Source organism: Loxodonta africana, chromosome 18 (genome assembly GCF_030014295.1).
Source record: "Loxodonta africana isolate mLoxAfr1 chromosome 18, mLoxAfr1.hap2, whole genome shotgun sequence".
NCBI classification, from domain to species: domain Eukaryota; kingdom Metazoa; phylum Chordata; class Mammalia; order Proboscidea; family Elephantidae; genus Loxodonta; species Loxodonta africana.
In genome coordinates this window covers 77137193-77281371 of record NC_087359.1, presented here as the reverse complement: position 1 = coordinate 77281371, position 144179 = coordinate 77137193, and the positions used below count along the sequence as shown (strand labels likewise).

General features: G+C 44.4%; 1 protein-coding gene across 1 annotated transcript; it reads right to left on the bottom strand.

Annotated features, from left to right (window-relative positions):
* Positions 1 to 74763: 74763 nt before the first annotated feature.
* On the bottom strand, positions 74764 to 126797 carry LOC104847368 (leucine-rich repeat-containing protein 37A-like). The gene is made up of 13 exons (XM_064271801.1): positions 126732 to 126797; positions 113320 to 113391; positions 110070 to 110141; positions 109220 to 109300; positions 99003 to 99074; positions 98348 to 98422; positions 95451 to 95569; positions 86312 to 88074; positions 85687 to 85791; positions 77847 to 77896; positions 76139 to 76193; positions 75915 to 76057; positions 74764 to 75337 (listed from the first exon to the last, which is right to left on the bottom strand). Exons 4-13 carry the CDS (start codon positions 109237 to 109239, stop codon positions 75238 to 75240), a joined length of 2502 nt encoding a protein of 833 aa, XP_064127871.1. The 5' UTR covers positions 109240 to 109300; positions 110070 to 110141; positions 113320 to 113391; positions 126732 to 126797; the 3' UTR covers positions 74764 to 75237.
* Between the last annotated feature and the right edge of the window lie 17382 nt (positions 126798 to 144179).

The window sequence follows — 144179 nt, the reverse complement described above, 5'->3', positions numbered from 1 at the left end:
CTCCAGAGCCCCCTGAGAAAGTCCAACCTCCTTCAGCCCAGCAGGAGGCTCCTGCTTCACCTCAAGAACCCCCAGCAAATGTACAACCATCTTCAGTTCAGCAGGAGGTCCCAGCTGCACCTTCTGAACTACCTAAGGAGGTAGGGTCTTCTCCAGTCCAGAAGGAGCCCCCAGCTCTACCTCCAGAGCCTTTTGAGAACGTCCAACAATTTCCAGTCCAGCAAATGGCCTTTTTCCCACCTCCAGAACCCCCTAAAGAGGTTGAATCTTCTCCAAGCCAACAGGAAGCCCCAGCCTCACCTCCAGAGCCCCCTAAGGAAGTGGAGCCTCCTCCATCCCTGCAGGAGGTCCCACCTCAGGCCTTCTAAGGAGGCTGAACCTTGTCCAACTCAGCAGGAGCCCCCAGTTCATCCTCCAGAAACCCCTAAGGAGATAGAACCTTCTCCAGTCCAGCAGGGAGCTCCAGCACGGTCTTCAGAGCCTCCTAAGGTGGAGGCCTCTTCAACAACCCAACATGTGTCCCCAGCTCAACCTCTGGTGCCTCCTAAGGGGGTACAACTCAACTTCCTGTGCTTCATGAGGTGAAAGTTTCACCAAAAGGTCAATATCAAGTTGAGCATTTAAACTTACCCAAGATTACAGCTCAGCATTTGGACCTGGAGCTTACCATAACTCCAGAACATGCTACAGAGGTTGGACATTCTACAGCCCCACAGAAGACTACAGCTTCTCCTCCAAATTGTTCTGAGGTGGCCATTCCACATCCAGACCAGTTTCAGACTCAGCATCCAAATTTGACGGACAGTACAGTTCAACCTTTGGACCTGGAGCTTACCATAACACCAGGACCCACGACACAGGTTGAACATTCTACAGCCCTGCAGAAGACTACAGCTCCTTCTCCAAAGGGCCCTGTGGTGACACTTCTACATCCGGACCAGGTACAGGCTCAGAAGCCAAACCTGAGTGAAGTCACAGTTCAACCAGTGGACCTGGAAGTTACTAAAACTCCAAAACCCAATACGGAGATTGAACCTTCTCCAGTCAAACAGAAGACCCCAACTCAGCCCCCAGAGCCTCTTACGGAGGTTGTGGTTCAACCTGTAGTGAGTCATGAGGTGACAACTCCACCGTGAAGACAGGATCAAGCTCAGCATTCAAACTTGCCCAAAGTCACAGTTAAACCTGTAGACCTGGAGCTGACCATAACTCCAGTGCCCACTATGGAGGCTGAATATTCTACAGTCCTGCAGAAGACTACAACTTCTTCTCCAGAGCACCCCGAGGTGACATTACCACCTCCAGACCAGGTTCAGGCTCAGCATCCAAACCTGACTGATGTTACAGTTCAACCTTTGGACCTGGAACTTACCGTAACTCCTGAATTCACTTCAAAGATTGAACGTTCTACAGCCCTGCAGAAGACCACACCTCCTCCAAAGCAAATCACGGTTCAGCCTTTGAATTTGGAGCCTACTATAGCTCGAGAGGAAACCCTGGTGGCGTAGTAGTTAAGTGCTACGGCTGCTAACCAAAGGGTTGGCAGTTCAAATCCGCCAGGCGCTCCTTGGAAACTCTATGGGGCAGTTCTACTCTGTCCTATGGGGTCGCTATGAGTCGGAATCGACTCGATGGCACTGGGTTTGGTTTTCTGGGTATAGCTCCAGAACCCATTACAGAAGCCCGACATACTGCAGCCCTGCAGAAGACCAATATCCTCCAAAGCAAGTTACAGTTAAACCTTTGGATCTAGGGCTTACAGTTACTCAGCCACCAGGGTCATCTGGGGCAGTTATTTTCCCCCCAGCAACTCAGCAGTTATTGGTGCCTTCTGAAAATTACACCCCTGAAAGGGTTCAGAAAGCTCTAACTGAGCAACAGGAACAGAATGCCATCACACATCACCCCCTAGAAAGGACAGAAATGGCTCTAAATGAGCTACAGGAACAGAATGCTGTTATACGTTACACCTCAAAAAGGGCACCGATGCCTTTAACTTTGCAGTGGGAACAGAATGCCACCAACGGAACGAACATATGTGAGCTCTGTGTCTGCCAGGATGAAACGCTGTCCTGTACTGGCCTCCGCCCAGAGAAGAGGCTCCACAGAGTGCCTGTGCCAGAGCCCAACAAGTACAATGGCACCTTCACTGTCTTGTAAGAATTGCCTTTCCTCATTTGTCCTCTGCACTCTGCTTAACATGACAGCCTTTTCCTTGAGGTCTTCCAGCAGCTTCAAAGATGGCTCCTGTCCCAGAGGCCTCTGGGATTCGTAGCAGGACTTATTATGGGGTGTCGCGCCTGCACAGTCTCTCGCTCCCCGGGTTTGATACCCTGGCTGCGGCTTTAGCCCCTCACTGCCCCTGGTGGAAGGTCACACAGGGGTCACAGGTGGATGTTCTGGACATGTCCCTGGGGCTGCTTTTCTCCAGCTGCTTCTGAAAGACAACTTTAAAGTAGTTTGTGGGCTATTTCCTCATCACCTGCCCGATTGTTCTGGGGAATGGCTTTGTTTCTGTGCCCTGGCCCATTTCTTGTTACTTTGTTTGCAGATTTGGGGGTCCCTCTGTTCCCTGTCTTACTAAGTCCCTAGGTTCCATACCCAACCCCGTATTACCCCCCTAATAGTATAGCCTATCTCTCTTTTACTTACTTCTCCTCTAACCACACCAGTCTCTTTGCTATTCCTCAAACAGACACCTGATCTCAGGGCCTTTCTTCCCTGTCTTACTCCCCCCTGAGAGACTTCAAACCCATAAATCTTTATGGAAATGTGGATGGAGGTCTCTGCTTCTGTAACTTCTTCATGCTGGACTGGGGCATTGTTCCTGCCTAACCGAGGACAAGTCTCTTACTATCTGATTTAAGTTACTGTCGGAACCCCTTCTTGGTCTCTTTGCAATTGCTCAAACAGGTACCCTCCGATCTCAGGGCCTTTGCTCCCTGTCTTAAAAGTACAACCTTGAGTATATCCCACCTGAATTTAGAGAGCATCTCAAGAATAGATTTGACGCATTGAACAGTAAGAACAGACGACCAGATAAGTTGTGGGATGACATCAAGGGAATCATACATGAAGAAAGCAAAAAGGTCATTAAAAAAACAGAAAAGAAAAAAGAGACTTTCTACTTATGTAAAAACAGTACTGCTGGCTTTTCAAAACATTTCTATTATTCCCTTCCCCCCCAGAGGTGGGCAGAAGAGGCACTTTTAATCTTTTACAGACGAGGAAAAACAAGATTAGAGGTGTTAGTGATATACCTTGGTGCCCAGGTGTCCTGTTCCCAGTTCTGAGCTCTCCACAAGCCCATACTCCTCCTTTCCCATGATCTTCTAGTCCTCCTTTTACTCTCACTACCACCAAAAATACTTCTAATACTTGTGGAAAGGAAACACAACTGCACAATGGTGCATTTGACCTTCACGCAGTCAGAAGATTTGGGTGGTCCCTCAAGTAAAGCTGGAAATATTAGACAGGAAATAAAATGGAAGGAAAGTAGTCACCTGAGAAAAGTTGCTTTTTCTCTTTTAGCATGTAGGGCTTCACGTAACATTTATCCAGAAATTGCTTTTATCCCATCCACTTATTACACATTCCCGCTAGGCATGCAGCATGCCATGGCGCCCGGCTATCCTGACTGAACATTTTGATCAAAGTGTCAATAGAAGAATCCTGATCAAAAGGGGAAATATGCAGACCAGAATTCCAAATTCTAATGGATTCCAGACTTTCTGGAACCATTGAGGCTGGCTGAGCCCCTGAAACTATTGCCCCGAGATTATCTTTAAAGCTTAAACCAAAAAACACCCCTGAAATCTTCTCTAAACCAAACAATAGTTTAGCCTAACTGGTAAAGAATATCTGCCTTGAGCATGTGCTTTTTTAAGAACTATCTATATGGGATCAAACTCACAACAGCAACTTGGAAGATTAGATAGGAAATTTAGGAGGCAGTGTGTTTATGTTAGTAGGGGAGAAACAATTCAGAAAAGGAGGCTGAGAATGGTTGCACAAGTTGAAGAATGTAATCAGTGTCACTGATTTCCTCATGTAGAAATTGTTGAGTTGGTGCTTGTTCTGCTGTGTATACTAGCAACAACAACAACAAAAATAATTTTTTTTCAGAGTCTTAGCAGACCCAAGGGGAGAAAATTTTCTTTACCTACTATACCCCAGATCTCTGCCGGATTTCAAAAAAGAATCAGGTGGACATAGTGGGCACATTCTGTATAGAGCCATCTGTTATGGGGACTGGGATATATGGCAGGAGGGACCAAGGGAATCAGTTGGGCAGGTGGGTGGAGAAGGGCCTGTCCAGATGAGGAGCTATGAGCAGTGGGATCTGGAGGCTCAGCTTTAACACCTGTGCCCCTATTTTCCTCAGAGGTCTGTCTTTCAAAGTAGGCATCTGTGATGCCAACAAGAATGTGAACACACGGAAAAGGCAGAGAGAGGAAGCTTTGCCCACTCTCTCCGTATCTGAGGCAGGACAGTATGTGGCATATGAATATGAGAAATTACAGATGGACCTACCTGAGTGGGGGAATCTTTGTCTTCCAGCCTTGGGTTTATTAAGTCTGGACAATTGACCTTTGGGGACCAAAAGAATGTTCCTAAGTATAACCTGTTGCTGTTGAGTCAATACCGACTCGCAGTGACTATAGGACAGGGTGGAGCTGCCCCACCGGGTTTCCAAGGCTGTAAACCTTTACAGAAGCAGACTGCCACATCTTTCTGCCGTGGACGGGCTGGTAGGTTTGAACTGCCGACCTTTTGGTTAGCAGCTGAGTGCTTAACCACTGTGTCACCAGAGCTCCATAATGTAAATGTAGTTACTGTGTTTCACACTATGGAATGTCCTCAGTAGGTAGCCACTTATTCTAGAGAACCAGGGTGGACATAGTGGACAAATTCATAGTGGAACATTGTTGTTACTAGTCATAAACTTCAGTCTGGGTTTATTTTTCTCCTCTCTAAATGGCACTCAAATCTTTGTTGAATTCTAATTTCTTTGACTGGGATATATGGCTATGAATTGACAAAAAGCTGTCCGATCTGTCTTTCATTATCAATCATAGTCTTTCTCTTTTGGCAGGTGAAGAAGCATCTCTGGGGGCTGCAGAAGGAACGTTCATGAAGGCATTACAACCCTGGAAGAAGAACATTAGCACTGAGCTCACTATTGAGCCAGAAGAAGCATCCTCAGACAAAAGTGTTAATTTGTCAACTGTCCTGAATGAGCCTCTGGACTTTCATGATGAAAGGGATGTTATTAGTGCCCTAAATTACGTATTGCCTTATTTCTCAGAGGGAAATCTAGAAGACATACAATTGACATTACTACCAGTCATTAAACTGCTCTTCTCAAAGGTACAAGATAGAGAAAAGGCCCTGAGTGATTTGCAAAACAACACAGGGAATCCCCCTCTTAAGCCTGAAAACAATAATGCAACTTACAGAAGGAAATTAAGGAAACTCTATTTTCTGGGGAATTTGTTAGATGCAGAAATTCAAGAAAAAATTGATGAGGCTAAAAAGAAAGAAAAAACTGCCATGCTTATGTATCCCACCTTTTTAGGTGCCAAATCTTTTTAAAGAATTTGGAAACTGCTCAACCCCAGGAAAAACACCTGGCAAAGACCCAGAGAACGGGTGTCAGGAAAAGGCTACAAAGGGTGAACATGGTCCTCAAGAGGCCAAGGGGCATAAAGAAAAGGTACTTCAAAGAAATGGAAGATCCTAGCATTAGGAGGAAACAAGGAGCCAAACCATTTATGGAAAACACGCCCAAACCAAGAAGGCCCCTATGGGCACTCTCAAAGAAGGTGGACTGACTTCTCAAGGTGCGGAGGCAAAGGAAGTTAGGGGACGTCTCCTTCGACACAGAGCCTTTATCCATCAAGGAACATAAGGCAGCAGTCTCTTCTTTCCTGAAACAATACTCCATCCTTCTACCTCTCCTTCTTCAAAAGCCCCACCTGAGGTTGGAAACCAATCAAGAGACTTGACCTACACCATTTTTGTTTTAGAAGAGGCAAATGCTAGAGTTAAAAATACGGAGCCTTCTAAATCAGTACCACATTCCGGAAGAAATTACATCTATCATAAATCTCACTCTTGTGTGGTTCACAGAAGACCAAAGGCCAAAACGAGTTGAAGGTTTAGAAAGGTCCATAGACTGATGGTTAAAAATAGACCTCCTTCCTCTGCAGTGAGGAGCCTGATAAATTCCTCTCCACGAGAGGCTTTTTCATCTTCAGGAGAACTGAGTTCTCCAGAAAATCCTTTTCAAGAATTGTTTCTTTTTCCAGAGCCATCTGCAAAAACCACTACTGTACACAATGCTACTATACTAGATGAGACTACCCCTGAAATCACTGCCCAAAATCATCCTTCCACTGCAGATTCTGCTGTGACTGAAGAGAACTTAATGGCACCTGTTAAACAAACAAATGAAACACAACGGGAATACCACAACATGGGCCCGGACTTACCCTTCGAGCCAGATGGCTCCTCTCTCCCATTGCTCTCATCCCTGGGGGATCATTTCTCATGTAATCTGGACATTGCAACTGGACTGCTCAGAGCCCCAGGTATAACTGGCCTGTGCCAAGCTCATCTCCAGAACAGGCCTCCTAATGAAGCTTCTCAGTGAGCAGCAAGAATTTAAGGTGTCCAAGGCCGACTGGGATAAAGACCATGAAAACTGAGAATTATATCAATGACACCACAGAAGTCCAGAGACAGCAAAAAGAGCAAGAGTCAAGTAAGGTGAGGACAACTCCTGATACATGAGGCTCAGACTTTTCCATCAGAGTTCAGGACATGCCTTTAGAGTGCCGAAGCTCCTACTCCGTTTCTCATCTTGGCCAAGTAACTTTGGCCAAGAAAATCATCTCCCACTATTCCTAGTGTAGAGGAGAAGACTTAACACACAAATTGTACAAGAAGAGTGCCTAATAGTAAGATTATTAGATTTGGTATGTTCTTTATGACTGAACCTATAAGCTAGATTCACCTGGAGGAAGTGGGTTTTGAAACTGAAAGTTAGCTTTCATCCTTTTCATCTCTTTGTTCTATTTAAAAAAATTTTTTTTTCTTCCTATTTTGTAGCTCACAAAAGAAGTTCCAGGATATGGCTATAACCACAAACTCATCTTGGGAATATCTGTTACTGTGGTAGTAATGATTTTAATTTTCTGCCTCATCGAGGTAAAGGACAATAATTAATTCAAGTTTCCAGAATATATTTTGTATTTATACTAGATTCAAAAGCCAAAAACTGAAAACTAAAGCCACTTTCCCACCTACTACCACTTGATATTCCTCTTTAGTCACTAGGACTGGGCTGTGCTTGGTTCTTTTATTACAAAGTATATTCCAGAGATTTTTGAGAGGGACCCTACTCCCACGAGATCTTGGTGGAGTTGAAACCAAGATAGCAAGCTATTAGACTATTTTGAGAAGTTAAATTTAAGAAGGCATGGGTTGACATGATTGTAAAATTTCTTCAGCCCAAAACTGTGGCAGTATTTGATGTAGACACCAGTCACTTTCATTCTATCCCTGATTTCTTTCCCTGTTGGTTGAAATGATAAGAGAGAGAAAACGTCCACTCTTAGGAAATGATCAGTCGAACTGGGGAGACAGGACACAATAAAAAGATAAAAGTGTTACCTTTTTTCTCCAGCGAGTAAACAAAAAAAAAAAAACAAACTTGCCATTGAGTAGATTCCGAATTATAGAGACCATATAGGCACTGTCTAATGCAAGAGTTCCTGCAGTCCCTCTGCTCATCCATGCGGGAATCAGACATGTTAAGAGTGCAAAGAGGGGATACCTACCCCTATTTAAGTATTTTACTAAAAGCAAAGAAGAAGTCATTAATTCACATTTGTAAGGCAGTGAGAGCTAAACAATAGGTGAGTAAAAGAAATTCTGAGTGAGCAAGATTTGCTAATCAACCTTCATGACCGCAAATAAATGCTGGCAGCTCAGTATCTGAGATGAAGAATGATGCCAACCAAGGAGCCACAGCACAGATTCCCCCAGAAGAGCAACGCAATCGGGCAGTGGCCTCCTGGCATATTTTGCCGGTTAGGGTTCCAAGCAAAATGTACCTCATTTGGCCCATCAGTTTGCCAATGCTGGACAAGAGACACCTGTTCTCTTGGTACTGACCTGAACCAGTTACCTCTCAGTGTTCCTTACTGAGGATGAAAAACAAGCATTTGTCCCTGTGTGGTGACCTCTGTGAGCCAACAAATATTTACTGTGTTTAAAGCACAATTCTAAGTAATAATAATAGGAAGCAGCAGCAGCTCCCATTTACACTTGCTTACTTGGTGCCAAGCTCTGGGGTCAGCATTTTACAGCCTTATCTCATTTAGTCCAACTATCCCTGGAAGGATATTTTGTTATTCTAATATGACAGATAAAGAAACAGGGCTCAACGAGTGTAAGTAACCAGCCCAGGTGCCCTAGGCCACACATCCAAAATGGGCAAGTTAGGGTTTCAAGTGTCCATAGGAAAATACGATTTCTCAAAGTAAATTCTGCCAACCTCTATCCTAAACCTCACTGGGATGCTTATTTTAAAGGCTAATTCCTGGACACCTCCCCTCCAAACCTACATGCCTGCCCCACTTGACTCAATCTTCAGGACAGAGAGGCCCATTTTAGGAACCACTGAGCTATGACAAGGGCAGGGAGTTAGAGGAAGCAGAGGTTCTGTGGTTTTTTTTGGGCTGGAGGAGGCAGGGAGATGCCTGTGGGGAGGCAGGGCAGAGCAGTAGGAGGTGAGAGAACTGGTGTCTGGTTAAGTCTGTGATAATGGGAGGCACCAATGAGTGTTACCTTGGACTGGCAACATAGATAACCCCGGGCTATTGCTCACCTCCACGGAGATTAGGGCCCCCTAAAAAGCACCAGACTCAATGAGCTCTGGTTCCCATGGTCCTAGTGGGAGTGAGATGTTATTGTTGAGGCCTGGACCTGCTGGGAGTGACATGCAGTTTTTGAGCACCAGTGGAGCAGAGAGAAGCACACATTCAAGAAGAAAAAAGTCCTGAGGCCTGAAGCGGAAGTGGGAGGTGGTTCAGGTTGAGAGTCTATGTGTTAGAAGGTAGTTTGGTGTCATACTGTGGAGTGTCTTCACTTGCAGGGCTAAAGGAAATTAAGACTTAAACTATAATCCTTATGAAGGCTTCATGTGGATTAGGGCCATACCCCAAGGTTGGTGGAGCAATAAGATAGAAGGAGCCTGGGCTCCTGACAAGGTGGCCACTAAACTAGCCCTGACTTCATGTAAACAGATTGTTACATGAAAGACTGAGAAACTTCCCTCTTATTTAACCCACTGTTCTTTGGTTTTCTATTGCAGCACCTGACCCTATAGCTGAATAAAGGGGTAAGTATACCTATGAGTTAGCTATTGCCACAATACTGCTGTGTAATAAACCATTCTGAAACTTGGTGAGTTGACATAACAGTTCCCACAGATCTGCAGGTTGGCTGGGGCGCTGTGCTTTAACTCTGTGCTGGGTCACCTCTGCTTCTTACTCTAAGGCCGCAGATCAGCTGGGGTGGGTCTGTCCCATGTGTTTTCATTCTGGGGCCCAGGCTGAAGAGTCAGCAGCAACCCAGGAGAAGCTCTTCTCATGGAGAAGGCAAAAAAACCAAAACCAAACCCACTGCCATCGAGTCGATTCCGACTCACAGTGACCCTGCAGGACAGAGTAGAACCACCCCGTAGAGCTTCCAAGGAGCAACTGGCAGATTCAAACTCCCGACCTTTTGGTTAGCAGCCATAGCACTTAACCACTATGCCACAGAGAAGGCAGAGGCATAAAAAGGCAAGTAGAAAAGTGTATGGCCTCTTAAAGCTTAGACTTAGAACGGGCACACTTTCATTTCTACCCCATTGTATGAGTCAAAGCAAGTCACATGGTGTCATGGATTGAATTATGTCCTCCCAAAAATGTGTGCATCAACATGGTTAAGCCATGATTCCCACTTTTGTGTGGTTGTCCTCCATTTTGTGATTGTAATTTTATGTTAAGAGGATTAGGGTGGGATTGTAACACCAACTTTACTCAAGTCACCTCCCTAATCCAATGTAAAGGGAGTTTCCCTGGGGTGTGGCCTGTGCCACTTTTTATCTCTCAAGAGATAAAAGGAAAGGGAAGCAAGCAGAAAGTTGGGGACCTCATACCACCAAGAAAGCAGCACCCGGAGCAGAGTGCATCCTTGGACAAGGGGTCCCTGTGCCTGAGAAGCTCCTTGACCAGGGGAAGATTGAGGTCAAGGACCTTCTTCCAGAGCCAACAGAGAGAGAAAGCCTTCCCCTGGAGCCGATCTGAATTTGGACATGTAACCTACTAGACTCTGAGGAAATAAATTTCTCTTTGTTAAAGCGATCCATGTGTGGTATTTCTGTTATGGCAGCACTAGGTGACTAAGACACATGGCCAAGGCCAAAGCCAGGAAACAAGAAAGTACACTCTGTCACAAAGAGAAAAGAGTGTGTGGCTATAGGGAAGGGTGAAGAATCGGGGCCAATAATTCTACATACCCTAGTATGTGAACGAGCCCTGGTTTGGTGGTTACACCCCTTGGTTCCACTCTTCTAGGAGTTTTCTATAAATGGAACATAGTGACAGGTAATGCCCTTCAATGTAAGGACTTAACCACTGTTCTCTATTAGGTCAGGAACCCAGACAAGGCAAGAGTCAGATCTCCTTTATCTCTACAGCTCCCTCCTCCCTTCATCCCTAGTATAGGCCCTGACCTTAGTGATGAGTGAATATTAGGTCATTTGTCCATTTTCCTCATGTGATTCCTTACAAAATACAGACTGACCTCTTAAAGGTCAATAATTCTACATACCCTAGTATGTGAACAAGCTCTGGTTTGGTGGTTACACCCCTTGGTTCCACTCTTCTAGGAGTTTTCTCTTAAAGGTCAGTGCATACTCTATATTTTCCCCATAAGCTACAAAGGGAATGTGCCATTTGGGGCTGGAATCTGTACTCAAATCTGTCTGACTCTAAATCCTTTGCCTACTGCTTCCCACAGGAAACACCAGAAGAAAAGGTGTATACAGGGTTAAACACCAAAGCAGGTGATAAAAAATGAATTAAGTCCCCCCGAAATGTGTTGTATATCCTGACCTCTATGCCTGTGGTTATGATCCCATTTGGTTGTCTTTGTGATATTAAGGCAGGATTAGTGTAGGGTGTATCTTCAGTCAGCCTCTTTTGAGATATAAAAAGAGATTAAACAAACGAGCAGAAAGAGACACAGAGAGAGAGAGATGGGGTAAGGCAAATGCTAAGATACATGGAGATCTCCAAGGAACCAGGAAGCAGAAGCTGAAGAGACCAGGACCTTCCTCCAGAGCTGACACACAGAAAAAGCTTTCCCCTCCAGCCAGCGCTCTGAATTCGGACCTCTAGCCTCCTAAACTGTGAGAAAATAAATTTCTGTGACAGTCATCCACTCGTGGTACATGTTATAGCAGCGACAGATAACTAAAACAGAAGGTTAGTGAAGTTTATTTCTCTAGAGGCCATTTAAAGCTAGAAATACTTTTTATAACCTGAAATACTCTAAGAGGAAGGGTGTCTAAAGGCAAAAACTAGTCAGCGATCCACATGGATTTAAGGACAATTTAAGAACAGTGAGATTCACCATCAGAGCCTCCACTCTTCCTTAAAGTCCTCTGGCCCCTCTCAGAAGGGCAAAAGCCAAATTGGCTCCAGATGCTTGACCATTGCTGCCTGTTCCAGGAGACTTTTCACTTTGAAGGAGAGCTGAGAGAGCCATGATTAAGCCTAAGGAATGGCATAGTCACCACTGAATATCAGGCACAGGGGGCACGTGGGTCTAAAGTCTATTCTAGGGCAGTAATTCATGGGAAATCGTTTTCGCATCTCCCAAGACAGGCTGTTCAATGTCGAGCTGTCTCAGGCTAAGGCTGATCAAGGTGGAGGGGTGGGGAAAGTAGAGTTGGTGCGAGGTCTTTTTTGTTTTTGCTATCTGTGGAAGACTTTAGAGCTTATTACGAAAAGTCATGGCCCAGGGTTCTCCAGGCGGTTAATAAAGGGTTGCCTCAGTGGATTGCAAGAGAAGGATATTATGCAGCAGTTTCTTTGTGTTAATGAGGCAGACTGGAACAATCTCTCTCCGAGATACATAGGGGTTACTAAGTGAAGAAAAAGGATCCCGGGTATCCCAATGGTTAAGCACTCGGCTGCTAACCAAAGATTGGCAGCTCAAACCCACCAGCAGCTGCACAGGAGAAAGATGTGGCAGTCTGTTTCCACAAAGATCACAGCCTTGGGAACCCTATTGGGTAGCTCTACCCTGTCCTATAGCATTGCTAGGAGTCCGAGTCAACTCAACGGCACACAACAAGTGAACAAAGCAAGATATAGTGTGGTGTGTATAGTATGTGTGGTACAGTGAATTCCTTAATATGATCCTTCTAGCCATGCATGGTCTTGTGACTCCCACAATATGATTAGGTGGTACTATGCCAATAAGGTGCTTGTGGCCCACCAAGGGGATTGGACAGCCTGCTAATAATGCAAACATGGTGCATAGAAACCTCGGATGGGACTATACAAATGAGGTATATGGAACTCTTGTAGGAGATCGGTCACTTTTGCCATCCCACTAGGCTTAAAATGAGCCAATCCCAGTAGTGGGGGGCAGAGGGAACCTCACTAATACCAGGAAGAAGAGCCAAGAGTAGAGCATGTCCTTTAGGCCCAGGTTCCCTGCACTGAGAGCCTCCTAGACTCAGGACACAGACAGAACTGTAACGTCAGAGGTGTAAGATGGTGAGAAGTGGCATTAGCAAGCAAAGTGGAGAAATGGCAGCAGCAGAGCCAGGAGACTGGCACTAGACAGTGCAGTGGGCTTCCCAGCCCACCGAGCAAGGCAGCTACATTGGATGTGCTGACCCACAGAGGTAGAGAGCACAGTGCCTTTGGCAGGAAGCTTCCTCGCTAAGTAGGGTGCCTTGGGACACTTACTGGCAGAGCTTAAGAGCTTGTCCAAGCAGGGCAGAGGCCCGACTGAGGGGCAAAGGGTCTGAGAGCGGAGAGAGAAGCCTGCCTGCAGGCATGGCCGAGAAGCTGTCCTGACCAAAGACTGTATCTTGAGTGGTTTCTGATCCTGAATCGTAATCTGTTACTTCCCTAGTACATAGTTCTGTGCGGCCACCGCAATGAATTATTAAACCCAGTAAAGAACGCCGTGGGAGGGACAGCTGGTGTCAGAATTGGTAAAAGGGTTGGAGGATGGAGGTATGTTTGACCTCCACCTCACAGGAATCAGCCTTGGGCTCATGCTGATGGTGATTCTCTCTCCCCTCACAAAGTTAGACTAGGTCTAATGCCACCACGCCATTTTGATAGTATGCTACTAGGTGTTGTGTGGCATTTGTATAAAACTGTGGCTATTTAAATTTAAGTCAATACAAATAAAATTAAACAGCAGTTCCTAAGTCACACTAGTCACATTTCAAGTACTCACTAGCTATTTGTAGCTAATGGCTACCCAATGGGATAATGCACATAGAAACTATTTCCATCTTTACAGAAAGTTCTAGTGGAAAACACTGGTGTAGAATAACTCTGGGAGGACACACAGGAAACTGGTAACGGTGGTTGCCTTCAGGGAGGGAAACTGGAAGACTGCAGCACCATATGTCCTTTTGTACCTTTGGAATTGGATACCAGGTGTTTGTACTATGCGTTTAAAAACACATTTTAATAAACAAATTGGGACTTAGGAGTCCCCATTTAGGGTTACTGCATTCGGACATTCGTGACCAGGTTACTCTGCAATTTGTCTAAAACAAAACAAATTAGTAGACATTATGACTTCACATTATCACATCCTCAGTTCCCCTGGAATGCTCTGCCGTAGCAGTCAGTCTGCGTTCTCCCCAGAGCTCTCTCTCCCGGAGATCTGCCCTCCAGTGTGCTCTAGGTCCTGCCTAGACCTGTCACACAGCTGTCACCCCCAACTTCCTCTCACTGTTTCCTGGCTTGGGACCTTCATTTCCTGCCTGCCTTTTCTTCTTTCTTGATTTACCCTTCTTTTGGAGCACAAACTCAGCTAAGAATCCCTTTCTAATGTTTAAAAAACACAAAACTGTGGACCTCCTTATGATAGTAATTATACCATTAACCCAAAACCCAGTACCGTCGAGTCGATTTCGACTCATAGGGTAAAACCCATTAAATGAAATAATACATATACGTAAGAATTACACTTTTGATCTTTTTCAATGTCTCTTTCCACAGATGTAGTCTATTTAATTCCTGTGCTTTCTTTCCGGTGAGGTCCACATGTACAAGCACCACTTATATTTTTGATAAAAGTTATTTTGCAACGAAGAAGTCATTGGCCTTGTAAAATTCTATTATGTGATCTCCCGTATTGTTTCTATCACCAAGGCCATATTTTCCAAAATCCAACCCTTCTTCTTTGTTTCCTACTTTCCCATTCCAATCACTAGTAATTATCAATGCATCTTGATTGCATGTTTGATCAATTTCAGGCTGCAGAAGCTGCTAAAAGTCATCAATTTCCTCATTTTTGGCCTTAGTGGTTGGTACATAAATTTGAATCATAGTTGCATTAACTGGTCTTCCTTGTAGGTGTGGAAACCCTAGTGGCGTATTGGTTGAGTGCTGCGGCTGCTAACCAAAGGGTCAGCAGTTCGAATCCACCAGGTACTCCTTGGAAACTCTATGGGGCAGTTCTACTCTGTCCTACAGGGTCACTATGAGTCGGAATCGACTCAACGGCACTGGGCTTGGCTTGGGCCTGTAGGTGTATGGATATTATCCTATCACTGACAGTGTTGTGCTTCAGGATAGACCTTGAAATGTTTTTGACAATGAAAGTCATGCTATTCCTCTTTAATTTGTCCTTCCTAGCATAATAGACCATACGATTCTCTGATTCAAAACATCCAATACCAGTCCATTTCAGCTCACTAATGCCTAGGACTTTATGCATTCCATTTAATTTTTGACAACTTCCAATTTTCCTAGATTCATACTTCAGACATTCCACATTCTGATTATTGATGGATGTTTGCAGCTGTTTCTTCTCATTTTGAATCATGCCACATCAGCAAATGAAGGCCCTGAAAGCTTACTCCATCCTCATCATTAAGGTCAACTCCACTTTGAGGAGGCAGCTCTTCCCATGTCGCATTTTGAGGGCCTTCCAACCTGAGGGGCTCATCTTCCAGCGCTATATCAGACAATGTTCCTATGCTATTGATAAGGTTTTCACTGCTCAATTTTTTCAGAAGTAGACCGCCAGGTCCTTCTTCCTAGTCTGTCTCAGTCTGGAAGCTTCACTGAAACCTGTTCACCATGATGACCCTGATGGTATTTGAAATACTGGTAGCATAGCTCCCCATATCATAGCAACATGCAAGCAATGACTTTATGGCAAACTGACAGGTGCATTGCAAAGAAATGACAGAAAAGCTCAATATTATGGGTCAGAACAAAGCCAGGGGCTGACTGTGGAACAGAGCATCAATTGCTCATATGAAAGTCCAAGACGAAGCTGAAGAAAATCAGAGCAATTCCAAGGGAACCAAAATATGATCTTGGGTATATCCCACCTGAATGTGGAGACCATCTCAAGAACAGATTTGACGAATTGAACACAATGACCGAAGATCAGATGAGTCGTGGAATGACATCAAGAACATCATGCATAAAGAAAGCAAAAGGTCATTAAAAAGAAAAGATCTTGAGAGGCGGGGCCAAGATGGCGGACTAGGTAGACGCTACCCAGGATCCCTCTTGCAACAAAGACTCGGAAAAACAAGTGAATCAATCACATACATAACAATCTACGAACCCTGAACAACAAACACAGATTTAGAGACAGAAAACGAACAAATACGGGGAAGCAGCGACTGTTTTCGGAGCCTGGAGCCAGCGTCCCAGTCAGGTAACCTTGGCGCTGGGCATCTGGGCCCAGGGGAGCAGAACTCATAAATCTTGTGACGGTGCAAACAAGGGGCACAGCCCTACCCCCCTGAACTGATCCCGGGAGGGGGCCCAGCCGGTCTGCGCGGGAGGCATGGCGACGCAGCTGGTGGGAGAACTCCCTGGCAGGCAGTGACTGGTTTTGGAGCCGGGAATGCTGCGTCCCAGCCGGGGAACCCTGGCGCCGGGTATTTGACTGGGCGCTTTCACGGCGCAAGCACGGGGCGCAACCCTACTCCCCTGAACTAACGCTGGGAGGGGGCCCAGCCAGTCCACGGAGGCGGCGTGGCAACGCGGCTGGCGGGACGAGAAATCCCCAGGAGGCAGCGACTGATTTTGGAGCCGGGAGTAAAGCGTCCCAGCAGGGGAACCTTGACGCCAGGATTTGGACTGGCTGCGGAGGATCTGACCATGGCTTCAGCGGGCCAGACCCCTGGGGGCAATCTCCACACAGCCAACATACATAGGCGACACGCCTCGTGGGAATCTCAGATATAATAGTCATTCCAAGCAAGACAAGCAACTCTGGCTATATTCTGAGGTGCTACTCTCCTATCTCTCTGATCCCTCCCCCACCCTCCCCAGTCGGCTTCATTAACATTGGAATTTCCTGAGCCAGAGGGAGAACAGCTCCGGCTCCGCGGCGGCTTTGCTTCCCCCTCCCCCTCCCCTTTTTTTTTCTTTTGGTCCTTTCCTAACCCACTCTTCCGGCCTGAGAAAAGGAACCACAAAAAACCCAGGGACCAAAAATCCATCCCTAATTGGGCTAAAAACATAGCACCAGCTACAGCCAAGCATATATGATCCAAATCTCGGACTTCCATCCTTACAGTGAACAAGGTGGCAGTTATAATCCAAAGGCAGTTCTGATAGGGATCTGACTGCATTTTTTTTTTTAGCAGAATTTCTGGAAAAACAAGTTTCCCAGTGATGGCTCAGAGACAGCAGTCCATATCAAACCACATAAAGAAGCAGACCATGACAGCTTCTACAATCCCCTAAACAAAAGAATCAAAATCTTTCCCAAATGAAGATACAATCCTGGAATTATCAGATACAGAATATAAAAAACTAATTTACAGAATGCTTAAAGATATCACAAATGAAATTAAGATAAATGCAGAAAAAGCCAAGGAACACACTGATAAAACTGTTGAAGAACTCAAAAAGATTATTCAAGAACATAGTGGAAAAATTAATGAGTTGAAAGAATCCATAGAGAGACAGCATGTAGAAATCCAAAAGATTAACAATAAAATTACAGAATTAGACAACGCAATAGGAAGTCAGAGGAGCAGACTCAAGCAATTAGAATACAGACTGGGACATCTGGAGGACCAGGGAATTAACACCAACATAGCTGGAAAAAAAAAACAGATAAAAGAATTAAAAAAAATGAAGAAACCCTAAGAATCATGTGGGACTCTATCAAGAAGGGTAACTTGCGTGTGATTGGAGTCCCAGAACAGGGAGGGAGGACAGAAAACACAGAGAAAATAGCTGAAGATCTCCTGACAGAAAACTCCCCTGACATCATGAAAGACGAAAGGATATCTATCCAAGATGCTCATCGAACCCCATTTAAGATTGATCCAAAAAGAAAAACACCAAGACATATTATCATCAAACTTGCCAAAACCAAAGATAAAGAGAAAATTTTAAAAACAGCCAGGGAGAAAAGAAAGGTCACCTTCAAGGGAGAATTAATAACAATAAGTTCAGACTACTCAGCAGAAACCATGCAGGCAAGAAGGGAATGGGACGACATATACAGAGCACTGAAGGAGAAAAACTGCCAGCCAAGGATCATATATCCAGCAAAACTCTCTCTGAAATATGAACGTGAAATTAAGGTATTTATAGACAAACACAAGTTTAGAGAATTTGCAAAAACCAAACGAAAGCTACAAGAAATACTAAAGGATATTGTTTGGTCAGAAAACCAATAATATCAGATACCAGCACAACACGAGGTCACAAAACAGAACATCCTGGTATCAACTCAAATAGGGAAATCACAAAAACAAATTAAGATTAATTAAAAAAAAATGCTCATAACAGGGAATCACTGAAGTCAAAATGTAAAAGATCACAATAATTAAAAAGAGGGACTAAATACAGGTGGCAGAGAACTGCCATATGGAGAGTGATACAAGGCGATACAGAACATTACAAGTTAGGTTTTTACTTAGAAAAATAGGGGTAAATATTAAGGTAACCACAAAGAGGTATAACTACTCCGTAACTCAAGATAGAGCCAAGAAAAACGTAACAACTCAACAAACATAAAGTCAAACACTACGAAAATGAGGATCTCACAATTTACTAAGAAAAACGTCTCAGCACAAAAAAGTATGTGGAAAAATGAAATTGTCAACAACACACATAAAAAGGCATCAAAATGACAACACTAAACACTTATTTATCTATAATTACGCTGAATGTAAATGGACTAAATGCACCAGTAAAGAGACAGAGAGTCTCGGACTGGATAAAGAAACACGATCCATCTATATGCTGCCTACAAGAGACACACCTTAGACTTAGAGACACAAACAAACTAAAACTCAAAGGATGGAAAAAAACATATCAAGCAAACAATAAGCAAAAAAGAAGAGGAGTAGCAATATTAATTTCTGACAAAATAGACTTTAGACTTAAATCCACCACAAAGGATAAAGAAGGACACTACATAATGATAAAAGGGACAATTGATCAGGAAGACATAACCATATTAAATATTTATGCACCCAATGACAGGGCTGCAAGATACATAAATCAAATTTTAATAGAACTGAAAAGTGAGATAGACACCTCCACAATTATAGCAGGAGACTTCAACACACCACTTTCGGAGAAGGACAGGACATCCAGTAAGAAGCTCAATAGAGACACGGAAGACCTAATTACAACAATCAACCAACTTGACCTCATTGGCTTATACAGAACTCTCCACCCAACCGCTGCAAAGTATACTTTTTTTTCTAGCGCACATGGAACATTCTCTAGAATAGACCACATATTAGGTCATAAAACAAACCTTTGCAGAATCCAAAACATCAAAATATTACAAAGCATCTTCTCAGACCACAAGGCAATAAAACTAGAAATCAATAACAGAAAAACTAGGGAAAAGAAATCAAATACTTGGAAACTGAACAATACCCTCCTGAAAAAAGACTGGGTTATAGAAGACATTAAGGAGGGAATAAGGAAATTCATAGAATGCAACGAGAATGAAAATACTTCCTATCAAAACCTCTGGGACATAGCAAAAGCAGTGCTCAGAGGCCAATTTATATCGATAAATGCACACATACAAAAAGAAGAAAGAGCCAAAATCTGAGAACTGTCCCTACAACTTGAACAAATAGAAAGTGAGCAACAAAAGAATCCATCAGGCACCAGAAGAAAACAAATAATAAAAATTAGAGCTGAACTAAATGAATTAGAGAACAGAAAAACAATTGAAAGAATTAACAAAGCCAAAAGCTGGTTCTTTGAAATAATTAACAAAATTGATAAACCATTGGCTAGATTGACTAAAGAAATACAGGAAAGGAAACAAATAACCCGAATAAGAAATGAGAAGGGCCACATCACAACAGACCCAACTGAAATTAAAAGAATCGTATCAGATTATTACAAAAAATGATACTCTAACAAATTTGCAAACCTAGAAGAAATGGATGAATTCCTGGAAAAACACTACCTACCTAAACTAACACATTCAGAAGCAGAACAACTAAATAGACCCATAACAAAAAAAGAGATTGAAACGGTAATCAAAAAACTCCCAAAAACAAAACGCCCTGGCCATGACGGCTTCACTGCAGAGTTCTACCAAACATTCAGAGAAGAGTTAACACCACTACTACTAAAGGTATTTCAAAGCATAGAAAATGACGGAATACTACCCAACTCATTCTATGAAGCCACCGTCTCCCTGATACCAAAACCAGGTAAAGACAATACAAAAAAAGAAAATTACAGACCTATATCCCTCATGAACATAGATGCAAAAATCCTCAACAAAATTCTAGCCAATAGAATCCAACAATACATCAAAAAAAATAATTCACCCTGATCAAGTGGGATTTATACCAGGTATGCAAGGCTGGTTTAATATCAGAAAAACCATTAATGTAATCCACCACATAAATAAAACACAAAAACCACATGATCTTATCAATTGATGCAGAAAAGGCATTTGACAAAGTCCAACACCCATTTATGATAAAAACTCTCACCAAAATAGGAATTGAAGGAAAATTCCTCAACATAATAAAGGGCATCTATGCAAAGCCAACAGCCAACATCATTCTATATGGAGAGAACCTGAAAGCATTTCCCTTGAGAACGGGAACCAGACAAGGATGCCCTTTATCACTGCTCTTATTCAACATCGTGCTAGAAGTCCTAGCCAGGGCAATTAGGCTAGACAAAGAAATAAAGGGCACCCGGATTGGCAAGGAGGAAGTAAAATTATCTCTATTTGCAGATGACATGATCTTATACACAGAAAACCCTAAGGAATCCTCCAGAAAACTACTGAAACTAATAGAAGAGTTTGGCAGAGTCTCAGGTTATAAGATAAACATACAAAAATCACCTGGATTCCTCTACATCAACAAAAAGAACATCGAAGAGGAAATAACCAAATCAATACCATTCACAGTAGCCCCCAAGAAGATAAAATACTTAGGAATAAATCTTACCAAAGATGTAAAAAACCTATACAAAGAAAACTACAAAGCTCTACTACAAGAAATTCAAAAGGACCTACTTAAGTGGAAAAACATACCTTGCTCATGGATAGGAAGACTTAACATAGTAAAAATGTCTATTCTACCAAAAGCCATCTATACATACAATGCACTTCCGATCCAAATTCCAATGTCATTGTTTAAGGTGATAGAGAAACAAATCACCAACTTCATATGGAAGGGAAAGAAGCCTCGGATAAGCAAAGCATTACTGAAAAAGAAGAAGAAAGTGGGAGGCCTCACGCTACCTGATTTCAGAACCTATTATACAGCCACAGTAGTCAAAACAGCCTGGTGTTGGTACAACAACAGGCACATAGACCAGTGGAACAGAATTGAGAACCCAGATATATATCCAACCACATATAAGCACCTGATATTTGACAAAGGCCCAGTGTCAGTTAATTGGGGAAAAGATAGGCTTTTTAACAAATGGTGCTGACATAATTGGATATCCATTTGCAAAAGAATGAAACAGGACCCATACCTCACACCATGCACAAAAACTGACTCCAAGTGGATCAAAGACCTAAACATAAAGACTATAACGATAAAGATCATGGAAGAAAAAATAGGGACAACATTAGGAGCCCTAATACAAGGCATAAACAGAATGCAAAACATTACCAAAAATGACAAAAAGAAACCAGATAACTGGGAGCTCCTAAAAATCAAACACCTATGCTCATCTAAAGACTTCACCAAAAGAGTAAAAAGACCACCTACAGACTGGGAAAGAATTTTCAGCTATGACATCTCCGACCGGCGCCTGATCTCTAAAATCTACATGATTCTGTCAAAACTCAACCACAAAAAGACAAACAACCCAATCAAGAAGTGGGCAAAGGAAATGAACACACACTTCGCTAAAGAAGATATTCAGGCAGCTAACAGATACATGAGAAAATGCTCTCGATCATTAGCCATTAGAGAAATGCAAATTAAAACTACGAGGAGATTCCATCTCACTCCAACAAGGCTGGCATTAATCCAAAAAACACAAAACAATAAATGTTGGAGAGGCTGCGGAGAGATTGGAACTCTTATACACTGCTGGTGGGAATGTAAAATGGTACAACCACTTCGGAAATCTATCTGGCATTATCTTAAACAGTTAGAAATAGAACTACCATACAACCCAGAAATCCCACTCCTCGGAATATACCCTAGAGAAACAAGAGCCTTCACACCAACAGATATATGCACACCCATGTTTATTGCAGCTCTGTTTACAATAGCAAAAAGCTGGAAGCAACCAAGGTGTCCATCAACGGATGAATGGGTAAATAAATTGTGGTATATTCACACAATGGAATACTACGCATCAATAAAGAACAGTGACGAATCTGTGAAACATTTCATAACATGGAGGAACCTGGAAGGCATTATGCTGAGCGAAATCAGTCAGAGGCAAAAGGACAAATATTGTATAAGACCACTATTACAAGATCTTGAGAAATAGTATAAACTGAGAAGAACACATACTTTTGTGGTTACGAGGGGGGGAGGGAGGGAGCGAGGGAGAGGGTTTTTTACTGATTAATTAGTAGATAAGAACTGCTTTAGGTGAAGGGAAGGACAACACTCAATACATGGAAGGTCAGCCCAACTGGACTGGACCAAAAGCAAAGAAGTTTCTGGGATAAAATGAATGCTTCAAAGGTCAGCGGAGCAATGGCGGGGGTTTGGGAACCATGGTTTAAGGGGACTTCTAAGTCAATTGGCAAAATAATTCTGTTATGAAAACATTCTGCACCCCACTTTGAAATGTGGCGTCTGGGGTCTTAAATGCTAACAAGCGGACATCTAAGATGCATCAATTGGTCTCAACCCACCTGGAGCAAAGGAGAATGAAGAACACCAAGGTCACACGACAACTAAGAGCCCAAGAGACAGAAAGGGCCACATGAACCAGAGACCTACATTATCCTGAGACCAGAAGAACTAGTTGGGGCCCGGCCACAATCGATGACTGCCCTGACAGGGAGCACAATAGAGAACCCCTGAGGGAGCAGATCAGTGGGATGCAGACCCAAATTCTCATAAAAATACCATACTTAATGGTCTGACTGTGACTAGAGGAATCCTGGCGGGCATGGTCCCCAAACCTTCTGTTGGTACAGGACAGGAACCGTTCCTGAAGACAACTCATCAGACATGAAAGGGACGGGACAGTGAGTAGGAGAGAGATGCTGAAGAAGAGTGAGCTAATTATATCAGGTGGACACTTGAGACTGTGTTGGCATCTCCTGTCTGGAAGGGGGATGGGAGGATAGAGTTGGATGCTGGCAAAATTGTCACGAAAGGAGAGACTGGAAGTGCTGACTCATTAGGGGGAGAGCAAGTGGGAGTAAGGAGTAAGATGTATATAAACTTATATGTGACAGACTGACTTGATTTGTAAACGTTCACTTGAAGCTCAATAAAAGTTAATAAAAAAAAGAAAAGAAAAGATCTTCCATGTCTTTATTGAGCTTCTTTCTGAATGTCCTGTCCTTCACCGAAAGTGGTGTGTTGAAGTCTCCTACTATTATTGTGGAGCTGTCTATCTCATATTTCAATGCTGATAGAGTTTGTTTTATGTATCTTGCAGCCCAGTCACTGGGTGCATATTTAATATGGTTATATCTTCTTGGTGTATTGTCCCTTTAATCATTATATAGTGTCGTTCCTTATCCTTTCTGATGGATTTAACTTTAAAGTCTATTTTGTCAGAAATTGATATTGTCACTCCTGCTCTTTTTTGATTGTTGTTTGCTCGATATATTTTTTTCCACCCTTTGAGTTTGTTTGTGTCTCTAAGTCTAAGGTATGTCTCTTGTAGGCAGCATATAGACGGATCTTGTTTTTTAATCCATTCTGCCACTCTCTGTCTCTTTATTGGTGCATTTAGTCCATTTACATTCAGGGTAATTATGGATAGGTATGAATTTAGTGCGATCATTTTGATGTCTTTTTTTGTGTATTGTTGACAGTTTCTTTTTCCCACTTGATTTTATGTGCTGAGTAGATTTTCTTTATATATTGTCCTTTCCTCATATTTGTTGTTGTTGATTTTGTTTCTGCTGAGTCTGTATTTTTCCCTTGTATTTTATTTTGATGAGTAGGATAGTTTGTCTCCTTTGTGATTACCTTATTATTTACCCCTATTTTTCTAAATTTAAAACTAACTTTTATTTCTTTGTATCACCGTATCTTCCTCTCCATATGGAAGGTGTATGATTACATTTCTTAGTCCCTCTTTATTGTTTTAATGTTGTCTTCTTTTATATAATAACATCGCTGTTACCCTGTTTTGGGCTTTTTTTTTTTTATAATCTTGCTTTTTTTTTTTGGATTTCCCTGTATGGGTTGCCTTCTGATTGCTCTGCCCAGTGTTCTAGTCTTGGGTTGATATCTGATATTATTGGTTTTCTAACCAAAGAACTCCCCTAATATTTCTTGTAGCTTTGGTTTGATTTTTATGAATTCCCTCAACTTGTGTTTATCTGGAAATGTCTTAATTTCACCTTCATATTTAAGAGACAGTTTTGCTGGATATATGATTCTTGGCAGGCCATATTTTTCCTTCAATTTTTTAAACGCGTCATCCCATTGCCTTCTTGCCTGCATTGTTTCTGCCAAGTAGTCCGAGCTTATTCTTATTGGCTCTCCTTTGTAGGTGACTTTTCTTTTATCCCTCCCTGCTCTTATAATTCTCTCTTTATCTTTGGTTTCGGCAAGTTTGATTATAATATGTCTTGGTGACTCTCTTTTAACATCTACCTTATGTGGAGTTCGATGAGAATCTTGGATAGTTATCTTCTCATCTTTCACAATATCAGGGAAGTTTTCTGCCAACGAATCTTCAAGAATTTTCTCTGTATTTTCTGTTACTCCTCCCTGTTCTGGTAGTCCACTCACTCGTAGGTTATTTCTCTTGATAGAGTCCCACATGATTCTTAAGGTTTCTTCATTTTTTTTAATTCTTTTATCTGATTTTTCTTCAAATATATTAGTGCCAAGTGATTTATCTTCGAGTTCAGAAATTCTAGCTTCTACTTGTTCAATTTTGTTTCTCTGACTTCCTATTGAGTCATCTACTTCTGTAATTTTATTGTTAGTCTTCTGAATTTCTGATTGCTGTCTGTCTATGGATTTTTCCAGCTTATTAAACTTTTCATTATGTTCCTGAATAATCTTTCTAATTTCTTCAGTTGCTTTATCTGTGTGTTCCTTGGCTTGTTCTACATATTGCCTCATTTCCTTCCTGATGTCTTGAAGGGTTCTGTATATTAAACTTCTGTATTCTGCATCTGGTAATTCCAGGAATGCACTTTCATCTAGAAGATCCCTGGATTCTTTGTTTTCAGAGCCTGTTGAGGTGATCATGGTCTGTTTCTTTATGTGACTTGATATTGAATGTTGTCTCCGAGCCATCTACAAGTGATTGTATTAGTTTATGCTTGCTTACTATGTTGTAGCTGCTTGCTTTGTTTTGTTTTGATATACCCCTATGGGTTGCATGAGTGAGCTAGCTTGATTATTTTCACCTTTAGAGCTCTGGTGCCCTGTCCCCAGCTGGCTAGAGCTGTTATCAGGTTTATCAGCCTAGGAGTCCAGTCAGTTTTCTTGTATGAATTCAGCTCAGGTTTCCAGGTAGCTGAACATCAAGTGTGTGGTACAGGCTCTGTCCTACTGTCTTAGAGGGGCAGGGGTGATTGGCGTACATACCGTTATCTGACTACAGCAGGGGGTCATGCTCTGAACAAGGCAGGGGGCTGAGAACTGACTCCCTAGTGTTTCTGAGGAAAACACGTCTCTGTTCCATACAGCGTGCTGGTGCGTGGGTTCTGTAGAGGGACCATGGCCACCCAAGTTTTGGGTTGTAAGGACTGGGAGGTACCAGTTATCTTTGGACCCCTGTCGCGGGTGGCTTGGTGACCTGAGTGGAGCTACTAGTCCTTAGGTCCCTGATGGGGATAGGTGAGGACCTTGTTTAATAGGCAAAGCAACATCAAACGTCAAACACCTACCTCTTCACCGCACAGCTGAAATAGTTGCAGTTTGCCGACAAGGGCCTATTCTCCCGAGATAGGTCCACACAGGTCCATGCAGAAGGGAAAGGTGCTCAAGATCCATGGATGGTTTATGCCTGGACAGGAGCCACTTCTGTCCTGAGCTCCCCCAGTTAATGGAGCTAGCAAATTATCTTTTCCCCCCACTTGCAAATTTTTCCCTTCTCCAAGGCCGGGAAGTTGCCTTTAGGTGCTTACCAGGGTCTATCTCAGGCCCAGGGATTCTGCTGCTGAAGCCAGCTTGGGGGTGGGGGGGGGGGTGCACAGTAAAATATATGAAAGTATTTAGCTTTTGCCAAGAGCGCCATTCTCCTCAGGTTCTGGAGGTGTGAGTGGGCTGTGTGGCTGGCTGCTTCTCCCTGAGGAAACTGCTGCCGAATGCTAGTGCCAGTCCGCCGCCACCGCCGCCACTCCGGGAATGGTGCTTGAGGGCTCCCTGCAATTCAGGTCCGGCAACTCCTCTCCACTTCTGAATGGCCTCTTCCTCCCACTGCCCCTCAGTGTGTTGTCTAAGCTTGCCTTTGATGCTCAGGGCTCCTGGCTGGTCACAAATATACTCGTTTCACTTGTTTTTTGGGGTCTTTTTGTAAAGAGGCTCACCGGAAGCGTCTGTCTATTCCACCATCTTGGCTACACCTCCCCTGCACTGTTTTAAAGAAGCCCCAGCACACAGTATGGAGCAGAGCTGGGATTCAAACCCATGTAGCCCAGGGCCTGAAGCCCCTTGCTCAGCTACTGAACTATGCTGCTGGTTCAACTCGAAAGACCTGGGTGAGAATCCAGTTTCTACCAAGTTACTTAACCTCTCTTAGCCTATACAATGGGGATAATAACGGGTGGTTGAAAAGGAAAATAAGCCTCAATCACAGTGCCAACCTGGTAGATAGTAGTAGTTTCCATCTTCCATAAGTGTTTGTTCCCTTCCCTCCTCACCTCCTAGGTTAGGCTTGGAAGACTGATTTGCAGATTGAAAACAGAGGAACTATTAGAAAGGGTTATTTAGGGCAAAGGTTATTCCATGCTATTATGATTCAGATCTGTCAGTGGTGAGGGACAGTAATTCCTGAATCCCTCTGTGGAGTGACGCCCTAGGGCCAGCTTGGGGCTCAGGAATCTGTATTTTGAGCCTGTCCCCAGGGGATTCTGATGACTATGATTCTCTTACTTCCACTTTGAATAACTCTGTTGTTGTTAGTATCTATGGAGTCAGCTGCAACTCCTGGTGACTCTGGATACAACATAAAACGTTGCCCTGTCCTGTGCCGTCTTCCTGATAGTTGTCCTGTCTGAGTCCATTGCTCTGGCCACTGTGCAGTGCCTTCCAGGGTAGGGAGCTCATCTTCCAGCACTATATAGGACAACAACATCCTGTTGTGATCCATAAAACTTTCCATGGCTAAGTTTTGGAAGTAGATCACCAGGCCTTTCTTCCTACTGTCTTAGTCTGGCAGCTCCACTGAAAGCTGTCCACCATGGGTGATCCTGCAGACATTTAAATACCAGTGGAATAGCTTCCAGCATCATAGCTACCTGCAAGCCACCACAGTAAGACAAACTGACAGACCAGTGGTGGTGAGTAACTGTCCCTTCAGCTGCACTGCCCTTTTCCCTACTCACCTGGAAGGCTCAGTTCAAGTCAGCTACTCCAGGATACCATGTAGATTTCCCTCTCTGGTCAAACCATTATCATCGCTCATCACACTTCTTGCTGTTGGCTGTGGTGAAATTGTAGGGGAGAGGGAGAGACAGGAGGTGGTGACATTCTTCATTCCTCATTAAGATAGTCCCTAACTTCATAAGGTCCCTGACTTCACTGTTACATGTTAACAGGGACAGATAAGAGAAAAAATGGTATAAAACCCTAATAAAATGCCCAGACTATCGGGGCTCTCAGATTCTCTCTGTATCTGAGTAGCACGCTTGACACTCCCTAGTCAAGTGTACTTTTGTTACTAACCCTCTGTTAGCTAATAAACCTCTGCTTGCTTGACACTATTTCTCTCAGTGTTTGAATTCTTTCCTACACCGAAGACAAGAACCGAGGCAATTCTCCGGTAACAAAATCGCCCCCCATGTCACACTAATGTGAGTTTCTCCCCGCTGCCCCATCTGGAGTCTATTCGGTGGGCGCATGGTCCATTTATGCATTTTGTGTGTGTGTGTCTGTATGTGTGTAAATGTGCACAATAGTTGTGTATTTTTCCTCCTCCCACCCACAAGAATCCACTGCTTTATTCAGTGACCCAAAGGGGTATGTGGTCCCAAAAGAGGGTAGAGCAAGATGAGAATGGTACCATAAGGTAGCAGACTCTGCCGAGAGGCTGGGGAAACAAGATAGGAGACCAGCGATTCCTGAAAAAGGTAGACGAGAGTATTCCACGGGGTTCCTCACAGTCCTGCAGATCTGGGGTGCAGGACGGGAGTGGAATAATCAAGGACATTATGTGCTCGATTTGGGGTGAGATCAAAATCGTGCCAAGTCACCGATGCTCTCACAGGACCAATTATTGCCACAAACACTATCCGTTTGCCAACGTAACTGAATTTCACAAGTAAAACTTACTTTCCACCTTGCTTAAAATTAGTTTAACACCAAGGGAATCCTTTTTCTCTATGTCTCTACCTCTGATCTTGCTCAAACATCAACCACTAATTCTCTGGAATGCACTCAGACCGATCCAACCTAAAACAGAGGACTGGCGGTTCTCACTCCTGGAAAGAGAATTACTGAAGGGGCAGTTCGCTCCACACAGTCGGGGGCCAGACCCCCAACTAAGACAGGGAGCAAAGGCCCTAAGATCGGAGGGTGCCTGTTTGAGGAATTGCAAAGAGACTGGTGTGGTTAGAGGAGAAGCAAGTAAAAGAGAGATAGGCTATACTATCAGGGAGGTAATGGGGGTTGGGCATGGAACCTAGGGAATATTAAGACAGAGAACAGAGGGCCCCCTTAACTCCACAAACAAAATAACAAGAAATGGGCCAGGGTACAGAAACAAAACCATTCCCTAGAACAATGGGGCGGGATATGAGGAAATAGCCGCAAGCTTCTTTAAAGTTGTCCTTCAGAAGCAGCTGGAGAAAACCAGCCCTAGGGACCTGAGAAGAACATCCACCTGTGACTGCTGTGTGACCTCCCCCAGGGACAGTGAGGGGCTGCAGCAGGAGCTGGGAGGCTGTGTAAGCCTGACACCCCATAATAAGTCCTGCTAGGAATCCCAAAGGCCTCCAGGACAGGGACCATCTTGGAAAGCTGCTGCCCCTGCATCTTAGTTAACATATCCCCACCTATGTCTGTGAATAAACATGAAACTCCCCCTACCCCAAGAATTTTTAAAAACCCAGGTCCGTCTTGTTTTGTGAGATGGGGGGTGTGCGTTGCTTTAGGCCCTCCTCTTCTCCACCTGCAAGCCTCTTCAATAAAGCTTTGCTGGTGTGGAAAACTCTACACGTGCCTCACCTGCTCATTCTGTGCCTTACCTGCTCATTCTTGGCCAGTGAGAGGCAAAAACCTTATTCCGGTAACACAACTGCTGCGTTACAATGGAAACAGGGGCTGGGACTCCGACCTCAGAGGTGTCAGGGTCACTTTCCTTCCAGGAGAGTTTGAGGGAGCATAGGACACCAGAAAGGTCAGTGGAGCTCGCTCCCAACAACTGGGTTGCTCACCAGGCACCACTGAATGACCTTAGGACTTGCATGTAGAGGCATCCCCTCCCACCCCCCTTTTCCGGCTCTTATTCAGACTCTCAGGCCCCCATTTGTCCAAGACATTCCCGGCTAAGGCGGCCTGGGCACCGGGCACTGCCAACACTTGGCTGTGGTCACTACTTTTTGGTATTTTGTTCTGAGTCCATTTGAAAGAGAAATGTCACATTCTACGATGCAAAGGAAACAACTAACTCAATGGCTAGATGAGAACGAGCGGACCCTCGAGCTTTGTGTCCCGCTCCGAGGACCTCAGGGCGCTCCCGTGGCATCAGGTGTAGCCCTAACATGTATGTCCTCCTGCGAGCCTCCCGGGAAAGTCCCCACTTGGGCCCGCTCGGCAGGCCGGGCTGCGCTCGTGCCCTCCAGGACGCAACCGCAGGAGAAGTATCACTGGTACCATTTCACAGGCGGGCAGCCCGCGGCTGTGGGAGGCAAAGTGATGGCTCCAAGGTGACACAGGTGGTGCCGAGGCCCAGCGAGCTCAGCAGCCCCGAAGCCACGCTCTGCGCGGACCCTGTGGGAGGCAGGGGCCCGGCGCCAGCCCTCGGGTCCCCAACAGCCACGCTGGCCTTCTACTCGGCTGTTGCTAACTGTCAGCACGAGGGAGCGGCTGGCCCCGCCCCGCGCCCCTGCCGGGCTCCACGATTGGCTCTGCGTGCCGGAGGCGGGGCCGGGGCACCGAGCCAACGTGACGGCGTCAGTCCTCGCCGGAGCCGCTTCCTGTTGCCAGTGGTCGGGAGGCCGCAGCTTCCGGTTGGAGGCCGTGAGCGACCCTTCCGCTTAGAGGCTGAGGGGCCGCAGCCGCTGTGAGTGACCCCCGCCCCGCCCCGCTCCCTTTGGGGGTCAGGGGTCAGGGGGCGAGGAGGGCAGCTTAGGGGCGGCGGGGCGGAGACGGGAGCGGAGAAGGGCGTCCCGCCCCCTCCGTGATCCCAAACGCTGGCTGTTCTGAGACTGTCTGACTTCAGAGCCTCCTACCTTCCCAGCCCGCGCCCGGCGCCCCGCGCCCCACCCGGCTCCCTGTGCGCCCCACTCCGACCCCAGCCTCCGCCTGCTCTGCCACTGCAGCGCCGCCCCTCCATCTTCTCCCAGCCGTGGTCTGACCCCAGCTCTTCCCCCGACCCCTCACCATCTGCCTTGCAGGAATGCAGCCTCACCCGGGCCCCATTCTAGCGCAGTGCCGACCGCAGTCTCAGCCGCATTGCTCTGCCTCCCTGTAGCACATCTCCTCCTGAGCCCTGAAGCCCTCTGGCCGTCCTCATTCACTAGGCAAACCTCCCCCAGCTCACTGTTCGGATTCTCCCTCTTTTGTGTCCAACTTTCTTATCCCAGTCTCTCACACACCCCTGCTCCGCTCCCTGAGGTCTGCTTTCATTGACGACCCACCACCAATGTAGGCGCCCTCTTGAGCTCACCCCTTTCTTCTGGATTACTCCAATCAATCATAGTCATTTTCCGGGTTTTATATGTATCTTGTTGTCCTCACAGACTTGGTCTCTAACTCCTTAGTTCACCACACACTTCTCCACTTGACAACTCCAGTCATTTTTCCGCCTCCTACCATCCTGGGGGAAACCCTGGTGCCATAGTGGTTAAGGGCTACAGCTGCTAACCAAAGAAAGGGTCAGCAGTTCGAATTCGCCAGGCACTCCTTGGAAACTCTGTGGGGCAGTTCTACCCTGTCGTATAGGGTCACTATGAGTTGGAATCCCCTGTACGGCACTGGGTTTGGTTGGTTTTTGGTTACCATCCTGGGGCCACTCCATTCACTAATTCTTTGCCGAACTGCCCTCAACTCTCACTGCCCCAATTCCTGCTAACCCTCATCCAGTCTTCTCAATAACCAAGCCTCTGTGTGCTTTCACCTCTGCTGTCCCCACCCCCGTACTTCATGCCCATTCTTCTCTGGACCCGGCCCCCATTCAGCTGCATCGCCTGCCAACCTCAGCAGCTGCCCCTTGGCAGCTGAATCTAGGTGTTTGCTTAGAGCCAGGCAATTATAGACTGAACAGCTGGAATGGGTGTGTGCAGGGCCTCAGGTGGTAGACCTCTCTGGAGTCCACGTTTTCCCCAGTGCCTAATCCCCTGTACCTCTTCCCAGGGACATTGTTTCTAGCATTCATATGAAATTACTGATGCTGACTGCTGGAGTAGTAGGCATCATCCAAATACTTGGAAGGTGAGGGACAGTTACTCATCCAGCTCATTAGGCCTGGGGCAACAGAAGCCATCACTTCCTTTCGGCTGGTATTCTGGCCTTGAGAACCTCGGAGTGTCACTGAGTGAGGTTGGCCATAGTCACAGAACCCGGTGTTTCTACCTCCCAGGGCTGGTCGTAAGTCAGTCCCAACAGTGAACACAGGGGACATGATAGGTACCAGGGGCAATGTTGCATGTTGTAAAGAGTATAAATGAGTGGGTCCAGGGGAGGCTGAGCCAGCCGGGCTCCTTGTGTGGTCAGTGGAGATTGGTTTAGGTGTGAACATGCCGCTGCTTCTGGTCTGTCCAAGTTGCTGTGGTGGGGCTGGGCCAGCCAGCAGCCCCCTCAGGCTCAGGCTCCCCCAACCACCCTGGGGGAGGAAGCCAGCTGCCCGAGGTATTGCTCATCCTTGGTGGAGCTGGCCAGGACCTGGGATCTGGCCCCCTATTGCTCTGCAAATGGGGCCTGACCCACCTCTTGCGTAAGCGACACTTGAGGGTTTCAACAACAGAAAAGAGAAAATCATTGTTTTTTAATTATACTTAAGGTGAAGGTTTACAGAACAAACCAGCTTCTCATTAAACAATTAGTATACATATTGTTTTGTGACATTGGTCACCAACCCCACGACATGTCAACACTCTCCCCCTCTCAACCCTGGGTTCCCTATTACTAGCTTTCATGTCCTCTCCTGCTTTCTAGTCCTTGCCCCTGGGCTGGTGTGCCTTTTTAGTGGCATTTCGTTTTATGGGCCTGTCTAATCTTTGGGTAAAGGATGAACTTCAGGAGTGACTTCATTGCTGAGGTAAAACAGCGTCTGGGGGCCATACTCTCGGGACTTCTCCAGTCTCTGTCAGGTCAGTAGTTCTGGTCTTTCTTTGCGAGTTAAAATTTCGTACTATATCTTCTCCAGCTCTATTGTGATCTTTGTCAGAGCAGTCAGCTGTGGTAGCCGGTCACCATCTAGTCGTGCTAGATTCATTCTGGTGGAGGCTGTGGTAGTTGTGGTCCATTTAGTCATTTGGACTAATCTTTCCCTTGTGTCTTTGGTTTTCTTCATTCTGCCTTCCTCCAGACGGGATAAGACCAGTGGAATATCTTAGATGGCCTGTTTACAAGCTTTTAAGACCCCAGACGCTACTCACCAAAGTGGAATGTAGAACTTTATAAACTATGTTCTGCCAGTTGAGCTAGATGTGTCCGGAGACCATGGTCCCCACAGCCCTCAGCCCAATAATTGCATCCCTCAGGACATTTGGATGTGTCTATGGAGCTTCCGTGACCTTGCCTTGGACAAGTTGTGCTGGCTTCTCCAGTATTGTGTACTGTCTTACCCTTCACCAAAGTTACCACTTATCCATTGTCTGTTTAGTGTTTTTCCATCCCAACTCCACCCCTCATAACCATCAAAGTTTGTTTTTTGTGTGTGTGTAAACCTTTTCATGAGTTTTTATCAAAGTGGTCTCATGCAGTATTTGCCCTTTTGTGATTGACTTATTTTACTCAGCATAATGCCCTCCAGATTGATCTATGTTGTGAGATGCTTCGTGGATTCATCATTGTTCTTTACCGTCTTGTAATACTCCACTGAGTGTATGTACCACAGTTTGTTGGTACATCCGTTCAGCTGTTGATGGGCATCTAGGTTGTTTCCATGTTATTGCTATTGTGAACAATACTGCAGCGAACATGGGTATGCATATGTCTATTCATGTGGGGCTCTTATTACTCTAGGATATATTCCTAGGAGTGGGACTGCTGGATCATATGGTACTTCTATTTCTAGTTTACTGAGGAAGCACCGTATCGTTTTCCAAAAGGTTGTATTATTTTTGCATTCCCACCAGTGGTGCATAAGAGTTCCAATCTCCCCGCAGCCTCTCCAACATTTGTTATTTTCTGGTTTTTTTTTTTTTTTTTTGATTCGTGCCAGCAGCACCAGAGTGAGATGGCATCTCATTATGGTTTTGATTTGTATTTCTTTAATGGCTAGTGATCGAGAGCATTCCCTCATGTGTCTGTTAGCCACTTAAATGTCTTTTTTGGTGAAGTGTCTGTTCATTTCCTTTGCCTATTTTTTAATTGGATTATTTGTCTTTTTGTTGTAGAGGTGTTGGATTTTCCTGTAGATTTTAGAGATTAGACCTTTGTTGGATTTGTCATAGCCAAATTCTTTTTCCCAGTCTGTAGGTTCTCTTTTTACTCCTTTGACGAAGTCTTTTGATGAGCGTGTTTAATTTTTAGAAGATCCCAGTTATCTAGCTTATCTTCTGGAGTTTGTGTAATATTAGTTATGGATTGTATCTTCTTAATACCATGTATTAGGGCCTCTAGTGTTGATCCTATTTTTTCTTCTCTAATCTTTATGGTGTTTTGTTTTATATTTAGTTCTTTGATCCATTTGGAATTAGTTTTTGAGTATGGTGTGAGGCATGGGTTCTGTTTCATTTTTTTGCAGATGGACATCCGGTTTTGCCAGTACCACTTGTTAAAAACACCGTCTTTTCCCCATTTGATGGACTTTGGGCCCTTGTCAAAGATCAGGTGACCATATGTGGATGGATTTACATCTGGGTTCTCAATTCTGTTCCATCGGTCAATGTATCTGTTGTTGTACCAGTACCAGGCTGTTCTGACTACCGTAGCTGTGCAGTAGGTTCTGAGGTCAGATAGTGCCAGTCCTCCTACTTTATTCTTCTTCAGTAGTGCTTTACTTATCTGGAGCCTCTTCCCTTTCCATGTAAAATTAATGATTAGTTTAAGAGAAAAAACTTTTCCATTAAAAAGGAGATTTCACTGTGTACTGACTTCAACTATCAACTATTTGTGCACATTTGCTTAGATACCATTTATATTGAGCACCTGGTATATATCAAGCCCTGTGCTAAGCATTTTACACACCTTCCTAATCTCCATGAGAGGAGTCTGATACCCTCCCAGGTATGCCCAGCTGGCTAGAGGCAAAACTGAGATTAGAAGCCTTGTTGGCCCTGTTTAGACGTGTCCCAGTACTGCTGAAGCCAGACCCTCATAGCTCAAAGGAAACGCAGAAGTATAGCAGACATGTCCTCCCGTTTTGAAGCCATTTCAGTTATAATTTTCAGTGCTGAGCTGCAGTCACAGGCGTGGGGCAGGAGTCGGGGCAGCTGCAGGGCTCTGAATAAATTCTAAGCCCCAGCGTCCTGGTCCCAAGGAGCACTTCCTGCTGCAGCATCCTCCTTGTACCCTCATCTTTATATCTAAATCAGCCTGTCATTCTCTGCCCCCCCCCCAAAAAAAACCCATGAACACTGGCACTCTGCCAGTTTTTGGTGTAAAGAGCCCTCGCTGCCCATTCCTTGGGGCAGATCGACATGTGGCACACAGGGCTCTTCACCTCCTGAGGTCCGAGCCCTCTGACTTTTTTCCTTGTTTCCTTCCATAGAATTCACTCTCTGGTTTTTATTTTTGTACTGAAAAGGCCCTTCAGTTGCAGTTTGAGTAAGATTCATTGACCTCTGGCTGCCTGCTGGGGACTCTGGCTGGGAAAGGGAGTGACTTGGGAGCTTGCTTATCTGGCCCTCATCTTCCCCTGCAGGTGTCTGTGATTCTCTGTGGGAGCTGCTGCACAAGTGGAAATGCTGTCAGTGGTGGGGAATGGACTGGACCCCCGGGCTGCCATCCCGGTAGGCGAGCCAGGGAGGGTCAGGGTGGGAAAGGAGAGACTGTATTTCATCAGCTTTTCTTACTTTCAAATGAACGGGCAGTATCCAGAATGAGGCCTCGGGTTGAGAAAAGTTATAGCAGAAGCAGGGTCTGAGGAGATCCCACCCTTTCTCAATCATCTTATTGGTGATAAAATGGGAGTTTACAAAGAATGGATTTAAGATAGGTTGCCTGTGTGGCTGCGTATATATTTGCCAATAGGCAAAGAGTCCCATCCCCTGGAGTATTTCTCTAAAGGCCTGTGTTACGTTTGGCACTGCCAAGGTCGTCAAGAAGAAGCTGGTGGGATCAGTGAAGGTGTTGCAGAAACAGTACGTGTCCTCAGACACAGTGTCACCAGTGAAGACAGAGATGCCAATAGCTTGTGCAGTGCCCTGGAGGCCGTGTTTCTCCATGGCCTGCACGCTGAGCACATCTGAGCAGAGACTGGAGGAAAGAGGAAGAAAAGTGCCCACCAGAAGGCTCTGGGTCAGCCTGTCTTCTGGCCCCTCCTGCACGCTATTACCCACAAGTGAGCTCAGCCTAGAGAGGCTTTGCTTTGGGGAGGAGTTTCTGAGTGTGGGACACATGGCTCTTCCTCTTCAGCTGTGAGGAAAACTTACAGTGCCTCTCTGTGTTCTAGTGTAGAGATAGTGAATGGAGACCATTGAAGGGTTTCTCCTTAGACCAAGCATCCCAGCCACTGTGCCATTAGGTTTTGAACCCCCCAGCCCTCAAAGGATGATCTGGGGCTCCTTTGCAGCCCAGGGCTGTCCTCCTGTAGCCAGAACAATGTCTTCTGTTTACTTGAGGGTGTCACACAAACATTATGCATGTTTGTCACAATCTGAAAACTTAGAGAAACGTTGCATTAGACGAGGGTTGGCAGGCTAAGGCACATACGTCAAATCTGGTCCACCACCTATTTTTGTAAAAAAGTTTTACTGGAACACAGCCACACCCATTCCTATACATACTGTCTATGATTGTTTTTCCCCGACCGTGGCAGTGTTGAGTAGTTCAACAGAGGCTGTATGGCCCACAAACCCTAAAATATTTACCATCTGGCCCTTTATAAAAAAGGTTTGCGAGAGTCGGGGCCAAGATGGCTGACTAGGTAGATGCTACCTCGGATCCCTCTTCCAACAAAGACTCGGAAAAACAAGTGAATCGATCACATACATGACAATCTACGAACCCTGAACAACAAACACAGATTTAAAGAGTTGACCTGAGTGACAGAGACGGAGAACAAACAACTACAGGGAAGCAGCGACTGTTTTCAGAGCCTGGAGCCAGCATCCCAGTCAGGTAACCTTGGCGCCGGGCTTAGGACTGGGCGCAGGGGAGCTGAACACGACATCTGTGACGGTGCAAACATGGGGCGCAGCCCTAGCCTCCTGAACTGACCCCGGGAGGGGGCCCAGCTGGTCCGCGCAGGTGGCATCGCCACGCGACTGGTGGGAGGAGAAGTCCCCGGGAGGCAGTGACTGGTTTTGGAGCCGGGAGTGTAAGGTCCCAGCCGGGGAACCTTGGCGCTGGGCTTTGGACTGGGCACAGGGGAGCTGAATGCGGCATCCAGTCACGGCACAAACACGGGGCGCAGCTCTACTCCCCAGAACTAACCCCGGGAGGGGGCCCAGCCGGTTTATAGGGTGGTGCGGCGACGCGGCTGGCGGGAGGAGAAGTCCCCGGGAGGCAGTGACTGATTTTGGAGCCGGGAGTGCAGCGTCCCAGCAGGGGAACCTTGACGCTGGGCTTCGGACTGGCAGCGGAGGATCTGACCATGGCTTCAGCGGGCCAGACCCTCGGGGACAATCTCCACACAGTCAGCACACATAGGCGACACGCCCCTCGGGAATCTCAGATAAAATAGTCATCCCAAGCAAGATAAGCAACTTTGGCTATATTCCAGGGTGCTACTCTCTGCTGTTTTTCTGAACCCTCCCCTCCGCTTCCCAGGTGGCTTCATTAACATTGCAATTTCCTGAGCCAGAGGGAGAACAGCTCTGGCTCCGTGGCTTTGCTTTTCCCTTTTTTCCTAATCCATTCTTCCGGCCTGAGAGAAGCAACCACAAAAAACCCAGGGACCAAAAATCCTTCCCTAATTGGACTATAAACACAGAGCCAGCTCCAGCCAAGCATATATGATCCAAATCTCGGGCTGTCATCCTTGCAGGGAACAAGGTGGCTGTTATAATGCAAAGGCAGTTCTGATAGGGATCTGACTGCATTTTTTTTTTAGCTGATTTACTGGAAAAACAAGTTTCCCAGGTGTGATATCTCTGCTTATTCAACACAGCCCTAATTGACCCACAACAGGGAACTGAGAGCTGAAGCTCCCCCCAGACCACCTAGTCTCTTGCCTTAGGGGTCTAAGGAGGGTGACACCTACCACTCAGTAGAGGTACTCGCATTGGGGGCCTAAGGTACAGCTACAGAGACCTCCCACCAAGGTGCTATAGGAATAGAGACACATCTACCTCACTGACACTTGGGGGAAGCCTGTCAGCATCCTGCCCCCCTCTGGAGTGTGAACCTCAGCTGCTAATAGAATCTGGTGCACACAACTATCACCACTACTTCTCGAGGTGTTAGGGTGCAGCACACACTTGACCCAAAATTCAGATTCTACTCAAGAATAGTGAATAGACTCAGGCATATATATCTGGCAATAGCCCAAATCAGCTGGTAATAGGTCATAAGTAAGTCAAGGGCTACAACAAACAAGACAGCACAATCTAGTAGCCCATCCACGTATATTGAAGAAAAACAAAACAATATAAGACTCAGTGAGCAAATATAGAAGAAATCACTACTATATCTTAGTGATGGCTCGGAGACAGCAGTCGATATAAAACCACATAAAGAAGCAGACCATGATAGCTTCTACAACCCCCCGAACAAAAGAATCAAAATCTTTCCCAAATGAAGATACAATCCTGGAATTATCAGATACAGAATATAAAAAACTAATTTACAGAATGCTTCAAGACATCAGGGATGACCTCAGAAATGAAATAAGGCAAACTGCAGAAAAAGCCAAGGAACACACTGATGAAACAGTTGAAGAACTCAAAAAGATTATTCAAGAACATAGTGGAAAAATTAATAAGTTGCAAGAATCCATAGAGAGACAGCATGCAGAAATCCAAAAGATTAACAATAAAATTACAGAATTAGACAACACAATAGGAAGTCAGAGGAGCAGACTCGAGCAATTAGAATGCAGACAGGGAAATCTGGAGGACCAGGGAATTAACACCAACATAGCTGGAAAAAAATCAGATAAAAGAATTAAAAAAAAAATGAAGAAACCCTAAGAATCATGTGGGACTCTATCAAGAAGGATAACTTGTGTGTGATTGGAGTCCCAGAACAGGGAGGGAGGACAGAAAACACAGAATAGTTGAAGATCTGCTGACAGAAAACTTCCCTGACATCATGAAAGACAAAAGGATATCTATCCAAGATGCTCATCGAACCCCATTTAAGATTGATCCAAAAAGAAAAACACCAAGACATATTATCATCAAACTTGCCAAAACCAAAGATAAAGAGAAAATTTTAAAAGCAGCCAGGGAGAAAAGAAAGGTCTCCTCCAAGGGAAAATCAATAAGAATAAGTTCAGACTACTCAGCAGAAACCATGCAGGCAAGAAGGCAATGGGATGAAACACAAGCTTAGAGAATTTGCAAAAACCAAACCAAAGCTACAAGAAATACTAAAGGAAATTGTTTGGTCACAAAACCAATAATATCAGATACCAGTACAACACAAGGTCACAGAACAGAACATCCTGATATCTACTCAAATAGGGAAATCACAAAAACTAAGATTAATTAAAAAAAAAAGCTCAAAACAGGGAATCATTGAAGTCAATATGTAAAAGATCACAATAATCAAAAAGAGGGACTAAATACAGGTGGCACAGAACTGCCATATGGAGAGGGATACAAGGCGATATAGGACAACACAAGTTAGGTTTTTACTTAGAAAAATAGGGGTAAATATTAAGGTAAACACAAAGAGGTATAACAACTCCATAACTCAAAATAGAAGCCAAGAAAAACGTAACGACTCAACAAACAAATTCAAATACTATAAAAATGAGGAACACACAATTTACAAAGAAAAACGTCTCAGCACAAAAAAGTAAGTGGATAAATGAAATTGTCGATAACACACACAAAAAGGCATCAAAATGACAACACTAAACACTTATTTATAATTACGCTGAATGTAAATGGACTAAATGCACCAATAAAGAGACAGAGAGTCTCAGACTGGATAAAGAAACACGATCCATCTATATGCTGCCTACAAGAGACACACCTTAGACTTAGAGACACAAACAAACTAAAACTCAAAGGATGGAAAAAAATATATCAAGCAAACAATAAGCAAAAAAGAAGAGAAGTAGCAATATTAATTTCTGACAAAATAGACTTTAAACTTAAATCCACCACAAAGGATAAAGAAGGACACTACATAATGATAAAAGGGACAATTGATCAGGAAGATATAACCATATTAAATATTTATGTACCAAATGACAGGGATGCAAGATACATAAATCAAATTTTAACGGAACTGAAAAGTGAGATAGACACCTCCACATATATAGTAGGAGACTTCAACACGCCACTTTCGGAGAAGGACAGGTCACCCAGTACGAAGCTCAATAGAGACACGGAAGACCTAATTACCACAATCAACGATCTTGACCTCATTGACTTATACAGAACTCTCCACCCAACTGCTGCAAAGTATACTTTTTTGTCTAGCGCACATGGAACATTCTCTAGAATAGACCACATATTAGGTCATAAAACAAACCTTTGCAGAATCCAAAACATCAAAATATTACAAAGCATCTTCTCAGGCCACAAGGCAATAAAACTAGAAATCAATAACAGAAAAACTAGGGAAAAGAAATCAAATACTTGGAAACTGAACAATACCCTCCTGAAAAAAGACTGGGGTATAGAAGACATCAAGGAGGGAATAAGGAAATTCATAGAATGCAACGAGAATGAAAATACTTCCTATCAAAACCTCTGGGACACAGCAAAAGCAGTGCTCAGAGGCCAATTTATATCAATAAATGCACACATACAAAAAGAAGAAAGACCAAAATCAGAGAGAACTGTCCCTACAACTTGAACAAATAACAACAAAAGAATCCATCAGGCACCAGAAGAAAACAAATAATAAAAATTAGAGCTGAACTAAATGAATTAGAGAACAGAAAAACAATGGAAAGAATTAACAAAGCCAAAAGCTGGTTCTTTGAAATAATTAACAAAATCGATAAACCATTGGCTAGACTGACTAAAGAAATACAGGAAAGGAAACAAATAACCCAAATAAGAAACGAGAAGGGCCACATCACAACAGACCCAACTAAAATTAAAAGAATCATATCAGATTATTACAAAAAATGGTACTCTAACAAATTTGCAAACCTAGAAGAAATGGATGAAATCCTGGAAAAACACTACCTGCCTAAACTACTAACACAATCAGAACTAGAACAACTAAATAGACCCATAACAAAAAAAGAGATTGAAACGGTAATCAAAAAACTCGCAACAAAAAAAAGCCCTGGCCCGGATGGCTATCCTGCAGAGTTCTGCGAAACATTCAGAGAAGAGTTAACACCACTACTACTAAAGGTATTTCAAAGCATAGAAAATGATGGAATACTACCCAACTCATTCTATGAAGCCACCATCTCCCTGATACCAACACCAGGTAAAGACATCACAAAAAAAGAAAATTACAGACCTATATCCCTCATGAACATAGATGCAAAAATCCTCAACAAAATTCTAGCCAATAGAATTCAACAACATATCAAAAAAATAATTCACCATGACCAAGTGGGATTTATACCAGGTATGCAAGGCTGGTTTAATATTAGAAAAACCATTAATGTAATCCACCGTATAAACAAAAGACAAAAACCACTTGATCTTATCAATTGATGCAGAAAAGGCATTTGACAAAGTCCAACACCCATTTATGATAAAAACTCTCACCAAAATAGGAATTGAAGGAAAATTCCTCAACATAATAAAGGGCATCTATGCAAAGCCAACAGCCAACATCATTCTAAATGGAGAGAGCCTGAAAGCATTTCCCTTGAGAATGGGAACCAGACAAGGATGCCCTTTATCACTGCTCTTATTCAACATTGTGCTAGAAGTCCTAGCCAGAGCAGTTCGGCTAGACAAAGAAATAAAGGGCATCCGTATTGGCAAAGAGGAAGTAAAATTATCTCTATTTGCAGATGACATGATCTTATACGCAGAAAACTCCAAGGAATCCTCCAGAAAACTACTGAAACTAATAGAAGAGTTTGGCAGAGTCTCAGGTTATAAGATAAACATAGAAAAATCACTTGGATTCCTCTACATCAACAAAAAGAACATCGAAGAGGAAATAACCAAATCAATACCATTCACAATAGCCCCCAAGAAGATAAAATACTTAGGAATAAATCATACCAAAGATGTAAAAGACCTATACAAATAAAACTACAAAGCTCTACTACAAGAAATTCAAAAGGACCTACTTAAGTGGAAAAACATACCTTGCTCATGGATAGGAAGACTTAACATAGTAAAAATGTCTATTCTACCAAAAGCCATCTATACATACAATGCACTTCCGATCCAAATTCCAATGTCATTTTTTAAGGTGATAGAGAAACAAATCACCAACTTCATATGGAAGGGAAAGAAGCCTCGGATAAGCAAAGCATTACTGAAAAAGAAGAAGAAAGTGGGAGGCCTCACTCTACCTGATTTCAGAACCTATTATACAGCCACAGTAGTCAAAAGAGCCTGGTACTGGTATCACAACAGACACATAGATCAGTGGAACAGAATTGAGAACCCAGATATAAATCCATCCATATATGAGCACCTGATATTTGATAAAGGCCCAGTGTCAGTTAATCGGGGAAAAGATAGTCTTTTTAAGAAAGTGTGCTGGCATAACTGGATATCCATTTGCAAAAGAATGAAACAGGACCCATACCTCACACCATGCACAAAAACAAACTCCAAGTGGATCAAAGACCCAAACATAAAGACTAAAACGATAAAGATCATGGAAGAAAAAATAGGGACAATATTAGGAGTCCTAATACAAGGCATAAACAGAATACAAAACATTACCAAAAATGACGAAGAGAAACCCGATAACTGGGAGCTCCTAAAAATCAAACACCTATGCTCATCTGAAGACTTCACCAAAAGAGTAAAAAGACCACCTACAGACTGGGAAAGAATTTTCAGCTATGACATCTCCGACCGGCGCCTGATCTCTAAAATCTACATGATTCTGTCAAAACTCAACCACAAAAAGACAAACAACCCAATCAAGAAGTGGGCAAAGGAAATGAACACACACTTCACTAAAGAAGATATTCAGGCAGCTATAACAGATACATGAGAAAATGCTCTCGATCATTAGCCATTAGAGAAATGCAAATTAAAACTATGAGGAGATTCCATCTCACACCAACAAGGCTGGCATTAATCCAAAAAACACAAAATAATAAATGTTGGAGAGGCTGCAAAGAGATTGGGAATGTAAAATGGTAAAACCACTTTGCTGTTGGGAATGTAAAATGGTACAACCACTTTGGAAATCTATCTGGCATTATCTTAAACAGTTGGAAATAGAAGTACCATACAACCCAGAAATCCCACTCCTCGGAATATACCCTAGAGAAACAAGAGCCTTCACACCAACAGATATATGCACACCCATGTTTATTGCAGCTCTGTTTACAATAGCAAAAAGCTGGAAGCAACCAAGGTGTCCATCAACGGATGAATGGGTAAATAAATTGTGGTATATTCACACAATGGAATACTACGCATCGATAAAGAACAGTGACGAATCTGTGAAACATTTCATAACATGGAGGAACCTGGAAGGCATTATGCTGAGCGAAATTAGAGGCAAAAGGACAAATATTGTATAAGACCACTATTATAAGATCTTGAGAAATAGTATAAACTGAGAAGAACACATACTTTTGTGGTTACGAGGAGGGGAGGGAGGGAGGGAGGGAGAGGGTTTTTTACTGATTAGTTAGTAGATAAGAACTGCTTTAGGTGAAGGGAAGGACAATACTCAATACATGGAAGGTCAGCTCAACTGGACTGGACCAAAAGCAAAGAAGTTTCTGGGATAAACTGAATGCTTCAAAGGTCAGCGGAGCAATGGCGGGGGTTTGGGGACCATGGTTTAAGGGGACTTCTAAGGCAATTGGCAAAATGATTGTATTATGAAAACATTCTGCATCCCACTTTGAAATGTGGCATCTGGGGTCTTAAATGCGAACAAGCGGCCAACTAAGATGCATCAATTGGTCTCAACCCACCTGGAGCAAAGGAGAATGAAGAACACAAAGGTCACACGATAACTAAGAGCCCAAGAGACAGAAAGGGCCACATGAACCAGAGACCTACATCATCCTGAGTCCAGAAGAACTAGTTGGTGCCCGGCCACAACCGATGACTGCCCTGACAGGGAGCATAACAGAGAAGCCCTGAGGGAACAGGAGATCAGTGGGATGCAGACCCCAAATTCTCATAAAAAGACCATACTTAATGGTCTGACTGAGACTAGACGAATCCCAGCGGTCATGGTCCCCAAACCTTCTGTTAGCCCAGGACAGGACCCATTCCTGAAGACAACTCATCAGACATGAAAGGGACTGGACAGTGGGTAGGAGAGAGATGCTGATGAAGAGTGAGCTACTTGTATCAGGTGGACACTTGAAACTGTGTTGCCATCTCCTGTCTGGAGGGCAGATAGGAGGGTAGAGAGAGTTGGAAGCTGGCAAAATTGTCTCGAAAGGAGAGACTGGAAGGGCTGAGTCATTAGGGGGAGAGCAAGTGGGAGTACGGAGTAAGGTGTATATAAACTTATATGTGACAGTCTGACTTGATTTGTAAACATTCACTTGAAGCTCAATAAAAGTTAATAAAAAAAAAAAAAGGTTTGCCAACCCTGCCTTAGAATGTTTGAACATCTATGCTCTAAATGTTATACATGTAACTAAGGGTAGGATTTTTGGAGGAGTAGAATCCAGGTAGAATATCTGAATATTCACCCAGGAGACATTTGTCTTTTTGGCCCTGCCCAGAAAATATCTGGCACTGTGCCTGTAATCAGAAACCAAACCCGTTGCTATTGAGTCAATTTCAAATCATTGCGACCCAGTAGGACAGAGCAGAACTGCCCCGTAGCGTTTCCAAGAAGCACCTGGTGGCTTCAAACTGCTGACCTTTTGGTTACCAGCCGAGCTGTTAACTACTGCGCCGCCAGGGCTTCCCACTGCGCCACAGGGCTGCTCTGTGCCTCTGAGGGCTATTAAATGCCACCTTCAGGATCGAAGTGCCTTATCAGTCTCTGATCTTCTTTTTCATGCCTTACTACCATTGTCCTGTCTCAGGTTCTTATCTTGCTCCTGGCTGACCATTGGCTTTCTAATTGTCCCTCTTATCTCATTCTGTCTTCCATTAGGTGAGTCAGCAGGCCAAAAGTTACTGAGCTTAAGCAACTGGGGGCTCAGTTATTGAGCCCAGTAGAGTGTGGTCGGCCCCCAGTACAGAGTGGCCTCCCTGCCCACAGAGGAGACATGCACAGAGGGCTAGGGTAGCTCACAGGAGGGGTATTTACTTCAAACCTAGGGATTCAGACACTGAGTTTGGTGGACTTGGGTTCTTGTCTTTCTATTCAGAGAAGTCCACCCTGAAATCTGCATAGTTACGGCCAAGTCAAACCTGCCTGCACAAAAACCTGTAGCCCATAGGCTCCCAAATGCCATCCTGGGGCTGCTGTCAGTGCCCTGGATTTCTGATTCACTAGGCTGGGGCCTTAGAATCTGTGACCTGATCAAGTTCCCTAGGTGACTCTGATGCACAGCCTGTCATGGGAACCATTGCCTCACTTTGCCTCATCACTTTGATACTCAAGTCCCTTTACTACCTGGCTTTGCAACCGAATTCCCTCCACGTGTTGTCATCGGAGTGCTCGCCACTCCTGTTATATGTCTGTTGCTTCCCTACCCTTCTGTGCCTTTTTTTCTGTCAGTCGCTTGTGCCTAGAGGGTTCTCCTTCCATCTTTGTCTCTTGAAATCTCTCAGGGCTGCCTTTTCTATGGCATTTTACTCACTCTAACCCTGAAATGATACCAAAAATAGGGCTTGACTCACATGTGCCCTTGAAATGCAGTTAGTTGCCGAAGGCAGAGACCGTGTCTTTACCCTGTATCTTCACAGCTCCAAGGAGCTTGCACCTGGGGGGCTCAACAAACACATCTTAGATGAGTAGATCGCTGCCAGGGGCCCAAGGGGCAGTTGTAATAAACACAGAAATTCATGACAGCAACCTGGAAACTTTGGCGGTTATAGATTAGATATTTCTGAGTTCCCCTTGAAACACTATTATCCAGAATTTGTCACGCCTATGTATATTTACAATCATCATTATTGATTCTTGCTACCTCGTGGATAAAATGACATCTCAGTGATTTGTGGTAGTTACTTAAAGCAAGTCTGTTTTCCCCCTTCCCAGACACATCAGTTGAGAATTAGAGCACCCGGTCTTCGTCAACACGGATGTGGGCCGCTACTGGGCATAGCTCCGACTGACCCTCAATGATGGACTGAGGAAGTGTTACCTGAAATTGCTCTTCCAGGAGCAGGCCCGGCTGTGTGAGTACTATCCGGCCACGGCCCTGCTTGGAGATACCGAGGAAGGCGAGTTTCTCCTTAGCTTCCTGCAGGGACTAACGTCTTTGCCCTTTGAACTCTCCTACAAATCTGCCACCTTAAACGAGTGGACACTCACCCCATTGGCCCTCTCTGGGCTTTGCCCATTCTCCGAGCTCGACCCTCTCACTACCTCAGGTGCGGAACTACAGTAGAAGGAGTCCCTGGATTCAGTTTCCCGTTCCTCGGCCACAGAGGATATCGAAGTCCAGCACTCAGGCCATAAGATCCAGCGTAAGAGGAAGCTCACTGCCTCCTCCCTCAGCCTGGACACGGCCAGTTCATCCCAGCTGACCTGCAGCCTGAACTCTGATAGCTTCCTTCTCCATGAAAACGTCTCCAAGAGTCCAGACCGTTCTGAGGAGCCCATGTCCTACGACTCAGACCTGGGGATGCCAAATGCTGATGGTTCATATCGGTCTCCGCAAGAGTGAGTACCTGCCTCCCTCCCTCTCTCTTTCCTTCCTTCTTTCTCTTTCCCTCCTTCCTTGCTTTCACATGGGATTTGTGATTGTCTGTCACTGAACACTGAACTCTATTAGGGTATAAAGCCAGACAACGGAGACATCATTCCTCTTTTTCAGGGACTGGAGAAGCTGGGAGCTGTAACTTGAAACAACATGGAAGCAGTGGGAAGAAGGGACGTAGGACTCAGAGCAGATTCGAGGTCCAGCTCTGACCCTGAATAGCAAGTTACTTTGTCTTACTTAGTCTCTCTGAGGCTCAGTGTGAGTATTTCAGTGTAAAAAATTTTCATCTAGAAGGGAAGAAGCTAACAGTTCAGTCTGATATCTACAACCTCCAAAAAATCCAGTGAAGCATAATGCCTAAGAGTGTGATGTAGTGACACAGAAAATATGGAGAACATGAAAGTTGAGTGGCCCGTGGAGGAGGTGGTAGACAACTGGGGAGAAGCAAGTGTGTGGAGGAGTGTATGGTGCAGACTAATTAGAGGGGGAGAGCCTGGGAAGGAGCCTTCCTCATACAGTCTTTGTTTTTAATTAATTTTTTGAATAGATAATCTATTTTTATGGTTAAAAAAAAAAAAAAGTAGCCCTGGTGGAGCAGTGGTTAAGTGTTTGGCCGCTAACTGAAAGATCGGGAGTCTGAACCCATCAACCCATCAGCCACTCCACAGGATAAAGTTGTGGCACTCTGCTTCCGGAAAGATTTACAGCCTTGGAAACCCTATGGGGCAGTTCTACTCTGTCCTGTCGGGTTGCTATCAGTGGGAACCAACTAGACAGCAACAGGTTTGGCTTTGGTTTTTTGTCCACTCCTGCTGCTCCTACCTTGGTTCAGGTCCTTACAAGTTCCCACCTGGTGTGAGTATAATACTGGATTGGACTTGATTTCAATCCCTGTCCCACCATGTACAGACCTAGTAATATCAGGCAAATTGCAGATGCTGAGGTTCTGTATCTTCTTCTGTAAAATGGAGATGCCCTCATAGGGCTATTTGAGAATCAAATCAGATGACTGTTAATGAGTTGAATACATGAGAATGTCTCATAGATCCCATAAAGGACCTACAAAGCACTGGTGTGTTGGAATGTGGTTGCCATATGTGACTTGGGGGAGTTTAGATCTGACATACTGGGGAGGAACGTCTCTTTCTCCAGAAATGGCCGGACCCATGGCGTGACTTAGGCCGTTTTACCCATCTTGGCCCTTTGTGTGTCTCTGTCTCCTCCCACAGACCACCCAGCCTAATTTTGGCCGTGTGCCTTGCCTTTATCTTTCATGAGTCTTGTGACTGGAAAATTCCAGCTTAAGGTCGTTGAAGCAGTGACCATCCACCCTGTGTGGGAAATGTTGTCCTGGCTATTACGGGGAAACTCAGGGAAAGAATGTCAGGATATATAGATGCACACTGGACGGTGGTGGAGGAACCGGCAAACACTAAACACCCAGGTGCATAGACGCACATCCAGCACCGTCCTTATTATTTTTTTTTTGACTTCAACAAAGAGAAATTTATTCCCTCCCAGTCTAGGAGGCTAGATGTCTGCATTCAGGGTGCCAGCTCCGGGGGAAGGCTTGCTTTCTGTGTTGGCTCTGGGGGAAGGTCTTTGTCATCAATCTTCCCCTGGTCTAGGAGCTTCTCTGCACAAGAACCCCAGGTCCAATGGATGGCTCTGCTCCTGGCACAGCTTTCGTGGTAGTGTGAGGTCCTTATGTCTATCTGCTGGCTTCTTTCTTTTATATTTCAAAAGAGATTGAATTAAAACAAAACCTAATCCTGTAGATTGAGTCCTGCCTCATTAACATAACTTCCTCTAATCCTGCCTCATTAACATCATGGAGTCCGTATTTAGAACATATAGGAAAATCAGACCAGATGACAAAATGGTGGACAATCACACAATACTGGGAATCGTGGCCTAGTCAAGTTGACACACATTTTTGGGGGATACAATTCAATCCATAGCACACCCCGTGGGTGTCCAGCTGCAAAGCCCATTCTCTGTCCATTTCTCATTCTTTAGTTCTCAGCCGAGTGGTCACTATCCCAGGAAACTCCACTGGCTCTCTGGCTGGGTCAAATACCCATTACGGGCTGTTGTGCAGCCTGCCTCTCTCCCTTGAACACACAGTGCAATGGCTTTGAGCAGTGTCCTAGTTACCTAAAACTGTAACCAAAAATACCACAATAGGTGACTTTAAAGAACAGAAATTATTTTTTACAGTTCAGGAGGCTAGAAGTTCAAATTCAGGGCCTGACCCTAGGGGAGGGCCTTCCTTGTCAGTAGTCCCTGGAGTTCCTTGGCGTACCTTGGTGTTCCTCGGCATTTGTCTGCCCCAGTGTGTGTCTCTGTGTCTATTCTGCTCTTTATATAACTCAGAAGTGCTTAGGTTAGACCAACCATAATCTTTTCCAAGTTATTCCACCACCATTAACAGAAACTCAGTGCCCCCTAAGCAATGCTCCCTCCTTACCCCTCCCTCTCACCCCCTGATAATAAGCCTTGGTCTCTAAACATTTGCTTATTTCCCCAGGTCAGCGTGGTGTGTGCTGTGAGGGAGGACACCCGACCAGCCTGAACAGGGCCCAGGGGCCAGCGAAGCTCCCAGAGGAGATAGCATCTGAGCTGAGGGCTTGCAGAGTCCTTTTTTAAAAAAGATTTTTCTTGTTTTCAAAGATGGTCCATGGTGAATGATGTTAGAATATTCAAACAGTATAACACAGAAAAAGGTAAATTCCAATCACCCCTTCTCAAATCCTACCACCATCATTATCGACAGAGCATTCTTTTAGACCTCATTCTGTCTATTCACACATGAGAACAGGTGCCTGTACACAAATGGCATCGTGTATATATGGAACTGGCATTCAGAAAAATGAATACAGAGAGAAAGGGGAGAAGAGGGCCAGGCTTTCCAAAGGGAACCTGTAATGTGGAGGTGGGAGAGAACATGGCCTACAGGGACCTGCCAGGGGTCCAGGGCAGCTGGGCTGTGGTGCATGGGCCAGTTGTCCTCAGGAGCCAGACTTGAAAGTCCTGTGTGCCACACTGATGGCATTTGAGTTTTATTCTTCAGGCAGTGGGGAGCCACTGAGCAGTTTTGAGCAAGGGACTGTCATGTTCTATCAGGGCTTTAGAAAAGACTACTTTGGCTGCAGTGGGGTGCAGGGGCTTGGGGGGATGGGGGCTGAGCAGGTGACTGGTGTAGTAATTCATTAATCCAGGGAGATGAGAGGGCCTGGACCCAGTCGGCCAGAGTGGAAATGGAGAGGAAGAGGTGGATTGAAAAGGAGACTGAGCAGGTCTGGGGTGCAGGTGGTGAAGTCAGGGTGGTGTTCCCCTTCACTAGTAGCAGCACCCTGACTGGGTGCTCTGAGACAAAGGGGCAGGCCTGGGGCACGGACACATCTCCAAGAGGTAGGGAAGCCCAGGAGAACATCCTCTCAGGCCTTTGCGAAGCAGCCGTCACAGAAGTGCCCCACGGGGGAGCTTCCCCACCAGGCCTCAAGTGCTTCTCCCAAGAGCCTAGGGAAGAGTGGGCGGAAAAGGAACCCAGGGCTCAGAGGAGACAGGTAATACCCACGTCACCCACCACATCCCACCCCATCACTTTCTGGGTTGGGGGAGTTAAGATACAGCCATCTCCTCTCATCTTCTGCTTTCTTCCAGGGAGCCCAAAAGATTTCTCCTGTCCCTTCCCCAGGGAGTCGGCCTGAGGCCAGAGAACAACAAAGGAAGTCTCCTCATTGTGTGGGGGAGAAACTAAGGCCTGAGTAGGCCTGGTGTGTGGGCATGCATGCAGATTTCTCTACCAGAGGCCAGGATGAGAGGTGTCCTCTTACCCCGGGCCAGTGCTCTCCCCCTGGCCTCAGCCGAGTCTTGTGGAGAGAAACCGGCTGCAAGGCCTTGGTGTATCTGAGAATGTGACAGGCCAGCGTGTGGCGGCTCACAGGGAAGCCCTGGGCCTAGCTGGCACCTAGGGCTTCCAGGACAGTGACAGAGGGCAGATAACAGAAATAACTCTCCCTCCAGTCAGCCCTTCCCTTCCAGCCAGCTGAAGGCCAGCCTGTGTTCTCCCCTACCCCGGCATTTTCCTGGTGATAAATGGCAGCTTCCTTTCCCAGAAAGCTGGAAGTTGACTGGGGAAATCAGCATGGTGAACCCAGTGGCCTGTCGGCAGCATCCCACCCCTTGTGGCACAGTGTGGCCCACTTGGCTACTCGGTGGGACCCACTGTCTCTGCCCCAGATTGGGCCCTCCCTGGATTGCAACTGAGGCCATGGGGTGGGGGACAGCTAAGCCCCCATTCCAGATGCCCCACAGCTCTGACACCATCCAGATTCCCCGTGTGACCCTCCATGTCCTGGGGCAGGCTCCCGAGCTTCCTCTGACTCAGAGCATTCTGTCCCCAATACCCATAAAAACACACGCACACAGCAAGGCTAGGCAGGTTTTTGTATTTGGAATTTCTGCAGGTGTTTCCTCTCCATCGCTCAGGATGTCACCCACAGGATCTCTCCCACTGATGTGGTGGAATGGAGAGAGAGGGAGGCGGTGAGCTCTTGTCCTCCACACCCCTTCTCTGCTTCTGAAACGGGATCTGTAGAGCTTAGGGCATGTCCGGCTCTTCTCAAATAGACTGAAACCAGGTGTTTGAATGTCTGTCCCTCCCTAGACTAGGGCTGCAGGAGGCCAGAGGGCACATCCTGTGCATTTCTGTCCCCAGCACTGTGCCTGCCACGTAGTGGCAGCAACGATTACCACAGCCAGCATCTGTAGGCACTCAGCAGGGCTGATAAGGGCACAGGCTCTGGAGCCCGACTCCTACATTCAAAGTCCAGCTCTGCCACTTACTAGCTATGCGACCTCAGACAGATTAATTAGACCATATGTGCCTCTGTTTCCTCTTCTCTAAGATGAGAATTGGAAACCCTGGTGGCATAGTGGTTAAATGCTATCTATGGCTGCTAACCAAAAGGTTGGCAGTTTGAATCTACCAGGCGCTCCTTGGAAACCCTATGGGGCACTTGTACTCTGTCCTATAGGGTCACTATGAGTTGGAATCGACTCATTGGCAACAGGTTTGGGCTTTGGATTTGATGCCTCTGTTTCCCCTTCTCTGAGATGAGGATTACGTAGTACCAACCTCACAGGACTATGAGGCTAGAATGATACGTGAAGCTCTTAGCTCAGTACCGGCACCAAGCATTAGCTTTCATCTTCCTCATCCTCATCCGTCACTGTGTGCTAGGTACTGCACCAGATTCCTTCAGTGAAGGATTTTCTCCTCAGAACAGCTCCATTTCTCACTTGAGGAAACCTGAGTCTCAGAGAGGCTGAGGAGCTTGACCAAGGTCAACAGCTAGTTACCTGGAAGACCAGGTCCCGAGTCCAGACAGCTTATCTCTGCTCCTAACCACAACCTAGTATGAGGCAGGAAAGGGTTTAAGCTTGGCTATCAACTGAGGGAATGAAAACAAATAGAACACAGGCTGGCCCAGGTCTTGTTTTCTTTGAAGGCTCAACCACAGGAATTATCTCTTGGAGTTCCCCCACAAGTACAGCTTCGCCGACCTCCGACAGGTAAGACGAGGTACCCTCTCTCTACTCCCCAGCCTCTCTAGAAGGAGCTCGTTCCTGGAAGAAATCAGAAAGGGAAATAGCGAGGGGGTGCAGTCTTCAGCTTTTCCGTCCCCAGCATGGGTCTCCCTGTTGTCTGCCCCAAGCTTCCTGGGGCAGTGGTGAGGCCCCCAGGCCCCTGGAATAAGCAGGTCCTCAGCAAACCCCAGGACCACAGGGCTCTTCAGCCCTTTCCCTGCATCTGGACTCCTCCCCGGACCTGGAGGCTTAGGGGTGGAAGGGCCACAAGAATGACACTTTTTGACACTCCTTCCACAAGGGGGAGGGTACAGTGTATTTGGGTCTCATCTGTAAATCCCAGGTGCCTGCTCAACCCAATTTAGGGAAGTTTCTTGCCCAAGGGGGACCTTGGGATTGACGTTCTCCATGCAGGTTGCCGTGCGCAGCAGCAGGCCCTGTTTTGCAGACAGTGTCAGCACTGCAGCCTAAAAGGCCCGGTGGCCTGCGCTCACCCTCCACAGATCGCAGAGGGCGTTTAGGAAGGATTCCTCAAGGCCTGGTTGAGTTTGCCTCCCAGCACGTCTACCACCGCCCTTTGTGCACACAGCGTGGCTTCATTGGTCAGATCTGCCACCATCATGACGTCATCTTCCCGTTTGGGTTTGACACCACAGTCAGGTATGTGGGGCACCCCAACACAGCCAGAGCCTGGCGCAAGTGTCCCAGGGTGGCCTGCCTAGTTCCATTTTGCGGGAACATATTGAACGTTCACTCTGTTGGTGCTGAAGGGTGGTGGAGGCTGTCCAGAGCAGTCCACGCCCCCACATGGTTGGCTCTGGTCAAGCTCAGGGGACAAGATGAGCCCTCACAGGACTCTACTGAGCCATCCATTTGCTTACTCAGAGGTGGCCCCCACAGACCCTCTGAGAGGGGGCCTCCCTGGGCCTCAGTTTTGTCATCTCTGAATGGATTCAGGAAACATTAAGTGAGTTACTGCCCTGGAGTGTTGGCAGAGGCCTGGCACCTAGTGGGCACCTGGTGGATGGTACCTGCTGCTGCCTCTGCTGCTGTCATTATCATCTTGTCCACAGTTACTGCTCATGTATCTCAATGCTTTTAACAGCATAGCTCAGAAGGCTCTAAGTGGAAAAATTCATCCACCAAACCTTCATCCCAATCCAAGTGGGACTGGAAAACTGGAGTAGTGGAGCGTGGGTTCATTTTCAGTAGGCGTCCTCTGGCCAGGAGCAGCCCCTGGATGGGCCTAAGGCTGAATTTTTTAAGCGGCAGAGTGTTTTAAGCATAGGCAAGAAATCAGTTTAATGAGTCTCAAACAGAAGTTTAAAAAGATGAACTAGGAAAGAGAATATCAGAATGCTCGCATCATTTGCAGGTAAACATTTTAAGATCTCTTGTTCTGGAGTGGAGGTGCTGCCTGCATGCACTGGCTTGCAGAGTGGAACACAGCCTTCCTGTGGGTACTGGGGGCAGCACTGGCCAGCCCCAGGCCGTAGGGGAGGCCTCCGGCCCATTTGGCACAAGCAGCATTTGCTGCTCTCTCCCCCAGTGTGCCGAGTGCAAGACGGTCTTCCATCAGAGCTGCCAGGCCATGGTGAAGTAGGCCTGCCCCCACTGTGCCCTCCAGCACAAGTACCAAGAACAGAACATTCTCACCTAATCCCAGTCTCCTGTCCCCACCCTGGAGGCCACAGGGGCGAGGGTGCAGCTCAGCCATCCCAGCTGGGTATGCCATCAGTCAGGGCCACTCTGTCTCAAGGTGTTAGGGACCCCTCTCCTGGTCAGAGAGACTATCAGATGTGACTGGAGCACAAGCCTCTCGGGGAAAGCCACAACCCTCAGTGGTGCCCCCTGCCTCCCCATCAGATGTGCCCTTCCTCGGGACCCTCTGCACTCACCAGGCCCCGGCTTACCTCACTGTCCCTGGCACCTCCATCCGGGCTGTGGAAACAAAACATAGGGAACATTTTCAATTTCACATTCTTGATGAAAATTTCTAGTTTTTGAAGGTGGGTTTCTCCCCTCACCTTCGTATTTCAATGAACATATCTATTTTTTTATTCTTGACTCTACACAAAAAGTCACCAAGAAATCCAGGCCTTCTCACCCTGAGCAAGATGTGCAGTTACTGCTCAGGCCCTCCCTGATGGCTGGTGGGAAGCTGGCATGGGGGCCATTGCTGGGACAGAGACTGTTGGTAGGACCCAGTGCCTTTCGTGTGCCCTTGCTGGGCACTGATAGCCAGCTGGAGTGCAAGGTGCCTAAGCGCCCATAGGGCAGGGTGGGTCAGCCCCATTAACTACCCTCTTCCTCTATCTCTCTCTCCTTCCCCTGCCCCAGCCTTCTCACTGGAAAACCCCTCCCCTTTCTGTGTTGCACCTCCCCCGCCCCCACCAGCCTGGGGTCTTGGTCCCAGCAGGAGAACTGCCTCAAAACCAGCACTGTCAGCACTTTGAGCCTTCCTTGTTCCACGGAAGGGGCCTCATCTTGCCCACTCCTCACCCCCATGCCCTCCTCATCCCACCACACACAGACAGCCAGAGGGCAGGTGCTACTGCAGATGCTCCAGGCCCACCTCAGGTGGGCTCCTGGGATCCACCCCACCTGCCTGACTGCTGCCAGGGCAGGAGATGGGCTGGGCCCACAGAGAGGGCAGGGAGCCCAGGCCAGGGGCTCACCTTGGGCACAGTGACCACAGGGTTCTGCACTGTGAAGTGACCCTGTCGCTCTGTGAAGAGTGCCAGCCCCACTGCCAAGATGTGCAGTGACCTGCGGGAGAAGCTATGCTTGTGGAAGGACCCTTAGCTTTAGTTTTCTAAGCCATTATTCACAATGCTTCCCTGGACTTGCTCAGTAGGGGGTGCTGCCAGAGACTGGAAACTTTATGGGAAGGCATTGCCTTGGGGGAAGTCTTGGGGTTAGGACAAGGCCTGAAATTGTTTTCAAAGTGGTGTTTGCACCCCTGGGGCTGCGAGGACATCTGAGTGTGATTTCTTTGCTGCCTTCCCCCACCTTTCCTGGACCCAGTGGGCCTCTCTCAGCCTTCGGGTCCTCTAACCATCTAACCTGCATTCAGCTTGGAATTGGAGGCCTGAGGTGGAGATCCCATGTGTCACTGTCAAAGGATGACCCTAACTCCACCTCTCCCTTGGGGTGATCCAGCCGCTGAGTCTCCTGTCCCTGGAGCCCTGTGGAGCTGGATACATTGTACAATAGGGTGGAGCAGGTGTGGAGCGGGGAGGCTGCCACACAGCTTCTCCCTCTGTCATGGAAGATGGTGCACACCTGTGCCCAGCACACCACCTCCTCTAGAGCAGAAAGTGGGCCCTAACCCCAGCCCCTGTAGGCAGCATTCATGCCCCACCATAGGCACCACTTGGTCAGAGCCATAGCTGCTCCAGAAGCCTGAGTGGGCAGGAGCCCAGCCCGGGATAGGCAGTGCCGCCTGCCCCTGGCCCTGTTTTCTCAGGCCTTGTGAGTCTATCCCAGCAGGTGCCCTCAGGCAGCAGGAGTGAGACACTGGCAGAGCTCACCTTGGTTAGTGGGGCCTTCTACCACCCTGGGAATTACTAGCATTAGGGCTCACCCCCTCTCCATTAGCAGAAAGCTGCTAATGCTAATGACCTTTACGCAGTGGCCTCCAGTGGAAAGCTGGCGTGAACCTCAGTAGTGCCCACACTCTTTTAAAAGATGTTATTTTGTGCAATAAACTGTCCCTCCTGAGCAGGCTTCGGCCCTGAAAAGTGTTCAGCACTGCATTGAAGGCACTGCTTGCCGTGGGATTTTTGAATGATTTTGCAGTAAAAGCCTGATCTTTCTAATCTGTGGTTTTGCTTCTGGCTCCTAGAGCTGCCACGGATTGCAGGAAGACCACAGGCCGTCTGCCACCCGTCACAGTCTGTGATAGGGCACGTCTGCCCCGATAGTCAGTCCCTGGGCACAGCGGAGCACTCGGAGGTCAGAGCAAACACTTGAAGCAGGGGCTTGTGTGCCAGGAAGGAATGAGGACAGAGGAGAAGGTAAGGGGCTTCGGGAGGTTTACTCACATAAGCTCGTAGGTAGCAACTGAAGCTGATACCCGAAATTTCACACTAAAACTGCGTTTTTCCTGGGCCTTAAATGTCAGCACAGCCTCCTGACACTGGGACACGAGAAGCTTCAGGACTGACTTTCTCACTGGATTATGAGGTAGAGAGAGGGCTTCAGAAAGGCCGGGCTGCTAGAGTAGGGCCCCTGGTTCAGGGTGCACAGCTTTAGGGCCCCAAGTGGCCTTTACTTGGCTATTGACCTTCCTCTGCAGTTCCAGGGGAAGCCCACCAGAGCCATCATTGTCACAGGAGAAGGAAGTTAGACTAACCCCAGGGAAATCAAGTCGCAGGCCCTGGTCGGTGTTTCCTGTCCTTGAGGGGTCTCCCCAGCTTGCTAGGGAGCGCCCTCTGCCCATCCCAAAAGCCCAGCTTTGCCCCCCTGCAGGGGCAGTAGGTGGAGGGTCTGGAGAAGAGGAGATGGGTGTGAGGACTTGGGGGAAACAGACCCAGTAGAAGGCCAGGGGCGTGTGTCCTGGGTGCTGCTTTCCATTTGGATCAGCCCCTCCGTCCTCCACAGTGTGCCTCTGGGGGCACCTGTTTCCCTCTCCCCATAAAGAAGAATGGGAGGATTGAAGACCTCAGTCCAAACCCAGAGAGAGGTAAGGTTCATCTCTTGATGTGAGTAGTGATAATAATAACTAATATTTTGAATTTTCTATGTGTTAGGCATTGTGCTAATTAAGTTCCTCTCATCTTCCCAACAGGGATATAAAGTAGGTGTTACTACCCTCAGTTCACAAGAAAGAAAACTGAGATGCAGAGATAAGGTAAATCTCCCCAGGTCCCAAGGCCAGCAAGTGGTAGAGCTGGGCATGAGACCTGTCTGACCCTGGGCAAGGACCTTAACCACTATCAGCCAGTGCCACCCTGCCTCGCTTGCTGGGAAACTCTGGGACCAGTTGGGAGGCACCTCAAGGCGATCAACCCAGCCACTCTTTTCTAAGCATGCTGGGCACCAGGGATATGAATGCTGAATTCTGCTGGGTACCTGCCCTGGAGGAGCCCAGGATGCCACCAGGCCTCAGGCACACTGAAATAATTGGCCCAAAATGGAGTCACTTGTGAGCAAAGCCTAGCAGGAGCAAAGCCATGAAGGTAGAGTTCAGGGAAGCAGGTGGCTAGACTCAGGTGCCAACTAAACCCTCAGCCCTCAGGAGGTGGAGGAGGTGGTGTCTGGAGGGGCCAAGTCCTGGGGCAATTAATCCTTCTATGACGGCCCTCAGAGTAAGGGACCACAGGGGCCGGGGCTTGCCAATGTCTGGAATGAGTGGAAGCTGGAGTCAGGGGGTACAGAGGCTGCCTTCCCCAGAGAGGCAGAAGATTCCGGAATATAAGCCTCTGAGGTATGGGGCCCTAGGGCTGTGCTCAAGATCCTGGCCTCCAGGGATTGCTCTGAGCTTACACACAGGACAAATGAAAGGGTGGCCACCTCCCCCACAGGGAACAAGGACACCAGTCACAAAGGGAGTGAATCTGGTCAGGAAAAGTTGATGGGTAGGCTCCCGCCCCCCTCATCTGCCATCCTGGCTCTGCTGCCTCCTCCTCCTGGGAGGCAGCCAGGTGTGGCCTAGGCTCCCTGGAGGTGCAGGGGGAAGGGATGGCGTCTCTGCTCCTGGGGTGCTGGCCTGACCCAGAGGGGACTAAAAGCTGGGACACTGGGGACTGTCTCTCCCAGCCTCAGCCCAGCCCCATCCTGGGAGGAAGTTCTGCCAGGCACTCTCTGCTGGTGCCTCCCTCACTGTATTGTCGAACAGGAAACCTACCAGCATGGGCACTGGGCAGCCAAGGAAGGAGCGCTGGACGTGTGCCGGTGCCCCGAGATGAAGGGCCGGGCGGGGTTCGCAGAGCCTTGCCAACCGTTTGTAGGAGGGGGACAGGTGGCCACCGGCCTCTTCTCTCCCCTGCGCACCACGCGGGGGTCCGCACTGCGTGGGCCCTGGAATGGAGCCGCAGGACAGATCCGTGTGGGGAGCAGGGAGCCCTGGGCTGCCTGAGGGCTGGGGGCGGGAGGGGCACAGGCCCCGGGCCCCAGCGCCAACCGAGGCTTTGGCGACGCTGCGACTCGCCTCACCCCGGGCAGTGGACATAGGGCACCTCCTGACAGGAGTCTGTCCTTGAGCTCCAGGAGGCTCCTCGCTCCCCCATCCCTCCTCTTAGCCCCCCAGAGTCGGGGAGGAAGCCGAGGTCCAGCCTTCGCCCACTGCGGGGACACGGCTCTCCGTGGTCCCTGCCGTGGGAACCCCGCTCCGAGTTTTTTCTAGGCCCGGCGCGGCTGCGCCAGGGAAGGGCCAGTGGAGAGAGGAGGTGGACCAGGGCGGGTGGTGCTGCAGTAGGCTGGAGAGGGCTTGGAGTTGGCGATTCACAGCACCGACAGCTTCACTGGGATCAGGGTGGAGCCCGACGGGGTCTGGGCGCTTCCTGCCCAGGGCGCAGGGACTCCAGAGGAGCAAATCCCTCAGGACACAGCCCCTCAAGCCCGTGCCTCCTCCCCCGCGTCTCTTTCTCGGTGCCCCTCCCCCAGAGTCCCCAGGCAGCAGCGTTCAGCCCCTCCTGGCCCCTCCCAGGCACAGCTACTTTAGAAATTGGGGGCAGCGGGGTCCCTCCTGAGCGTCCCTCTCCCTCCTTGTTCCCCTTCCCAGCTCCTGGTCCGTGTGCTCTCAGCCTTGCCCTTGGAAGCCCAGCCCAGGGAGATGATAGGGACCTAACCTGCATCCACCCGCCAGCTCCGCCCACCCAGCTCATGGGAGCCCTGAGGCCGGCCCTGTCCAAGTGAGTGCGCGGGCTGGGGTCCCGGGTGAGGTGGGGTGAGAAAATGTCCTCTCCCTTGGGACTTGTTGGCTCAGTTCTGGGCCCTTCACTGGTCCCACCTCCAGAGCCCAGTGTGCTCAGTGACTAGGTTTACACCCCTTCCCCGCATCAAGGAAAGCTTGAGAAAGAGTAGAGAGGGATCGCTATACCCCTGACCCCGTTCCTGGGCTCCCTCAACTTCCGCAGGTGGCCTGACTTCCCGCTGCTGGTCCCTGACAACCTCTTGGGACAGGAGAAGGTGTGGTCAGTGGAAGAGCTTGAAGTGACTGCCACCTCTAGGGGAGAACACCAACTCCTTGCTCTAATAGGGACACAGGCAGATTTACAGTGAGGCTCTGTCCCCTCCCCAATCCACTAGGAGCAGAGCTGTGGCAGCCTGGGAGTGGGGGAGACTTGTGTTCACTGCAGGAGAACTTTGGAGGGCCCTGGGGGTCGCGATGAGTCGGAATTGACTGGACAGCAATGGGTTTGATTTGGGGGGGGGTTGTCACCGCATGGGTAATCACTGTCACAAAGTCCATTTTCTAGGGGCCACTGTCATGGGGCATGTAGGCATCACCAGGCAGGTAGGGAGCCGGAGTGGGAGCTAGAGAGCAGGGGCGGCGGCACCATGTTCACCTATGCAGTTAGGCTGCTAGATAGGGAAGGAGAAACCCAGAGAACCAGTTTCCCAGCCTTGGCAGACACGGCCCTGCCGCCCTGACCCGGGGACTAAGCGGGGCAGGGGTATCCCTGGGCAGAGCTGAGCCGGAGCCGCCCCCAGAGCCCGCGCCTAGGCCCTGACCCGGGACGTTGTGCCCTCTGACTCCTGGCGGCAGGGGGCGCTGCGGGCCGGCGCGGACTCCATACATACTGCCTGAGGTGGGACCCGGCGGGGAGGAGATCTGTAGGCAATGGGCAGCTCTTTCCATTTTACGGACGGGGACAATGAGGCCCAGTTTGGTTTCTTTCTTTGAGTGGTGTCCATCACCCCCAACCATTTGAGCCAAAGCCTCTCTGGCAGTACAGCTGGAGCAGTATTACCCCAACCTTCCCACCACGGGACAGAAGCGAGGCTCGAATCTCATAACCTACTCCACCGAGTGAAGGGGTTGTTGTTAGTCCATCATGGAGTGTAAGAACGGGAACCTTAGCGATCTTCTTCTTTGAGGCCCTCAATTTGTTGTTGTTATGTGCCGTCGAGTCGGTTCCCACTCGTAGCGACCCTACCCACAACAGAAGGAAACGCTGCCCGGTCCCGCGCCATCCTTACAATTATGCTTGAGCTCGTTGCTGCAGCCATTGTGTCAGACCACCTCGTTGAGGGTCTTCCTCTTTTCCGCTGACCCCATACTCTGCCAAGCATGATGTCCTTCTCCAGGGACTGATCCCTCCTGACAACATGTCCAAAGTATGCAAGACGCAGTCTCGCCATTCTTGCCTCTAGGGAGCATTCTGACCACACTTCTTCCAAGACAGATTTGTTTGTTCTTTTGGCAGCCATTCAACATTCTTTGCCAACACCACAATTCAAAGGCGTCAACTCTTCTTCGATCTTCCTTATTCATTGTCCAGCTTTCGCATGCATATGATGTGATTGAAAATACCATGGCTTGGGTCAGGCGCACCTTAGTCTTCAGGGCGACATCTTTGCTCTTCAACACTTGGAAGAGGTCCTTTGCAGCAGATTTACCCATTGCAATGTGTCTTTTGATTTCTTGACTGCTGCTTCCATGGCTGTTGATTGTGGATCCAAGTAAAATGAAATCCTTGACAACTTCAATCTTTTCTCCATTTATCATGATGTTGCTCATTGGTCCAGTTGTGAGGCTTTTTGTTTTCTTTATGTTGAGGTGTAATCCATACTGAAGGCTGTGGTCTTTGATCTTCATTAGTAAATGCTTCAAGTCCTCTTCACTTTCAGTGAGTAAGGTTGTGTCATCTGCATAATGCAGGTTGTTAATGAGTCTTCCTCCAATCCTGATGCCCCATTCTTCTTCATATAGTCCAGCTTCTCGGATTATTTGTTCAGCATACAGATTAAATAGGTATAGTGAAAGAATACAACCCTGACGCACACCTTTCCTGACTTTAAACCAATCAGTATTCCCTTATTCTGTCCAAACAAATTCCTCTTGATCTATGTAAAGGTTCCTCACCAGCACAATTAAGTGTTTTGGAATTCCCATTCTTCGCAGTGTTATCCATAGTTTGTTATGATCCACACACTCGAATGCCTTTGCATAGTCAATAAAACACAGGTAAACATCCTTCTGGTATTCTCTGCTTTCAGCCAGGATCCATCTGACATCAGCAATGATATCCCTGGTTCCACGTCCTCTTCGGAAACCAGCCTGAATTTCTGGCTTTTCCCTGTCAATATACTGCTGCAGTCGTTTTTGAATGATCTTCAGCAAAATTTTGCTTACGTTTGATATTAATGATATTGTTCTATAATTTCCACATTCGGTTGGATCACCTTTCTTGGGAATACGCAGAAATATGGATCTCTTCCAGTCAGTTGGCCAGGAAGCTGTCTTCCATATTTCTTGGCATAGACAAGTGAGCACCTCCAGTGCTGCATCTGTTCGTTGAAACATCTCAATTGCTATTCCATCAATTCCTGGAGCCTTGTTTTTTGCCAAGGCCTTCAGAGCAGCTTGGACTTCTTCCTTCAGTACCATCGGTTCCTGATCATATGCCACCTCTTGAAATGGTTGAATATCAACTAATTCTTTTTGGTATAATGACTCTGTATATTCCTTTCATCTTCTTTTGATGCTTCCTGCGTCGTTCAACATTTTCCCCGTTGAATCCATCACTATAGCAACTCGAGGCTTGAATTTTTTCTTCAGTTCTTTCAGCTTGAGGAACGTCGAGCATGTTCTTCCCTTTTGGTTTTCCATTTCCAGCTCTTTGCACAAGTCATTATAGTACTTTACTTTGCCTTCTCGAGAGGCCCTTTGAAATCTTCAGTTCTTTTACTTCATCAATTCTTCCTTTTGCTTTAGCTGCTCGACGCTCAAGAGCAAGTTTCAGAGTCTCCTCTGACATCTATCTTGGTGTTTTCTTTCTTTCCTGTCCTTTCAGTGACCTCTTGCTTTCTTCATGGAAAGCAACCCCTGCTAGGGATGCTTCGAGAAGAGTAGCTGTGTGGAGGTAGCCAGACTGCCACATCCCTGAGGCCCCTTCAGACCAAGAACTCTCTGCTGAGCACCCACAGTGCTAAGACAGAGGCATTTTTCTCTCAGGCAGAGCCTAGGCTGGACCTGACCTGCTCCTGGGGCCAGGTAAGGCCAGGCCCTCCCATACCTTTGGCTTGGAGGGGATGCTCACCATGGTTACAGCAGGGCCTCTGCCCTCAACTTCTGGAGGCCCAGGCAAAACCCTGACACAGACCAGCAACAGGGACCTGACTAGAGTACCAAGGGTTCCTGGCACTCAGACTTGAGTCGTATCCATGAGACGAAAGGGACAATGAGTGGGAAAGACGAAGTGGCCCTCCACCTCAAGCTAAAGGACCCAGTCAAGAAGGGTCTGGCTCTCACCACCCCCAGCTGCCAACGCCGTAGCAATTCCTGACAGCAGCAGTCCCCTCATCTCCAATTTTCCTCCCCCTGTCCACAAGCAGGTGGCAGCCCTGCCTCTCCTCCCTCAGCTGCCCACCCCCTTTCAGCATTGCCCTGTCCTTCCTCTCAGACAGGCTGAGCCTCAAACGAGAGGTTAGAAGTCCCGACTCCATAAGGCCCCTGCCCCAGACCCCAGCTCACCCTAGGGCCAGAGGATGGAGGCCCGCAGGGGTCCCCTTGTCCCTATGGGCCCCGTGGCCACCCCCAACAGATGCTGAACTCGCCCTCTAATGCTAGGGTCCCCCACCTGCCCCCAAAGGGCCCGACTCTGCCTTCTGGTCAGCTTAGCAATCATATCCACCATCCTGTCCCCTCTGGGTTGGGACAGAGCCTGGGGAAGGTCTGCTGGGGTGGAGCCAAGGGGCACAACCTCAGGGCTGGCAGAGGTCAAAAGGGAAACAAGAAGTTGTCTCAACTAACTATCCTATTCATCAAAATAAAATACAAGAAAAAAATAGAGATTGAGCAGAAACAATCAACAACAACAAAAACAGGAAAAGACAATATATAAACTACTCAGCACAAAAAATTAAGTGGGAAAAAGAAACTGCCAACAACACACAAAAAAGACATCAAAATGACAGCACTAAACTCATACCTATCCATACCTATCCTAATGCTGACTGTTAATGGACTAAATGCACCGATAAAGAGACAGAGAGTGGCAGCATGTATAAAAACAAAAAACATGATCCATCTATATGCTGTCTACAAGACACAGACCTTAGACTTAGAGACACAGACTAAAACTCAAAGAATAGGTAAAAATATATCAAGCAAATAACAATCAAAAAAGAGCAGGAGTGGCAATATTAATTTCTGACAAAATAAACTTTAAAGTTAAACTAACCCAAAGGATAAGGAAGGACACAATATAACGATTAAAAGGGAAGTATACCAGGAGGACCTAACCATATTAAATATTTCTGCATCCAATGACAGGGCTACAAGATACATAAAACAAACTCTATCAGCATTGAAAAGTGAGATAGACAGCTCCACAATAATTGTTTTTTTTTTTTTTTTTTTTAATCAACATAGAAAGGTGAGATAGACAGCTCCACGATAATTGTAGGAGACTTCAACACACCACTTTCGGTGAAGGACAGGACATCCAGAAAGAAGCTCAGAAAAGACACGGATGATCTAAATGCCACAATAAACCAACTTGACTTTATAGACAGATACAGAATACTCCACCCAACAGCAGCCAAGTATGCTTTCTTTTCTAGTGCACATGGAACATTCTCTAGAATAAACCATATATTAGATCATAAAGCAAGCCTTAGCAGAATCTAAAACATTGAAATATTACAAAGCATCTTCTCTGACCATAAGGCCATAAAAGTAGAAATCAATAACAGAAAAATCAGAGAAAAGAAATCAAACACTTGGAAACTGAACAATACCCTGCTCAAAAAAGACTGGATTATAGGAGACATTAAGGATGGAATAAAGAAATTCATAGAATCCAGTGAGAATGAAAACACTTTCTATAAGAACCATTTTGGAACACAGTGTATGTAAGCAGTGCTCAGAGGTCAATTTATATCAATAAATACACACATCCAAAAAGAAGAAAGGGCCAAAATCAAAGAATTATCCCTACAACTTGAACAAGTAGAAATAGAGCAACAAAAGAAACCCTCCAGCGCTAGAAGAAAGGAAATAGTAAAAATTGGAACAGAACAAAATGAAATAGAAAACAGAAAAACAATTGATAGAGTTAACAAGACCAAAAGATGGTTCTTTGAAAAACTTAACAAAATTGATAACCCATTGGCCAAACTAACAAAAGAAAAACAGGTGAGGAAGCAAATAACCCCAATAAGAAATAACATAGAGGCGGAGCCAAGATGGCGGAATACAAATGGGAGGGTCCCAATCTGCAGTGTGCCCCAGTAATCTGCCATTGTTCGGTTATTTCTTCCAGTATAGTCTCAAAGTATAATGGATAAAGCAGTAAAGGCCTGGCCATTATCTCTGCAAGGCCAAGAAGTTCGTGTGTCTATTCTAGCCCGTTTAAATTAACAAATCATCCTGTTAAATTCTTACCTTGCTAGTTATAAAGAGAATTTGGCTCTGGCCTGATTGTACAGACAGTTTTTAAGAGGTAGTTTTGCAGCTCTGACTGAAAAGGGTTAGTTATCAGATTTGATAACTGACTAGAGTGGAGTACATAGAATGGGCTCCAGGTTCTGACCGCTGTAGGATACATGGCAGTGCAGTCCCTGAAGTGGGTCCTTAGAGAAGACTTCATTGATGTTTAAAGATAATGTACCTAAAAAATTGTTTTGGCTTCCTCCTTTTGATGTGACTGGAAACCCTGGTGACATAGTGGTTAAGTGCTATGGCTGCTAACCAAAAGGTCGGCAGTTCGAATCCACCAGGCGCTCCTTGGAAACTCTATGAGGCAGTTCTACTCTGTCCTATAGGGTTGCTATGAGTCGGAACTGACTCGATGATAATGGGTCTGGGTTGGTTACAGTACAATGAAAAAACCAAACCTGTTGCCTTCCAATAGATTCCGTGGAGCCCTTTTTACAACAAAGACCCGAAAAAACAAGTGAAACGAGTATACATGTGACAAGCTGGGCGCCCTGAGCAAGCTTAGACAACGAACTGAGGGGCACGGGAAGGAAGAGACCATTCAGAAGCAGAGAGGAGTTGCGGGACCTGAATCACAGGGAGCCCTCAGGCACCATTCCCGGAGCAGCGGCGGCGGCAGGCTGGTCCTAGCGTTGGGCCACAGTTTCCTCAGGGAGAAGCAGCAGCCACACAGCCCACTCACACCTCCAGAACCTGAGGAGAATGGAACTCTTGGCAAAAGCTAAGTACTTCCGTATATTTTACATCGCCCCCCCCACCCCCAACCCAGCTTAAGCGGCTGAATCCCTAGGCCTGAGATAGACCCTGGTGAGCACCTGGAGCCATCCTCCTGGCCTTGGGGAAGGAAAAAATCTCTAACTGGGGGGAAAAGATAATTTGCTAGCTCCATTAACTCAGGGGGCTCAGGACGGAAGCGGCTCCTGTCCAGGCATAAACCTTCCGTGGACCTTGAGCAACTTTCGCTTCTGAATGGACCTGTGTGGGCCTATTTCGGGAGAATAGGCCTTTGTTGGCAAACTCCAACCATTTCAGCTGTGTGGTGGAGAGGTGGGTGTTTGATGTTTGACATTGCTTTGCCTATTAAGCAAGATCCTCACCTACCCACAACAGGAACCTAAGGACTGGTGTCTCCACTTGGGTCACCCAGCCATCCGCGACAGGGGTCCAGGGATACCTGGTACCTCCCAGTCCTTATAACAAAATCTTTGGGTGCCCATGGTTCCTCTGCAGAGCCCACCCACCAGCACACTCTCGGGAACAGAGACACGTTTTCCTCAGAGACATATGGGGGTCAGTTCTCAACCCCCTGCCTTGTTCAGAGTGTGACCCCCTGCTGCAATCAGATACGGGTATATACACCAATCACCGTTGCCCTTCTAAGACTGTAGGACAGAGCCTGTACCACACACTTGATATCAGCTACTTGGAAACCTGAGCTGAATTCATACAAGAAAACTAAATGGACTCCTAGACTGATATACCTGATAACAGCTCTAGCCAGCTGGGGACGGGACACCAGAGCGCTAAAGGTGAAAATAATCAAGCTAGAATTGCACAGAAACATTGTCTGATATAGCGCTGGAAGATGAGCCCCTGAGGTTGGAAGGCCCTCAAAATGTGACAGGGGAAGAGCTGCATCCTCAAAGTAGAGTTGACCTTAATGATGAGCATGGAGTAAGCTTTCAGGGCCTTCATTTGCTGATGTGGCATGATTCAAACTGAGAAGAAACAGCTGCAAACATCCATCAATAATCAGAATGTGGAATGTCTGAAGCATGAATCTAGGAAAATTGGAAGTTGTCAAAAATTAAATGGAATGCATAAAGTCCTAGGCATTAGTGAGCTGAAATGGCCTGGTTTTGGACGTTTTGAATGAGACAATCATATGGCCTATTATGCTAGAAAGGACAAATTAAAGAGGAGTAAGGTGGCATTCATTACCAAAAAGAACACTTCAAGATCTATCCTGAAGCACAACACTGTCAGTGATAGGATAATATCCACACACCTACAAGGAAGACCAGTTAATGCAACTATTATTCAAATTTATGCACCAACCACTAAGGCCAATGAAGAGGAAATTGATGGCTTTTAGCAGCTTCTGCTGTCTGAAATTGATCAAACATGCAATCAAGATGCATTGATAATTACTAGTGATTGGAATGAGAAAGTTGGAAATAAAGAAGAAGGATTGGTTGTTGGAAAATATGGCCTTGGTGATAGAAATGATATCAGAGATCACATAATAGAATTTTACAAGGCCAATGACTTCTTCATTGCAAAATACCTTTTTTCAACAATATGAATGGTGCCTATACATGTGGACTTCACTGGATAGAAAACAGAGGAATTAAATTGACTACATCTGTGGAAAGAGAATGAAAAAGATCAGTAGTGTAATTCTTCTGTATATGTATTATTGCATTTAATGGGTACTAATGGTTCAATTACTACCATGAGGAGGTCCAGAGTTTTGCTTTTTTTAACATTAGAAAGGGATTCTTAGCTGAGTTTGTGCTCCAGAAGAAGGGTAAATCAAGAAAGAAGAAAAGGCAGGCAGGAAATGAAGGTCCCAAGCCAGGAAACAGTGAGAGGAAGTTGGGGGTGACAGCTGTGTGACAGGTCTAGGCAGGACCTAGAGCACACTGGAGGGCAGATCTCTGGGAGAGAGAGCTCTGGGGAGAACGCAGACTAACTGCTACGGCAGAGCATTCCAGGGGAACTGAGGATATGATGATGTGAAGTCATAATGTCTACTAATTTGTTTTGTTCCGAATGCAGTAAGCCTACATGGGGACTCCTGAGTCCCAATTTATTAAAATGTATTTTTAAATGCATAGTACAAACACCTGGTATCCAATTCCAAAGGTACAAAAGGGCATATGGTGCTGCGGTCTTCCAGTTTCCCTCCCTGAAGGCAACCACCGTTACCAGTTTCTTGCGTGTCCTCCCAGAGTTATTCTACACCAGTGTTTTCCAGTAGAACTTTCTGTAAAGATGGAAATAGTTTCTACATGCATTGTCCCATTGGGTAGCCATTACTAGAAATAGCTAGTGAGCACTTGAAACGTGACTAGTGTGACTTAAGAATAGCTGTTTAATTTTATTTGTATTGACTTAAATTTAAGTAGCCACAGTTTTATACAAATGCCACACAACACCTAGTAGCATACTGTCAAAATGGTGTGGTGGCATTAGACCTAGTCTAACTTTGTGAGGGGAGAGAGAGTCACCATCAGCATCAGCCCAAGGCTGATTCCTGTGAGGCGGAGGTCAAACATACCTCCATCCTCCAACCCTTCTACCTATTCTGACACCAGCCGTCCCTCCCACGGCATCCTCTACTCTACTGGGTTCAATAATTCGTTGCAATGGCCACACAGAACTCACAGACCATGCTCATAGTTATGGGATTTATTAGAGTAGTAACAGGTTAAAATTCAGGATCAGGAAGCACTCAAGATACCATTCTTTGGTCAGGACAGCTTCTGGGCCGTGCCTGCAGGCAGGCTTCTCTCTCAGCTCTCAGCCCCTTGGCCCCTCAGGAGGGCGTCTGCCCTGCTTGGTCAAGCTCTTTAGCTCTGCCAATATGTGCCCAGAGGCACCCCACTTGGCCAGGAAGCCTCTTGCCAAAGGTGCTGTGCTCTCTGGCTCTGTGGGTCAGCACACCCACTGTAGCCACCTTGCTTGGTGGGCTGGGAAGCCCACTGCACTGTCTAGTGCCAGTCTCCTGGTTCTGCTGCTGCTGTCCCATCGCTTCACTTGCTAATGCCACTTCTCACCGTCTCACACCTTCTCTGATGTTACAGTTCTGTCTGTCTCCTGAGTCTAGGAGGCGCTCAGTGCAGGGAACCTGGGCCTAAAGGACATGCTCTATTCTTGGCTCTTCTTCTTGGTATTAGTGAGGTTCCCCCTGCCCCCACTCCTGAGGTTGGCTCATTTTAAGCCTAGTGGGATGGCACAACTGACCAATCCCCTACAAGAGTTCCATATACCTTATTTGCATAGTCCCACTCCAAGGCTTCTGTGCACCATGTTTGCATTATTAGCAAGCTGTCCAATCCCCTTGGTGGGCCACAAGTACCCTATTTGCATAATACCACCTAATCATATTGTGGGAGTCACAAGACCATGCATGGCTAGAAGGATCATATTAAGGAATTCACTGTACCACACATACTATACACACCATACTATATCTTGCTTTGTTCACTTGTTGTGTGCCGTTGAGTTGATTCGGATTCCTAGCAACGCTATAGGACAGGGTAGAGCTACCTCATAGGGTTCCCAAAGCTGTGATCTTTATGGAAACAGACTGCTACATCTTTCTCCTGTGCAGCTGCTGGTGGGTTTGAGCTGCCAATCTTTGGCTAGCAGCCGAGTGCTTAACCATTGGGATACCCGGGATCCTTTTTCTTCACTTAGTAACCCCTATGTATCTCGGAGAGAGATTGTTCCAGTCTGCCTCATTAACACAAAGAAACTGCTGCATAATATCCTTCTCTTGCAATCCACTGAGGCAACCCTTTATTAACCGCCTGGAGAACCCTGGGCCATGACTTTTCATAACAAGCTCTAAAGTCTTCCACAGATAGCAAAACCAAAAGACCTCGCACCAACTTTGCTTTCCCCACCCCTCCACCTTGATCAGCCTTAGCCTGAGACAGCTCGACATTGAACAGTCTGTCTTGGGAGATGGGAAAACGATTTCCCATGAATTACTGCCCTAGAATAGACTTTCCACCCACGTACCCCCTGTGCCTGATATTCAGTGGTGACTATGCCATTCTTTAGGCTTAATCATGGCTCTCTCGGCTCTCCTTCAAAGTGAAAAGTCTCCTGGGACAGGCAGCAATGGTCAAGCATCTGGAGCCGATTTGGCTTTTGCCCTTCTGAGAGGGGCCAGCAGACTTTATGGAACAGTGGAGGCTCTGACGGTGAATCTCACTGTTCTTAAGTTGTCCTTAAATCCATGTGGATCGCTGACTAGTTTTTGCCTTTAGACACCCTTCCTTTTAGGGTATTTCAGGTTATAAAAATATTTCTAGTTTTAAATGGGCTCTAGAGAAAGAAACTGTGCTAATCTGCTGTCTTAGTTATCTAGTGCTGCTGTAACAAATACCACGAGTGGATGGCTGACAGAAATTTATTTTCTCACAGTTTAGGAGGCTAGAGGTCTGAATTCAGAGTGCTGGCTCAACGGGAAGGCTTTCTCTGTGTGTCAGCTCTGGAGGAATGTCCTGGTCTCTTCAGCTGCTGCTTCCTGGCTCCTTGGAGATCTCCATGTGTCTTAGCATCTGCCTTACCCAATCTCTCTCTGTCTCTCTCTGCTTGTTTGTTTAATCTCTTTTTGTATCTCAAAAGAGGCGGACTGAGGATACACCCTACACTAATCCTGCCTTAATGTAACAAAGACAACCAAATGGGATCATAACCACAGGCATAGTGGTTGGGATATACAACACATTTTGGTGGGACATAATTCAATCCATAGGAAACCCTCATGGCATAGTGGTTAAGTGCCATGACTGCTAACCAAAGGGTGGGCAGTTTGAATCCACCAGGCCCTCTTTGGAGACTCTATGGGGCAGTTCTACTGTGTCGTATAGGGTCGCTAGGAGCCTGAATTGACTCTGCGGCACTGGGTTTAGTTTTTTGGTTTTTAATTGAATCCATATCGCCCTGCTTTGATGTTTAACCCTGTATATACCTTTTCTTCTGGTGTTTCCTCTGGGAAGCATTAGGTACAGGATTTAGTGTCAGACAGATCTGAGTACAGGTTCCAGCTCCAAATGGCACAGTCCCTTTTCAGTGTATGGGGCAAATACATAGTATGCACTGACTGACCTTTAAGAAGTCAGTTTGTATTTTGTAAAAAATCACGTGAGAAAAATGAAAGAATGACCTAAAATTCACTCAACAATGTTCCTTGAGTCATCACTAAGGTCAGAGCCTGTGCTAGGCACTGAAGGGAGGAGGGAGCTGTAGAGATAAAGGAGATCTGACCCTTGCCTTGTCAGGGTTCTTGACCTAATAGAGAACAGTGGTTAAGCCTTTACAGCGATAGGCATTACCTGTCACTATGTTCCATTTAAAGGAAACTCCTACAAGAGTGGAACCAGGAGGTGTAACCACCAAACCAGGGCTCATTCACATACCAGGGTATGTAGAACTATTGGCCCCGATTCTTCACCCTTCCCTACATCCACACACTCTTTTCTCTTTGTGAGCAGAGTGTACTTTCTTGTTTCCTGGCTTTGGCCTTGGCCACGTATCTTAGTCATCTAGTGCTCCCATAACAGAAATACCACAAATGGATGGCTTTAACAGAGAAATTTTTTTCTCACAGTCTAGTAGGTTATAAGTCCAAATTCAGAGAGTCAGCTCCAGGGGAAGTCCTTCTCTCTGTGTCCGCTCTGGAGGAAGGTCCTCGTCCTCAATCTTACTCCGGTCAAGGAGCTTCTCAGGCACAGGAACCCCGTGTCCAAAGGACGTGCTCTGCTCCAGGTGCTGCTTTCTTGGTGGTATGATGTCCCCAACTCTCTGCTTGCTTCCCTTTCCTTTCATCTCTTGAGAGATAAAAGGTGGTGCAGGCCACACCCCAGGGAAACTCCCTTTACCTTGGATTAGGGAGGTGACCTGAGTAAAGTTGGTGTTACAATCCCACCCTAATCCTCTTAACATAAAATTACAATCACAAAATGGAAGATACACACACAATACTGGGAATCATGGCCTAACTACGTTGATACACACATTTTTGGGAGGACGTAATTCAATCCATGACATCATGTGACTTGCTTTGACTCATAGAATGGGGCAGAAATGAAAGTGTGCCCATTCTAAGTCTAGGCTTTAAGAGACCATACACTTTTCTGCTTGCCTTTTTATTCCTCTGCCTTCTCCATGAGAAGAGCTTCTTCTGGGTCGCTGCTGACCCTTCAGCCTGGACCCCAGAATGAAAACTCATGGGACAGAGCCACCCCAGCTGATCTGCGGCCTTAGAGTAAGAAGCAGAGCTGAACCAGCGCAGAGTTAAAACACAGTGCCCCAGCCAACCTGCAGATCTGTGGGAACTGTTGTGTCAACTCACCAAGTTTCAGAATGGTTTATTACACAGCATTATTGTGGTAATAGCTAACCCATACGCACACTGACTCCTTTATTAGGCTAGAGGGTCAGCTGTTGCAATAGAGAACCAAAGAACAGTGGGTTAAATAAGAGGGAAGTTTCTCAATCTTTCATGTAACAATCTGTTTACATGAAGTCAGGGCTAGTTTAGAGGCCACCTTGTCAGGGCCCAGGCTCCTTCTATCTTATTGCTCCAACCTTGGGGTATGGCCCTAATCCACATGAAGCCTTCATAAGGATTACAGTTTAAGTCTTAATTTCTTTTAGCCCTGCAAGTGAAGACACTCCACAGTATGACACCAAACTACCTTCTAACACACAGACTCTCAGCCTGAACCACTTCCCACTTCCGCTTCAGGCCTCAGGACTTTTTTCTTCTTGAATGTGTGCTTTTCTCTGCTCCACTGATGCTCAAAAACTGCATGTCACTCCCAGCAGGTCCAGGCCTCAACAATAACATCTCACTCCCACCAGGACCATGGGAGCCAGAGCTCATTGAGTCTGGTGCTTTCCAGGGGGCCCTAATCTCCATGGAGGTGAGCAGTAGCCCAGGGTTATCTATGTTGCCAGTCCAAGGTAAGATTCAGTCATGCCTCCCATTCTCACAGGCTTAACCAGACACCAATTCTCTCACCTCCTGCTGCTCTGCCCTGTCTCCCCACGGTCATCTTCCTGCTGCCTCCAGCCCAGAAGAAACGCAGATCCTCTGCTTCCTCTAACTCCTTGCCCTTCTTGTCATAGCTCAGTGGTTCCTAAAATGGGCCTCTCTCTCCTGCAGATGGATTCAAGTGGGGCAAGCAGGTAGGTTTGGAGGGGAGATGTCCAGGAATTAGCCTTTTAAATAAGCATCCCATTGATGTTTGAGGAGAGAGGTTGGCAGAACTTTGGAAACTTGTATTTTCCTATGGACACTTGAAACCCTAACTTGCCCATTTTGGATGTGTGGCCTAGGGCACCTGGGCTGGTTGCTTACACTCGCTGAGCCCTGTTTCTTAATCTGTCAGATGAAAATAACAAAATATCCTTCCAGGGATGATTGGACTAAATGAGATAAGACTGCAAAATGATTAACCCAGAGCTTGCCAGCAAGTAAGCAAGTGTAAATGGTAGCTGCTGCTGCTTCCTATTATTATTATTCAGTCTTGTGCTTTAAACACAGTAAAGTATTTGTTGGCTCACAGAGGTCACCACACAGGGACAAACGCTGGTTTTTCATCCTCAGTAAGGAACACTGAGAGGTAACTGGTTCAGGTCAGTACCAAGAGAAAAGGTGTCTCTTGACCAGCATTGGCAAACTGATGGACCAAATGAGGTACAGATGGGCTGTCCATTTTGCTTGGAACCCTAACCAGCAAAATATGCCAGGAGGCCACTGCCCGATTGCATTGGTCTTCTGGGGACTCTGTGCTGTGGTTCCTTGGTTGGCATCATTCTTCATCTCAGATACTGAGCTGCCAGCATTTATTTGCGGTCAAGGAGGTTGAATAGCAAATCTTGCTCACTCAGAATTGCTTTTACTCACTAATGTGTTTAGCTCTCACTGAGTTACAAATGTGAATTAATGACTTTTTCTTTGCTTTTAGTAAAATACATAAATAGGGGTAAGTGTCGGTATCCCCTCTTTGCACTCTTAACACGTCTGATTCCTGCATGGATGAGCAGAGGGACTGCAGGAACCCCTGCATTTTCTGCAGTTTTTACTTGTGTTACCACTTGGAATCATGCAGGCTTGTGGATGAAGAAGGAAGCAGGTAGGTCCGGTGCTGGGCCGAGCTGGAGGGGGCTGAGCAGCATACATTTGATCCTGGTGGGGTTCTCGAGAGGCTAGGGCAGTACACATGAGCAGAGAAATGACCTCACCAATATATTTTCTGAATCAGCACCATCCCAGGCCTGAAGAGGGCAATCTTAGGCAATTACTGTTCTCACATATTCTTCCTTTACCCTGAAGTCTTGTACCTCCCTGAGAGCTACCCAAGTGTCTTAGTTATTTAGAGCTGCTATAACAGAAATGGATGGCTTTAACAAAGAGAAATTTATTCTCTCACACTCTAGGAGGCTAAAAGTCCAAATTCAGGGGGTCAGCTCCAGGGGAAGCCTTTCTTTCTCTTTTGGCTCTGGGGGGAAGGTCCCTGTCATCAACCAGCCTGACTGAGGAGCTTCTCAGTGTGGAGGGCCCAGGTCCAAAGGATGCACTATGTTCCTGGTGCTTCTTTCTTGGTGGTATGAGGTTCCCCCCACTCTCTGCTCGTTTCTCTTTTATGCCTCAAAAGAGATTGACTTAAGACACAACCTAATCTTGTACATTGAGTCTTGTCTCATTAACAGTGTTTAGATCTTTACAGTGATAGGCATTACCTGTCACTATGTTCCATTCCCTCTAATCCTGCCTCGTGAACATCATAGAGGTAGGATTTACAACATATAGGAAAATCACATCAGGTGACAAAATGGTGAACAATCACATAATACTGGGAATCATAGCCTAGCCAAGTTGACATATATTTTGGGGGGACACAATTCAATCCATAACAGCAAGGGTTGGGATGATTTAAAAAGACATATATGAATTTTCCACCAGCTTGTAAGGGCAGAGGATCCCCTACCAAAATAGGACACACATTTTTGCATGAGTTTGAGGTCTTGGGAAAAAAGGACTTGGCTACACAGCGGAGATCCAAATATTCTAGCTACTTCAAAGAACCTATGAGAGGGTCCAGAAGGTGGATGGTCCCCTATGGACAGGAGCTCAAGTGTGTTGGTGAATTCAGGCTTGAATGAGGCACAGAGGAGAGAGAGCCAGAAGAAATTGGTACTTGATTTAATAATCTACACCCCTTGTGGCTGATATGATTTCCATTTCCCTGGGATGGGTTATATTGGGGAAGTAGGAGAGTGAAGCCCCCATTTGTCCTTCTGTGCCCACATGGCCTCTTGTGGAATGGCTACCAGAAGGGATTCCAGTTCCAGCCCTGCTTTTCTTGCCTATGGCCCTTGATCAACACCCTGTTGCTTTTATGTCAATATTTAACTATTTACATTTCAATTCCTTACCACATGGCTAGACCTGGTTATAGAATTTATATATTTTAATATGAGAAAAATGAGTATTTTACAAGCAATGCCGAGAAGCCAATGTCAGAAAATAAAATTTGTGGGTAGCCTGAGGCAGGATGGGCTTCACACTGGGGTCTTGACTTCAAGCAGTTCACTTTCCTCACCGGCCTCTGTAGTCGTCTCTGTAGGCTCGCCCTTCTCTGTTGTGACTTCGGTGGCCTCCCTGGGATAAGAAGAACAAATCCAATGGCTCTTATTCTTGAAAGGAGCAATTAAACTTTTCATTATCTCGTGATTTTATTATTTAAAAAAATTTTTTTTTATTGATTTTGTTGTTGTTGAGAATATACACAGCAAAACATATACCAAATCAAAATTTTCTACCTGTACAATTGACATTGATTACCTTCTTTGAATTATGCAGCCATTCTTACCCTCCTTTCCTGAGTTGTCCATCCCCCTTTAATACAAACTCATTGCCCCCTAAGCCCTCGGGGGCTGCCGCTGTTGTTGTTGTCAGTTTGATCCCATATAGGTAGATCTTAAAAGAGCACAACGCTCAAGGCAGACATTCTTTACTTGTTAAGCTAAAGTACTGTTTGGTTTTAAGAAGGCTTTAGGTGATATATTTGGTTGAAGGTTTAAAGATTATCTCAGGGTAATAGTTTTGGGGTTCATCTAGGCTCCATGACTCCAGAAAGTATGGAGTTCATGAGAATTTGAAATTCTCTTCTGCATTTCTGCCCTTTTGATATCTCCTCAGTTTACATAAGAAGTTTAAATTGTCCCCAGTCATTCACCTGACATCTTTGTTGAAAATCTCATTCTCATCAGAAGAATCCTTGTTGTGTAGCTCCTGTGCCCTGTTTCTCTCCTGGGTGGCATTGAGAGGTCTGTACATATCCCTGAGCCAAAATGGTTTCCTTCTCCAGAAAAAGCCGCCCTGGAAAAGAGAAAGGGAACTATTAACTCTGAATCTCTCCTGCTTTCTCCCACCACAGCACTGGTTCTTCCCCAAATATACCTGACTTTCACTTTCTGATGTGCATCTCCTGTGCAGCAGACTTCGGAAAAAGCCCCTTGAGGGGAAACACACACACGAGACAATTAGTGATCTATGTCATTTTCCATGTCCCTCATAACGCGTATCTCTTGTCTCCGCAGGACTCAAAGTTTACCTCCACCCATAAGCGCAACTAGCAAAATCAGTACAGACTTGGGGTTTGAGAACAACTCCATGCATACTGGACTTCTAGGAGCTCTCAGTATCTGTCCACAGGGCCCCACAGTGTCTCTGGGGAGACCTCTGTACATGGCTTGGTATGGAGGCTATGCAGAATTTTCAGCCCCAGTTACCTCCTTGTCCAAGTACCTTTGCGCAGTGAACCAGCTGCACAACCATACTGAGCAGCCCTGTCCCGAAACATTTACATCAGTCCCCTTCAGATCTGGACTCGTGCTTCATTCTCTGGGGAGTGGGGGTAAGTGGAGGAGAAGGTGCTTCTATTTTTCTAGCTGCTTTATTCTTTTTTTTTTTTTCTATATGTCGAATCACACCAAATAAATGCCTGAGTCTAAGTAGCCAGGTTATCTAGCTCACTGATTTTCATACTGTAGGTGGCCACTGATTAGTGAGTCGTCACTGTAGGTGGTCACTGATTGTGAATTCAATTGAAAGGTCATGACTAGCAGTAAAATAAAAATCTGAACAGAACAGAAAATATCAGAGTGCATAGTGGGTAATAAGTTAAAAAACAAGAAGTTGCCATCAGGTCAACTCCTACTTGTGATGACCCCACATGTGTCAGAGTAAAACTGTGCTCCATAGGGTTTTCAATGGCTGCTTTTTTGGAATTAGATAGCCAGGCCTTTCTTCTGAGGCCTCCAGGTGGACTCAAACCTCCAAGGTTTCAGGTAGGAACTGAGTGGGTTAACCCTATGCACCACCCAGGGACCCCAAGTGTGCTTAGAAACTATGCCTGTAATAGCAGCCACGTCTATGAAGTCTGCATGGACTGAGTCATGACATAAGGTGTAGCTCACAGTCCAAGCACAATGTCATCAGTGGAGAAGTACCCACATGGGAAGGAGTCGTCCTCTTTCTGACACCCCCTAGTGGTGAGACCACGGAGCAAAATATTTTCCCTTTCTCTTTCTCTGTTTGAGACAAGCTACTGTCTAAATCTCCTCACGGTTAAAATTCTATGAGGTTTGGATAAGGCGAATCCAGAGTGGGGGGCTTAACAACTGGCAGGATGAGAAGTGATGTTTCCCTGCCACTTTAGAGGAAAAACACATATATTCTACCTTCCATCAGACTTCAATGAGACCAGCCCCCTTACCCAAGACCATGCGGCCTTCCCTACCCTTTCCCTAGAACCTCCAAGGAAGGCCTCTGGCCCAGCTTTATGCCCACCAACAGCAGGAAGAAACAAGTATAGCCTAGCTCTTCCCCTGAAAGGACTGGCAACAGCAGGTGCCTCTGTGCTAGTCCCATCAAGCTCAGCTTGGCCTGGGAGCTAATTTTGCTGGAGCCAAAGTATTAAGGTGAGTATATTCTTCCTGCCTTTGGTAGTTTCCTTACTGAACACTGAGGGGATTGAAATAGAGGCCCTCTACGTTCTCTTCTAGTTCTGAGATTCTATTTTGAAAATTGTCAGTCTATGAATGTTTTGTTATAGCTATTTGAACCACAATAAACACTGAAACAAAATTGCTAGACTGATATTTACCGTGAGGATCCTTCTTTGTCTTCCTCTGACGTTGCTCGATGAGCATAGATCTGTTTTGGAAGAAAGCATGATCGTGGGTATCCACCACAATGACCAGTATCTTCAAACTTTTATTCTTTCCTTTTATTTATTTGAAGCCTCATCTCCACTGCTAGATGATGGTCTTTTTGAGCACAAGGATTCTATCCTCATTTACCCCTCTTTACTCTTCCACAGTACCTAGTTTAGGATTTTGCATATATTTTAATGTATTTTATCGACGGTCTTAGGTAACATTCAATGTATAATTCCTAATAAAAACTTGTAAAAGTAGGAGAAGAAGGAAATATCTGTAACTTAGTAGAAGTATGCACCAGAAACTTAGACAACAGCACTGCTTTAAAGTTAGGAATAAGGATGACTGTTACCACTGCCACTATTCAACATTGCTTGAAGGTACTAATCAAGGCAATAAGAAAAATAAATGGGATGTAAGTATTGGAAAGATAAAGACAAAACTATCATTACTTGCAAGTGAAATAATGGTGTCTTAGTTATCTAGTGCCACTGTAACAGAAATACCACAAATGGAAGTTTTGAACAAAGAGAATTTTATTATCTCACAGTCTAGGAGGCTAGAAGTCCGAATTCAGGGTGCCAGCTCCAGGGTAAGGCTTTCTCTCTCTGTCAGCTCTGAGGGAAGGTCCTTGCCCTCAATCTTCCCTGGTCTAGGAGCTTCTCAGCACAGGGACTCTGGGTCCAAAGGATGTTCTGTTCTCCTGGCTCTTGTTTCTTGGTGGTATGAGGTTCTCCTGTCTGTCTACTTGCTCACTCCTCTCTTTCATATCTCAAAAGTGATTGACTTAAAATACAATCTAGTCCTGTAGATTTGAGTCCTCCTTCATTAAAATAACTGCCTCTAATCCCACCTCATTAACATCATACAGGTAGCATTTACAACACGTGGGAAAATCACATCAGATGACAAAACGGTGGGCAATCACACAGTACTGGGAATCGTGGCCTAGCCGAGTTGATACAATTTTGGGGGGGACACAATTAATCCATAGCAGATGGACAACCTAAAAAGCTCAAGAGATCAACTAAAATTTTTTGAAAGTAATATGACAATTCAGAAGGAACCCTGATGGTACAGTGCTTAAGTACTCGGCTGCTAACTGAATGATTGGTGGTTCAACCCCACCAGCCACTCCGTGGGAGAAAGATGTGGCAGTCAACTTCCACAAAGATTCACAGCCTTCGAAACCCTATGGAGCAGTTCTCCTGTGTACTATAGGGTCACTATGAGTCAGAATCGACTCAATAGCAAAGGGTAGAGTTAATATTAGGATTTAGTGAGGTGGCTAGATACAAAATCACACAAACCTCAGTAGTTTTCCTATGTACCACCAATAACCAATTAGAAAATGTAATGGAAGAAGGATTTCATTCACAATAGCAGTAAAAAATGTACAAAGTACCTAGCAATAAACAAAAGATGTGCAAGACCTCTGTGAAGAAAACAGTGAAATTCTTCTCTAAGGAATTAAGAAGAACTGATTACGTGGAATGAGATACCATGTTCTTAGAAAGGAAGTCTCAGCATTGTAAAGATCCCAGTTCTCAAATTAATCTACAAATTCAATGCAATTCCATTCTAATGTCTACACAGTTTTTTTTTTTTTTTTTTTTACAAAAACTGACCAGCTGACATTTGGTAGAAAAAATATGCAACAACAGCTTGAAAAGGATGAAAAAGAAGACCGAAGAGCAGGAGCTTGCCCTACCAAATATCAAATTATGTTGTAAAGCAGCTGGAACTAAGCAGGCGATACTGGTACAGGAAAAGACAAGTGGATCATTGGAACAGCATAGAGTCCCGACAAAGGCAGTATTTTAGATCAGTGTGGAAGGAAGAAACCATTCAGTAGGAGATTGTAAAACAACTGGATATTCACACAGGGAGAAAAAAGATTCTCAACCTCAGCCATACCAACACGAACCAAACAAAATAAATTCCACATGGACTTTATAACATATATCACAACGTTATATAAGTAGTAGAAGAAAATATAGGACACTCTCTTTATACCCTAAGGTGGCAATGGCCTCCCTAACAAGACCCACACCCCATACGCCACAAGAAGGGGTGACAGATGTGATTCCCAGAGTGCAAACCCCTCTTCCTCTTCGTAGCCCTTGCCCCCTTTTCCACTGGATCGTTTGTCTTTTTCTTGTTGATTTCTGAAAGCTCTTCTTATATTCAACATATCAATCCTTTCTACTCTTTCCATTCTATTTTGATGCTTCAAATACTTGGCACTTGTTTTTGTCTTTAAGGAGGTAAAACAGAACAGGCTTTGGTCAGGTGACTATCAGTTCTGCTTTTGGTTTTGCCCCTGGGGCCTTAATTTGATCTCCTTCATCTGTAAAAGAGGGATAATAATACCTTCCTCCAAGGGTTCTTTTGTCAGACAATATATGTAGTCCAATGCTTGGCATTTAAATAAATGCTAAATTTGCTGTTTTGTTGTTGTTAGATGCCTTCAAATTGATTCCCACTCATGACGACTCCATGTGTGCCGAACAGAACTGCTCCATGGGCTTTTCAAGGCTGTGATCTTTCAGAAGCAGACCACCAGGCCCTACTACCAAGGCACCCCTGGGTGGGTGTGACCTGCCAACCTTTCAGTTAATAGTCCAGTGCCACCCAGGGACTCCCTAAATTTGCTAAGAGTAGTCAAATCTATCAAAGTTTTCTGCCTGTGGTATCAGGCTTAGAAAGCTTTTTCTCGCCACAAGATAATAAAAAATATGGCTTCTATTTCCTTCTAATACGTTCACATTTACTTTTTTTTTTTTTTTACTGAAATATGTTTGTTTAAGGTGAGAAACGTGGATCTGCCGTTATCCCCCCTCCCACCAATAGTTAGGCCACTGTTCTACTACCATGTATCCACTTCTCCCCACTGGCTAGAACTTTAAAAGTTGACATTTCAAAAGTGTTAAGGATACATGGGTCTGTCTATTACTGGGCTCTGTCTGCTATTTCAAAATAAATATTAGGTTGTATTATTTCTCATTGTGGAGTTGCTATTACACTTTAGCTTTCTTCCCTGGAGCATCATTGTTGTTGTTAGGTGCCGTCGTGTTGGTTCTGACTCATAGTGACCCTATACACATCAGAACTAAACACTGCCCGGTCCTGCGCCGTCCTTACAATCGTTGTTATGCTTCAGCTCATTGTTGCAGCCACTGTGTCAATCCACCTCGTTGAGGGTCTTCCTCTTTTCCGCTGACCCCGTACTCTGCCAAGCATGATGTCCTTCTCCAGGGACTGATCCCTCCTGACAACATGCCCAAAGTATGTAAGATGCAGTCTCACCATCCTTGCTTCTAAGGAGCATTCTGGTTGTACTTCTTCCAAGAGAGATTTGTTCGTTCTTTTGGCAGTCCACGGTATATTCAATATTCTTCACCAACACCACAGTTCAAAGGCATCAATTCTTCTTTGGTCTTCCTTATTCATTGTCTAGCTTTCACATGCATAAGATGCGATTGAAAATATCATGGCTTGGGTCAGGCACACCTTAGTCTTCAAGGTAACATCTTTGCTCTTCAACACTTGAAAGAGGTCCTTTGCAGCAGATTTACCCAATGCAATGTGTCTTTTGATTTCTTGACTCCTGTTTCCATGCCTGTTAACTGCGCATCCAAGAAAAATGAAATCCTGGACAACTTCAATATTTTCTCCATTTATCATGATGTTGCTCATTGGTCCAGTTGTGAGGATTTTTGTTTTCTTTATGTTGAGGTGCAATCCATACTGAAGGCTGTGGTCTTTGATCTTCATTAGTAAGTGCTTCAAGTCCTCTTCACTTTCAGCAAGCAAGGTTGTGTCATCTGCATAACACAGGTTGTTAATGAGTCTTCCTCCAATCCTGATGCCCCATTCTTCTTCATGTATTCCAGCTTCTGGGATTATTTGCTCAGCATACAGATTGAATATGTCTGGTGAAAGAATACAACCCTGACACACACCTTTCCTGACTTTAAACCAATCAGTATCCCCTTGTTCTGTCCAAACAACTGCCTCTTGATCTATGTAAAGGTTCCTCATGAGCACAATTAAGTGTTCTGGAATTCTCGTTCTTCGCAGTGTTATCCATAGTTTGTTATGATCCACACAGTCGAATGTCTTTGCACAGTCAACAAAACACAGGTATACATCCTTCTGGTATTCTCTGCTTTCAGCCAGGATCCATCCAACTTCAGGAATGGTATCCCTGGTTCCATGTCCTCTCCTGAAACCGGCCTGAATTTCTGGCAGTTCCCTGTCAATATACTGCTGCAGCCATTTTTAAATGATCTTCAGAAATATTTTGCTTGAGTGTGACATTAATGATATTGTTCTATAATTTCCACATTCGGTTGGATCACCTTTCTTGGGAATAGGCATAAATATGGATCTCTTCCAGTCAGTTGGCCAGGAAGCTGTCTTCCATATTTCTTGGCATAGACAAGTGATCACGTCTAGTGCTGCATGTGTTTGTTGAAACATCGCAGTTGATATTCCATTAATTCCTGGAGCCTTGTTTTTCACCAATGCCTTCAGAGCAGCTTGGACTTCTTCCTTCAGTACCATTGGTTCCTGATCATATGCCACCTCTTGAAATCCCTGAACATCTACTAATTCTTTTTGGTGTAATGACTCTGTGTATTCCTTCCATCTTCTTTTGATGCTTCCTGCATCATTTAATATTTTCTCCATAGAACCCTTCACTATTGCAGCTCAAGGCTTGAATTTTTTCTTCAGTTCTTTCAGCCCGAGAAATGCTGAGCGTGTTCTTCCCTTTTGTTTTTCTATCTCCAGCTCTTTGCGCATGTCATAATGCTTTACTTTGCCTTCTCGAGAGGCCCTTTGAAATTTTCTGTTCAGTTCGTTTACTTCATCAATTCTTCCTTTTGCTTTAGCTGCTCGATGTTCGAGAGCAAGTTTCAGGGTCTCTTCTGACATCCATCTTGGTCGTTTCTTTCTTTCCTGTCTTTTCAATGACCTTTTGCTTTCTTCATGTATGATGTCCTTGATGTCATTCCACAACTCATCAGGTCTTCAGTTGCTAGTGTTCCATTCATCAAATTTATTCTTCAGATGATCTCTGGAAACATCAATTAATAATTGGAACCTGGAATGTACAAAGTATGAATCTAGGAAAATTGGAAATCATCAAAAATGAAATGGAACGCAGAAATATTGATATCCTAGGCATTAGTGAGCTGAAATGGACTGGCATTGGCCATTTTGAATCAGACAGTCATATAATTTACTATGCTGGAAATGAAAACTTGAAGAGAAATTGTGTTGCATTCATGGTCAAAAAGAATGTTTCAAGATCCATCCTGAAGTACAACACTATCAGTGATAGGATGATATCCATATGCCTACAAGGAAGACCAGTTAATACAACTATTATTCAAATTTACACACCAAGCACTAGGGCCAAAGATGAAGAAATAGAAGATTTTTATCAGCTACTGCAGTCTGAAATTGATTAAATACTCAATCAAGATGCATTGGTAATTAATGGGGATTGGAATAGGAAAGTTGGAAACAAAGAAGAAGGATCAGTAGTTGGAAAATATGACCTTGGTGATAGAAACAATGCTGGAGATCGAATGATAGAGTTTTGCAAGACCAACGACTTCTTCATTCCAAATACCTTCTTTCACCAACATAAATGGCGACTATACACGTGGACCTCACCAGATGGAACACACAGAAATCAAATTGACTACATCTGTGGAAAGAGACGATGGAAAAGCTCAATATCATCAGTCAGAACAAGGCCAGGGGCCAACTGTAGAACAGATCATTAATTGCTCATACGCAAGTTCAAGCTGAAACTGAAGAAAATCAGAGCAATTCCATGAGAGCCAAAGCATGGCCTATATATGGAGCACCATTATTGTCTACTATTTGTGAAACACTGCATAGTTTCAGTCCTCATAAATCTTATGATCTAAGTGGGGGAGAGGATATAAGGAAAACATAAAATGAATACAAATGTAAGGCTAAACTGAACATAGGAATTAAAAGCAGCACAGGATTTTACAGGAATGTCAAAAAAGGAAACAGTCACATGCTGCTTGCAAAGGCAGAGAAAACTGTCTGGGCAATGGCCAATGACTGTCTCCCCAGATGTCTTGGCAAAATGACCCCATGCTGGTCCCCAGCCTCCCAGGCTTAGAAATCAGACTCTGTCACCACCAAAAGAGAACCACCTCCTTCCTTTTGGGGGCAGTCTCACCTTATCAATATTGCAGGACTGACCAAAAATCAGAATGCCGAATTATGACTTGACAGTGAGAAAGACATCTGTTCCACAGACAGAACTTCTGTGCCTACAGGACGAGGGAGCTGTGTCTCTGTGGAGACAGGCTTGTGTGCGCACTAAAGCACAATCAGAAGGCTACTTGGTGAGAACAGAATAGAACGTAAGGAATCAGCTGAATCCAGGGTTTTGTGGAAAGATCTGAGGGAACCTCATCCATCCATCTCCCCCTCAGGCACAGCCCTGCTGGTGGCCCTGACACTTCACTTCTGCTGCCCTGGGCTCCATCCCTACTTTTGTGCAATGTTAGGACGGGTACTGCCCACCTTGACCTGTTCCTCGCCTTTTCTACAAGGAACTGACCAACCCTCCTGATGACAGACGTATTTTTCTTCAGATAGATCAGGAGGCCATCTGGTCTTTACAGATCTCTGCTCTGCTCCATTGTGTGTTGATCTTAAACCTTCCCTCTTGGGTGGCTATCTTTTAAAAATTGTTTACCACAGTTTTAAGTTCTCTGGAGAGGGCAATTGTCTCTCTTTGGCCCCCAAGGAATGGCAACACGTATCACAAATGAACCAGGGCCAGGAGGACTGAAGAGTTCAGGAAAGGCTTTGTGAAGAAAGACTTGGTTGGCTTTTGACAGATTCATAGGACTTCAACAGGCAGAGTGAATATTAAGGGAATTTTCAGGGGTAAAGGCACATACAAAAGTAGGAATGAGCACGGTGCGACTGGGGTAGAGTGAGGAGCTGGAACGTAAGGCTGCTCCAACAGTAGAAAAGGTGAATAGGGAAATTAGGGTGAATTGGCAGGGTATGGTTAAGTTGTCACCTTGTTAAATATGTTATCAGCTGTCTGTCAGGAAATTAATAAACCATTATATAATTGAACAAAGAGCAAGCAGAACCAAACTGCTTACTACAATATTTTAACTGAGCCGATTTAGACAATGCCTATACGGTCTCTATGATTCGGAATCTACTCAATGGCGAGGGTTTTTTTTTTTTTTTTTTTTTTAGTATACACACTAGAGAAAAAAGATGCTGAGTAAATCTAAGGAATCTACAAGGTATCATTTTTATCTTTTCGTTGTGTCCTTTCTCCCCAGGTTGATTGACTACTCCCTAAGAGTGGACATTTTATCTTATCATTTCAACCAACAGGGAAAGAAAGCAGGGATACAATGAAAGCGACCGGTGTCTACATCAAATCACTGCCACAGTTTTGGGTTGAAGAAATTTTGCAATCATGTCAACCCTGGCCTTCTTAAATTTAACTTCTCAAAATAGTCTAATAGCTTGCAATCTTGCTTTCAACTCCACCAAGATCTCCTGGGAGTAGGGTTCCTTTCAAAATCCCTGGAATACACTTTGCAATAAAAGAACCAAGCATACCCCAGTCCTAGTGACTGAAGAGGAATATCAAGTAGTAGCAGGTGGGAAAGCGGCTTTAATTTTCAGTTTGTGTCTTTTGAATTGAGTATAAAAACAAAATATATTCTGAAAACTTGAATTAATTGTCCTTACCTCAATGAGGCAGAAAAGTATAATCAAAATCATCACTACCACAGTTAGGGATATTGCCAGGATGAGTTTGTGGTTATAGCCATATCCTGGAACTTCTTTTGTGAGCTAAAAAATAGGAAAAAAAAAACTCTGTTTTTTTGTAGAACAAAGTGATGAAAAGGATAAGAGCTAACTAATCAGTTTCAAAACCCAATTCTTCCAGGTGAATCTAGCTCATACGTTCATAAACTCAAACCAAAAACCAAACCCACTGCCATTGAGTCGGTTCCGACTCATAGCGACCCTTCAGGACAGAGTAGAACTGCCCCATAGAGTTTCCAAGGAGTGCCTGGCAGATTCAAACTGCTGACCTCTTGGTTAGCAGCCTATATAGGTTCATAAAGAACATACCAAATCTAATAATCTTACTATTAGGCACTCTTCTTGTACAAATTGTGTGTTAAGTCTTCTCCTCTACGCTAGGAATAGTGGCAACATTCTCTAAATGAACAAAGTGGGAGATGATTTTCTTGGCCAAAGTTGCTTGGCCACAATGAACTACGGAGTAGGAGCTTTGGCACTCTAAAGGCATGTCCTGAACTCTGATGGAAAAGTCTGAGCCTCATGTTTCTGCAGTTGTCCTCACCTCACTTGACTCTTGCTCTTTTTGCTCACTCTGGACTTCTGTGCTCTCGTTGATATAGTTGTCAGTTTTCCATTGGTCTGTATCCCAGTCAGCCTTGGACACCTTAAATTCTTGCTGCTCACTGAGAAGCTTCATTAGGAGGCCTGTTCTGGAGATGAGCTTGGCACAGGCCATTTGTACCTGGGGCTCTGAGCAGTCCAGTTTCAGTGTCCGCATAACATGAGCAATGAGCCTTCTCACATCATTGTTGGGGATGAGGGACCTTAGCTGCTGGTTTAGCTGAGTTTCAAATTGATCCCCCGGGGATGAGAGCAATGGGAGAGAGGAGCCATGGGGCTTGGAGGGTAAGTCAGGGCCCATGTTGTGGTATTCCCATTGTGTTTCAATTGTTTGTTTAACAGGTGCCATTACATTGTCTGCAGTCACAGCAGAATCTCCAGTGGAAGGATCCTTGTGGGCAGTGATTTCAGGGGCAGTCTCATCTAGCATAGTAGCATTGTGTACAGTAGTGGTTTTTGCAGATGGCTCTGGAAAAAGAAACAATTCTTGAAAAGGGTTTTCTGGAGAACTCAGTTCTCCTGAAGATGAAAACGCCTCTCGTGGAGGGGAATTTATCAGGCTCCTCACTGCAGAGGAAGGAGGTCTATTTTTAAGCATCAGTCTACGGACCTTTCTGAACCTTCGACTCGCTTTGGCCTTTGGTCTTCTGTGAACCACACGAGAGCGAGATTTATGATAGATGTAATTTTTTCTGGAATGTGATACTGATTTAGGAGCCTCCATATTTTTGACTCTCGCACTTGCATCTTCTAAAACAAAAATGGTGTAGGACAAGTCTTTTGACAGAATTCTAGCCTCAGGTGGGGCTTTTGAAGGAGGAGAGGTAGAAGGCCTGCCCATGGAGTATTGTTTCAGGAAAGAAGAGTCTTCTGCCTTATGTTCCTTGATGGATAATGGCTCTGTGTCCAAGGAGACTCCTCCTAACTTCCTTTCCCTCCGCACCTTGAGAAGTCGGTCCACCTTCTTTGAGAGAGGCCTCAGAGGCCCTCTTGCTTTGGGCATGTTCTCCATAAATGGTTTGGCTCCTTGTTTCCTCCTAATGCTCGGATCTTCCATTTCTTTGAAGTGCCTTTTCTTTATGCCCCTTGGCCTCTTGAGGACTCCGTTTGCCCTTTGCAGCCTTTTCCCGACACCTGTTCTCTGGGTCTTTGCCAGGTGGTTTTCCTGGGGTTGAGCAGTTTCCAATTTCTTTTGAAAGGTTTGGCGTTTAAATTTGGCGTCTAAAAAGTTGGGATACATAAGCACAGCAGTTTTCTCTTTCTTTTTAACCGCGTCAATTTTTTCTTGAATTTCTGAATCTAACAAATTCCCCAGAAAATAGAGTTTCCTCAATTTATTTCTGTAAGTTGCATTGTTGTTTCCAGACTTAAGAGGGGGATTCCCTGTGTTGTTTTGCAAATAACTCAGGACCTTTTCTCTATCTTGTACATTGGAAAAAAGCAGTTTAATGAAGGGTAATAATGTCAATTCTATGTCTTCTAGATTTCCCTCTGAGAAATAATGCAATACGTAATTTAGGGCACTAATAACATCACTTTCATCATGGAAGTCCAGAGGCTCATTCAGGACAGTTGACAAATTGACGTTTTTGTCTGAGGATGCTTCTTCTGGCTCAATAGTGAGCTCAGTGCTGGTGTTCTTCTTCCGGGCTTGTAATGCCTTCATGAACGTTCCTTCTGCAGCCCCCAGAGATGCTTCTTCACCTGCCAAAACAGAAAGACTATGTTTGATAATGAAAGACGGATGGGACAGCTTTTTGTCAATTCATAGCCATATATCCCAGTCAAATAAATTAGAATTCAATAAAGATTTGAGTGCCATTTAGAGAGGAGAAAAATAAACCCAGACTGAAGTTTATGCCTAGTAACAACAATGTTCCGCTATGAATTAGTCCACTATGTCCACCCTGGTTCTCTTGAAAAAGTGGCTACCTACTGAGAACATTCCATATTGTGAAACATAGTAACTATATTTACATTATGGAGCTCTGGTGACACAGTGGTTAAGCGCTCAGCTGCTAACCAAAAGGTCGGCAGTTCAAACCTACCAGCCTGTCCACGGCAGAAAGATGTGGCAGTCTGCTTCTGTAAAGGTTTACAGCCTTGGAAACCCGGTGGGGCAGTTCTACCCTGCCCTATAGAGTCACTGCAAGTTGGAGCTGACTCTACAGCAACAGGTTATGAGACAGGGAAGAGACTGGGCTGGCTGAATTAAATGAGGGCTACATTTCAAGGCCCTGTGTGCTGGACCAGCTATAACTAAATAGTCTCTGAATCTAAACCTAAGTGCAGACCACCATATAACTTTACCTGCTGACACCCGAAAACTACTTGTGATGAACAAACTAGGTGCTTAGACAAGATCAGGGGCTACTTTTCAAGGCCCCGTGTGTTGGACCAGCTGTAAATTACCGATAATCCTCCTGAGTTGTTTTTCAAGGCCTCGCCAGGTGCAGAGTTTGTGCAGTAAAGATCAACATGGCCTATGAATGACCTTCCACATGAGATAAACATGAACAGGGACCACTTGCCGGGGCTCAAACCAAGATCTAGAGGCCTCACACATGCACAACATCCCAGAATAAGACTGGAGGCTAGTGTAGGTGGAAACCCCTCTCCCTCTCTCCCTTGTGAGCCTTTTACTTTCTCTCTGTCCCTGATAAACCTTTGTTGGAGTGGAACCTCTGAGCCTCTCCTGGTCATTCTTGGTCAGAAGAATGTAAGAACTTAGGCAGGGCTTAGTCCCGAGCTGGGAAGCCTTGCCCTGTAACAGAATCCGGTGACCATGGCAGAAATGATTTTTTTTTCCTCAGATCCAGGTCTAGGGGCAGATAAGGAGACCTGCTAAACCCTGATGGACAGACAGGCACCTGCCAGGACACCACCTGTCCTGTGTCCCTCCCTCTTGTGAGTAGATCTCCGTGCCTGCTCCTCTCATTGGATTTCCATAAGAACAAAGGATATTGCTCTCTGTCTTGACCTGACTGTTTTTCCTGAGCCTGAGAGTCCTGACCCAATGTTTATAGTGAGAGGCTTGACCTCAAGGTCTGGTAAACCTGATAAATCAGGTGTGTTTAATAGATACTCTTTCCAGATTGAGTTGAAAATTTGTCTGCCTGGACCTGCACAATCCAGGGAGTCTCATGAGTGGAGTGATTGCTTGGTATCTGCACTGAGGGGGGTCACCCCCAAGACCTGTTAGACCTGGTATTCCCCCTCAATTGAGACTTGGTGTCTGTGGTAAGGGGCACCAGCCCCCAAATCCAAGACCTGCTAATCAAGCCTGAGACCTGGTAATTCAGACTTGGTACTGTTTTGTTACAGTGAGGGGCTTGACTCTGAGACCCATGAAAACGGGCGTAGTCTGCAGACGTGGTAATTGCCTTTTACTTTCTTCTCTCTCTTCTCCTCTATCTTACTTTCCTCTCCATTTTATTTTCCTTTTGATTAAGTGCTGGCTGGTGGGTGATAGCCCTGGTGTTTTGCCCAGTTAGTGTGTTTCTACCACTGCAGTCCCATTATTACATTTGTGATCGCAAAGAGGGACTCTTGGTGACTTTAGATTTTGGGCAGATATATGAGTATGTGACAGCCATTATTTTTGTGTGTCTGGGTGTTGTCTGACTCTGGTTCTTGTACTCTGGTTTTGGGGAGTGAATGTAACACCCCCATCTGGCATTGGGGATAAGAGTTATATGGAAGATTGAAGTGGAGATTCAGATAATGTGTTAGGCCTCACTAAAATCATCCTCATTCCCCCTCTCCCTTTCTGGCTTGTCTGGTCCGAGCACTCTCTGTTTGTTCATCTTATGTGTGAATTTTATGTGTGACTGGGGCTGTCTGAGAGGATGAGATTGCAAGATCATCTCCGTCACCTCTGTCTGTGTCTTATGTGTCATTTACGTATGATGCATAGAAATTAATTTGTGAAAAGAAATTTGAGCTAAATTAAAAAATACTTATAGAGACTCCTGAGAACTTATTGATCGGGCTAAAAAAGAGATGCATGGGGAGAAGCGATTTTCAGTCTACACTGGGATTTGGATCACAACACAGAGAACACTCCAGACAGGGTGTTAAGATTAAAAAAAGAGGCTCTCTCCCAGAGCTGAGAAAACTCTTGGCTGCAGCATGAGAGACAAATAAATTCCTATAGACTAAAAGAAAAAGCGGATGGTATCAGCTACCCATAAACATAAAAAGCTAGGTTCTTGGGAACAGTTAATTGGAAAGAATGAGAGATCAAGAGAAGAAACCAGGAGATTCAGCCCTAGGGCGTAGTCTTAAACACTGGCAATTCTTTTCTTATAATCAATTAAAGAAAAAGAAAGCTTCAGAAAAAGAAGAAAGTATAGGGTTAAAAATCTCTCAGCTAATGAGACTGGCCTGCCAAGTATATTCTAACTGAGATAAGGAAAAGATTTACAGACCAAATTGCCAGGCAGCCTCCCTAACTGCTGCCTTGCAGGCTAAAGACCATCCCCCATAGAAACAAAGAAAAAGAGGGAGACCAAGGTCATAGGAGCGGAGAAAGCCCTGCACCCCTTCAGAAAGAGACCAGTGCAGCTGGTGTAGAAAATAATAATACAAAAAAAAAAAAAAAAAACCCACTGCTGTTGAGGCAATTCCGACTCATAGTGACCCTGAAGGAGATAGTAGAACTGCGCCATAGAGTTTCCAAGGAGCACATGGTGGATTCAAACTGCTGACCTCTTGGTTAACAGCTGTAGCACTTAACCACTGTGCCACCAGGGTTTCCCAAATAACTTTGTCTTAAATTAAAAGGAACAGTTCCAGGACAGTAAAAGGGAAAGAAATTAGTTACCATTCGCCTTTCAAAAGTTTTCTCTATCTGACTAAAGTTTAATTTATGGCATTTTTAAGAGCTTCAATGTTAACTAACATAAAAAACAAAGAATTAGGTTTCTCGCTGTTAAAATAACAAAATTTTCTTTGATTACTGAGTTAAGGAGTTAATCTCTTCTTTGTATAATTTGTTTCAAAGACAGAGGTTCAGTCTGTCACTAGAATAAGATTCCTGAGTCAAAAACCAAGGCACATAGTTTTACGGAAAAATAAAAAATAAATAAATAAATAAAAACACTAAGGTTTTTATTTTAAGATCTTTGGTTAAATAACTAAAGTATTGTTTCATGGTAACTTATGATAAATTTCTGACAAGTTTGAAAGCCACGAAAATTTTCTTATAAAGAAAAAGTGCTAAAAAGGTTTACTTAACATGACATAAATTACATAGAACATGTTAAAATCAAGAGAGGGGTCTGATTCTCTATGGGTTAAAATTTATGTGTTAGTATTTTCTCTTTTGTTTTTGCCTAATATTAGGCAGCAAATGATTGCTAACTTGGTTCAAACTTTATTTTTTGAATCTAGCAATGTCAAAGACAATGGATTAATTAAAGAATTACTATTCAGGTATTTAGAGACTTGATAATTCTGGAATGTTCTGGTATGTCCTAACTATATTCCATTATGCCTCAAGATGATTATGTGTTACATTTGAAGTTCTTTAAAAACATGCTTAACGGTTATTATGGAAAATATTTTTCTCTATAGTTTTTTTTCAACTGATTTTATTTGGCCTCTGCACTGTGCTTGTAATTGATTTCTATCACGTCTTTCACCTTTAAGAATTATGTTTATAAATGAATCATGACCTATTAAGTTTTGTCATCTGCAGATAAGTTTTTACTTTGCTGATTTCCTGAAAACATTTGACCAGAATATCTCAACAAAAAGATGGACTACATTGGACTTATAAAAGGAACCGTGACTAGACTCAATCAAAATTTCCAGAGCTCTTACGCAGATACTGGTGGGTTCACAGAGTGCAGTTGATCCTGTAGCATATGGAACTGAAGTTAACTACATAAGGCTGAATAAACAGAATGATACTATGGGTTTTATGTGAGAATGTTGCTGATGTTTTAAGGTCTCTCTTTCTAGAAATAAGAAATGCTTTAAGATCCTACTTTTTAATTTTTAAAAAAAATTTACTTTAGATGAAGGTTTACAGAACAAAGTAGTTTCTCGTTAAACAGTTAGTACCCACATTGTTCTATGACATTGGTTAACAACCCTACGACATGTCAACACTCTCCCTTCTCAACCCTGGGTTCCCTATTACCAGCTTTGCTGTTCCGTCCTGCCTTCCAGTCCCCGCCCCAGGGTTGGTGCGCCCCTTTTGTCTTGTTTTATTCCTTGGGCCTGTTCAATCTTTAGCTGAGTGGTGAACCTCAAGACTGACTTCATTATTGAGCTGAAAGAGTGTTCAGAGGCCGTACACTCAGAGTTTCTCCAGTCTATGTCAGGCCAACAAGTCTGGTCTGAGAAGAAGTTGTTTTTAATTTGATCAATTCCTCCTAGCCAGAGGGGGAAAGAATAACCATGAAGTGTCTACAGGTGAAGAGGAAGGTTCACTGTCCACAGAGCTCTAAAGCAGGAGCCATGCCTTCCTCCTCAACCTGAAATTCCCCAAAACTGTGCCACATGGTAAGAACAACTCCTTTTAAGATCCACCAAGTAAAGCTTTGAGATCTTCTATAGAGCTCAATTGCCTGGACCGGGCCATGGGGGATCTTAGCTGTCTTTCTCTGATCTCCCCTGGCACAGGCACCAGGTAGCACCAAGGGAGAACCTCACGGCAGGGTGCTAACTGATCGGCTTGGTGGCTGGAAATCCTCTTCTTTGGGCCACTGGCCTCATTTCTTCCCTTCAGTTTCACCCTGGGAGCCATTTCTGGTTCCTCCTGCCACCTCCCTGTTCTGCTTCTATGAGGAGTTGCTCCATTCCTTAATGCTCCCACCCAAATGAAGACAAAAATCCTCTTTCTTTGTTGCCCTCAGCATGCAATGTCAGGGTGGCGTTTTGAAAAAGAACCTGAAGAACCACTAAGGGAGGAATTGTTGCTGTTAGCTGCCATCAGGTTGGCTCCAACGCACGGCTACATCATGTGTAACAGAACAAAGCATTGCCCGGCCCTACGCCATCTTCATGATCATCGGTATCTTTGAGGGCATTTTTGGCTATTGTGTCAATGCACTAACTGAGGGTTTCCCTCATTTTTGTTGGCCCTCTACTTTACCAAACATGATGCCCCTTTCTAGCAATTGGTCTTTCTTGATGACAATTAAGTGAGTCGAAGTTTTGCCATCCCTGCTTCTTAGCAACATCCTGGTTGTATTACTTCTAAGACTATTTGTTTGTTCTTTTGGCAGTCCATGATATATTCAGTATTACTCACCAAGACCACAGTGTGAACCCATCAATTCTTCTCTGTCTGCTGCAAAAGACCTCTTTAACGTTTTAAACATCAAAGAAGTCACTTTGATGACTAGGGCGCAACTCACTCAAGCTATGATCTTTTCAATCACCTCATATGCATAGGTGGATAATGAAAAAGGAAGACAGAAGGAGAAAGAAGGAATTACAGACCATATAAATAATTTTTGCGTACTCAGATTCCCAAAGCACAGCCTTCTGATCCTAGAGCAACTAACTCTGGCTCAAAGAGCGGGTACCACTTCACAGGCGCCTCACCTGTATTCTCGCCTGGCAAGGTTGAGCCAGTGAGGCAGAGGCTGGAGCTGGGTTTTTAGAGGCCACCAGTTGAATGGCAGTTACTACAGCCCTGGAGTAGCAGCCAAACTGACCACTTGTGCAACACCAGAGAGACCAAGACTATAAGGTCCTACTTTTTGGAGATAAGAAACCATATTCCTCTTTTCTCCAAAGTTAACTAACTCGTGAATTTAGAGATTGTAATTCTTGAATTGAAAGCTCCTGTTGACAAACTTAAAGTTATAAATATCTAACCAGAAAAGCTGCAAACGACCTCTTTGAAGTGTTCAAAAGCAAAATGTCACCTTGAGGACTAAGGTGCACCTGACCCAAGCCACAGTATTTTCAATTGCCTCATATGTGTGCAAAAGCTGGACAATGAATAAGGAAGACTGAAGAAGAATCAACACCTTTGAATTACGGTGTTGGTGAAAACTATTGAATATACTAGACTGCCAGAAGAACAAACAAATCTGTCTTGGAAGAAACATAGCCAGAATGATTATTAGAAGGGAGGATTGTGAGACTTCATCCCATATGCTTTGGATGTTACCAGCAGGGACCAGTCCTTGAAGAAGGACATCGTACTTCATAAAGTAGAGGGTCAGGAAAAAAGAGGAAGACCCTCAATGAGATGGATTGAGAAAACGAAAGCAATAATGCGCTCAGACACTACAATGATTATGGCGATGGTGTAGGACGGGGCAGTGTTCGTTCTGTTGTACACAGAGTTGCTATGAGTCAGAACCGACTCAACAGCACCTAAGAATAACAGCGAAGTGTTATTGTTTATTATTAGTTTCAAATCACTGTTAGAGGCCCAAATTCAGGCTCTCTGGATGTGAAGGTAATCACATTCTGGAAATCATGAAGTTAGTGCCAATAAACTAATATACAGAAAAAAAAAAATTCAAAGCATCTGCTTTTTTGTTTTGGGAATAGAAAAGCTTGAGATTCAGAGCAAGTTTAGAGTTGGGCAGTCCGCAAAGGGAAGCTCCCTCTCATCCATTATGAGATCCAGGTAGCAGCTTCTGGATATAGGACCAGAAACTCTGAGGCTTCAATTACAACTTTTATAAAGCATTATTGCTTGTACTCTTTTATGAAATTGCAAACGCAAAAAGAAAACAAACAAAAATGGATCTATACCTGTCCTAAGGCAGGGCGTACTTGAGACATAATGCATATGAAATCAGTTTACAAGCCACAATATGCTATCTGAATAAGTTACCATTTTGGGGTAACACCCAAGCACAGAGCAGGGTACAGAGCACGCGGCCCACTAAGGTAATTCCCTTCCCCTTTGCATTCCTTTCTCTTGTTCCTTTATGCGTGTGCTTCAGTAGCATTATTAACTGACTGACTAAACTGAGAATCTGACTTTGAGCAACAGAGTAGTTCTTACAGCTAGTTACACTGGGACTCTGAGTGAATCAATGAATAAAATAAAGCATTTACATTTCTAGTCTAAAATTTATCATGAAGCATTTCGGACTCACTGCAACGTGTGGTGTTTATCAGACATTCACTGTCACAATGCAGCTTCAGTGTCTTGCAGACAACTTCAATGGTACTTTTAAACTGGCACAGGCAGCATGCCATATGACTAGGTAAGATCCTGTAAATGGAAATAAGGAGAATTAAACTAATGTTAATGGGGTTACTTAAGTAGGTAGAAGCAGGCCAAGGCCACAGGGCTGTGTAAGAAGGAGTTCTTTTTTTTTTTTTTTTTTTCAATCTTGGTGAAAATCTATATAGCAGAACACACATCCATTCAACGATTTCTACATGTCCAGTCCAATAACGTTGGTTACATTCTGCAGGTGCATCACCGTTTTCACCACCACTGACTTAGATTCACCACCCCCATGCTTCTTATCTAGGCTTTATAGTTACTGTTGTCAATTTGATCACATATAGATAATTCTTTAAAAGAGTGCAATACTCACGCTGAACATTCTTTACGGATGTAGCTAAACCATTGTTTAGTTTAAAGATAACTTCAGGGAATAAGTTTGGGTCATGGTATTTTTTGAGAGTGATAGATTCTGGGGTTCTTCCAGTCTTAACAAGTCAGGTTTGCATTCTGTAAGAATTCAAAATTCTGTTCCAAAGTTTTTCCCCTTTTGATCATGATTCACCTACAGATTCCTTGATCAAAATGTTCAGTAATGGTAGCCAGTTACCACCCAGTTCTTCTGGCCCCGTGGCAAGGGGAGCAGTAGTACATGGAAGCAGGAAGACCTGCTGTCCAGTTCCATGACGTTCTTGGGACATATGGCTTGGCCACTTGGATGGGGACCAGTTGGCCAACGGCTGCTCTTGAATATGGTAAGTAAACAGAAGAGAGGATAGAGGTGCCCAACAGAAGGGTAAGGATGGCAGTGGGTATAGTATGCCCAGAATAAAGGGGATAGGGATTAGAACTGGCTGACACAGATTTGTAGTTTAATTCAAAAGTATCTCCTCCCAACCTAAACTACTAAGGCATTCCAATAATGGACTCAAGGATGGCAGTTGCTCTAATCTCTTTATGGCCTTGGTGGCACATGGCTACAGAGAATGATAGCACTTTTCATCCTCTGTTGATGGTCATGGAAAGAGAAGACTGAACCCTCCTTCCTTGTATCAACTAAGCGAGAAAGCTGGTTTGCGGGTGGGAACTTTGAATATCTGCAGAGGATGGCATCTTGCTGACAAGCGAGGGATCAACTGTGTCAGATGCTGCAGGAGGCTGAGGAAGAAGAGGCCAGAGCAGTGACCTGTAGGACTTGATGCGGTAAGAAGAGTCAAGGAGGTGGCCTGACAAAAGTGGCCGGAGCAGAGGGCTACATGCAGGGCCTCTTTCCATACTCATCTCAGGTAGTCCGCTCAACTAGCTTTAGCATAACAGCAGATTTCTATGTAGCCTGCCACAGTGCAGGGGGATGGCACAAAGAAGCTTCAGTAAACTGTGTAATATGGTGTCATAGCAGGGCCCTACAGAAATATATTTTTTAAAAAATATATAAACTCGACCCTTTCCTCATACCATATATGAAAATTAACTCAAAATGGATCATAGACCTAACTGGAAGAGCTACACAACTATACAACTTCTGGAAAAAAAGCACAGGAGAAAATCTTTGTGACTTTGGGCTATACAAACATTTCTTAGATAAGACATGAAAGAAGCACAAGCCATACACCAAAAAAAAAAAAAAAAAAAAAAGCTAAATTAGACTTCATCAAAATTAAAAACTTCTGCTCTTAAGAGACACTTTCAAGAGAATGAAAAGACAGCCACAGGCTGGGAGAAAATATTGACAAAACATACATTTGAGAGAAGGGATATATAATCCAGAATATAGAAAGCACTTTTACAACTCAGTAATATAAGAAAAATATCCAATACAACATTCCAACGGATTTGAGCACTTCATTAAAGAAGATACAAATGGCAAATAAGCACATAAATAGACACTCAACATCATCGACTATTACAGAAATGCAAATCCAAACCACAATGAGATACTGTCACACAACCACGAGCGTACAGGTATTGATAGATAGTATTGATGTATTTGTACTGAGCTGCCTTTACTTTTTTTTATATCTTATTAGTAAATAACTTTTTATTTGCAAATGTACAGAAAAGGTAAAACTTTCAAAGACTGAAACATAAATATCAGGTAAAATACGGAGCAATAGCAACTCTCGTACACTGCTGGTGGGAATGCAAAATGGTCAGCCACTTTGGAAAACAGTTTAGCAGTCTGATGAAGCTAATATGCACTTAGCATGTGATATAGCTATCTCCCTCCTCGGTATTTACTTCAAAGAAATGAAAACCTGTATTTACACAAAGACCTGTACGTGCTTTCAGCAGCTTTATTCACAATAGCCAAAGGTGGAAACAACCCAAGTGTCCGTCAACTGATGAATGGATAACAAACTGTGGTACATCCATACAACTGGAATACTACTCAGCAATACACAGGAATGAACTATGATAGATGCAACAACACAGACAAATCTCAGAAGGATTGCGCTAAGTGAAAGAAGCCCAACATTAGAGGTTCCATACTATATGATTTCATTTATAAGACATTTTGCAACAGGCAAAGCAACAGGGATAGGAACGAGATAGGTGGTTGCCAGGGGCTGGTGGTGGCAGGAAGGGATTGATAGCAAAGGGGCACAAGGGGCCTTTTTGGGGTGACAGAAATATTCTAATCTTGATTGCGGTGGTGGTTACACAACTGTTCACATTTGTCAAAACTCGCTGAAGTGTACACTTAAAAAGGGTGAATTGGATTACATGTAATTAGACCTTAATAAACTGACTTTAAAATAATAAAACAAACCTACAAAAAAACTTAAGTGAAAATAAATCTGAGGGAAAAAAATGACTTACAGTTTTTCCAGCTGGAGTGTCATTATGAGGATGTTTTCAACTGTTGTAAGTGACACTTGTGTTGTTCCCATGTCTCTGAAGGAGAAAGCCCAAACGGTCATGTTATGAACCCAAAGACAACAATTCTGTACTGAAAAAGATACTGGAGGACAGGTAATTACTTCCTTTTGGCTTCTCCGTAAAACAAGCTAGCTCGAGCTTATCTGCCACAGAAGATAGCTCCAGAAAGCTCTTACGGAAGAAATTCGAGTTTATTTGCATCATCAGATGGGTGATGTCGGCACAGAACAGTAGAACCTGTAGTCTTTTACCGTTATCCCGCTTCTCACTCCCCTGTCATATTAACCTCTCCTGATTCCTTGTTCTTTTTATAACGTACACCTTAATCTCTTTACTTTTTTGAATAAATGATATCGCTACATTATCTGCATATACCATATCCATATGTGTTCTTCAGCACTGCTCGGGGAAGACCCCTGCTGTGCCTTGCCCAGTATACATCCTTTCTTAATCCTTTTCTTTGCGCATAACTTTTTTCAATAACCAAATTAAAATGATGACTTTTTAGCCTAAATGGAAAATACTTAATCTTGGATGAAAGTAAAAATGAAGAATTGAAATCATCTCGTAACCATGAGATTGTTGCAATACTTACAAATATTTTAATGCTGGCAATTTAAAAAGATAAGAATCTTCGACGGTTGTCAGAGGATTACGATTGAGAACTCTGGAAAAATAAGATGGAATTAAAATTATCTGCATTTTCAATAACTTCCATGAACGTTTATATTCTTTTTTTTTTTGTGGTATGGAACTTGTAGGTAAAAAAATAAAAATCATTTTCTGCTTTAACCTATAAATCACCCTTAGAATCCATAAAGCCCTCTTCCTTTGGGAATTAGAAGATAAGTGGAGAAAGGAAAGAAAGAGAGTGAGAGAAGAAAGGTGGATGACAAAGAGAAAATACACCAAAGAACTTCAGGAAGAAACCTGTAACCTCGTTCGGCCAGAAAACCCTGGAAGTGACCATGCTGGGAGGAAGCCTTTGCTCCATAGGAAATACTATTTCTAGTGTCCCCCACAATTCAAGGTGCTTTCATTTCAGTCTTTAGAACTTCAAAAAATTCCATGGCTTAATTCACCCAATTAAAAAAAAAAAAAATGGGACCAATCCTTTGGCCTTGGAACCAGAGGAGAAGGGGGTCTTGTGGAAGCCATAGTTCTGTCACACACTCCAGGTGCATTCATGTATCATAGCCCTTGTTACATTGATGTCATCACATTTACTCGTCAGTCTCCTGGACTGCCAGCTTCCTGAGGGCAGGGACCACAACCTGCCATCGATGTCATCCCCGTACCTTACATAGTGTATGATATTTACTAGGTAGTTAGTAAATATTGTTGAATAAATAAATAACATTTTGCTTACATATCAATAAAATGAATAGATTCATTTTGACACAAATTTTTATTCCAAAATGCTAGAATAGAATTTTTTCTCAATTCTTAAAAAAAAAAAGAAAAGAAACTGCCTTTAGGTTAACTCTATTCAAGAATCATTAGGGTACTTTTGCAGAACATTATAAAATAATAATTATTGCATGTATTACCAACTGAAGTTCCAGGTACAATGATCAGCATTTCACATTTGATCCTCACAATTGCCTTATATGGTCGACATTATCATTACCCCATTTTACAGATGAGGAAACTGAGGCACAGAGAGATTATGTAACTTGTCCTAGGTCACCAAACTAGTAAGAAGCAGATCTAGGATTTGAGCTCAGTCCTGTCTGACTCCAAAACCTATGTTTAACCTGTACAAAGAAAATGGGGTTGAAAATAGCAGTTATTTTTAACCTTAATTTTGAGAGCATTAAACATAGATATATACCTTTTTGAATCTTATCTACTCATCTGAAAGAGCCTCACGAGAACTACACTTTCTCTTATTTCTCTTGCCTAATTGTCTCTCATGACTAAATATTTAATTAGTCTATGTTCATGTATGTCAGGGTAGAACTGGGCTCCAAAGGGTCTTCCATAACTGATTTTTCAGACCTAGATCATCAGGCCTTTCTTTCAAGTGCCTTTGGGTGGACTTGAACCTCCAGCCTTTTAGTTTGTAGCCAAGCGCATTAACCATTGGCACCATCCAGGGGATAAGGGTCTAGTGTCCACAGTACGGAGCCCTGGTGGCACAATGGTTAGGAGCTCAGCTGCTAACCAAAAGGTCAGCAGTTTGAATCCCCCAGCTGCTCCTTGGAAACCCTATGGGGCAGTTCTCCCCTGTCCTATAGGGTCGCTATGAGTCGGAATTGATTTGAAGGCAACTGGTTTGGTTTGTTTGTTTTTATACCCACAATATATAAAGAACTATTACAACTCAACAATAAAAAGACAAATAACACAATTGAAATATGGGAAAAGGATGTGAATAGACATTTCTCCAAAGAGATATATAAATGGCCAATAAGCAGACAAAAAGATGCTCAATATCATTTAGCCATCAAGGAAATCCAGATCAAAACCACAATGAGATACCACTTCACATTTCCTAGGATGGCTGTAAAGACAGATAATATCAACAACAACAAGAAATGAAATAAATTATTTAAAAAAAAAGACAATAACAAGGGTTGGTAAAGATGTAGAGAAATTGGAACCCTCACACAAATGTCAAATGGCACAATCACTGTGGAAAAGTTGGCAGTTCCTCAAAAGGGTGAACACAGAGTTACGGTGTGACTTGGCAATCCCACTCCTTGGTATGTGCCCAAGGGTATTAAAAGCTTTAGTTCACACAGAAGCTTATCCACAAATGTTCATAGCAGCATTATTCATAACAGCCAAAAGGGGAAACAATCCAAATGACTATTAACTGATGAATGGAATAACAAAAGGTAGCATATCCACACAGTAGAACATTATTTGGCCATCAAAAGGAAAGCAGTGCTGATACATGGAGCCCTGGGGGCACAGTGGTAAAGAGCTTGGCTGCTAACCAAAAGGTTGGCAGTTTGCATCCATCAGCCACTCTTGGGAAACCCTATAGGGCAGTTCTACTTTGTCCTATTGTACTAAGTGAAAGAAGCTGGACATAAAATGCCACATATTTTATGATTCCATTTATACCAAATGCTCACAATAGGCAAATCTATAGAGACAGAAAGTAGATTAGTGGTTGCCAGAGGTTGGAGGGAGAGTATGGGATTTCTTTTCGGGGTGATGAAATATTCCAGAATTAGATGGTAGTGATGGTTACACAGTTTGTGAATATATCCCTGAATTGTACCCTTTAAAATGGTGAATTTTATTTTATGGTAGCCAAATCGTATCTCCTTGAAAAAAAGAACAATGTTGCAATATTCAGAGTACCAGTTGCCGGAGATCATATGTGTTGGTAGACGGAGAAAAGGGGAATGAAGACTGTTCTTCACCCAAAGTCAGAGTTAGTAAGTGGTGTGTCTGGGAGCCACGGAGCTTGTTCTTGCCTTGTGATCTCCCCTATTCTTTCTAGCCTAGTGCATTCTTCCAGATTTATTTTAGTACTATTAATGAGTTTGATTTAAAACAGTAGTTAATATTCAGTAAGGAGTTATGAGGGGAAAGAACGTGAGTGTCACATGTCTGGTTGAGCATGGTTCCTCAAACAAGGGCTCCTTTTTCTTTTCTTTTTAAAGCCGTTAGGTTCACTGATGGGTTCTACGCAAGTAAGCCCAGCCACCTCTGCATCTCTTCCTGCCTACTTTTACCCCAGCCATTAAGAATGACAATTAGACTATATATATATATATACATACATATATATAAACTTTGTCCTGGAGGAGATTCTGACTCATAGCAACCCTATAGGACAGAGTAGAAATGCCCAGTAGGGTTTCCAAGGCTGTATTGGATCTTCTGCTTCTTTACAGAAGAAGACCGTCACATCTTTCTCCCAAGGAGCAGCTGGTGGCTTTGAACCACTGACCTTTCAGTTAGCAGCCAACTTCTCAACCACTGCATCACCAGGATTCCTAAAGCAATATACAGCCAACACAATGTAGCAAAGTTTTGTATTCTTCCTCCCAAATTACCTCAGTTCTCCAACCCTCTGCTCGTTCTTTCCTTTTTTTTTTTTTTGAACACATTATTTTTGTTCAGCTGAGAGTTTACAGAGGAAAGTAGTTTCTCATTCAACAGTTGATACGCAGCTTGTTTTGTGCCATTGTTTGCAAACCTCTGAATGTGTCAGCACTCTCTCCGTTTTTTCCTGGGTTCCCCATGTTCGTTCACCCAGCTTTCCTGCCCCTACCATCCTTCTGAACTCTGCCTTTGGGCAAATGCTGCCCTTTAGGTCACATGTAGTTGATTGTTCTGAGGTGTACATTCCTCACTGGTGTTATTGTTTATTTTATAGGCCTGTCTACTGTATGGCTACAATGAGATCTTCGGGAGTGATTTCAGTTCCAAGTCCGAAGGGTGTCTCAGGGCCAAATTCTCGGGGAATCCACCAGTCTCTGTCAGACCAGTAAGTCTGGTCTTATTTATGAGTTTGAATTTCTTTCTACATTTCTCTCCCACTCTGTCCATAACCTACTATTGTGGTCCCGCTCAGCCTCTGATTTTTCTTAACAGATCGTCCATGACCTCACAGCCATCAGCTTAGTGTTTCCTCTTAACTAAAGAGCCCTTCTCCAACTGACATTAGTATCCTCAAATTTGTCCCTAATGAAATCAAAATATGGGGACCCTCTCTATTACCCTATTTCCTTCCCCTGCCTTTCCAGCATTCTTTTCTACACCAAGCTTGTGCGTGGTTGAGAGAAATGACTTACCAGCTCGAGTCTGGGGGACTCTGCAACTCTTTTGGACAAACTAAATGATGCTAATGGTTTTACAGAATTACAGTAGACAATGCATTTGAGATCATTTCCATTTCTGGTTCAATCCCTTCACTTTTCAGATGAACTAAGGTGCAGTGGGGTTGTAGGATAGGTTTAGGGTCCCACAGCTAGCTAGTTAATGAGTTTCGAGACCAGAACTCCTGACTCCTAGTCTATTGCCTATTTGACATTCATGGGCTTATCTTTATGGGAGAAAGATGTGGCAATACTTTTTATTAGCTCAGAGTCTGTCCCAAATTCAAAGTTTAAGAAATATTGTTCTAAATTATTTTTTAAATGTATCTTATTAGAAGAAGAAAATACAAATATACTTTTTAGAAGATACATTTTCAATAAAATTTACTTTTAATATTTAATAATTATCAAACATTACATATATATATGTGTGCCTGAAAAGATTTTTTTAATTAATTTTTAATATTCATTTATTTTTATCGAACAGAACAAACTAGCTTCTTATTAAAGAATTAGTACACATATTGTTTTGTGATATTGGTTACCAATCCCCTGACATATCAACACTCTCCCCTTCTCAACCCTGGATTCTCTATTATCAGCTTTCTTGTCCCCTCCTGTCTTCTGTCCTTGCCCTGGGCTAGTGTGCCCATTTAGTCTCATTTTGCTTTATGGGCCTGTCTACTCTTTGGCTGAAGGGTAAACCTCAGGACTGACTTCATTACTGAGCTAAAAGTGTGTCCAGGGGCCATATTCTCGGGATTTTCTCAGTCTATATCAGACCAGTAAGTCTGGGTTTTTTGTTTTTTGTGAGTTAGAATTTTTTTCCACATTTTCCTCCAGCCCTGTCTGGAACCCTCTATTGAGATCCCTGTCAGAGCAGTTGCTAGTGGTAGCCAGGCACCATGTAGTTGTGCTGGACTCCGTCTGGTGGAGGCTGAAGTACTTGTGGTCCATTAGTCATTTGGACTAATCGTTCCCTTGTGTCTCTGGTAGAAAACAGAAATATTCTGCATAAGCCTTTTGCTATAGGACAATGAGACAGATGAAAGGTGGCTGACAACATAAGGAAACATTTCTTGCCTCTTATATTTTTTTCTCCCAATTCTTCTACACAGGTCCAGACAGATGGGCTATGTTTCCTCTCTATTAACTGAAGAGACAGAGAAGAATTGGGGACTGAAGTCTGTCATCACTGTCCTGAGTGTCCTGAAATCCTAACAGCTTTAGCTGAAAAAATGTCCAAAGCAGGCAGTGAAAATAAATTTAAAATAGGAAAAACTCCCAAACTATCTATTCTAGAATTTCAAGGCAGGCAGAGGAAAAGTGGTTCCTTGGAGGAAGGTAATCAAAGAAATAAGCAGTGACCTGGACTCTGTTCTGATACGTATGAAAGTATTTGGGGATGGAGTGGCCCCTTTCCTTTACTCATCTACATAGATCCATGAGCCATGAGAACATGACTGCCCACAGGAAGCTCCTTACTACGAGACCTCCGACTACATCACAGAAACTTTCTCAGGGGTAAAACCTAAAGAACCTGAAATGGTTAGCCTATCTTTGAATCGAAGTTCAGAGAAGAGCCTGGAAGAAGATTCTCTGACTGGGTCTACAAAGAAGCAGAGAGGGACAGTGGAAGGAGCAAGGGCCCTGGAATCAGGCAGAGCTGGGCTGAATTCTGACCCTGCTCCATCTGGTGAAGGGACTTGAGTAATTCACTCCTCTGAGCCTTATGTAGCACCATTTATCACACAAGGTAGTTTCAAGATTAAATGAAAGCACATGTGTAAAGCACCTAGCATGGGGTGGGCACAGAGTAGGTGCTCAGAGGTAATGGTGTCCTATCTGCACTGGCCAGTGAGCAGAAATCCTAGGACTACCCCGGGATGGCATGGCGAGGAGCTCCATGGGGTTTTCATAGGAAAATGAAGTTCTCTGCTCGAACAGTCGTACCTAAGTTAGAAACCAACTTCAAGACACAATGCCAAAAAGCCAAACTGCTGTCATACACTCGCATTAGAGCTGCACAGAGAATTACTGCAAATCTCTTAAGCGGTTCTGCCACTTACTAACAGTGTATACCCAGGCAAGCTACCCAACATCTCTGAGTTTCAATTTCCTCATCTGCAAAATGGGGATAATAATATCTATATCACAAGAGTTATATATCACAAGAGTCACTGAGAAAAACGAAAATGAGGTACATCACGAGCTAACATGCACTGAGCATTTACTGTGGGCCAAGCACCATGGTAAGAGCGTTATGGATGCTATCTTACTTGGTATAATAAGTAAAACTACTTAGTGTAGTGCATGGAACATAATACGAAATACCTAACAAATATAGATTTTAAAGAAATGTCATGGGGCAGAGGAAGAATTACTAAGCTTCAGAGAGAAAAGAAGATAGCTTGGGTGGGAAGAATAAGATGAAGTTGGGAGAAGACAAGCATAATAGTTGCTGGGTGTGATGGTCTCAACACTTTTGAACCATTACAAATTAAACAGCTACCCTAAGTTACTCCGAAGAACAGACCCAAGTTGTTTCTTTTCATCTTTAATGTTCATGCCTTTCTAAGAAGCAGCTGCCAGGATTCCAGTACATCCCCAAAAGTGATGACAACATCCTGAAGTGTGTTGTCTTTTGTGTGTCTAACTTTATCTAAAGGGAACCAATGCTAGTTGACTGGGGGAGCAGTAGGGCATCTCTGTGATGAAGCTCAACTGGCCTTCAGAGTGTGGCCTCAGCTACCTCACTGATAATTGCCAATAGTGGGGCAGATAATTCAATAGGGATAAGGCTTGAATTTCCATCTTATTCTCTCTTGGTGCTTATGTTTGGCACAACCTTGGTGTGCCACAGACAAACCAGCATGTGAACGTGCTCCATCTGAATAAGGTATAGCCTCTCTGTGTTGTAGACTCCATCCATTTTTAAAATCATGGAGCTTGTATTGTTAGAACCAATAAACTTGACTAAAAGAATTTTTTTTTTTTTTTTTTTAATTAGCCACCAGTCTGGACCTGTGTAGGTGAATAAAAGAGAAGCATTTTAAAGTCAGAAATAAAAGGTAGACTTAACATTTAGGATTATCAACCCCTGCTTGTTTTCCACAATATCTTTCATTCCTGATTTCATCTAAAAGAGAAACATTACTACTACTATTCAAAGAGCACTGCTTTACTAATAAGGTCTTGGCATGTCTTTGAGGTGGATTTAAGATTCAGAAAAGACTGACTCTTTACACTTCTAAGTTCTTTAGTTGGTGTTTGTAACAACACAGAGGCTTCATTCAGGAGATCTGCGGCTGCTGCTGCTACCGTTGCCGTCCAGTTGATTCCGACTCGCAGTGACCCTACAGGACAGAGTAGAACTGCCCCATAGGGTTTCCAAGGCTGTCACCTTCACAGAAGCAGACCGCCACATCTTTCTCCCGCAGAGTGCTAGTGCGTTTGAACTTCTGTCCTTTCCGTTAGCATCTAAGCATTTAACTGCTGAGCTACCAGGGCTCTTTTTCAAGAGACTTACTGGGTTATAATCAGCTGGAACCTAGGTTTTGTTCAGCCTGAAGCTTATCTAATTTGGGAAATTCTCTCTAATAAAAAAGTGCAAAATTATAAGTACAAAAATTGCTAGGGCCCCTCCCAGGACCTTGAAAGGGGGCTATGCAAGTAAGAGGCCCTGAGGCTTAAGCTTTGTTCTACTCATGATAAATCCACCTCAGCTGGGACCTTTTTAAAAAACTTTTTTAATGCAGGAAAAATACTGTTTCAACTTGTAAACACTCCAGTGCTATGCCATTCAGGTCATAAAATTACTTAGCTTTTTAGAGGTGGCATCTTTTCTTGGCAATTTGCCTTTGGAAAGAGATGCAATAAAGCTTATTTTTCACCTGTGGTAAATTACCTGTTAGAAAAATTTGACCCAAAACAATAAAGGAGCCCAGGTTCCAACCCGTATTGTGGCAATTGTGCCAATCTTTTCAACGTACCTGTGAATTAGTTTTAGGAGCACACCTGTTGCTGTCGAGTTGATTCCAACTCACAGCGACCGTACAGGACAGAGCACAACTGCCCCGTGGGGTTTCCAGGGCTGTAGTCTGCATGGAAGCAGGCTGCTACATCTTTCTCCCTTGGAGTGGCCGGTGGGTTCGAACGGCCAAGCTTTCAGTTACCAGCTGAGCACTCAACTCCTGTGCCACCAGGGCTCCTTTTTAGGGGTATACCTCTGTTGGAATCACATGTTTATTCACTTATTTCCAATACTAGCTAGCTCTAATTCTTTCATTACTATTTAGCAAATGCCCTTCTCTGTTCTTTAAGATGAACACAGAAATTTGAGATAAGAAAGCTGGTCTCTCCTCCATCCACTTTTTCTATGAATTTTTTCAAATCCCCTATCCTTCCTCTGGAGCCCTGTGTCGGCACAGCGGTTGAGCATTTGGCCGCTAACCGAAAGATCGGCACTGCGAGCCCACCAGCCACTCCACTGAAGGAGGATGTGGTGGTCTGCTTCTATAAAGACGACAGCCTTGGAAACTCTGTGGGGCAGTTCTACTCTGTCCTACATGCCGTGAGTTGGAATCGACTTGACGGCAATGAGTTTGGTTTTAGGGGTTCCGTTTCCCCTCCTTTGTCATCCCCCTACCTTGTTACCCTGCGCAGGGATCCTAGCGTGGCTCTTCTATGCTTTCTCATCAACCTCCACTTCCTTCTTCCATTCTGAAAGTTTCTTGGGATGAAAGTCCTGTCCTATTCCTCTTTGTACAGCCAGCACTTAGTACAGGGCCTGACGCAGAGTGGTCAGTGAACGTTTTTCATTGATTTCATTAATTAAAGTGTGATACCCACTTTTCCCCCTATGTTGCCAACATAATTATATGAAAACTGAATTTTTACCAGGGACACTACGACCTTGCTATTGAAGCTACCAAAGTTTCTTGGTGTGGGACCTAAAGATCCAGCTCTCTGGTCTTTTATCGTGGACTCTTCATAAGAGTCTCTGGTGCCGACAAAAGAAAAAGCGTCCCTGAAGTTTTCTTCCCCCAAGTTCAGCATCAGCAAATTAACAGTGGGGGGAGGTGGCTACAGATTGGCATCTGCAGGGCCTGTCAATCTGGCTCCAGACACACCCGAAATGAACTGTGTGAAATGGATTGCTGAACCACCAGTCTTTTCCAAAGTCGTATTTAGAGAAGAACCTCCATCTTTCGTCCAAAATTCCCTTTAGGCCAGTGAACATACCCACTACGATTTGCTTGTGTCAAAGAGAAATCACAAAATTTTCTAGCTGAAAAAGAATAAAACCCACACTTCTTGTCTGAAGAGTAGTCAGGAAAGAAGGCATCTGCGATTAGGCTAGAGCAATGTATTTTCGTTATTAACATTTTCCACACTATAGCTTAAGAAATACCATTTTTCTTCATGCCTCAAAGGTTCCTCCTAGGCATAGATAATTCCTAACTTTTTGAAAAGGATATATACTTTTTGAAAAATAATGTTCTGGGTGGCTAGGGAGAGAAGTGCACTCTGGCATGTTTCCGGGAATTCCTTTTACTTTACAATCTGAAAGAAGCTGATGGCTGGGAAAGCACCCTAACCCTTTGCTCTCTGGAGAACTCCGTGCTAAGCCTTGTGCTCTGTGGCTGTACATTGCATACATTTAAGCAGTGAGGAACTTTACATGTGAGCTTGAATCAAAGTGAAAGTCAAAGGCAGAATTCCTAGGACCAACCCCACATCCGAGCAGCATCACTGGGATTCCCACGACAATGCTCATTTGCGTGTTACTTGCTTGGTGACTTTTAATGACCATGCAAAGGTCAGTACTAGGGCAAGCAGAACGTGCCACATATGAGTTAGACAAGTCTCTTGGCCTCTCTGTACCTTAGTTTCCTCATTTGAAAAAATCGATCTTAAGACATACGTGTTTCAGAAGTTCTACTTGCTCATACACCCAGCTAACTGATTCCGTACGATGTTTTCACACATAATCCCTTCCCATGTGTCCATCTTCTATCTCACTTACAATGTGTGTAAAAACTGCATTCCATGCCAGGCCTGAAACGTTCCAAAGCCAAGTTCTGTGATTAAGTTGCAGCCAAGGTTTCTACAAACAGACACAAGCAAGAGAAAATAAATACATAAATAAAGATATTCTTTCAGAACACCCTTCCTTTGGCAATGATTCTAATTTATATATGGTGAAAAGTAACTTCAATGCTCCCTCCAGACACTAAGGAAATCTCATTATGGAAGATATTTGCTTATGATTTATACTTTCCTGTTTACACATATTAGGTGCAAAACAGTAAATAATAAATACCTAGATTAAGTGATCTTTACTTCTCTGGAACAGGGTTTCTCATCCTTAGCACCATTGACATTTTGGCCTAGGTAAATTTTTCTTGCAATCATTATGAAGATAACATGGCGTCAGGCAACACTTTGTTCTGTTGTACATGGGGTCGCCATGAATCACGGCCATCTCAACGGGAATTCACATATAACAACAACAAACTTTTTGTTGTGAGGGCTGTCCTGTGTGTTGTAGGATGTTTAGCAGCATTCCTGGCATCTTCCCACTAGCGTGCCAGTAGCACACTCACACTTGTCATAACCAAAAATGCCTCTAGACATTGTCAAATGTCCCCTCGGTGCAAAACTGCCCCAGGTGGGAACCAGTGCTCTAGAATGAGTCACTCTTACCTGTGTAATAATTCTCACGCTAATCTTTGACAGAGTAGAGAAGGATTTGCTACATAACTTTAGTAGCTTTCCACTAATACAAGTTTAAGATTTCAAAATGAACAGCAAAAAGATTTACAATTAGGTTTTATAAAGATTCTAAATAGAATTAAGTCTTTTTTATAACTTACATAAACCGTAGAAAAGGTAGTGGTTCAAATGCACGTCTTTCAATAGACTGTATTTTATTGCAGGATAAATCTCTAGGAAAAGTAAAAGAAAAATATTGCCTCGATTAGCTATTCGATATTAAATTAGTAGGAATAAATGGCAGAGTTCAGAATAATATTGAATAAGCTTTTATCTAAACTCTAAACCTTAGCAAGGCTTATTTAAACCTTCAAGGCCCCTAAGTGTGCCCTCACCTCTCCTAGGAGTCTCACCTTCATAAACAAAACATACAACCATGGATCTCGATAGATCTTGGAGGTACTCTTTCCTGAGAGTAGGACAATTGATTAGACTCAGTGAACTTACAGTTTTATTCCTTGGTATAATTATAATTGATAATATTAAAAGGGATATTCTCACATTTACACCTTCCTGGCTTAGTTCTCTTTTTCTAGGCAGCTCAATACCAGAAGAAATAACATAATTTGACATGATTTGAAAGGGAGTTACTTTACTCCTCTAATAAATACAGAACTTTGAATTAATTTAGAATAATACTTTTATCATATTAATAAAAATCTATGTTTGGTTTCCTATTGCCGTCATGTTCCATGGGAGCCCTGGTGGCGCAGTGGTTAAGAGCTACAGCAAGCTACGTTGCTAACCAAAAGATCAGCAGTTTGAATCCACCAGCTGCTCCTTGGAAACCCTATGGGGCACTTCTACTCTCTCTGGAAGGGTTGCTATGAGTCGGGATCAACTCCATGGCAACCAGTTTTTTTTTTTTTTTAAAATCTTCCACGAGTGCAATTGCTGCAATTGTACAGTGGTGACTCAGAAAAAAACAAACAAACAAACATAGAAGTGGATTTTCATTTGAAAACTCCCATTCTTGACTATAGTTAACCTTCTTATTTCCATTTAGCCCACATTAGTCCCTCTCTTTCTACTGGATGGGCATAACTATCTTCTGACTGGTGTCTCAACTCTAGTCTCTCCCTTTCTAATCCATCCTGCACACAGATTAATCCTCCAGCAGTGGTTTTCGAAGACCAGCATTGCCTGCGAACTTACTGAAGAAGCAAATTCTTGGCCCTCCTCTAGACCACTGAATCCGTCATTATGGGGGTAAAGCCCAGAATCTGTGCATTAACAAGCCCCGATTCTGATGCAGACTAAAGTTTGAGAACAACTTATCCTAGAGCATTGCTGTGATAACATGGTGCTCCGTGATGACTCCTTAGTTTGGCATTCAAAGCCTAGAAGATCTGGCTCCAATCCCCTACTCTCCCTATTTTCACCCAAAGGTACTCATGACATTCTTCAAACCCACATTCTACTTCCTATGTTTTGCCTTTTCCCCACCCTCCTTTTGCAATCTTAGAATCTTCCCAACATGTCTATTAGGTGATACTCAATGGCCCTTCAAGGCCCTGTTCAAATGGCATTTCTCTAGAAACATCTTCCCTGGTCCAATTGGAAATCTTCGCTCCCTCCTCTGTGCTCCAGAAACAATTTATACCTCTCAGTGCCCACATCTATTGCTTTTTTTAAATATAGTTATCTTTGTATCCCATTTCCTCCTTGAAAGCATGGACTAGGTCTTGCTTATCTGCATTGCCTACAATGTTTAAAACTGATAGATGGACATAAAGCAAACTCAATTATTTATTAAAGGAATGAATAGCTAAGGAGTGAGAAAGGAAAATGACTATTTACGCAGAAGTTTACTTTTATTACTTCATGGCTCTTCTGTGCCTCTGCAGCACTCAGCCCTCCACTTAGAGCCTATTGTGGTATGGTTCAAGTTTATGCCTTTGCTTCCCCTGCACATCAAGAGTTTCTAGAAGGTTAGGAATGCTGTCTTACACATCTTTGTACCACCAACCCTAGGCACAGTACTTGACATAATGTTTTTAACTTTTATACTGATTCACATTTTTTTAATGGATGAGAATACATACACTAACAGGAAGTAACTAGCTTACAAAGCATTTCAAAGTAGAAGTAAGGAAGGGCCTGCTCCATAGAGCAGTTATCTCATTTGTTTTTCTCCAGATTGTGTTTATAAGGTTTGGGAGCCCAGATGCCAGAGGTGCCCAAGAAGATCAATGCAAAACTGGTTGTCCCACTAAGGCCTAAAGGTCTGATAATTTAAGGGACTACTTTTAGTATCATGTCGGGCTTTTTATCCCCGATTCTCTTAAGCCTTCTAAACTTGTAAGAAGAATCCATTTGCTAAAGAGCAGCACAAAATAGCTTAATAAGAGTTCATGATGCATACAACTCCAGGCTTCATGGACAAAGGATAAAAATCAAGCTTTTATGGCAAAAAAAAAAAGGACATAGTATTTCCTTATCTCTAAACAGATATAAATGCCATGCAAGTATTCCCTCCTTGGCAAAAGGGCTGGAGAGATTTTTATTTTGTATTTAGTAAAGGGTTTTTTTTTAGTTATTTAGTAAAGGGTTGGGGCATTTCTGATATGTTTACTTAGTGTAAACATTTCTAAATATACTACTTAACCATCATTTGAAACATTTATTTGTCATATGGCAAAACAATTTCTGCCCTGAAATCCTTAACACCAGTCCTTGGTAGCTAAATATGTTCTTTTAGTATTGTTTACATAATTCAACTGTTTAGTTACATATTTAATATTTAAATGCTAACTTAATTCAATTATCAAAATATTTTGGGTTAATGGCCTTCAAATTAATGCAGGCATCCTCTATTTTCTTGTCGTTTGGGCAACAAACAGAGGTTAATCTTAATTCCTCCTGTTCTATTAAACCAACTTTTTCAAACATTTTCTGTAAGGCCAGAGAGTAAATATTTTAGGCTTTGCTGGCCACAGATAACCTCTGTCTCATAATTTTTTTTTTCTTCAAAATCCTTTAAAAATACAAAAATCATTCTTAGCTTATGGGCTCTATAAAACAGACCACAGGCTGTAGACTAAATATAAACAGATAGTATATGGACACTTATAAAACAAAGTTCATATGGGTGTCTGTAATTACTCAGACCTTATTGCCAATTTTCCTCTATAACTAAAGATTTTTTTTTAGTCTGTCTTTTGTCTCTATAATTAAAATTGGAAATGGACAGGAGATATTTAATGCTAGAGATGGGCTGGGTCCCTACAGACATACAGAATTGCAGAATTATATTGCTGGAAGAAAAAGGTAAAGATTATCTTATCCAAGCCCCTTATTCATTTTACATATAACTAAAAACTCAGAAATAAATACGATTAACTAACTTACAAATACTGGAGGGATAGCAGGCCTTCAAACGAATCCTTACGTAATTCGGTCAAAGAGTTTTCACTGAGAATTCTGGAAAATGAAAAGGTTATTTGTGGATCTAATGCAAATTAGCTACAACTATTTGCTACTTTTTTTTTTTTTTGCTACCTAGGACTATTCTATGTGGGAAGAACCAGGTAATGGTCCACCTAAATACTCTAATTTGTATTTAATTTAGGGAGGGTGATTTCTTTTGTTTTCATTCAAACCTTTCTTCTCCTGTCCTCCTTTGTGTCCATCTCCCTGTTTCTCCCTCCTCTAAGCCCAGTCTACACGCGCCTATTCACTCTTCACACCAAGTCATATATTTAACGCTTACTCTTCAGATCACAAAGTCCATGTTAGAATTCACCTCTGGGTGGCACCAAGATTGGCAGAACTGCCATTTCCCCTGCTCTCTTCCCAAACCTCATTGTGAAAGTCCCAAATGGAGCTATGTCAGGGCTGCAAGTGAAGCCATTTGACTCTTTCCCCATTCATTTTTTTGAGAACTGAAATGTGCATAAAGTACATAAAACATAAATGTTCAGTTTAATGATTATAAAGCAAATACCATGTAACACCATTCTTGTCAGGAAAGAACACCGTCAGCATCCCATAAGCCCCCAGTGTGTCCCTTTCCAATCGCAACAATCTCTCTGACCCCTACAGGTAACCACTATCCTGACTTTTATGATAATAATTTCCTTGCTTTTTAAATATAGTTTTACCTATTACATGTCAACCACAAACAACAGGGTTTAATTTTAAATGGAATCATATTACACATATTTCTATTTTGTTTCTTTCACTCAACACTATGTTTGTAAAATTCATTATGTTGTTGCATGTAGCTGAGCTCGGTTCATTTTAATGCCTTACTGCTGTATGTCCAGTAAGGGAGCCATTAGCCACATGTGACTGCTGAGCACTTATAAGTTTCTTAGATCAGCAGAGAGAACTGGAGAGAAAGGCTGATAGAGAGAATCACTTTCTACCCAATTCTGGGTCCTAGTTTCTGCTGAATCCAGCATCGGGTAGAAATACTTAAAGAGTAATTGACTAATTGCTGGAGACTAGTGGGCACTAGTTTTTTTAGTGGGCACTGGATTGGGTGGGTAGTGTGGACTAGCTTGAAAGATAAACTCCTGGAGGCCCAGCCTTAGGGGGAGGGGGGGCACATTTTCGGGAGTTTTAATTCCAGGATCCCTACCAGGTCCTCACTGTGAATCTCAGAAAAATCCCCTCATGATTCCCGAAAGAGGAGGCAAAAAGCTGCCATGATGAAATAGGGCCCTGTCCTCCTAGCAACAGCCTGCCCTCAAGGGCTATTACTTTACCACAGCGTAACCACTGTGGGTTCCCTCAGAGCCTAACCAAAGTGGGGGGTCCGTGGGGGGTGTAAAAGCTTAATGCTAACTAAAATGTTGGAGGTCCTAGTCCACCCAGAGGCATCATAAAAGAAAGGCATGGTGATCTACTTCAAAACATAGAATCAGCCACTGAAAAACAACTAACGGAGCATAGCTCTACTCCAACACACATGGGATCACCGTGAGTCAGAAGTGACTTCATGACAACTGATTCTGGTTAATCAAAGTAGAGGAAGGGAAATACTCAACTCCAACTCCCTCTAGCCTTTTCCATGTGGGAGAAAGGGATTACCAACTCCGGTTGCCTTCTAGCCTTTGAAATGGGGGAAGGAAAATACCCAACTGTAGCCCCCTCTAGCCCTTTTGGTTCATCTAAAGGGGGAAGGAAAAAAAAAAAGCTGAGAAGCGCTTGTGAAGGTCACAACCCAGGGGCACTGGCTCACTAAAAGACTGAGACCTAATCATAGAATTAGAGAATGCTTCCTCTTCCCTCACACCTTACCACCACATCAACATCAACAGGGTTTTACAGGGAATTGCAGCAAAAAGAGTCTCCATTCCTTTTACCTGATATATCTACCTTTCAGCAAAAATAGCAAGGCATGCTAAAAAGCAAAAAACACAGTCGGAAGAAGCAGTACAAGCATCAGGGCCACATTCAGATATAGCTGATATTTGGGATTATCAACCTGAAAATTGAAATAACTATGATTAATATGCTAACGGTTCAAGTGGAAAAAGTGGATGACATGCAAGATGAGTAATGTAAGCAGACAAAATAAAAAAAAATGCTAGAAATTAAAAAAAAAAAAACGGTTACAGAAATGAAGAATGCCTTTGATGAAGCTCCTCGGTAGACTGGACACAGCCAAGGAAAGAATCAGTGACCTTGAAGATATACCGAGAGAAATTTCCCAAACTGAAAAGCAAAGAGAAAAAATAGACTGAAAAAAAACAAAACAAAAACAGAACAGAATATTCAAGAATTACAGGGCAATTACAAAAGGTATAGCATATGCTAATGGGAATACTAGAAGGAGAGGAAAGAGAGAAATAAATGGAAGAAATATTTGAAGTAAGAATGGCCGAGAATTTTCCGAAATTACTGACAGACACCAAACCACAGACCCAGGAAGCTCAGAGAACACCAAGGAGGATAAATATCAAAAGATTTACACCTAGGCATATCATATTCAAACTGCAGATAAAGATAAAACCTTGAATGAAGCCAGAGGGAAAAAAACATCCAACCTACAAGGAAACAAAGATTAAGAATTCCACTGGATTTATCTTTGGAAACTGTCATGGATTAAATTATGTCCCCCCCACAAAAAATGTGTGTATCAACATGGTTAGGCCATGATTCCCAGTATTCTGTGGTTGTCCTCCATCGTGTGATTGTAATTTTATGTTAAAAGGATTAGAGTGGGATTGTAACACCATCTTTACCCAGGTGACCTCCCTGATCTAAGGTAAAGGGAGTTTCCCTGGGATGTGGCTTGCACCACCTTTTATCTCTCAAGAGATAAAAGGAAAGGGAAGCAAGCAGAGAGCTGGAGACTTCATACCACCAAGAAAGCAGAACCAGGAGCAGAGCGCGTCCTTTGGACACAGGGTCCCTGAGCCTGAGAAGCTCCTTGGGAAGATTGAGGACAAGGACCTTCGTCCAGAGCCAACAGGTAGAGAAAGCCTTCCCCTGGAGCTGACGCCCTGAATTTGGACTTGTAACCTACTGGAATGTGAAAAAATGAATTTCTCTTTGTTAAAGCCATCCACTTGTGGTATTTCTCTCAGGGCAGCACTAGATGACCAAGACAGAATTTGGTACCGACAGAGTGGGTGCTGCTCTAACAGATACGCAAAACGTGGAAGCGGTTTTGAAACTGTGAAAGGATGGAGTTGCGACAGTGACAGAGAACCAGCAGCAGCAGAATGAGTAGACCAGTGCCAGACAGCACTGGAGCCGACCCGTGGAGCAAGAGAGCTGAGTGCCTGTGCGCAGGATGCTTCCTGGCTGAGTGGGGTGCCTCCGGGCACTTATCTGTGGAGCTACAGAGCTTTGGGACACTTGCTCCAGCAGGGCAGATGTGGGAATGAGGCTGGAGGAGCCAAGGGGCTAAGAAACCAGGAAGCAGAAACTGAAGAGACAACACAGTAAGCTGAGCTGACTCAACTCAAAAGGTATGGCCATGACCTCAGGGGTTTCAAAGGCGGAGCTATGGCCTCTGGTGTTTCTAAGGGTGGAGTTGCCACTCAGATGGACTAGGAGAACCCTTCTCCTAAAGCCCAGGGATCAGGTTTGCTCTCCCAGTGGGCCTGGAAGGCAGAACTGAAGCCCAGGCACAAGGGGCCTCCACTCAGAATCTGGAGAGTGTGGCCAACACCTAGAGTCTAGAGGGCAGGGCCACTGTGTAAATTGTCTCAGAATACCGAGGATTCTTTTCAAAGCTTTGAGGGCCAACAACGAACATCACCTTAATGGAGAGATTCTGAAATCATTCCCCTTGAGAATGGGAACGAGTCAAGGATGCCCTGTATCACCACTCTTATTCAACATTGTGCTGGAAGTCCTAGCCAGAGTAATTAGGCTAGATAAAGAAATAAAGGGCATCCAGATTGGTAAGAAAGAAGTAAATGTATCTCTGTTTGCAGATGCCATGATCTTATACACAGAAAACCCTAAAGAATCCTCAAAAAAACTACTGAAACTAATAGAAGAGCTCAGCAGAGTATCAGGTTACAAGATAAACATACAAAAATCTGTTGGATTCCTCTACACCAACAAAAAGGACATCGAAGAGGACATCTTCAAATCAATACCATTTACAGTAGCCCCCAAGAAGATAAAATACTTAGGAATAAATCTAACCAGAGACGTAAAAGGCCGATACAAAGAAACTACAAGATACTACTTCAAGAAAACAAAAGAGACCTACATAAGTGCAAAAACATGCCTTGCTCATGGATAGAAGACTTAACATTGTAAAAAAGTCTATTCCACCAAAAGCCATCTATATGCACAATGCAATTCTGATCCAAATTCCAATAAGAGTTTTTAATGTGATGGAGAAACAAATCACCAACTTCATATGGAAGGGAAAGAAGCCCCGGATAAGTAAAGCATTACTGAAAAAGAAGAACAAAGTGGGAGGCCTCACTCTACCTGATTTTAGAAACTATTAGACTGCCACAGTAGTCAAAACAGCCTGGTACTGGTACAACACCAGACACATAGACCAATGGGACAGAATTGAGAATGCAGACATAAATCCATCCACATATGAGCAGCTGCTATTTGACAAAGGCTCAGTGTCAGCTAATTGGGGGAAAGATGATCTTTTTAACAAATGGTACTGGCATAACTGGATGCCCATCTGCAAAAAAATGAAACAAGACCCATACCTCACACCATGCACAAAAACTAACTCAAAATGGATCAAAGACCGAAACGTAAAGCCTAGAATGATAAAGATCATGGAAGAAAACATAGGGACAATGTTAGGAGCCCTAATACAAGGCATAAACACAACACAAAACATTACTAAAAATGCCGAAGAGAAACCAGGTAATTGGGAGCTCCTAAAAATCAAACAGGCATGCTCACGCAAAGACTTCATCAAAAGAGTAAAAAGACCACCTACAGACTGGGAAAAAGTTTTCAGTTATGACATCTCTGACCAGCACCTGATCTCTAAAATCTATATGATTCTGCTAAAACTCAACCACAGAAAGGCAAACAACCAATTAAAAAGTGGGTGAAGGATATGAACAGGCACTTCACTAAAGAAGACATTCAGGCAGCTAACAGATAGATGAGGAAATGCTCTCGATCATTAGCCATTAGAGAAATGCAAATCAAAACTACAATGAGATTCCATCTCACTCCAAGGAGGTTGGCATTAATCCAAAAAACACAAAATAATTAATGTTGGAGAGGATGTGGAGAGACTGGAACACTTATACACTACTGGTGAGAATGTAAAATAGTACAACAGCTTTGGAAATCAATTTGGCACTTCCTTAAAAAGCCAGAAATAGAACTACCATATGATCCAGCAATCCCACTCCTTGGAATATATCCTAGTGAAATAAGAGCCTTTACACAAACAGATATATGCACACCCATGTTCACTGCAGCACTGTTTACAATAACAAAAAGTTGGAAGCAACCAAGGTGTCCATCAACGGATGAATGGATAAATAAATTATGGTGTATTCACACAATGGAATACTACGAATTGAAAAAGAGCAATGATGAATCTGTGAAACATTTCATAACATGGAGGAATCTGGAAGGCATTATGCTGAGTGAAATTAGTCACTTGCAAAAGGACAAATATTGTATGAGACCACTATTATATGAGCTTGCAAAATAGTTTAAACAGAGAAGAAAATATACTTTCATGGTTTTGAGAGTAGAGAGGGCAGGAGGAAGAGGGGTTTTCACTTATTGGACAGTAGATAAGAACTATTTTAAGTGAAGGGAAAGACAGCTCACAAAACAGGAGAGGTCAGCACAACTGGACTAAAGTAAAAGCAAAGAAGTTTCTTGAATAAACTGAAGGCTTTGAAGTCCAGCGTAGTAGAGGAGGGTATTTGGGGACCATGGTTTCAGGGGACATCTAAGTCAATTGGCATAAAAAAATCTGTTAAGAAAACATTCTGCATCCCACTTTGGAGAGCACAGTCTGTGGTTTTAAATGCTAACACACAGCCATCTAAGATGCGTCAATTGGTCTCATCCCACCTGGAACAAGGGAGAATTAAAAACACCAAAGACACAAAATAATTATGACCCTAAGAGACAAAAAGGACCACATAAACCACAGACTACATCAGCCTGAGACCAGAAGAGCTAGATGGTTCCTTGGCCACAACCAATGACTGCCTGACAGGGAACTCAACAGAGAAACCCTGAGGGAGCAAGACAGCAGTAGAGTGCAGACCCCAAACTCTTGTAAAAAGACCAGACTTAAGGGTTAGACTGGGCCTGGAGGGACTCTGGAGGCCATGGACCCCAGACCTTCTGTTACCCCAGGGCAGGAACCATTCCCAAAGCCAACTCTTTAGACAGGGATTGGACTGGAATTAAAAAAAAAAAAAAAGAACTGGAATAGGGGATGGAAAATCAGACTGGTGAAGAACAAGCTTCTTGGATCAAGTCGACACATGAGACTATGTTGGCCTCTCCTGTCTGGAGGGTAGATGAGAGGGCAGAGGTGGACAGAAGCTACCCGAATGGACAAAAGGAGAGAGAGTGGACTGAAGTACTGTACTGTCTCATCAGAGGGAGAGCAGTTAGGAGTGTATAGCAAGGTGTATGTAAATATTTGTATGAGAGACTCACCTGATTTGTAAACTTTCACTTAAAATACAATAAAAATTAATTAAAATTTTTTTATTGTGCTTTAAGTGAAAGTTTACAAATCAAGTCAGTCTCTCATACAAAAATTTATACACACCTTGCTATATACTCCTAGTTGCTCTCCCCTTGATGAGGCAGCACACTCCTTCCCTCCACTCTCTATTATCGTGTCCATTTGGCCAGCTTCTGACCCCTCTGCCCTATCATCTCCCTTCCAGACAGGAGCTGACCACATAATCTCATGTGTCTTCTGATCCAAGAAGCTCACTCCTCACCAGTATCATTTTCTATAGCATAGTCCAGTCCAATCCCTGTCTGAGGAGTTGGCTTTGGGAATGGTTTCTGTCTTGGGCTAACAGAAGGCCTGAGGCCACAACCTTGGGGGTCCTTCTAGTCTCAGTCAGATCATTAAGTCTGGTGTTTTTACAAGAATTTGAGGTCTGCATCCCATTTCTCTCCTGCTCCCTCAGGGGTTCTCTGTTGTGTTCCCTGTCAGGGCAGTCATTGGATGTAGCCAGGCACCATCTAGTTCTCCTGGTCTCAGGCTGATGTAGTCTCTGGTTTGTGTGGCCCTCTCTGTCTCTTGGGCTCGTAATTACCTTGTGACCTTGGTGTTCTTCATTTCCCTTTGCTCCAGGTGGGTTGAGACCAATTGACGCATCTTAGGTGGCTGCTTGCTAGCATTGAAGACCCCAGACACCACTCTCCAAAGTGGGATGCAGAATGTTTTCTTAATAGATTTTATTATGCCAATTGACTTAAATGTCCCCTGAAACCATAGTCCCCAAACACCAGCCTCTACTATGCTGGCCTTCGAAGCATTCTGTTTATTCGGGAAACTTCTTTGTTTTTGTTTTAGTCCAGTTGTGCTGACCTCTCCTGTATTGTGTGCTGTCTTTCCTTTCACCTAAAATAGTTCTTATCTACTGTCTAATTAGTGAAAACCCCTCTTCCTCCCGGCCTCTCCACTCTCAAAACCATCAAAGAATATTTTCTTCTCTGTTTAAACTATTTTGCAAGCTCATATAATAGTGGTCTCATACAATATTTGTCCTTTTGCAAGTGACTAATTTCACTCAGCATAATGCCTTCCAGATTCCTCTATATTATGAAATTTTTCACGGATTCATCATTGCTCTTTATCAATTCGTAGTATTCCATTGTGTGAATATAGCATAATTTATTTATCCATTCATCTGTTGATGGACACCTTGGTTGCTTCCAACTTTTTGCTATTGTAAACAGTGCTGCAATGAACATGGGTGTGCATATATCTGTTTATGTAAAGGCTCTTAGTTCGCTAGGATATATTCCGAGGGGTGGGATTGCTGGATCGTGTGGTAGTTCTATTTCTAGCTTTTGGAGGAAGCTTCAAATCTATTTCCGAACTGGGTATACCATTTAACATTCCCACCCGCAGTGTATAAGTGTTCCAGTCTCTCCACATCCTCTCCAACATGAATTATTTTGTGTTTTTTGGATTAATACCAGCCTTGTTGGAGTGAATGGAATCTTGTTGTAGTTTTGATTTGCATTTCTCTAATGGCTAATGATCATGAGCATTTCCCCATGTATCTGTTAGCTACCTGAATCCTGTTCATATCCTTTGCCCATTTTTTAATTGGGTTATTTGTATTTCTGTAGTTGAGTTTTTGCAGTATCAAGTAGATTTTAGAGATCAGATGCTGATCGGAAATGTCATAGCTTAAAACTTTTTCCTGGTCTGTAGGTAACCTTTTTACTCTTTTGGTGAATTCTTTGGATGAGTATAGCTGTTTGATTTTTAGGATCTCCCAGTTATCTAGTTTCACTTCTGAAAAGGCACTCTTAAGAGAGTGAAAAGTCAAGCTACAGACTGGGAGAAAGTATTTGCAAAACACACATCTGATAAAGGACTTGTATCCAAAACATACAAAGAATTCTTAAAACTCAACAATAAGACAACAAACAATCCAGCAGGAGATCTGAACAGATACCTCACCAAAGAAGACATACAGCTGGTAAAACTCAACATCATATCACCAAGGAATTGCAAATTAAAACAATGAGATACCACTATACACATATTAAAACCCAGAAAGAATAGCTAAAATCCAGAACACTGATAACACCATATGCTGGTGAGGATATGGAGCAATGGGAACTCTCAGTCATTGCTGGTGGGAGTGAGAAATGATATGCCCCCTTTGGAAGACAGCCTGCAGTTTCTTACAAAGCTATACATGGGCTTATCATACAACCCAGCAAACATGCTTCTGAGTATTTACCCAAATAAACTGAAAGCTTATGTCCACATAAAAAACTGCACAAGAATGTTTATAGCAGCTTTATTAATAATTGCTAAAACTTGAAAGCAACCAAGATTTCCTTCAATAGACAAATAAACTGTGGTGCATCCGTACAATGGAGTATTATTCAGTGATGAAATGAGCTATCAAGTTATGAGAAGACATGGAGGAACCTTAACTGCATTCTGCTAGGCGAAGGAAGCCAGTCTGAAAAAGCTACGTGCTGTATGATTTCAACTATATGACATTCTAGAAAAGAAAAACTAGAGAGACAATAAAAGGATCTGGGGTTCAGGGGTTCAGGGGGAGGGTGAGAGGATGAACAGGTGGACCACAGGGCATTTTTAGGGCAATGAAGCTATTCAGTATGATACTATAATGACGCATAGAAGGCATTATGCGTTTGTCAAAACTATAAGACTGCACAACAGGAAGAGTGAACCCTAATGTAAAATATGGACTTTAGTTAATAAGGATGCATCAACAGTGATTCATCAATTATAACAAATATATCACAGGAATGCAAGGTGTTAACAGGACAAAAAATGACCAGGGGGTAGGGAGTGTTTGGGAACTCTGTCCTTTCTGCACAATTTTTCTGTAAACCTAAAACTGCTCCAAAAAGAAAAAAGTCTGTTTAAAAAAATGAAATTGGACTTTTTCCTAAAAGAAAGCAAATCTGATTTGGCTGATCTGTTTGACAGCGAAGACTAGCTTTGCCAATTAGATTATATGACATTTTCTACAAGCTGAATGAGTTATATATTTAAAATATACTTAGAGCCTATGATATGATAAAATGATTTTATAAAAATGTTGACAAATCTCCTTCTGTTCTACGGGCCAGAAATGGACTCCACCGATGGACTTTGAAAAAGGGCTCTGTTGGTGTTGGTTCCTGCTAGAAATAAGGACAGCCTTGGCAGAAAGAAGCTGGCATCATACAGTTGTATGTGGAAGCTGAAGGGTCTTCATGAGAAGCCAGCTGGAGAAGAAGCACCACCAGGGCAAGGGAGTGACAGCTGGACAACTCCAGGGGTGCTATTTTTGAGAAACCCAGGAAGTGAAGAATCCACCGTGGGAAATGCCATACCCAGAGGGCACCACTTCCAGAGGACATCAGTCCCTTCCTCTCCACCACTCTCCTCAACAACTTCTAAGAATCCAGAAGCAGTCAGCTGAATGGAGGGATGGAGGATGAGAGATACAGGGCAAGGAAACACAGAAGAAGCCAGCCAGGACCCCTCTTCACATTGTAAACTTCTAGGTTTAAAAAAAGGCTCACACAGTAGTCAAAACAGCCTGGTACTGGTACAACAACAGGCACATAGACCAATGGAACAGAATTGAGAACCCAGATGTAAACCCATCCACATATGAGCAGCTGCTATTTGACGAAGGCCCAATGTCAGCTAATTGAGGAAAAGAGTCTTTTTAACAAATGGTGCTGGCATAACTGGATATCCATCTGCAAAAAAATGAAACAGGACCCATACCTCACACCATGCACAAAAACTAATTCCAAATGGATCAAAGACCTAAACACAAAGACTAAAATGATAAAGATCATGGAAGAAAAAATAGGGACACCGTTAGAAGCCCTAATACAAGGCATAAACAGAATACAAAACGTTACCAAAAATGACGAAGAGAAACCAGATAACTGGGAGCTCCTAAAAATCAAATACCTATGCTCATCTAAAAACTTCACCAAAAGTGTAAAAAGACCACCTACAGATTGGGAAAGAATTTTCAGCTATGACATCTCTGACTAGCTCCTGATCTCTATAATCTACATGATTCTGTTAAAACTCAACCACAAAAAGACAAACAACCAATTAAAACTGGACAAAGGATATGAACATGCACTTCACTAAAGAAGATATTCAGGCGGCTAACAGATACGTGAGGAAATGCTCTTGATCGTTAGCCATTAGAGAAATGCAAACTAAAACTACAATGAGATTCCATCTCACTCCAACAAGGCTGGCATTCATCCAAAAAACATAAAATAATAAATGTTGGAGAGGCTGTGAAGAGATTGGAACACTTACACACTGCTGGTGGAAATGTAAAATGGTACAACCACTTTGGAAATCGATCTGGTGTTTCCTTAAAAAGCTAGAAATAGAACTACCATACGACCCAGAAATCCCACTTCTTGGAATATATCCTAGAGAAATAAGAGCCTTTACACGAACAGATATATGCACACCCATGTTCACTGCAGCACTGTTTACAATAGCAAAAAGCTGGAAGCAACCAAGGTGTCCATCAACGGATGAATGGGTAAATAAATTGTGGTATATTCACACAATGGAATACTACGCATCAATAAAGAACAGTGACAAATCTGTGAAACATTTCATAACATGGAGGAACCTGGAAGGCATTATGCTGAGGGAAATTAGTCAGATGCAAAAGGGCAAATATTGTATAAGACCATTATTATAAGAACTTGAGAAAGAGTTTAAACTGAGAAGAAAACATTCTTTTGTGGTTATGAGAGGGGGGAAGGAGGGAGGGTAAGAGAGGGGTATTCACTAATTAGATAGTAGATAAGAAGGTGAAGGGAAGGACAACACTCAATACAGGGGAGGTCAGCACAACTGGACTGGACCAAAAGCAAAGAAGTTTCCTGAATAAAGTGAATACTTCGAAGGTCAACAGAGCAAGGGTAGGGGTTTGGGGACTATGGCTTCAGGGGACATCTAAGTCAATTGGCAAAATAAATTCTATTAAGAAAACATTCTGCATCCCACTGTGAAGTGTGGCATCTGAGGTCTTAAACACTAACAAGCGGCCATCTAAGATGCATCAATTGGTCTCAACCCACCTGGATCAAAGGAGAATGAAGAACACCAAGGTCACAAGGTAATTATGAGCCCAAGAGACAGAAAGGGCCACATGAACTAGAGACTACATCATCATGACACCAGAAGAACTACATGGGGCCCGGCCACAACCGGTGAATGCCCTGACAGGGAACACAACTGAGAACCCCTGAGGGAGCAGGAGAACACTGGGATGCAGACCCCAAATTCTCATAAAAAGACCAGACTTAACGGTCTGACTAAGGCTAGAAGAATCCCAGTGGTAATGGTCCCCAAAACTTCTGTTGGCCCAGGACAGGAATCATTTTGGAAGCCAACTCAGCAGACATGGATTGGACTGGACAATGGGTTGGAGAGGGATGCTGAAGAGGAGTGAGCTACTTGCATCAGGTGGATACTTGAGACTATGTTGGCATCTCCTGTCTGGAGGGGAGATGTGAGGGTAGAGGGGGTTAGAAACTGGCAAAACAGTCACGAAAGGAGAGACTGGAAGGAGGGAGTGGGCTGACTCATTAGGGGGAGAGTAAGTGGGAGTATGGAGTAAGGTGTATATAAGTTTATATGTGAGAGACTCACTTGATTTGTAAACTTTCACTTAAAGCACAATAAAAATTATTGAAAAAAAAGGCTCAGGCTGGGGGAAGGGAGAAGTTTTCAATTCATTGAGAGTATAGACTCATGTGGCTGAGACGTTGGACTGCAATTAGCACTGTTCTTGTGACTGAAAGTGATCGGAGGAATTTTATTATCTCAGCGACCAGAAAAGCTATAGGCTTCCCAGACTTCATCCATGGGATTTCAGCCACAGGACTGGGAAGTGGTCAGACTGTATTTTTATAGGTATAGGATAAAGTTGCTTTCTACTCTCAAAAAAATCAAAACCAACCCCTCCTTCAAAAGTGCTCAAATAGAATGGAGGGAGGGAGCGGGATGTCTCATTAGGGGGAGAGCAATTGGGAGTATGTAGCAAGGCATATATGAGTTTTTGTGTGAGAGACTGACTTGATTTGTAAACTTTCACTTAAAACACAATAAAAAAAAATTTTTTAAAGTGCTCCAATAAACATCCTTGCCCTTAAAAAAAAAAAGTCTATTAAAAGAGAAAAAGAAAACACACACACACAATAAACCTACTCTGCTATATGTCAATATGGATGTAGGCAAATGCATGGAGTATTATCCAGAAAGATACACGCAGAACTCAGAGAAGTGGTTACCTCAGGGGTGGGGATTAGGGAACAAGGAGGGTTTTCACGATACCTGTTAATTCAGTGTAATACACTGAGAATAGGATCACGTATTATTTATAAAATGAAATATAAATTTTAATCATATCTTACTTATTTTAAAGAGAATCCACCAAATTCAATGTTAAAAATTACCGTAGAATTATAATCAATAGAGGTCCGTTTGGGATATGGAGAGAGGAAAATATCTTTTCTCAGAGGTATTGACATCAAAATTCTGGACCCAGAAGGATCTTACAATGCACTTAGCTTTCTGTATTCATATTTGGAGAGGATATACTCACAGTTTCTCAGTCCAACGGTATGCCTTCCAAATATTTTCCTCAATATAAGAAATAGAGTTTCCTTGGAAATTTCTGTGAAGAAACACAGTTCATATCTTTGAATACGTAGGAATAAGAATGAACAGAATAACTCTAAAGAATCATGGCAACCTTAGCAGAAATATTCAAATGCAGAAAACATCAGCTTCCTAACTTCTATGGCTGTCAGCTGCCAAATTGGTTCAATTCAGGAAGACAGACTGTGGGGGCAGTGGCACAAATGATAAGGCCAACTGCTCAGAACCTGAACTTCCTATCTGTTCACTTCTCCTCCTTTACCATTATCAGCAAATATGTACACAGATAACGCATGCCCGGCAGTGCCACAGCTTGGGTAAATGACCCACTGTTGAAACCTCTCCAGGTGGTGGAAGGATAAAGGCCATTAGAAACTAGAAGGACCAATGGGCTGGAGTGGAAAGATCTCTTAGGCATACTGCTTAATGAAAAACTGTGAATCACTGCTGAGCAAGAAGTACCGTATTACCTCATTAGAAAAAACAGGAATATGTACATAAACACGTACATGTATGTAAATGCAAAGGGAAGAGACTGGAAGGAAGGACACATACTCAGTGGTGACAGGGTTATTTTGCTGGTGATAGGGAGGAGGGTGGGAAGGGGACGGGGAGGGGACTTTCACTTTTTATGCTATATTCTTCCGTGACACTTTTTAAAATTATTATACTGTGGAAACGTATCCACGAATGGCATGTGTTGAAAATCAGTTGTTAAATTCCCGAGGTTCGGTTTCAACCACTAACTCTGTAAATAACTTTGAATCTTTCCTTTAATTCTGTCCTTTTCCCTCAGCAATGACTTACCTACTCAGTTTATAAAGTCAAATAGGTGACATTTGAAATTAAGTCAAAACAGTCAAGTTGCCTGCCCATCTGCCTGGTGGACATTTCCACTCCACCAGAAACTTTCTGATTGCTTTATGCTCACCAACAAAAGATGCCTGAAACTGAACTCATCTTCCTCAAACTGGCTATCCTTCCTGACTGATGGCTCTCCATCTGTGTGCTCTACCACCATCAGTTTGCTAATCGTCCAGGACAGAAACTTTGGAGTCGTATTTGAGTTTTTCTCTTTCCCGTCGTACACTGCTTCTGCAACTCTTTAGTCCATCATCAAATCCTGTCCTTTTTTTAAGTGCTTCCAGGATTCTCTTTCCATTCCTAACACAACTGCTCTGATTCAGCCCCTTATTGCTTTGCTCATACATTTTGCTAGACCTTTCTATTTGGTCTCTCTGAATCAAGCTTTCTTCTCCAGGCGGCCCTACACATGGATTCTAAAACAATTCTCCTGTTTTAATCATTTGTCCCTCTTGCTTGAAAACTTTCGATGGCTCTCCATATTTCACAGTGTAACTTCCAAACCTCTATAGGTGATATTCAAGGTTTTTCACAATCTCATCTTGCATTGCTTCCTAACGCAATTCTTTGTAGCCAGACTGGTCTACTAAATTCTGACCATTTCTGCAGCCGTACCTTTGCCTAGGCTGTAATCGCTAATTTTCTCTATTTAGCAAATCCTAATTGCTCTTTGAAGCCCTGGTGGCACAGTAGTTAAGAGCTTGCCTGATAACCAAAAGGCCAGCAGTTTGAATCCACCAGCCACTCCTTGGAAACCCTATGGGGCAGCTCTACTCTGTCCTATAGGGTCTCTATGAGTTGGAATCGACTCAACGGCAGCGGGTTTTGGTTTCGGTCACTCTTTTAAGCTAAAGTTTTATCTTGCCCATGCAGCTTTCTCTGTCCTCCACGTGCAGGTGGTTACGGATTCTGGTGAATTATGGCACCTATGGTCTGCATCTCTTTTAGTACTTAATTATGCACCACTTCCCTTTTCATGTATACTCTTTTTCTCCCATCTATCGTTGTTATCTTCCCAAGCTAATGCCTTATACTTCTCTGGCCCCTACATACAGTGCCTAGCCCTGGAATGGGCATACAACAGGAGCTATAACGGCCCTGGGGTTTATATATGGAAAGCCAGGGACAAAGATCAAATCTGGACCAGAGGGATAAAACAATAATAGCTAACATTCACATTGCTAGGTGCTGATATAAATGCTTAACATTTATGAACTTATTTAAATTTCACAATAATCCTGTGGGATAGTAATTTTACAAATGAGGAAACTGAGTCACAGAGCTGGGTTCAAACCCAGGCAGTTTGGCTCCAGAATCTCTCTCTTTAACCACTGTGTTGTATCATCACCAACAGGATGGAAAAAGGAACGTGATCTTATAAAGACGATAGAACAAAACTGGGAATAGAGCAGAGGTAAAGGCATGAAATGATGGGGCTAAAGAAGAATGGGTAAGGGAAGATAATAAGGGCAATCACAAGTAAGAGCCTGGAGAAGTGGACACAATAGTCAGGAGAAGAACAAGGATAAGGAAAAGTCGACAAATAAAAGGTCAAAAAGAAAGTCGCTGGACATGGGTTGGGAAGATGAGGAAGCCCAGGAAGACCTCAAGGAAAAGGCTGTCATGTTAAGCAGAGTGCACAGGACAAATGAGGAAAGGCAATTCTTACAAGACAGTGAAGGTGCCATTGTACTCGTTGGGCTCTGGCACAGGCACTCTGTGGAGCCTCTTCTCTGGGCGGAGGCCAGTACAGGACAGCGTTTCATCCTGGCAGACACAGAGCTCACATATGTTCGTTCCGTTGGTGGCATTCTGTTCCCACTGCACAGTTAAAGGCATCGGTGCCCTTTTTGAGGTGTAACGTATAACAGCATTCTGTTCCTGTAGCTCATTTAGAGCCATTTCTGTCCTTTCTAGGGGGTGATGTGTGGTGGCATTCTGCTCCTGTTGCTCAGTTAGAGCTTTCTGAACCCTTTCAGGGGTGTAATTTTCAGAAGGCACCAATAATTGCTGAGTCGCTGGGGGGAAAATAACTGCCTCAGATGGCCCTGGTGGCTGAGTTACTGTAAGCCCTAGATCCAAAGGTTTAACTGTAACTTGCTTTGGAGGAGATGTGGTCTTCTGCAGGGTCGTAGAATGTGTGACCTCCATAGTGGGCTCTGGAGATACTGTAAGCTCTAGATCCAAAGGTTTAACTGTGTCTTGCTTTGGAGGAGATGTGGTCTTCTGCAGGGTCGTAGAATGTGTGACCTCCATAGTGGGCTCTGGAGATACTGTAAGCTCTAGATCCAAAGGTTTAACTGTGTCTTGCTTTGGAGGAGATGTGGTCTTCTGCAGGGTCGTAGAATGTGTGACCTCCATAGTGGGCTCTGGAGATACTGTAAGCTCTAGATCCAAAGGTTTAACTGTGTCTTGCTTTGGAGGAGATGTGGTCTTCCGCAGTGTCATAGAATGTGTGACCTCCATAGTGGGTTCTGGAGATACTGTAAGCTCTAGATCCAAAGGTTTAACTGTGTCTTGCTTTGGAGGAGATGTGGTCTTCTGCAGGGTCGTAGAATGTGTGACCTCCAGAGTGGGTTCTGGAGACACCATAAGCTCTAGATCCAAAGGTTTAACTGTAACTTGCTTTGGAGGAGATGTGGTCTTCTGCAGGGCTGTAGTATGTTGGACTTCTGGAATGGGTTCTGGAGATACGGTAGGCTCCAAATTCAAAGGCTGAACCGTGATTTGCTTTGGAGGAGGTGTGGTCTTCTGCAGGGCTGTAGAACGTTCAATCTTTGAAGTCAATTCAGGGGTTACAGTAAGTTCCAGGTCCAAAGGTTGAACTATGATTTCAGTCAGGTTTGGATGCTGAGCATGAACCTGGTCTGGAGGTGGTAATGTCACCTCAGGGTGCTCTGGAGAAGAAGTCATAGTCTTCTGCAGGCCTGTAGAATATTCAGCCTCCATAGTGCGTTCTGGAATTATGGTCAGCTCCAGGTCCACAGGTTTAACCGTGACGTTGGGTAAGTTTGAATGCTGAGCTTGATCCTGAAGAGTAGGTGAAACTGTCACCTCGTGATACACCGGAAATTGAGCTACAACCTCCTCAGGTGGCTCTGGAAGCTGAGTTGGGGTCTCTTGCCTGGTTGGAGAAGGTTCAACCTCTGCTTCGGGTTCTGGAGATATGGTAAGCTCCAGGTCCAAAGGTTTAACTGTGACGTTGGACAAGTTTGGATGCTGAACTGCATCGTGACCTGGAGGTGGAACTGTCACCTCATGATGTGCTGGATGTTGAGCTACAGCCCCCTGAGGAGGCTCTGGAGGCTGAGTTGGAGTCTCCTGCTTGGTTGGAGTAGACTCAACCTCTGTAATGTCTTCTGCTGATATGGTAAGCTCCAAGTCCAAAGTTTGAATGGTGACTTGCTTTGTAGGAGGAACTGTGGTCTTCTGCAGGGTTGTAGAATATTCAGCCTCCATAGTGGGCACTGGAGTTATGGTCAGCTCCAGGTCTACAGGTTTAACTGTGACTTTGGGCAAGTTTGAATGCTGAGCTTGATCCTGTCCTGACAGTGGAGTTGTCACCTCGTGATTCACTAGAGGTTGAGTCACAACCTCCTTAAGAGGCTCTGGGGGCTGAATTGGTGTCTCCTGTTTGACTGGAGAAGGTTCAACCTCCATATTGGGTTCTGGAGTTATAGTAACTTCCAGGTCCACTGGTTGAACTGTGACTTCACTCAGGTTTGGCTTCTGAGCCTGTACCTGGTTCAGATGTAGACGTGTCACCACAGGGCACATTGGAGAAGGAGCTGTAGCCTTCTGCAGGGCTGTAGAATGTTCAACCTGTGTCGTGGGTCCTGGTGTTAGGGTAAGCTCCAGGTCCAAAGGTTGAACTGTACTGTCAGTCAGATTTGGATGCTGAGTCTGAAACTGATCTGGATGTGGAATGGTCACCTCAGAATAATTTGGAGGTGAAGCTGTAGTCTTCTGCGGGGTTGTAGAATGTTCAGCCTCTATAGTGTGTTCTGGAGTTACGGTAAGCTCCAGGTCCAAAGGCTGAGCTGTAATCTTGGGAAAGTTTAAAGGCTCAGCTTGATATTGACCTGTTGGTGAAACTATCACCTCATGAAGCACTGGAAGTTGAGCTGAACCCTCCTTAGGAGGCTCCAGAGGTTGAGCTGGGGGTACCTGTTGGGTTGTCAAAGATTCCTCCACCTTAGGATGCTCCGAAGACTGTGCTGGAACTCCCTGCTGGACTGGAGAAGGTTCTATCTCCTTAGGGGGTTCCGGAGGATGAACTGGAGCCTTCTGCTGAGTTGGAGAAGGTTCAGCCTCTTTAGAAGGCTCAGATGCCTGAGGTGGGACCTCCTGCAGGGATGGAGGAGGCTCCACTTCCTTAGGGGGCTCTGGAGGTGAGTCTGGGGCTTCCTGTTGGCTTGGAGAAGATTCAACCTCTTTAGGGGGTTCTGGAGGTTGGGAAGAGGCTGTATGCTGGACTCCAAATGGTTGGACATTCTCAAAAGGCTCTGGAGTTAGAGCTGGGGCCCCCTCCTTGACTGGAGAAGACCCTACCTCCTTATGTAGTTCTGAAGTTGCAGCTGGGACCTCCTGCTGCACTGAAGATGGTTGTACATTTGTAAGGGGTTCTTGAGGTGCAGCAGGAGCCTCATACTGGACTGGAGAAGGTTGGACTTCCTCAAGGGGCTCTGGAGGCTGAGATGGGGCCTCTTGCTGGATTGGAGAAGGTTCTATCTTCATAGTGGGCTCAAGAGAATGAGTTGGAGTCGCCTGCTGGGCTGGAGAAGGTTCACCTTCCTTAGAGGGCTCTGGAGGCTGAGATGAGGACTCTTGGTGGATTGGAGAAGGCTCTACTTGCATAGGAGGCTCAGGAGAAGGTTCAACCTTCTCAGGGGGCTCTGGAGCCTGAAATGGTATCTCGTGATGGTTTGGGGAAGTTTCCACCTGTGCAGTAGACTCTAGAGGCTGAGGTAGAGTCTCCTGCTGGAACAGAGACGATTCTACTTCCTTAGTGGGCTCTGGAGTAAGAGCTGGGGCCTCCTGCTGGGATGGAGAAAGTTCTGCTGGCATAGGGGGCTCAGGAGACTGAACTGGGGCTTCCTGCTGGGATGGAGAAGGCTCAACCTCCTTGGGGGGCTCTGGAGTCTGAAATAGGACCTCCTGCTGGTTTGGGGAAGTTTCCAGCTGTGTATGAGGCTCCTGAGGCAGAGGTGGAGTCTCCTGCTGGAACAGAGGAGATTCTACTGCCTCAGGGGGCTCAGGGGACTGAGCTGGTGCCTCCTGCTGGGATGAAAATGGTTCTATCTCCTCAAAGGGCTCTGGAAGCTGAACTGGAGCTTCCTGCTCGACTGAAGAAGGTTCAGCCTTTTCAGGAGAATTTGGAGCTTGGGATGAAGCCTCTACTTGGGTTGGAAAAGGTCCAGTCTCTGTAGTGGGTTGTGAAGATATAGTGAGCTCCAGGTTTAGAGGTTTAAATGTGGTATGGGGAAACGGTGGATGCTGAGCTTCACTCTGACCTGTAGATGAAACTGTCACCTCATGATGCCCTGTATGTTGTGTTACAACCTCTGTAGGGGGCTCTGAAGTCTCAGCTGGGGTCTCCTGTAAGTTTGAAGGAGGTTCAAATTCCTCAGGTTGCTCTGGAGATTGAGCTGGGGCTTCCTGCTGACCTGAAGGAAGTTGGACCTCTTCTGTGGCATCCACAGGCTCTGTTGAGTCTTCCTGCTGGGCTGGAGAAGGTCCAACCTCTGCAGGAGACTCTGGAGGCTGAGTGGAGGCCTCCTGCAGGGCTGGAGATGGTTCAGCCTCCTCAGTGGACTCTGGAGGCTGAGTGGAGGCCTCCTGCAGGGCTGGAGATGGTTCAACCTCCTCAGTGGACTCTGGAGACTGTGATGAGACCTCTTGCTGCTCTGGAGAAGGTACATCCTCTGTAGGATGCTCCAGAGTCTGAGTTGGGGTCACCAGCTGGCTTGGAGAAGGTTCAGCCTCAACAAGGGGCTCTGGAGATTGAGTTGTGGCCTCCTGCTGGTCTGGGGAAAGTTGAACCTCTGTAGTGGTTTCTGTAATTATGGGAAACTCCAGATACAGAGATTTAACTGTGACTTTGGCCAACATTGGATGATGAGTTTTACCTTGACCTGGAGGGGAAACCGTCACCTCATGATGCCCTTCTGGTTGAGTTACAACCTCTGTAGGGAACTCTGGAGGTTGAGCTAGGCCCTCTTGCAGGACTGGAGAAGGTTCGACCTCCTCAGGGGGCTCTGGAGGTAGAGGTGGATCTTCCTGCTGGGTTAGAGAAGGCTCATCCTCTTTAACAGGGTCTGGGAGTTGTGTTGGGTCATCCAGCTGAATGGGTGAATGTTCAACCTCCTCAAGGAGCTCTGGAGGCTGAGCTAGGTCCTCCTGGTGTGCTGGAGGAGTTTCACCCTTCTTTTCGGGCTCTGTGGGCTGTGGTGGGTCCTTCTGCTCAACTGGAGAAAGTTGGGAATTGTCAGGAAGATCTCGAAGTTGAACTGGGTACTCCTGCTGAACGGAAGAAAGTTCAACCTCCTTAGGTGGATCTGGAGGCTGAGCTAGGATTTGTTCCTCGGTTGAAAAGGGTCCAACCTCCTCAGGGGACTCTGGAGGCTGACCTGGGGTATCCCGTTGTGTTGGAGAATGCTCAAGCATAGGTTTAACTGATACTTTCTGCAAGGCTGAATGGTGAGCTTGAGGATGACCTAGAGGTTGAATTGTCACTCTATCATGCAATGAGGGTAGGGTTAAAACCTCATTTGGGGGCTCTGGCGGGTGAGCTGGGACCTGTACTTGGACTGGAGGAAGTTCAACCTCCTCGGTGGGCTTTCGAGGCTTAGCTGGGTACTCCTGCTGGCTTGGATAAGGTTTGACTTCCTCAGGAGGTTGAACTGAGGTAGGTTTCACCTTCTCAGGTGTCTCTGGAGGCTGATCTTGGACCTCATGCTGGGTTGGACATGACTGAACCTCTTTAGTGGGTTCTGGAGTTACGGTAAGCTGGAGATCAACAGGTTTAACTGAAACATGCGGCAAGTTTGTAAGATAAGGTTGATTCTGACCTGGTGGTAGAACCTCATGATTTGTGGTAGCTTGAGTTATAACCTCTGTAGGAGGCTCTAGAGGTTTAGCTGGTGCCTCCTGCTGGACTGGAGAAGCTTCTACCTCTTCAGGGAGTTGTGCAGGCTGATGTGTGTCCCCCTGGGGTACTGGAGAAAGTCCAGCTTCCTCAGTGGGCTTTGTAGCCTGAGCAGGAGCTGCCTCCTGGATTGAAGAAGGTTTGATTTCTTCGGAGGGTCTTGAAGGCACAGCTGGAAACTGCTGCTGGGTTAGAAAAGGTGCAATACCTTCAGAGTGCTTTGGAGGTTGTGCCTGGGCTTCGTGATATACTGGAGGTTTAACCTTCTGGGGAGGTTTTGGAGGTTGTGCTGGGGTTTCATGCTGGAATGGAGAAGGTTTAACGTCCTCAGGAGGCTCTGGAGGCTGAGCTGGAGCCTCCTGCTGGCCTGGAGAAGGTTCAACCTCATGGGGAGGCTTTGGAAGCTGAGCTGGAGCCTCCTGCTGGCCTGGAGAAGGTTCAACCTCATGGGGAGGCTTTGGAAGCTGAGCTGGAGCCTCCTGCTGGCCTGGAGAAGGTTCAACCTCATGGGGAGGCTTTGGAAGCTGAAGTGGAGATTCCTGCTGAACTGGAGAAGGTTTAACCTCTTGTTGAGGTTTTGGAGGCTGTGCTGGGGCTTCCTGCGGCACTGGAGAAGGTTCATCCTCCTCAGGGAGCTCTGGAGGTGGAGCTGGGGTCTCCTGTTCTGTTGGAGGTTGAATTTCTTCAGGGGGCCTTGGTGACTCAGCTGGAAATTCCTGCTGGTTTGGAGAAGGTTCAATACATTCAAAGGGCTTTGGAGGATGTGCTGGAACTTCCTGCTGCACTGGAGAAGGTTCAATCTGCTCAGGAGGCTCTGGAGGTTGAACTGGGGACTGTTGCTCAGTTGGAGGTTGGACCTCTTGGAGAGGCTGTGGTGGCTGAGATGGAGGCTCCTGCTGGCTTGGAGAAGGTTTGACCTCATGGTGAGGCTTTAGAAGCTGAGCTGGAGCTTCCTGCTGAACTGGAGGAAGTTCAACCTCCTCAGAGGGCTTTGGAGGCTGAGCTGGAGCCTCCAGCTGAACTGGAGAAGATTCAACCTCCTCCAACGGCTTTGGAGGCTGAGCTGGGGCTTCCTCCTGGGCTGGAGGAGGTTCAACCTCCTCAGAGGGCTTTGGAGGCTGAGCTGGAGCCTCCAGCTGAACTGGAGAAGATTCAACCTCCTCCAATGGCTTTGGAGGCTGAGCTGGGGCTTCCTCCTGGGCTGGAGGAGGTTCAACCTCCTCAGAGGGCTTTAGAGGCCGTGCTGGGGCTTCCTGCTGGGTTGGAGGAGGTTCAACCTCCTCAGAGGGCTTTGGATGCTGAGCTGGGGCTTCCTGCTGCACTGGAGAAGCCTCAAACTCCTCAGCTTGCTCTGCTGGCAGACCTGGGGTCTCCTCCTGTATTGAAGGTTTAACCTTCTGGGGAGGATTCAGAGACTGGGCTATGGCTTCCTGCTGCATTGGAGAAGGCTCAACCTCCTGAGATGGCTCTGGAGGTAGAGCTGGGGACTCCTGCTGGACCGGAGAAGTTCCACCTTCCTCTAGAGGCTTTGGAGGTAGTGCTGGAGCTTCCTGCTGGACTGAGGAAGGTTCAACCTCCTCAGGGGGCTCTGGAGTCTGAGCTGGAGCCTCCTGCTCAGCTGGAGAAGGTTTAACCTTCTGTGGAAGCATTGGAGACTGTGCTGGAACTTCCTGCTGGACTGAAGAAGAAGCAACCTCCTCTGGGCTCTGTGGAAGCAGACCTGGGGCCTCCTGCTGGGTGGGAGAAGCTTCAACTTCTTCAGTAGCATTCGAAGGCTGCGATGGGGCTTCCTGATGACCTGGAGAAGGTTCAACCTCCTCAGAGGGCTTTGGAGGCTGAACTGGCACCTCCTGCGGGACTGGAGAAGGTTCACCTTCCTCAGAGGGCTTTGGAGGATGAAGTGGAGCCTCCTGCGAGGCTGGAGAAGCTTCAACCTCCTCAGGGGGCTTTGGAGGCTGTGCTGGGGCTTCCTCATGGCCTGGAGAATGTTCGACCTCCTCAGAGAGCTTTGGAGGCTTAGCTGGGGCTTCCGCCTGGACTGGAGAAGGTTTCACTTCCTCTAGAGGCTTTGGAGGCTGTGCAGGGGCTTCCTGCATGCCTGGAGAAGGTTTGACCCCTTCAGAGGGCTTTGGAGGCTGAGCTGGAGCCTCCTGCTGGACTGAAGAAGGCTCAACCTCCTCAGGTCGCTCTGGAGGCTGAGCTGGAGCCTCCTGCTGGATTGGAGAAGGTTCGACTTCCTGGGGAGTCGTTGGAGGCTGAGCTGGGGCCCCCTGCTGGCTTGAAGAAGGTTTAACCTCCTGGGGAGGCTTTGGGGGCTGTGCTGGGGCTTCCTGCTGAGTTGGACATGATTGCACCTCCTTCTTGTGCTCTGGGGTTAGGGTAAGCTCCACATCCACTGGCTGCATTGTGATATTGGGCAAGGTTGAATGATGAGGTTGATTCCGACCTGGAGGTTGAAGACTCACCTCATGATGCACTGAAATCTGAGGTATAACTGCTTTGGGTGGATCTAGAGATTGAGTCTGAGCCTCCTGCTGGGTTAGAGAAGGTTCATGCTCCTCGGGTGCCTCTGGACTCTGAACTGGGATCTCCTGCTCTATAGGAAAAGGTTTTTCTAGCTTAGAGGGCTCTGGAAGCTCTGTTGGGGCACCTTGCTGGACTCGAGAAGGTTCTCCAATCTCAGCAGGCTCTGGAGGCTCAGCTGAAGTCTCTTGCTGGGCTGAAAGAGGTTCTACCTCCTGAGGGGACTCTGGAGGCTGAGATGGGGCCTCCTGCTGGACTGGAGGTTTAACCCCTTCAGTGCTCTGCAAAGTCTCAGCAGGGCCTTCCTGCTGGAGTCGAGATGGTTCCATCTCCGTAGGGGGCTCTAGAGGCAGATGTGGGGCCTCCTGATGGGCTAGGTAAGGTTTCATTGACTGAGGGGCCACTGAAGTCTGAGCTGGGGCCCCTTGCTCAACTGAAGTTTCCTCCTCCTCAGGAAGCTCAGGGCGTTCCACCGTAGGTAGAGTAGGATCAAATTCAGGGGGCTCTGGAGGCTGATCTGGGGTCCCTAGGAATCCAGGAGGTAGGTTGTCTGGAGGATACACTATATCTAAACTTGGGTCTAGAACATAGTCATCCACAAGTTGATCTAGTCGGTTAGGTAGTTTTGCAAATGGGCCTGAAGTTCCAACAACAACCTTAGCAAGCTGTCCATGCTGAGCCAGATCCTTTATGAGATTTGGGGATGAAACAATAACCTTCGTTGGTTTTGAACTATGACTATCTAGAGGTGGAACATGTATTTCAAATGACTGGTGACCTGCAGCCTGATTCATACCTTCAGTTTCAGTCTTTCTTTTGAGTCGAGGCAGAGTTACGGCCTCATTCTCATTCCAATCATACATCGGAATCACCTTCGGGAACCTCCGACGCCAATGTGGACCAGCCAACCGATTGCCCTTGGGGGGCAGCTGTGGAGCCGAATCTGGGTTCAACATCTTAAAGAATTCCTGAGGCCCAGCCAACATCTGGGCTGGAGCCGGGGACTCCGTGTAGTCAGAGCCCCCTGGCTCGGGCGGGGCTGTAAGCGCAGGGGGCGATTGGGGTGCGAGATCAGGCGAGGGCAAAGACCAGGGTTTGGTCAGCCCGGGGGGGTCAGAGTTCAGCCGGTCCAGATTCCATACCCATGCGGGTATAGGTGGCGCCTGGACCAGCAGCCACAGTGGTTGCAGCGTGAGGAGGAGCCCTGGGGCCCAGAGGCGCAACCGCAACATGACACGAGGAGAATACGGGGCACCGCGCTCTTAGCGGGAGCCGATCCGTTATGAGAGACTGAGACACTCGCGCACAGTTACCAACCGCGTGCCCCACCCTTTATTTATGACACCTTTGTTGACGTACCACCTTTATTGAGTTGCCTCAGAGACCAGTCCCAAGCCACTATGGTGAGCTCCTTTCCTAGAATCACCGTGGCCCAGGCTTCCCTTCTCCCGCAGAGGTGACAGCACTTCAGGACTCCTCCCTTACCCTCCCCCTCAAAGCAAGGGAGGATTAGGGCTCTCTCTCTCCCCCCTCCCTGCCCTCAGCCTCCAGCTGCAGGGACAGAGAGCTTCCCCAGCCCCACTGCATAGTCAAAAGTGCTAGTCAGCTTCTGGCAGCCAGACTTCTTCCTCCTCCAAACTGAAATCCAGACATTCTTCCATTCTGTGGCCAAAGTGCTTCTAAGAAAAGTACCTGACCTGCAAAATGAATGCTATTTAGTGTGGCCAAGAGGGGAACCAACACACATTAAAGCTACTTTACTCTAAAAGGCTGCTATTTCCTCAACTCTCCATATCCTCTTTGTTCCATATTTGATTATTAACTCACCACTCTATCAGGTAGGGAGTACCACTAATCAGTGAGGAGCCAAACTTTCTGTAGGAAGGTCTTAGGGAGTGGCCAATTTGGTCTGAGAGTGAGGGACTGAATTTGAGTGCATAGCACTTTACACTGACATCGAAAACCTTTCCGATCCCACCTTGACTCAACATGGCAATTAATACAGAAGAAGTAAAAGTAACAACCCCACTTTTCAGAGGTCCACCTTTGTGTACATGGGGAAGGATGTGAGAGTCAGCATGTTAAAGGCTTTTCTTGAAATACTGTAAGCAACACCCGTTTGTTTCCTTTATAGCCCTTCTTATAATCTTTTTTCTTACTGGTTTGTTTGCTAGCACAAACCCTAGCATGTAAACCCCAAGAGAGGGAGGCTCTATCGTGTTATTCTCAGTGCCTAGCATATGGCCTGGCACATAGAATGGTTTTAAAATTGAACCGATTTCAAGATTGTTCTCATAAGGATGGGTCTTTTGTTTTATTCAGGCTTCTGAAATCTTTAGCACCAATGTTGAATCCCATCCTCTTATATTTAACAGGAAGCTAGACATTTTTCCTTCTAAATTTATTTTGTTGCTGAGAATATAAATAGCAAAGCATACACTAATCCAACAGTTTCTACACGTACCATTTAGTGACACTGATTACATTCTTCAAGTTGTACAACCCTTCTCGCCCTCCTTTTCTGAGTTGTTCCTCATCAACTCCCTGCACCCTGAGGTTCCTATCTAAACTTTTAAGTTGCTGTTGTCAATTTCATCCCATATAGGTAGTTCTTATACAAGCATAATGCTCAAGGCAGGCCTTTTTTACTATTTACACTAAACTATTGTTCCGTTTTAAGATGACTCAGGGAACATTTTTGGTTCGACATTTAAAGATTATCTCAGGGTGATAGTTTCAGGGTTCATCCAGCCTCCATGGCTCCAGAAAGTCTAGAGTCCATGAGAATTGGAAATTCTGTTCTGCATCTTCCCCCTTTGGATCAGGATTCTTCTGCAGAATCTTCAATCAAAATATTCAGTAATGGTAGCCAGGCACCATCCACTTCTTCTGGTGTCCCAGCAAAGGAGGCAGATAATGGAGGCAGTTAGCCACACATTCCATATCCTCCTGTTCCTGACTCTCCTTCTTCCTTTGTTGCTCCAGGTGAATGGAGACCAATTGTCGGGCCTTGGATGGCTGCTTGCAAGCTTTTCAGGCCCCAGGCACTATGCAGTGAACTAGGAGGTACAACAGAGCACTAAATATGGTATTAGGCCAATTAACTAGGATGTCCCATGAAAACATGACCCTAAACCTGCAAACCAAGAAACCAAATTCCTGAGGTTTTTAGCTGTACATAAGCAGCATCAGCAGCTACTCCTTCTGGTTTTTCTTTTTTTGGTCATTGTTATAATACATCCATAACACGACTTTTGCCAATTCAACTTTTTACAGGCGTACAACATACTGAAAGCAATTACAATAATCGGGTGTGTAACCCTACCATTAATCAACGCAATTTGGGAAGCTAGACTTCTCAAAGCCCAACCCTGGATAAACCTGAAGTTCCCTTGACTGGGTTTTATTTAAATTCATTAAAATAATTCTTTTTAGAGAGGAGCAACTAGGGCAGCTAGGGGTGGGTGACCCAGAGAGAACTCACCCTTTCTCCAGCTTGGCAGGAGAGCATTCAAGAAAGAGCCTGGGGGGCCAAGATGGCGGACTAGGTGGACGCTACCGCGGATCCCTCTTGCAACAAAGACTTGGAAAAACAAGGGAATCGATCACATACATAACAATCTACGAACTCTGAACAACAAGCACAGACTTAGAGACGGAAAACGAACAAATACGGGCAGACAGCGACTGTTTTCAGAACTAGGAGCCAGCGCACCAGCTGACTACTTGGAAAATCTAGTTTCCCAGTGATGGCTCGGAGACAGCAGTCCATATCAAACCACATAAAGAAACAGACCATGACAGCTTCTCCAACCCCCCAAACAAAAGAATGAAAATCTTTCCCAAATGAAGATACAATCCTGGAATTATCAGATACAGAATATAAAAAACTAATTTATAGAATGCTTAAAGATATCACAAATGAAATTAGGATCAATGCAGAAAAAGCCAAGGAACACACTGATAAAACTGTTGAAGAACTCAAAAAGAATATTCAAGAACATAGTGGAAAAATTAACAAGTTGCAATAATCCATAGAGAGACAGCATGTAGAAATCCAAAAGATTAACAATAAAATTACAGAATTTGACAATGCAATAGAAAGTCAGAGGAGCAGACTCGAGCAATTAGAATGTAGACTGGGACTTCTGGAGGACCAGGGAAACAACACCAACATAGCTGAAAAAAAATCAGATAAAAGAATTAAAAAAAATGAAGAAACCCTAAGAATCATGTGGGACTCTATCAAGAAGGATAACTTGCGAGTGATTGGAGTCCCAGAACAGGGAGGGGGGACAGAAAACACAGAGAAAATAGTTGAAGAACTCCTGACACAAAACTTCCCTGACATCATGAAAGAAGAAAGGATATCTATCCAAGATGCTCATCGAACCCCATTTAAGATTGATCCAAAAAGAAAAACACCAAGACATATCATCATCAAACTTGCCAAAACCAAAGACAAACAGAAAATTTTAAAAGCAGCCAGGGAGAAAAGAAAGGTTTCCTTCAAGGGAGAATCAATAAGAATAAGTTCAGACTACTCAGCAGAAACCATGCAGGCAAGAAGGGAATGGGACGACATATACAGAGCACTAAACGAGAAAAACTGCCAACCAAGGATCATATATCCAGCAAAACTCTCTCTGAAATATGAAGGAGAAATTAAGATATTTACAGATAAACACAAGTTTAGAGAATTTGCAAAAACTAAACCAAGACTGCAAGAAATGCTAAAGGAGATTGTTTGGCCGGATGACCAATAATATCAGGTACCAGCACAATACAAGGTCACAAAACAGAACGTCCTGATATCAACGCAACTCAAACAGGGAAAGCACAAAAACAAACAAATTCTAAAAAATAAATAAATAAACAAAATAATACACACAACAGGAAATCATGGAAATCAATAGATAAATGATCAAAATAATCAAAAAGAGGGACTAAATATAGGAAGCATTGAACTGCCAGATGGAGAGTGATACAAGGCGAAATAGAAGGATACAAGTTAGGTTTTTACTTAGAAAAATAGGGGTAAATAAAAAGGTAACCACAAAAAGGAATATCAATTCCATAACTCAAGAAAAAAGCCAAGAAAAACGTAACGACTCAATAAACACAAAGTTAAACATTATGAAAATGAGGATCTCACAAGCTACTAAGAAAAACGTCTCAGCACAAAAAAGCATGTGGAAAAATGAAATGGCCAACAACACACATGAAAAGGCATCAAAATGACAACACTAAAAACTTATTTATCTATAATTACGCTGAATGTAAATGGACTAAATGCACCAATAAAGAGACAGAGAGTCACGGACTGGATAAAAAAACAGGATCCATCTATATGCTGCCTACAAGAGACACACCTTAGACTTAGAGACACAAACAAACTAAAACTCAAAGGATGGAAAAAAATATATCAAGCAAACAACAAGCAAAAAAGAAGAGGAGTAGCAATATTAATTTCTGACAAAATAGACTTTAGACTTAAATCTGCCACAAAGGATAAAGAAGGACACTATATAATGATAAAAGGGACAATTGATCAGGAAGACATAACCATATTAAATATTTACGCACCTAATGACAGGGCTGCAAGATATATAAATCAAATTTTAACAGAATTGAAAAGTGAGATAGACACCTCCACATATATAGTAGGAGACTTCAACACACCACTTTCGGAGAAGGACAGGACATCCAGTAAGAAGCTCAATAGAGACATGGAAGACCTACTTACAACAATCAACCAACTTGACCTCATTGACTTATACAGAACTCTCCACCCAACTGCTGCAAAATATACTTTTTTTTCTAGCGCACATGGAACATTCTCTAGAATAGACCACATATTAGGGCATAAAACAAATCTTTCCAGAATCCAAAACATCGAAATATTACAAAGCATCTTCTCAGACCACAAAGCAATGAAGCTAGAAATCAATAACAGAAAAACTAGGGAAAAGAAATCAAATACTTGGAAAATGAACAATACCCTCCTGAAAAAAGACTGGGTTATAGAAGGCATCAAGGAGGGAATAAGGAAATTCTTAGAAAGCAACGAGAATGAAAATACTTCCTATCAAAACCTCTGGGACACAGCAAAAGCAGTGCTCAGACGCCAATTTATATCGATAAATGCACACATACAAAAAGAAGAAAGAGCCAAAATCAGAGAACTGTCCCGACAACTTGAACAAATAGAAAGTGAGCAACAAAAGAATCCATCAGGCACCCGAAGAAAACAAATAATAAAAATTAGAGCTGAACTAAATGAATTAGAGAACAGAAAAACAATGGAAAGAATTAACAAAGCCAAAAGCTGGTTCTTTGAAAAAATTAACAAAATTGATAAACCATTGGCTAGACTGACTAAAGAAAAACAGGAAAGGAAACAAATAACCCGAATAAGAAACGAGAAGGACCACATCACAACAGAACCAAATGAAATCAAAAGAATCATATCAGATTACTACATAAAATTGTACTCTAACAAATTTGAAAACCTAGAAGAAATGGATAAATTCTTGGAACAATACTACTTACCTAAACTAACACATTCAGAAGTAGAACAATTAAATAGACCCATAACAAAAAAAGAGATTGAAATGGTAATCAAAAAACTCCCAACAAAAAAAAGTCCTGGCCCAGATGGCTTCACTGCAGAGTTCTACCAAACCTTCAGAGAAGACTTAACACCATTACTATTGAAGGTATTTCAAAGTATAGAAAAAGACGGAATACTACCCAACTCATTCTATGAAGCTACCATCTCCCTGATACCAAAACCAGGTAAAGACATTACAAAAAAAGAAAATTTTAGACCTATATCCCTCATGAACATAGATGCAA

Bases quoted from the DNA above. Each gene is read 5' to 3' on its own strand.
- LOC104847368 (XM_064271801.1), bottom strand. From the start codon at position 109,239: ATGCAGTTTTTACACACATT. The intron at 95,570-98,347 runs GTAAGTCATTTT...TTCCATTTACAG, and splicing joins ACACTCCAGCTGGAAAAACT to GATCTTACCTAGTCATATGG. The intron at 77,897-85,686 runs GTAAGGACAATT...CTTCCAAAACAG, and splicing joins TACTTTTCTGCCTCATTGAG to ATCTATGCTCATCGAGCAAC.